The sequence below is a fragment of the Pseudopodoces humilis genome, chromosome 4 (genome assembly GCF_049639895.1).
Source record: "Pseudopodoces humilis isolate 2021_Gansu_Grassland_sample_001 chromosome 4, ASM4963989v1, whole genome shotgun sequence".
In the NCBI taxonomy this organism is placed as follows: Eukaryota; Metazoa; Chordata; class Aves; order Passeriformes; family Paridae; genus Pseudopodoces; species Pseudopodoces humilis.
This window is the reverse complement of record NC_142203.1, coordinates 18,971,508-19,115,686: the sequence shown is the minus strand read 5'-3', so window position 1 is coordinate 19,115,686 and position 144,179 is coordinate 18,971,508. Positions and strand designations below refer to the sequence as shown.

The window sequence follows — 144,179 nt, the reverse complement described above, 5'->3', positions numbered from 1 at the left end:
TAAACCAACATGGAAAAATATTCAACCGTTGTATACCTCCAGGTGCTTCTTAAGAAGAGATTATCATTTTAGGAAACCAAGGAATGTTAACCGTCAGGGCTAAATCCTGCTTCTCTGATAATTTTATTATGTTTAAACTGGTTGAAGTCTTTTACTGTTTTGCAAACAGTATAGAAAAAGAGAAAGTGCAAGTGTAAAGGTGAGTCTGCGTCATGCCTATTGTGTATGTCAAGTACATGATAGGCACCTAATCCCGTGGGAGCATCCTAGTAACAAAACTACTACGAATAGTGACAAATCAAACACACCAGGAAAGCTAGCTGGTATTTTTGTTTCTGTAAACTATTCTCTTGCAAAAAGATGAAAAAGAGACAGGTCTCACGTACTCTTTGCTTAGCTGCTTTGCTTAGCAGCGACACAGAGCAACAGGAAAAAAGAACATAACTAATCAGAAGATTACTACCTGCTTAACTCTTACTTAGCTGTTTGATTTCAATACGAGTTGGCTCAAAAGGCTAAGATATCTGAAGGGTTTTAGTTCTGGTTCTACCTTTTCCCTTGAAATCAATCACTCTCCAATAAATCATTGAATCACAGAATATGCTGTGTTGAAAGGGGCCTGTCAGGATCATTGAGTCCATCTCCTGGCCCTGCACAGGATACCCCAAGAGTCTCACCCAGTGCCCGAGATCATTGTCCAAATGATTTTCAAACTCTCATCAGGCTTGCTGTTGTGATCACTTCCCTGGGGAACCAGGTCCCTTTCCACAGTGGAGCTTTCCAGCTTCCTGTTCCCAGTCTATGCACACAACCAGGGTTGCCCTGTTCAAGGCTAAGCCCTAAGACATCTACAGGATCAGGCGTAAGTTGTGACAAGTGCTTTTGAAAATCTTACATGTTAATTTCAGCAATTCATAGCTGAAGAGTGTCATAGCTGCAAAACGGCATATGTAAGGAACAAATTGCTCTTTTAATGATAATATTGTTTTAGCCTTTGATCTAAGGACAGATTGGAGACAAAATATATTAGTTAGACCAGGTAATTAAGCAGAAATAGATATAAAAACTGTTAAGCATGTGAGCACTTTCTTGAGATAATTTTACTAATAGAAGATTTAGAAGAATGGAAGCTAACTTGTGGAGGATTACATAATAGATTAGAGTGTCAAAAGAAAGTTTTCAGGCACATGAAGTCTAATAAAGAAGTAACAAATTCCTGGCTAAAATAATTTAGAACAGCACTTGGGATCTGCTTTCAGTATCTGATTAGGCCTTCTGGGGCAGGTAACCATGGATTTAAATGGTGAAATTTAATAATTATATTCATCAACTGGACAGATTTCAGTGAAAAAGTTTAAACAAAAAGAAACAGAGAAGTCAGCAGAGGTTTGGGAAAGACTAAAATAATAAGTTCAGTCTTCTCTGCATTGGTGTATTTGGTTTTAGCAGAAGAGTGAATTTTGTTTACAGGTTTGTCTTTCTGTATTGCCTTTGTTGAAAATCAAGACATAAAGATAGAACGCTACTTTTGAGAAAATATTGCACCAGATTAGCATATAATTTTCTCAGTCTTCCTCTCTAGATTGTCAATGAAGTTCCTAAAGATACTGTAGTTGAAAATTTACTATCTTTGTTACATCATAGGTTTAATTTCTCTTTCATGTAGAGCTCAATCACATCTGAATATTCTTGCCAGACTATCAGTTTATTGCTCTTCAAATTACTGTTTTATTAGCGACAATTAAATCACTCATGGTACAAGCTAGTATGATAAATTAGTATGTAACATATAAAAATTAAGCAATGTTAAAGCTGATAAATTATTGCAATGATTAGTTAAAGAGATTGATTTTCATTGAATTTCCTGAAATATTTCTTATTTTAATCTAGTGAAAACTGTAAATTATTTAGTTTCTTAATTGTCTTCTGGTCAAAAAGGCTTCTATATAGGCAATTAATATTGCCATGAAAATAAATTTATTTGTTGTTATCATATAGCATGTTTTTCTAGAGTTTAGCTGCGTACTGACCACTCCTGTCCTCTGTAATTTGACAAGCACAAAATTATGATAGGTTGATTTATAAAGTTTTTTCCAACCTAAATAGTTCTATGCATTGTTCAGATCTGTGCCTTCTACTCTGATCTACCTCTCCAGTAGTCAAAGTATGTCACTGACATCAAAAAGTGGTGCAAAATTTGTAGAATGGGGATTGCTAGAGCTCTGTGTCCAGCAGCAGATGCCATGTGAGTTTTCTGATGGGCAAAACCATGGGCACAGCAGGACATTCTTACATTGTGCATAGAGCACAGTAACTTTACTTGCTGAAAAGTGTATATGCATATTCCTAAGGAATACGCAGTACCATTTTTGCAGCTGTTTGTGGCAGTACAACTCAAATGTAAGGCTTTTTTAGTGTGCTGCAATACATGGTGTTCTATTCTACCTTGGGTATATAAAAGAACAAGCATTTGGTGATAACCACGCCTAAAAAAACCCCAACCAACCAACCAACCAACCAATCAACCAATCAACTATATTTCATGTTGTGATATTTATCTGGGAGGTCTGCTGTACCAAATAAATCAGTGGTTGCAGGGGCTGTCTCTTACATACACAGTGTTAGTGTGGTCCTCTCAGACTTTGAGACATTTTCTGCTAGATACACATTGTTCTAATTATGCTCACTTCTTTCTCCAAGACATTGCTTTCCAATGCACCTCAGAACAGAATCCTGGTGTTGACTTTAGATGTTGCTGTGAGAGAATAGTAACTGTGCCTTGATTTTTCATTTTAGTGATGGAGAAATTAAAAAAAAAAATTAAGTGCCATTTGGACACTAAAAAGTAAAAATTCAGTTTACTATTGTCAGCATTTAAAATTTTCAGTACTTATGCTGACCTCTCACACTCTTTTTGCTTTCCTTCTTCTTGCCCTGCCCCAAATGTGCAGATATTTAAAAGGAAAAATACAAAAGAAAACCTACATTTGACTGTAATTTTTCAGTGATTCCACAATGAATTCAAAGTGATTTTGCATCTCAGCTGACAAAAAGTCAAAAGAGCATAGTTATTGTAGAGGCGTTTGAAGAAAGAATTTTTAAATTAGACCAAATAAGTGCAAAAAGGAAGTGGATTGCTAAAATTTGTAAGTTTTCTTTAACTAAAATGTAGCTTTTTGTCTTCCTATATACAAGCAATGACAACACATCCACGTCCTAGCTGTAGTTTTAGTTCTCACTAAAAGAATTCCACTGTAGAAACAAGTTCTCATAATCTTTCTTGACACTTATTTTGCTCTTGTGCTAATTAACATGAGGTGTTGGAACCATTTCTACAGAACTAGGAAGCAGTAATTGCATTTCACCTAATCTAAGCACAGTTAAGATGACACAAACCAAGCTTCAAGCTAGAACTGTTCTTGTTTCTCTGTTCCTTACTCTTTGCAATTAGCAGAGAAGGACTTTTATCCCTGGCCATCCGTGAGTCCTGGTTATACTGACAGCCCATGGAAGATCAGTTCTTCCAGAAGATATTTAGGCAGAAGGAATGTCTCAAAGATTTCTCTGTGTCCATTCTCCCCATTCTGTTCTGTTTCACTGGACTCTTCCTGTTTCACATTTCATCAGTAACTGCAACTAAAATATTTATGGCAATGGCACATAAAACAAAGCACCCATGTAGGAGGTGAGTAGGTATCAAAACACATTTTCTACATAAATTGAGTTTTTGCAATCTGGGAAACTCAGGGATAGCAAATCCTGTTAGTTTTTACTCTAGAAAGTTTAAAGCCAAAAGCTTTTCTCTCAAAGGGATATTCTAGAGTTATTGAGCCACATTGCTGTTACACAGTGGGAAAAGTGCAGACCAAATCACATCAATAGTGAAAGATTTACTCCCAGCCTCTTGTTTTCTCATTTCTTTTCCCCCTAAATCAAGAGGTGTTGAAGAAAAGTGGTTGTTACTTCAGTAACCTATTTTTAAAACAAATGAAGAATAGGTTTTTATTTGCTGGAGAAACTAGAACAAAGCAGCAAGCCTTAAACATTTTTTTTTCATTTTAAAGTGTGATGTGTCTATAAAGGCCTTTTCATTGTTCTGAAGGTTTACTGTGTCATGCTTGAGCTTTTAAAGGTCTTGTAGTTATGGTCTGTTAGCTGGAGCTTCAAGCATAATTAGAAACAAATAAACATTTACTAAATGTACAAATGTCCTGGGTTGATTATGATGTTAAATTGTATCCCCATTCGTCCACCTAACCCAGACACAGGTTTTGTATCCTTAAAATTCCATCTCAGAGTAAAAGTGAGTGGAAAAGAAGCACCGAGTCTGTTATCAGAGACTGTACTTGCTCCCCCCGCATCGGGAGTTTTGACTACAGCACAGACAGACAACAAGACACAGATCGCCTTGGCTTTCCAACTAGCCGGAGCAGAGAGGTCTTCCTGGACTGTTTTCTTTCCCTTTTTTGAAACGAATCGAACCTGCTCTGGACTGGGGACTCGGGGGAGCACCGGGAGCTTGCACCCGTGGACTACCGGGAGCCCAGCCTGGGCAGCAGCATTTTCCAGCGCCAGAGGGACTGATAACAGAGCGAACACCTACAGGAAAGAGACCCTCTGAAGTTTGTCATCTCTTCTGAAGGGCGAGAGGTTTTGTAATTTGATATTGTTCATTTTTGTGCTGGGTAGTGCTGTGCCTGTGAAATAAACAGGTTTTTTCCACTTCTCTCAGAGAAATCTCTTCCCGAACCGGTTGGGGGGTGGGAAGAAAAAGGGCCACGTGGGTTTGCTTCCCGGGGGGGAGCCCCACTGGAGGTTTTCTCCCAAATTTTGCCCTAAACCAGGACAACAAATTATCTGCTAATAGGACCCATCTGAAATCCCAGACCGCAGGTATGTGAACTGAGACTTTTATATGGGTCACCACAACCTTGCTGCAGACATCTCAGATACCAGCACCATCTGGGTTAATAATTCCTTTGACATCTAGCAATAATGACGAGTGCAACTTTCGAAGTACTGATACCTGATATTCCAAACAGCTGTGTCAATAGGGCTGGGATCTCTCTTCTGGTGACTACCATGAATGCTGGCTCAGCTAGGGTCCTGATGGGTTTCTTCAGATGCTGGCCTAGGAGATGCCTTTTCCTGCTGCTCCATGCACAGGGAACTTCTCAGCCTCTTGTGTGGGCACAGGCTGGGGTGCAGTGCAGCAGTGTGGGCTGCAGAAAGGCACTCTGCAGGTACACTGGCACTCCACCCCGCCTGGTGCAGAGCAGAACTGATGAGATCTACTTCTACGTGGGAGCAAAAGGAGTGGTGTGGCCTGGCTGCCTTTGTTTTGCTGGAGCCATCATTTACAAGGGGGAGGTGTCCTTACACCCAAGGTGTTCTTACGGCTGTTCAACGTGGACCTGGTTTTTGGTGCACATTGATAATTCAGGCTTTGTGGAGGAAACTCAACAGGAGGAACTTCTCCCTGTGGTGGGTCTTGGGCCCACAGCATTCCCATGCCCAGGTGATGCAGGAGCAGTGTCAGCTCCACACTCAGGCACTCGATGGTCATGTAGGGCTGTTTCACAGAAAAGGCTTTATGACTCCAGCGCACTGCTGTCTGATGAGGCTGCATCTTTTGATTTGCTTCACTGCTTTGGGCTGTAGGAGCCTGCTTCTCTATTCACTGCATAGACAAAGTTTTTTGTATGAAAAAGATAAGGTTTTCTCCCTCTTTCTTCTTCGATTCATCTATGTACTTCTTTTGTCTAGTGCTAAATGTCAGCTTCAGATGTTTCATTAGATTTTTACAGGGACTCCACTAATATTTTCAGAGAGTTTCTCATGACCTAGTAGTAACTTTCTGATAAAAAAAATTTTGCACATTTTCTGACTTGTTGTGTGGAAGAAGAACTATTTCCAGTAAATCCTGTCTACTAAATCTTCTCCTATTTATTTTGTAAGAATTCCTTTTCTGTTTGGGACACAGAAATCAGTGAAGAGGCAGAGTAAACCATGAGAAGTAGCTGTTCTATGTCAGAAAAAAAATACATAATTGATCCTGATTATAGTATACGACTGTGGAAGCCACCCAAGAAGAAAAACAGATGGCTCCCAAGCCCAGAGATAATAGTCTAGTGGCCACAAATTTTAGGTTTTGAGTGGAAACTTGAGCATCAAGAAGAAAAAAGCCTCTTGGGGACCTAGTTACAGAGTGGACTAGTATAGGAGAAACAAAAGCACACAAATCAGCTTCTTTGACGTAATTTTCTTTGCCACTGGAGAGTACATGGGAGTAACTAGACAATTTACTGTAATGACTGCTTAGCTGAAGGACCTTCTCCTGTGGTTCATCACTCTGGAAATACTTGTGCTGGTATGCTCTGGGGTGGGGCAGATCTGTCTGGGTGTTTCAAGACACGGATGTTTACAAAGAGGCAGCACAGACACACGTTGCACCATGTGTGGTTTCTCTCACCATATGCAGTCCCAGGGGGTCCCTGCATTCTGCATGCCCTGTGCTAGGACAGGCAAAATACATCAGTAGCATGATGTTTCATTAATACTCTGTGGCAGGGTTTTCAATATGCATTTTGGTTTTGTGTACAATTTGCCACTAAAAAGTCTTCAGAACAGGGTGAGATCTCCACCTATCCCCAGTTACCCTGTCTGTATGGGAGACGAAGCTGATGGTCACCTAAGGAATACAAAGAGACTAAGTGTTTGAACAGTTAATTAAAGAAATATTATGAGCTTTCTGAATTTGTTTGTTGATATTGCTGTTAAGGAAAAAGAAAATCACAAATCTGGATGCCCTTTCAGTTAATAGGAACCATCTGTCTGCTTTAGTCTACTTTTCTGGCAAAACTTTTACTTTTGTGGTTCTTTTTCTTCTCTTTCTGATTATGAAACAATCCCTAGTGGCGTGTCAGAAATCACCATTATAAATGCTGACAATTGTTCTGGGGTTAGCATGAAAGGCTTTTAAAACCCAAGATATGTCTGAAGCTGTGTATGTAGTCATTGGCTTCAAATGCAAGTTTCCCTCAGCTGTGAATATGCTACAAATTCTTTTAACACAGATATGCTTGTCAGGTGCAAATCAGAACTTGGTCTCCAGGACACCTAACTCCTAAGGGGAAGTTTGCCAGGGAACCAGCGGAATACAGTGGAGTGGCTGGAAGTCCACAGTCTCAGCTGGTGAAGGTGGAGGGGGGCAGAGGTTCTTTGCACCAACAAATCCTTGCCCTGAAGACAAGCAGGGACAGAAATGGTAAATAACTCTCACAGCTGTGCATGGACCGTTTGAAAAGGAAAAAAGTACGCAAGGCATTTTTTGCAGGCAGCAGATTAGTGCTCCTGCCTAAAAGACTTGGCTTCTTTTGCATGTCATTCTTCCTGCCTTGATTTCATGGGTGTTTTGATGACTTTCATGCCCAATTGGATTTGACCCATGGCCTCTTACGTGCACCTTTCAGTCATGGAGAAAGGAGTGGGGTAAAGGAACAAGAAATGGGTTTAAATTTGCCTCCAGTGAACTAGCTGCTGTTTGGCCTACAGCTGAACTGGTATTTAAACAGGAATCTACATACTGTGGCAGGAGAAAGGAGGAGAATGTTTAATCTAGTGTTCTGGGGAGTTTTAAAGTATATTATAAAATTTGAATCTCTTTAGAAAAAAATCCACACAGAAGCAAAGAAAATAACCCATTCATAATCTGATTAATTAAAAAAAGTACAGGTTTGTTTGTGTTCTGAAAGTAGAAATCTTGACCCTCTATTGTGATGTGCTGGATGAGCTGAGGTAAAGATGCCTTTCATAACCAGTGAAAAGAATTAATAAATACTTTTAATACTGTGCTTGGATGTTCTAGCTTCTTCCTGCTGTTGAGACTATCTTAGTATTTCTAGGGCCAAATAACATTGAACAAAGTAAAATAAAATGCAATGTTCTCTTTGTCTCCAGCATAGTGTATCCATAGCGTAGAATACGCATTTTTTCAGTTTGCAGCATCACTACGTGACTGAAAACCTTTGCCTATTTCCATTAATATCAAGTGAAAGTCTTTTTCTTCCTTCAGTGGGAGCACAGTTGAGTCATACAGTTTATTGAAAGCAATGTATGATCCTATTTTCTTTCCTTTTTTACTTTTTCCTCCTCACGTCTCATGGAAATTAATAAATATCAATATTTTATTATTCTCTAGCCTTTTACTACACTTTTTTTCTATTTTCAAAATTCTGTCAGTTGTACTGCCACACAAGAACTGTCAGTGAAAAGACTTAGTTAATAATATTTGGAGAGTATTACAAACAAAACCAGGGAAATACATCACTATAAGACAGGTTGAAGTAAGCTGAGTATTCAATTCTGCCTGTGCCAGCATTTCAGAGGTATGTTTTTTTTCAACACTGGTGTTTATCACTTCTGTTTTCATCAAGAGATTCTGAATCTTCATTGAAATCTCTAAGGGAAACATGCAGAGTTAATTCTATTTTTAAAAGCAGGAGGTTATGTAAAATGTTGGTATTGAACAGATTGTGTGACCATAGCAAAGTCAAACATGATTGGACTCCCTAGCTCTTGACATAGTGTAATAGGGTTTCTCTTATTTATGCATGTCAAAATTTAGCTTCCAACACTAACAAACTGATGTCATTCTAGTTCTGGTTTGAATTAGAAAGAATCAGAGCTTTTCTTTCTATTCTTATTTTGTAATAACACTGCCAATTAAGAAACAAGACACCAGCCACGAACAAAAAAGCAATTCCTACTCTAATGAGTTAGTGGTCTGAATTCAACAGGCCTGATGGTCACCAGCTGTTTTACAGTATCAAACTTGTATTTCCATCTTAAATTGGATGTCCCCATGAAATGTAGTTCCACTTACTCAGGGAGCCTTTCTCTTGTTTTTGTGAACATACTGGAGATTAGAGTTATGGTCTGTATAATGACACAAATGCCTGAAGAATATTTACTATACATCTGTCTTTAAAACCACATGTTTTCAGTTCTTCTGCTCACAGAAGTCTCCACTTCTGGTGGTGTCTAGGAATTTCTTTATTTGAAAAAAAACAACACAAGTAGTTCTTAAGCACAAATGATTTCAATGAAGAATTTTGTTCTTTTTTTCTGAATAATCTCTTTCATACAAAAAATTTATTATTTTCTGATAGGTACCACATTTCCTCACAGCAGAAAGAAATAGCTGCTGCTTTCACACTCATGTTTTATGTGAAGCTTTCTGCACCAATTATGAAAAACTGTCAGGACTGAATCAGGGGATTCCAAGTATGAAGACTTGGTCATGCCTTTTTGGCACTGATTTTCACATGTCTTTTCCATGAAATTTCTGGCTTCTTCAAATCAGGACAGCTCATCTCAGTAAAAATACACTCAGTTTGCATACACACTGTAGATTTTAATTACCATTTTACATTATTGCTACCACATTGTCGTGGTTTTAAACCAATAACTAAGAAAATTACTTATTTCTTGCTGTGAGATATGGATTAGAACAAGAGCAAAACAGGCATAAAACTTAAAAGGAAAAAAAAAGAAAGTTTATTGACAAACTACAATAAGAACACCAGAATAAACTTCCAGAAAAACCTTTTCATCCCCTGTCTACCCACTATTCCCTTGTTCACATGACAAAAGAGACAAAAACTTTGGAACTTTGATGGTTAAAACAGTCCCAATTCTTGCTACAGTCTTTTCACCAGTCTTTATAGAGAAACAGAAGTTTCTTCCTGTTAATTTATGGAGTTTCTCACAAGAAAAACTATTTTTGTTATAGTTTTCCATTGCTCTAATGTTAGCTGCCCAGAGCTGCTGTTATTAGAGCCCACTCCTCCCATTTTCACATCACTCTCAAGTGTGTATGGGCCATGAGTCTAGGGATGGGATTTTTAAGGATAAGTTATTCAAAGGCAAAAAGTCTTCTTCATCTGTTTCTGTGAGCTTCACCAGAAAACAGTTTTCTCATTGCCTCTCAAGGCTTCAAATCTTCCAGCACTTCACTGTACCATAATTACTCTACTTTTTTACTCAAAATTTACACTTTGAACACTCTATTCCTCCCTATTTACTGTCATGAATTAAAGGAGTGTTTTCAAGACCTTATTGTCCATTTCCATAGTTTTAACAGAAAGATATTTCAGCTTAATTAAAGCATCTTCTTAATTCTCTACCTTTTCTGAAGCTTCTTTTCTTTCCTGTCACTGGTAGTTTATAAAGTCTCTTTTCATGTTGATCACTCTCTTTTTTCTCTCTCTGGATAAAAAGATTAATCCGCAAGTCTCATCTGGGAAATGAAAGAGTTAAAATCTTGCCCAGGCTGTTGTAGGTAGTTCTGTGGCCTCGGCCGGTGCAGGAGCTGGAGCCGTCTGCGATGGAAAGCTCCTCATGGCTGCTCTGGAGAGTGCAGTCGCCGCGCCCAGCCCGCTGCAGGTCCAGAGCCTCTCTCCTTCTTCACTCAGCAGTTTCTTTTCTGAATTTAGTTACAGCAAAAAACCTGCAGCCGAGCCAGAGATCGGCTCGGCCCGGCCTGGCCAGAGCCCGGAGAAAACTTTTCCGCAGGGCCCGCATCCCCCGGCCGGAGACGCTGGGCCCAGCCCAGTCCCCGCCCGGCCGCATGGCCTGGGCAGGGAACGGGAGGCCTGGAGCTCCGCCACCCTTCCCAGCCAGGAAACAAAGAGAACCAAGAGAGCTCTGGTTTTACACTTTAAGGTAGGGTTCACAAGTTGATCCCACTTTTCAATGGCCTAAACTGCTGTCAATTCTCAGCAATGACCGATAATTGGTCAGGAGAAAAGACTCCAGGCAGTTCCCAGCAACTTAAACTTTCTTAAAGGTAAAGTAACTCCATGACACACATCCACACCAAGTACTAAACTGGCCAAATCTTTCTTAGCTGACCTCAGATTTGTCAGTATCATTGCATGGTGTTATACCTTTAAACATGGATCCTTCTTATTTTAGCACACTCTATAATTTTGGATACTGATAATTTTATCTTTATCTCTACCAATTCTAGGCTTATCACAACCAAAATCTGCAAGTGTTTACTTGTGTCTACTGCTTGGTGAATAAGTAATGCTGTCTTTTCTTTAATATACTTACCCATAGCATAATAAGAAATCACAATGCACAGTCAGGCCATAGAACATCTCATTTTAGGCATGGAAAATGTAGTGATTTCTGAGCTCAATGTAAAAACAGGGCACATGTCATGTTTTTAATCCCTGTGTGCTGTATGAGTCCTTTGAGGAGAGACTGGGAGAGCTGGGGCTGTTCAGCCTGGAGCTCCAAGAAGACTCAGGGGGGATTTTATTAAGGTGTGCAAGCACCTGAAGGGAGTGCATGCAAAGGAGGGAGCCAGTCTCTTCCCAGACAAGCCCAGTGACAGGACCAGAGGCGATGGGCACACACTGAATCACTGACAATTTCCTTCAAACAGGAGGAAACACTTTTTCACTGTGAGGGCGATGCAGCTTTGGCACAGGCTGCCCAAGGAGGCTGTGGAGACTCCATCCCTGAAAATATTCAGAAGTCATCTAGACATGATCCTGAGAATGTGACTCTGGGTGACCCTGACTGAGCAGGGCATTGGACCAAATTCAGCCTCAGTCTGTGATTCTGTCATTTCATGCATTCTGTATCATTCCTAGAGTCTCCAATCAAACAGAGCTAGAATCACTCATGCTTTGTTTTACAGACTGATTTTTTCATTATAGAGGTATCCGTAACTGCCATTAAAAATTTTGATGCGGTATCATAATGTATTATGAAATAGGTAAGACAAGTTTTAAAGTGAAAAGCATAGAGATCAAATTTAAAATTAACCATAGCAGCAAAGGAAATAATAACAAATAAACAGAATTGTCTGGTGAGTTGGTGAAAATCTTGTACGGATTAAGTAGCTGTAAACAAGAGGTTACTGAATTACAAAAATAACTGGGGTCTGTTGATTTTTTAAAACTGGGCATTGTTAAATGGTTGCTATGGTCATCTAAGATAGTTTAACCTCTGGTGGTTGTATGAAAGAAACTTGCCATTCAGCATTATTCTCCATCTGCTTTTGCTCACTATTACTACTGCTGTGGCACAAGTTTCTTCTGCAAGCTTAAAATTTTCAATTACAACAGAAATATCTTAATTTTCATATTTGTTCAAAAGCCAATCTGGGTTTATTTTTTTTGTAAATATCACAATTTGCCACCTAATATAACAAGGGATTATATATATACCTGTCATGAAAAACAGCTGTAGTACATGCTTGGATTTCTTTGTTCTTGCAGCCAGTTTCATCTTCTGGCTCTGCTGTCCTCTAGACATTAGACCTCCTAGGTTTAACTAGGGAAAACTAAATAAGTAGTTTGCTATAGTGCTAAGTTATTCCCTTGCATTCTTTGCTGTTTCCATCTAAAACCTAGTAGTTCCACGGGTCTGTGGAGTAAGATGGAGAAAGGATCACAAGTTCTTGTTTCTTGGTTACAGTATTTTTATTCCTAAAAGACTGTATACTAGAAGATGAAATAGAGGTTAAAATGAGATTTTTTTTTTCACCTACTCTTTTGGAATTCATAATTTAAGTTGCTAGGACAAATCAACATTTAATCATCTATTGCAGCATGGGGAGCAAATAGCAGGAATTAGAGACCTGTGTGCATTTTCAAGTTTACAGTCTCACTGCAGTCATCTTGGTGTACTGGGATAGCTCACATTGCTGGAGTGCTTTAATGGATGGAAACAGATTAATTAGGAAGGACAGGCTGGGAGTGAGATGGAGGTGCCCTTCGTACAAAGGAGCAGCAGGAGTGCATGGAGCACTATCTTGGGGTGGCAGGCGCCCATGAGGGGTGTTGAGAAAGGTGTCTTCTACAGAAGATGTGCTTAGCCAAAAGATCTGCTTCAGAGAAGATCTGAAGGTCTTCAGACAGCTGGAAAAAACTTCACTTTCACCTGCCCTGGCCCTTAGCGGGCTCTTCAGCCACCCTGGTATCTGGGTTAATGAAGCAGAGTTAATGAAGTAGAGCACAAGTAACTCGGGAATTTTCTGGACTCAACTGATGATGATTTCCTGACTTAAAAGCCAAAGAAGTTCTGTTGTATCTATTAATTTCACAGAAATGGGAATGTGAATGTTGGGAAGAGCCATGACTGCAGTTACCACAAGACAGTGTAGCTCAGTGTGTACAAATACCTGATGGGGGAAATAAAGAAGATAAAGCCAGACTCTTCTAATGGTGCCTGGTGACAGGACAAGAGACAAAGAGAAATATGGGAAATTCTACTTAAAGAGAAGAAATGATTTTTTAACGTTTGGGCAATTAAACAGTGCATAAGGTATCTTAGGCAGGTGGTAGAGTCTCCATTCTTGGAGAGATTAGAAACCCAGTTGAACAACAGTCCTGGTAAACTTGCTGTAGTTGATACTGCTTGAGCAGGGGTTTGGACTAAGTGAATTCCAGAGATACCTGCCAAACTCTGAGATTCTGTGACATGAATCTGAGATAAAAATATAGCCATCCAAAACACATTTTATAGTAACTTTTAGAAAAGCTTATTCATAAAGAAATTACAGGGAGGAATCCCAGCTGACAAACAAATTTGAAAGCATTCTTTTCTTAAAAATACAGGAGCATCAGATTTCCTTAGCCTGTTATGCACAATGTCATACGAAGAGCAGCAGAACATGCTCCTATTTATTCTCCCATACATTTCTGTGTCCCTTTCAGCCCATGGCTTCACTGCTGTGCGGAAGGTGAACTAAGTGTCACAGTCAGCTGTCATATAGCTGGGACTAGTGTGCACCATCGATTAATACTATTAGTGACAAGCTCTCAGTTGGGGTGATGACTTCCAGACCATCAGCCAAGTATAAAGGAGATCAGTACAAAGTTAAATAGGAGATGATGTGTTGACAATGCCCATCTCTCCCTTCTCGTAATGCTGTGTCTGGACAAAGAAGTGAGTAGCCCAGTGCTTAGGGGAGGTAGAACAGTGATGAGCAGTGGCTCAGGCAGTCTGAGGAAGCTGATAAAGTTGTTTCTATGTCACAGTGACAGTTGTAAGATCTGTGTATTCCTAACCAGAAGAGAACACAACTCAAAAACATATACATCTATTGTGTAAGTCAGTCATAGGACTCAGTCCATGACAGAACATTGTTATGGAAACCTCATATCCAGTGTCATTAATTATTAGTCATTTCCCCCCTTGGACCTTGCCATATACTGTAATCCTCACTGCTTTTGTCTTTACATGGTTGCAAGAAAGCCACAAAATTGTAGCTTTGTTGACAAATGAAATTTGCTTGTTTAAAATGATGACTTTGCTTTTGGTGCAAAGACTACCACTTGCTCCTCTGACAGTTTATCTGGTATGAGATAGCCAGGGTGCACACATAGATTGTTGGTGACATTGATCAGATCAGCTGCCAGGGCAAAACCACAGCCACAAGAAGGGGTGTCATTTTGGCTCTTTTTTTTTTTTTTTTTTTTCTGTCCAAGTAAAAAACTTTAGAAGAAGTAGCCTTGTCTGTTTGTTAGCTTTAAAAACAGGAAGAAGAACTTATAAAGTTTCTGGATTTTTTTCTTTAGAGATTACCAGTGTGAGTCAGTCATTCCTTCTGCCAAACTGGAAGTATTCATAATGTCCAACAGTTCCTAATAATTCCTAGGGAAGAAATATTTTAACCTGTGGAAGACATTTTTGTCCTTGCAGATTTTCAAACTGGCAAGGATTTTTGGTTGGAAAGCCATGAGAAAGTGATGTTCTCTCTTTGATGCAAATTGGCTTCTGAAGAAGAAAATATACAGAGATTTTTCTGTACCTCACAGGTTTGCATTCTTTATGTCCATTATTTGGGTCCTGTACTTCCTTAACTTGTGCAACATAACATTTCAGTTTGAGAAGCCACTCTTCTCAACCAACAGGTCACTTCTGTTTCAACCTGGTTCGCAGGGCAAGCCAGGAAGAAGCAGACTGAAGTATAAAACTGGGATATGAAATGCCAGCTGGGCCTTAACTGTTTATACTAACTATATTAACTGTATATACTAACTATATAAACATCTGAGCTTATTAGCATGCTGCCTTCTTTCTGAGGAATGAAGTAGATGATTCCAAACAATAAACAACCACCGTGTTCATCTCTCCTTTCCTCTTCCAGCAGTTTCCTTTCTCGTACTGTTGTAAAAAATGCTGCACTGAAGATTTTCAAAAACTGCTTGAGTGCCACAACATTTACAGATAAGAACAAATTGGTGTAGCAGTGAAAAAAAAGACCAGTTTTGCCCACGAAACAAGGTGAAAGTCAGATCAACTGGCTATGCAGGAACACTGTGGAACTGCCATTCAGGTTTTTCATCAGGTAGCTAACAAGTTATGACCTGTAATCAAAGTAAGCAATACATTACAGAGATTTTTCTTTGTTGCATGTAATCTGTTGAAATGCTGGCATTTAACATGAGTGGGCTGGGGTACCCTGTGGCAATACCTGCCTGTACAGCTTTAAATATATTACAGCTTTTCTCTTGTGGCCCATAAATTCTTGCAATATATCAAACAGAAAACCAATGAGCAGCTGGAGCTGACTCTTTGGAGGGTTGTAAAAGTGAAGCTATACATTTTGTGATAATCAGCAATCTCTAGCGTTGAGTGAGTGTCCTGGTTTCCTTTAAAGTTGTTGTAAAATAAAGAGTATTCCTTACTTCATTATGAATTTGTAAAACTGCAGCCATAGTTCCTTCAGGCAAAAATGCCATATGTATGTCAGCTCTTTTGTTTTTGTGGTGGTGGGTTGGTTGGTTTTGGTTGTTGTTTTGTTTTGTTTTTAATCTCATACACTTCCTAGCTGATGTTGCAACTGGGACTGCTATTGCTGTGACCATGTCTTTCATTTATGTACATATGTACATATGTACATATCCTTGCTCTATTCCGCTGTTTCAACAGAAGAGATGGTTCCAGTGCTGGCAAAAGGAAAGGTCTGACACAGGCAGGAGGAGCTACCCAGCTAAGAGGTGGAGTGCTGCATGACTTCAAGCCACACAAAATTCCAGCCCAGCGGCCAGGTGAGTGCAGTAACTTCCAGCTGTAGGACTCCAAACCCCAAGGATACAGTGCTGACATGGAGTCTGCTAGTTCTTTGCTGACTCAGGAAAAAGAAAAGGTCCTGACACAGCTGAACTAATCCTGTGACAGGAGCTCTCTCTTAAAGAGGGCAGCCCTTCTTTTGCAGGAATTTCCTACATTTTTGGGCAGAAGTTTTGCCCCTGACAGAGGGGTTCATTACTCTATTTCAGTCTCCAGAAACCTCTGAAAAGCTACTTTATAGCAAGATAAGGCACATGCAGGTCCATTTCACTGAATTCTAAAGCATAGGCACTAATGATTTTCAACAGCACTGAACAAATCTTCCTTTTCTTGTCTCACTTCCTTTTTTCCCTTCTAATTTTCCATCTCTGCACATATCGTCATATTTGGCTTTCTCCTTTGTTTTTTACAAAGTTCTGCAAAAGTAATGTCATCTGAGGGAGAAACTGTCTGCAGGGCATTTATTTGTACACAAATAATATTTTACCGTGGCAACCCTAATTTTTTTTTTTCATTGTGCAGTATCATGCAGACTCTATATCATGAAATAGCTTTTGAACATCTGGGCATTCCTCTGTTCCCCCCGCTTCTTTTGCAGCTGATATCTCAAAGAAATCTTGAAAGTATATTGTTACAGGCACAGAACCAAAGAAGAAAAGGGACACCATAGAAAAGATTTTCTGCAATTGTTAGTGGCTTTTGTTCATAACAATAAGCAAGAGTTTCTTATTTTAAAACAATCAGTGATGTTATTTTGCTCATATTTGATGTTATAGGCCTAATTATATTTATTTTTACACCTATACTGTAGCATCTGGTAAAAATTACTGTCCACGATGTTTTGTTATTTTTGGATTAAAAATTTTTATTTACAATTTTTCTCTTACCTGATTCATTGTGCAATGTCCAAAGAGGATAAAGACACTTGAATGTTTTTGAGAAAAAAAAATAATTCTATTTTCAGAGCTAAAATTCGCAGCAGAATACAGGTAGTCTATATCAGAAAGAACAATTTACTTTGGCCAATTGGACACTGCTCCAATGTGGTCCTCAGATAACTAACCCAGACCCAGACCCTAACTTTAAACTAGCTATCCCTGCAGGGTATAAAACCTGATCATGATTGCAGATGTGTACTGAGTTACAGCTTTGTCCTGAGCCCAGCTGCCATCCCAGGTCCTTGGGCTGAGCAAGATGTTGCTGGAATTTCAGATCTGAGGTCTTTGATGTCCCTGGCCCTTAACCAAATCCTAACTCTAGCTTTCTGCAGAGTAAATTATAAACCTCTCCAGTTCAAAATATATGATGCCCTTCTACTCTGTCCTGTGCCCATCTGGATTTTCCTGGAATTTTGTCTTCATGGGGAAACTTTGCAGTTCACAAGCTAGAGTTACTCTGGTAATCATTGTATAACTGCCTGTTCTAATATGTCTTGTTTCAGAGTACTGTGAATCCCTTCTAAAATGAAAAATATACTTGTGTTGGAATTAATATTTAGACTATATTTTTGCAAGTAGTCCTTATACTGTATTTCATTAATCACAGAATATGGTGAGCTGGAAGGTGCCCACAAGGATCATGGAGTCCAGGTCCTGACCCTGCACAGGACACTCCAAGAGTCACACCAGGTGTCTGTACTTATTTAAACTCATCTTTTCATGTAGAACAGCAAAGGCTGTTTTTTCATGTAGATATAATTAACCTAACTGGACACTCACAGGATAGTTTTAATTGAAGCATTGATTTTTGTTCTCACTTGAGTAGCTGAAATATTCACTAAAATGCCTGAATCTTACTGTAGCTCTGTGGGTTTGTCCAGGAACCAACACCTCCTTGACTATTGATCCCCAAACCCAAAATATGGAATATTAGTATTTCTTCCTTCTTCCTCCTGAGTTCATTTCCTAACTGCCCATCTGTAGCAGAGCAGCTGGGGAGTTCTAGCACAGAAGGGCTCAGCTTTGCCTTGGAAGGTCTTCTCTTGTGGTGGTTCCCATCTCTTGCTAGTGAAGCAAGGTGCTGTAGCTTGGACTTATGCCAAGAAACTCTCCTACATGCATGTGTGTGGAAAAGCTACTTTTTACTGCTACCTTTTCATCTGCAGTTCTCATGACTAGGAGATTGCCCATCTCACTTTGGCTCTCCTGCTTTGCCAAGGATGGTGCTACTCCAGCTTGTACCTACTGGCTTCCTTTCTCCACAGGGCTGACCAGCCTCTGGTGTGAGGATGTAGGAGGGACTCTTGTAGAACTGCATTTCCTAGGATGGATCAAGCATGGGTATTCTTGTGGCATTCTTGATCACTTACACCAACTGAAAAATCAGCGCACTTGCTCACCCTCTGTTGACTGAAAAGGACAGAATTTGCAGCTGAAAGCAATATTCAGTGGCCTTCAGGGGCCATTACCCAGCCAGCAAACCCACTCAGCCTTGAAGTCAATGTTTAGATATTCTACAATCACAGATTCAAGTCACAGAATCACAGAATAGTAGAATGGTTGGGGTTAGAAAACACCTTTAAGACCATCCAACACTAACCTAACACTGCCAGGTCATTGACTAAACCATGTCCCTAAGAGCTACATCTACACATCTTTTAAATTCCTATAGGGATGGTGAATCCACCATTTCCAATAATCTGCTAGCTGTCTGGTTTAAACAAACAAACAAATAAACAAATAAACAAACAACAACAAAAAAGTCATAGAATTCAGATGTGAGAGCAGTTGTAAAACATTCATTAGCTATTAAACTGAGCATTTTGTGGCTAGCTATTTCTCTGGCACCTGAATGGTTTTTTGGGGGGGGGGGGGGTTGGTTGTTTTGTTTTGTTTGGGTTTTTTGGTGTTTTGTTCATTTGTTTGTTTGTTTGTTTGGGGTTTTTGATTGTTTGGGTTTTTGCTTTTTTTTGCTTTTTTTTTTTTTTTTTTTTTTTTTTTAAAGAGGAAGCTGCAGTTTGCTGGTGCCAACAGAGATTTTACAACGTGGCAGATCACTGGGATTTAACTTGTTTAGTAATTTAACACGCAGGTGTCATTCTTGACTGTTCCTTTTACTCTGCTTCATGAAACCATGATGATGTACAGCAAAACCCCTTTCATTCTAGCAGCTGGCTGTACTTTATAGGGAATTAAACAAGGCTTGGAAAGTATAATCTTAGTAAAATAATACAATAATTTTAAAAAATATCTTGATTCTTTTAGTGTAAGAGAAGGTTCCTGTAGTCTTGTTGTTGCCCCTCACAAAAAGTCAGCTTTACTGAGCAGTGCCTTCATGTCCAGCTTTAACTTTTCTGAGATTGGCGTCCTGGTCTTTTCCCTTCTATGGGTAGCCTGCATAGGCAGAATGGTTGAATTTCTTTTAAGGATTGTTCAGTTCAGCCACTAACTAAATTCTTATGTGTGAGTACAGCACTACTTACGGATACACACATATCTCGTATATATACATATATACAGCAAATGCTGACTTGACATACAGGACAGATCAACCTCCTCCTGTCATTGTGGCTCTGTATCGCAACCCTCAGCAGCAGCTGATCTTGCCAAGCTCAGTCACAGCAGGATTCCCTTCACTGAGCCTCAGCAGATGCACCAGCACTGGACTGATTGCAATTTCCATTAACTAAGTCAGGTGCTCCTCGAGATCAGTCACCAACCCTCAGCAAACTAGAAGCAGTGGAGGGCTACATGGGTGTAGTTTTCAGAACATCAATTAGTAGACACAACTTCAGTGCACAGAAGAGTAAATACGCAGAATCAAGACACACTATGTTGCAACAACATGACAAGCACAAGCACCCTGTAAGGAGTAAACCATGTTGGGCAGTGGAGAGCAGGGCCTTCCAAAGCGTTATACAGAATCAGTTCAACAGAACGTGAACAAATCTCCTCCCTGAGCCAGCCCCAAAAGCACACAGATCTGCCTTTGCTTTGCTGATTTACACATGTGGCTCTTGCCACAGACAGCAGTAGAAGAGCTTTCCCCAGTGCTTCAGCTGGTGGTTGCAGTTTGCTGCTAACAGTACAATCTGATAGCAACCAGAAAAACGAAATAATACTGCCAGGAGTTTTTCCTGCTCATCCCATGGGTACATTTCTTCTCTTACCCCACCCTCAAATGGTGAACCATATGGGAGCAGAAATGTCCAGCATAGCCACTGGATGCTAGTACCTTCTACCTTAACAGTGCAAGTATTCCTACGGAATGACACACTTCCAGAGAATGGAGGAGACAGCAGCTGCAGAAACTGGCTCATAGGCAAAATCAGAATCGACTGGAATTGTGAAGCACAGGACACAATGGGCAAAGGACATAAGAAATATGGATATACCAAAGTGAAGTTAGATTAGATAAGCTTGGCTCAAATTATTTGTATTTTTCTGATTGAAGATAAATATAAAAAGAAAAAGATGCCAGGACTTCTGCCTAAGTAGACTTGTAAAGTGTCATACATGATTATAGTTCCATGAAAGCATATAAAGCATAAAATAATATTAACACATGTATGTAAGAATACTGAAAGACCTCATTTCCTTTTTCAGTCCTGATGTCCTTTTCCAACTGAAAATAGTACCAGTGTCCAATGTCTGAGAATAAGTGGAAAGTTTGGATGTGCCTAGGCATGCAAAGAGTTCTTTTTATGAAGTGTATTTTCCAGGATTTCAAAGCAAACTCTGGAAAGGACAGTATCTGTAACTGCATAGAGAATTCAGAAAAGCTCAGACTTTAACTGCTGCTCCTCTGCTTCTCTGGTGTTGCAGTTACTCTGCAAAAATGAAAGGAGTCAAATTAATAAAAATCAAATGGCAACTTGTGGATTAACTTTGTACTTAAAGCAAGCACACTTAGTAGTAGAAATCAGCAGGAGATGTAACTGGCTTTAAATGCTAAAAAAAAAGGCTATATTATATACATTATATATTATATATAAATAAATAAAATATAAATATATATAATATATTTATATATATATTATATAATAAATTATTTTTTAAAATGTCTTAAAAAAAAGCTAAATGCCTTATCCTAGATCTCTGCATTCCCTGTCTCAAAAGGCAGTAAGGACAAATGTATCTTACCCATTTATTGCCTGGTCAGGAACAAACTGGGCAAGTGCTTATGGAATTAAACTCTGCCATCTGTAGAATGTTCCTCCTGTACCTCTCAAATACTCCTATCTAAGGATGCTTCTCACATTTGTTTTCCCTTGTGAGACTGCCTGGTTGGCTCAGCTTTGATTATGTTACTCTCTGATATTAAGAGGACAACCTAATTGAATCAGCAGCAGGAAAGGACGGAGTGAGATTTCAGGAAACATGAGTCAATAAGGGGCAAAATGGTTTTACAAATTCATTATTAAGGAAAATATCTTCTGTACAGTTCCTGGAAAAGAATGTAGCGGGCCACTCTGAGGTTTTACATCAGTTTCAATAACTTTAATGTCATCTCATTCATATATATCTGTTACTTCCTTGGGTCCTGAGAGGTTGCAGCAAGCTGCAGGTGCCAGTTCAAAAACCAGTTTACACGTGGTGCTGTAAACTTTGGTGGCTGCCATGTGCAGCTGAGCCACCTCTGCTAAGAGGTGGAACATCCTGAATATCAGCAAGGAAAAAACGGAGGGCATTAGCTACTTCAGCTGTTCTTAGTGAGTGCTTATATTGGTGAGTCATCAGTGTCAGTGGGCTATTTGTGCCATCAGCTCTTCAGAAGTGCTGTATTCTGGATACTGCACAATACCCAATTCTGTGTAAAAATGGGCATGTGTCAAAGCTGCTAGAGAATTTTAACTAATCAACTTTCTTAGTACTAAAATTAAATAATGGAGACACTGAAACTGGCCAGAATAAACTTTCTAATGCATTTTGAAGCATTAGAAAGCAGGCATTCTTTATCTGCCTGGGACACACAGAGGATCAAGCTCTCCTGTGTGTGAGGTCAGACTTTACAACAGGGGTTTTATCCATCATAATCACAGATATTCATTAAAGTGTTTCTTATCTGATACACAAACATCACTTCTCTAGAAATAATTTGCATGTATCCTCCTCCTGCTGGAAGTCCTTTTATGGTCCTGGAGAGTAATAAAAGGGGTCTCTGGTGGTCCTAGTCACTAAATACTTTGATATTAAAGCATGCTAATAAAATTAAAGCCAGTCTTTTAAATACAACTGTGTTCCACCAGTCAGATCTGAAAAGTATACTATGTCTGCAGCCCTGATTAGACAAATCATTCAGAATTTCAGTATTTGCAGTACAACAAATTAAGTGATCTTAATCTCTTTTAGATGTGAGGTGAGGGAAGGCCACTGAGGCAGTGTGCCTGGGGACCCTGTCCTGCGAGGAGAGGCTCCAGAGCCAGGTCTGGTTCAGCAGGGAAGAAAGATGACTTTGGCAACACCCAACAGCAGTCCTGGTATATGGACAGCAGAGGGACAGAGGAAATGCAGCGTCAGGACTCTTCAGAGTGGTGCAGGGTTAGAGAGTGAGAGAGAGTAGCACAGCTGAAACAGTGAAAACTCAGAGCGTTTGCAAAGAAGAAACACTTTCCCCACAAAAACAGCCCAGGACTGGAGCCAGGGCCTAGGCAGGCTGTGCTGTCACCAGCCATGGAGGTTATCAAACCCCAACTAAGCAACCTGGTCTAAGCTCAAAGCTAGCTCTGAGCTAGCTTTGGACATTTCTTTTAGTCCAGTCCTGAGTTATTCTGTAAGCCTATAAACTACAGCACTTGGAGCATCTCAGCAGCTGCTGGACCATTCTTAGCTAAAAGTGCCTAGGTACCCTGCCATGGTCCTCTGGAAGGGCAGGTTTTGTGGAAGGGAGGGATGGAAGGGCAAGCTGTGATAACACAGGAGCTCTGATGGGATGGGAACCCCTTTGTCCGCAGCAGATGTGTTTGAGTGGGCATCTTACTGTTGTGCACAAACACCTGACAGGGAGTACATCAGGCAGAGCCAAGCTCTTCGAGTGGTACCCAGCGATGGTACGCAATGACAGGAGCAACGCACCGTGCACAAGCTGAAACACGCGGAAAAAAAAGCCATAAGGAAGCACATTTTCGCTGTGCTGGGGGTGATTCTCTTCCGCAGGTTCCCCGGAGAGGAGGCGGCACCCCCACTCTGGAGAGCACTCCCGCCTCAGCCACTCCGACCTTGGGCCACTGTCCCGGGGCCGACCCCGCTCGGCGACAGGAGTGGGACGGGCCGCCCACCCGCGCTGTCCGCGGGCCCTCCCCGTCCCTCCCCAGCCTGCCCGGCCGCGCTGCCCTCCCCGCGCCCCGCCGGGGTGCCGAGCGCCCGCCGCGCTTTCCCTGCCGCGCTCCCCTCCCGCCCCGGCCCCGCTTTCCCCCCCGCCCCCCGCCCGGCCCCCCGGCGGGGATGGTGCTGCGGCTCTGCCTGCTCGCCGCGCACGGTAAGCGGCGGCGGGGACTCCTCCCGCCAGCCCGGGACGAGCCTGGGCGCTGCTCCGGAGGCGGCGGCGGCCCCCGGGCCGGGCGCACCGTGACCGCGTCTCGTTTTGTCCTTGCAGCTCTGCGGCTCGCCGGAGCGGCCTTGCTCTCGCCCGGGTCGTGCACCTTCGAGGACAGCGCCTGCGGCTACCAGTGGGACTACGCGCATCTGCCCTGGACGCTGCACGGGGAAGGTGAGAGCGCTGCCGCTCCCGGGCGCAGCTCCCCCGCGCTCACCTTTCCGCGGCGGGGCGGCGGCATCTCGGGCTGCCGCTGCTGCCGGCGGTGCCGCGCCGCTCGGTTTTCCCCGGGGGGCAGCCGCCGACGAGTTCCTCCCGTGCGGGTGACAGTCCCCTGACAGCTGGTGATGGGCAGGCCCTGCGGGGAGGCGTCTGCACTCCCCCGGCACAGCTGTCTCCGCAGGTTTCTGCAGGATGCCTCAGAAATCTCCTTTCTTTCCCTGTCTTTCACTTTTTGTTGGGAAAAGGTGTCTTTTATCAAATCCTCTTTCTAAAAAACCAGTCACATCTGCCGCATTTCTATTAAGCTGCGTTATTTTTCTTTCTAAATATATTTTGGGTTCTGTGCCAAAAGCGGATGCATTTCCAGGGCAAGAGACAATCTTTGGCAATGATATATTTACAATCATGTACAATTAAGACTTTTCTCCGTTTCATAGTACCTCCAGTTCAACAGAAAAAGCCGAGTCTTTCAGTAAGTTGCATTGGGCTTTACAAGACTTAATGCTATCGAAAAGAAAACAAAATTCAGTCACTGCACAGTGTTTCCATGCAACTGTAACTACTTCTTGTTAAGTTTTGAGTGTGGGCTCCAATTTTTGACAGAATCTGTATGAACAAAAGACTAAACAGAACATAGTTGTAACTGGGTAATAAAATAATTCAATTTTAATTATATGTTCACCAAATTGTCATTCATGAAGTGAAAGCTGTGCTCAGACAGAAAAAGGGACTGTGTGTTTTTAAAGTTTTTAAGCCCAAAAACAGGTGCCAAGAATAATGAAGAGGTGAGTACAGATAGAAAGAGACAGGCACCCCCTCAAGACCCATTAATCAGTACTCCATTCAAAACTGGCCAGTCCAGCTTTGTATTCCACTTGTCTCTCAGTTGACAAAAACTATTTTTTCCCCCCCTGATTCATACCCAGTTCTCACCTATGCAAAATAAGTCACCTTCATTGTTACTTTTTAGATTAGTCAGTAGGCTTTGAGAATATACGAAAGTTCCTAACTCAGAAAAGCGTGCAAGGATGTAATAATTTAAATACTTGCTTTTTCTCCTGTTTATTAGATATATATATATATATATATTTTTCATTTATTTATTTATTTAAATATACATAGATTTTCCTGTATTTTTGAAGGCACTAGTGGAAATTTAGTAACAATCTTTGCTATCCCAGCTATGCCTCCTAGCACCATGCCGTCTTTGTCTATCTGTCTGCAAGGCAGCACTTCCTCCTTGTGATTTACAGGGAGCCACATGGTAGTGGTATTGATTCAGCTCCAAGGGACTGGGAGTTGCTGGGAACAAAACCTGCAGAAATGGGTGTGTATCATGTTGTGCACATCCACACAATAGTGCTTCAAGATACAAGGACATTTGATTAGAGGTTTGGATCAGCCATAAGCTGCCTTTTTTTTTGGTGCACGGAACAGTTTTTGTTACTGTAGTTTTATCTTCTGTACAAACAAATACACCAGTGGCTGCACCACTTCTGTAACTGCTCATCTCATTTCCAGAGATACATAACTGAACTGTTACACTCTGGAAGGATATGTGGTATACCAGCTCTCGTAATAAGCATAGTTCTGTCAGCATTTCCATTATAAACAGTTCTTCTGCAGTCTGTAATTTGATCATAGCAAGACATTCCGTGCAAACATTTGGCACACAAGTTATGATATTAGTCTCCTCAGAAATGCATTCATAGAATCACAGCTAAATCTAGCTGAAAATAATTCATTCAAATCTACACAGCAGGTGTGCAAAACTAGTCTTCCTTAGACGCTCTTTCATTCTTTTCTTATAAAATCATGCCCCTTTTGGCAGCACTGTGTCCTGGTATGTGCTGGTCAGTGTATGTACTTGTGGTAATTTACTGGGACAACAGAGGAAGTTAAGAACAGGAGAGACAGCTTAGCTTTGAACTGTTCCACTTCTCCTTGCATTGCTCCAAAGTTGCTTTATTATTTTAAAATGTTATTTGTGGTATAGAATTACATTCAGCTGGTCTTTCACAGGAATTATCTGACTTGCAGTGCAAGTTCTTGCATCTTATAAATCTCTCAATAGTGTAGTATTGTGCCAAACTGTCAAGGTGATGTAAATATAACTAAAACCATGCCCAGAAATTTCCACTCCATACTTGAAAGTATTTTGCCCAGTTGCCAAGGAAGCCAGTATCTTCTGATGGGCCAGGCACACAGAAAAGAAGTGTGAGAATAATTTTTGCTTTCGTTTACAGCTACACAATCTCACTTAAATAAATATGTTTTTAAGGTTCAGCTGCTGTTTTAAAAGTTCCTGGCTTCTCTTTAGTGTTCTGGTAGTTCCAGCATACAAGTTTTTTTTTTTTTTTGTCAAATTTTAGAATTTTCGTAATTTAAAATACATTTTTTTAGCTAAAGTTCTGATATGTGTAACTGGCATTTTAGCACCCATTTTAATCAAGTGCAACTCAAAAGAAAATACTCAGTGATTGCTCTTTCACTCCTAAGTGCTTTACTCAAGACTGGTAAATAAAGCCCTAGTGAAGTGGCTGTTTGTAGGAGCAGCTACACAAGAAACAATTCAGTCATCTGTCCAGTCGACCTGTGCTCCCATAAGATCTGTGCTTCAGTGAAACCCTCTGTAAACCACAAGCTCTCTCACATGACTCTGAACTCAGGAATAGGACCTTCAAACATATCAAGCAGCTTTTTTTAACTGTCAGCTTTTTCAGTTGCTGGCTAGCTCGATGGTTGCCTTTTAGAACTGTAATGATTTTAGCAGACAAACACCATGCAAGGAAAAATGTAATACACAGAAGAAGCTGCAGATACAAATTTCTAGTGAGACTTGTTATGGCTGGGAAGCACACCCAACTGAGGTCATGGCCCAGGCTGGGTAAGTACAGCATCAGGCTTGGGGCAGCTTGTTTCCTAACGAGCCAGTTCTGTTTTCAGCATAGCATGGGAAATTTCCATGAAACATATTCTGCTTCATGTGTCTGTAGGATACCAACTACAGAAGAAACATAGTAATGCTGCTGCTCAAGAAGAAATCATCATAATGTGTAATCCTGGTTCTGAAAGGAGCAACAGATGAATTTGTATGTTATCAGTGATAAGATCTGAAAGCTTTATGTGAATTTCTCCTATACATAAACAGGGGGGACAATGGTCGATTTTCATTTCAGTGGTGTAGGCATGCCCTCAGAAATGTTCTTGCCTTCATGATGCCTCTGAAAAAATAATTTATCTTTAAGTTCAGAATATAGGGCAAAGATTAAACTCCTGGACTCAACCAATGGATAGGAAATTTAGAAATCACATCTATATTCATCACTATTGTAGTAGTTAGAGATAGTTGAGAAGTTTGAATACCATGTTGGTTCTACTAACACCTACAGGTGTACTGAGCATGAGTTCATGTCCAGTTATTTTGGGGCATAAAGCTTTGTAGATGCATAGTGGCTGATTACCACAAGAATTCACTTCTTTGTCAGCAGCATATGCGTGAGCAAGGGAAGCACCAGTTAATTCTAATACATACTGTCAAACTGTGTAGGGTAAGATTCACCAAATAATCTTGAGATTTTCTTCAATAAAATTGCTCAATTATTTTAGAGGACAAACATGCTTTGCAAATGCAAAATGGTCTTTGAAGCAAAGGAAGATGCTGTGTTTAATAGGCAGTAATCCTCAGTAGAGCAGTAAATAAAACTTGCAGATCCACTTACAACAGCAGTAGGAAACACAGCCTTGGGTCAACTGTAGGCATTCTAAAGTGTTAGGTTTGGGCATTTTCTGCATTCTTCTTAGCCATGTCTAGCACAGAGCTAGCCATAACCTGATGGTAAGACCATCCTGCTCACAACATTATTATGGATAACTTTCATTAAACACAATAATTATGGCTTGTCTTTCCTGTGACTCTGGACAAAGTTTACATTTTTGCTTAGAATATCTGTACAGCACTTTGTGTGAACTGTGGGTATGTTTTGTTTTCCATTGCCCTTCACTCTAACAGAGACCAATTTAATAGTGCTAAAAATAGCGTGCATTTTTTAAGCTGTCAGCTTAAATCTGCTCTAATGGAGTTGCTATGTGGCATCTGCTTGCTTGGATTTAAGCACTAGATAAGAAACTTGTCTATTACAACAGCAACCTATAGGGAAAAGAGATTGTTTACATTAACAATGTGCAAGTGATCATTGTTTAATGTGCCCATGCATTGCCTAATGAGTTTTGTGGAACTGAAGCACTAAAGGTATACCTGGTAGTTGATACAGCTGTGTGCACCTGGCTCTCGTACGGTAATTGACAGCTTCAAATGCATAGTTTTGTGAGAGTTGCTTTCCTTCAAAAATTCTGGAAGTGTGTAGTTCTTCATATATGACCAAGAATGCATTTTAATAGCATGTATTTCAGGGGTCTTAATATTTCCTCTGTCTGCAGTATTTTGAAGGAAAAGAGATTGATTTCACTCAGAAGAGTGATGTAATAGGTAACATTACATACAAATATGGCCTTATTTTCTTATTTTTAAAGCATATGCCTATTTTTGCTGTGATGTTCCAAGGTGCTGTTCCTGTGATACACGCCAAACAGGAATCCATCAGGTGACAATTTATGGAAAATGGGTGAGCAAGCAACATCACTAAGAACAGTTTCAGGAAACTGAAGTTTGTCTTTTGGAACATATTTGTCACATAGCTATACATAAAAAGATGTAGAAAATAATTTCAAGTGACAGGACAACTATTGCAGGCCGTTAGATAAGTTAGGCACGAGAGCAGCAACATAAGGAATCTCAAATCTAAACACTGCCTGCATACCATTTAAATAGCTTGTATTTACTGCTGTGCCATGTGACTTAAAATTGACCTCCTTTGATCTTTTGATCTGAACTCACTGATCTTGAATGTCACATCATGTGGTTGTAATATGCAGAGTAAAGAAGCAGGTGATAATTGGCAATCCTAGATTTTGTGGTGCAGCAAACACAGTTCATGTCTGATGTGTGCTCTGTCATGCTCCGTTACAAACCTGTTGGCAAATAAATTAGCACATTTGAAGTATAAGTTTTCTTTCCATCTATCTACAACACTTTCCTGTGCATTGGGAAGTACGTCATTTGAAAATGGAGAAAATATTATAACATTGCTGGCTTTGTACAATTCTTGAGATGAGACAAGTGGTCTCATATGTTTGTTGTGAGATCACTGTGTACTTGGGAGTCAAGGAGACTTGCACTAGCTTGTACCTAGCTGCAGCAGAACCAGCCTGGCATACTCCAGTGCTTGTTTGCTGGCAAGTTCTCAGCTGATAAATTCACCCTGCCACAGGAGCTTATTCATTTGGGATTTCCAAACATGTAGCCAGGCTGTCTCTGCATTGTGTATTGTCTGATGGAGGGTAGAAGCTGTTAGATTGGCACATGGTCTGCTTTGCCTTGACCTGATAACTAAAATGTTGGTGTTCTGGGCCAAAGTAATTGACTTTGGAGTGACAGCTGTCCTTCCTGATGCGGGGGGAAAGAAAGGCTGACTCACACACTTCTTTTACACTTAGAATCTCATGTTCCTCTTTTTTTTTACTTCTGATGCCATTTCTCCTGTACACTCAATTTTGATTACACACCCACCACTCTTGTGTTAGCAACTTGTTTCTTCATACTACTTTCCTATTCAGGCTGTCACTGGCAGCTCAGCAGTACCATGTGTGAGGAGCATTCCATCTTGCTCCAGCCTATCCCTTGTCTTGCTGACCCCAGTATGAAATTTTACATTTTGCTTTCCCAGGTATGACTTCCATCCTAGGCTGCTGGGTAATAGCATTTTTATTGAACTGTTCCCACATTATTAGCATATTTTTTCCCCATCTTCAGAGGCAGGTCTTGTGAAAAAAAAAAAAAAAAAAAAAAAAGACAGCTGAGAGGACTTTATGTCCATCGAGAGCTTCAGCAGCAGTTGCTTATGCATGATGACACTTGTGATAAGTCTGGCCTTTCCATTTGCAGCAGGGGAACAAACAAAGCCTAAATTGTTGTCAGTGAGTCACTTCATGAGAGATGGGTTTCAAAGCATTCCTCTTCTCCACAGAATAATAATGTTCTCATAAGTGTATTTCCATGTACAGCTGTTACTGATTCTGTGCTTACACAGTCAACAACTGCTGTAGTGAGTTTTACACTGAGCCACGGAATTTGGCCACAAGAGAGGGAGGATGACTCTTAGAAAATGAATGTTTACTGAATATACCTTGCACTTCTGACAATAGGCTAGACTTTGTTTTGTGTGAAAAAAACCTGAAAATAGGTAATTCGCCACTTGAACTTCATCAACAACAACAAGAAGCCAACAACAACAACAACAACACAAAAAACCAAAAAACTGTAGGAGGGCAAAAGAGTATTTGGGAGTTGTGATGGAGGTAGAATCACCCTAATCAAAAAAATTTCTTGATTACTTGCAAGGAACCCTTAGCCTTACAGATGTTGTTGAAGTTTGCTAAAATTCAAGTACAGACATGGAAATCACTTGATGAAAACTGCTAGAAATATTTTCAGCTTTCTGAAAAAGAATGGAAGATGCAAATGAACAAAAGTTAAGTTTCTTTCAGGAATTTCAAGATGCAGCATGGCACAAGTTTTTTTATCAGTAAAAGTGTTGTCAGTCAGAACTGTGGTTGTTGCACCTATTACACTACATATGTAGTCATCTTCGATAATGAAGAGGAACGCCAGTTATTTGCCAGTTCATTTTTTGGAGGGAAGGGAAGAAATTTTCACTGTACATTTTGGTCAAGATCCAACATGAGTCAAGATCTCTAGTGAGGAAAAGTAAGCTTGCACTTGTGGTGAAAGGATGATCACAGTCACTCCAGGAGCATTTCTGCTAGTAAAGAAGACTTGTTCGTCTTGCACATGGTACAGACTGTTCAAAACTTTAATAGAATCAGCCTGAAAATGTCCTAATAATCTTATTATATAGGATGCTAATGAGCAGAAATACTTGGAAGCCTATAAAAAAAGTAAGTCCAAACTAGTTACAACTAGTTGGTTTTGTTCGCTTTTTTCGGAGTTCTCCCATTGCATTACCTTCTGAGACATTTTGTCCCCAGTCACTGTGTGCAAGAGCAGTACTAGCAAAGCAATTACTTGACTGATTAAACTTACCAAACAGGGCCAAATCATCTATGGTTACATCTCAAGAAAATGTGTTTTAAAAATTAGAGAGATTTTCCTTTAATGTTTGAGTTTTTACTGTCTTAATAATACTTTTTAGCAGTTATGCTGCAGAAGGCCAGATCAAAGGCCACAGTCATCCATGTAATTTTGTATAATGCTTTGATTTCTTAGAATGCTTTATATCATTTGAAGAATTTTATTGCTCCCATTTTGAAAAGAGTTAGCCTCTTTTGCCTCATCCTTCACTGTGTCTCTAGACAGCAAGAGATTCACGTGTGATTATTGTAGTCCTACTTTGCATCGTAATCAAACCAATGATTCCTACAATTTTACGTAACAATTTAGTGGTCTGTGATTAACAGAGTGTCTTCTACACTGTATGGCTGTTCCTTTCCTCCAACACATTTTCCTTTGCCAAATGTGGCTCTAGATCAGTATTTGAGACTACTCTACAAGTGTGAGTAATTGTGTTGGTGCACTTTGAATGCTGTTTTAAATAGATATATTCTCTGATAAATTATGAGCTACATGTTACTAGCACTTCAGTCTGTTCTGAAAACCTTGTGAGTCTAGTATGAAAATAACCATGAATCATTGTAATTAGATCTCCATTTGAAACATTTGCCAAAGTCTATTAGGAAACAGAGTCTTCACAGTTTTCAATTAGCAAACCATTAAAATGTTTAAAGAGGCACTGCTGTGACAAGCCAAGTTTCTCCAAATTTCCTGGCCCACAGACTGTATTTGATATTAAAAATGCATAAAGAGCTACATAAATGGAAGGGCAGGCTACAGCTGTTGTATACAAAACCATAGTGAGATACAAAACTATTGAAGGAAGTAATTCTTCATCTTTCAGATTCTCTTATTTTTTGGATGTTACATCACTAGCAATTATCAATACTGGGAAACTGTTGCCTTGGTTATCCCTCATGGTTCAAAAAGATTGGAGCAGGCTTTTCTGCATGACAGGGAAGTCTAGGGAAATGCTAATGCATTTGTGGCAAGATGTTATGCCTTTAGGGCAAGGAAGCCCGACAGCCATACCTGATCCGTGAATAAGCAGAATTTCCCTGTGAATTTCCCTGTTTTCTAAGAATAACATTAAAGATCATGTCCTAATACACTAAACAAAATTTAGGTTTACTCTGTAAACACTTCTCTTTGGTAAAATTCTAAGTGTTCCACAAAGCACTTTACACTTGCAGTAGAAATCCTCAGCTGATACATAGGTGGGGAACCTTAACTGTCTAATGCACTTACTAATTCATTTGTAGATCTGACAATGAAAATGTGACTCCCTTCACAGGCCTCTTTCACATTTGCTAAACAGTGTTTATTCCAGCCTGGAACATAGTTTCTTGGTTGTCACAAATTACCACGAGCAGGATTTGAGAAGGCCATTGAAAAAGGCTGGAGTCAGCAGGTGGGATGCGTGCTTTCTCTTGGTTAGGGAACTGCGGAATGCAGCAAACTCCACTTTAACATCGGTCTGTTCATTCTGGGGTTAGTTGGTCAGGCTGGTGCCTGGCTATAGGAATCCAACCCACCTCAAAGAGTTATAGGAACCTGTCACGTCTGACCTAAAATCTTTATGGATACTGCAAGACCTGTGGGCACTGGAGGGTCTTTTGGGAGAACATTCCATGTGTTCTATGTTGTGGCCTAGTTAGAAACAGCTAGGCAGAAAAGGCCGTGGGGGCCTTGGTGGATACCAGGTTGGACATGAGCCAGCAATGTGTCCTTGTGGCAAGGACAGCTAATGGTGTCCTGGGCTTCATTAGCAGTGCTGCCAGCAGCTCAAGAGTGACCCTTTACCCTTTGTTCAGCACTACTCAAGCTCTGTCTGGAGTTCTATCCAGTTCTGGCCTTGTCCGATTCTGGCCTTCCCAGTGTAAGAGCGACATACTGGAGAGGGCTCAATGAAGGATCATGAAGATGATTAAGAGAGTGGGGCATCTCTCATATAAGAATAGTCTGCAAGAGCTGGGACTGTTCAGTCTGGAGAAAAGGCGGCTTGAGGGGGAAGTTTATATTACAAATAAGTAGAAGGACCTGAAGGGAGGGTGCAAAGGGGACAGAGCCAGGCTCTTTCCAGTGGTACCCAGTGACAGATCCAGAGGCAGTGGGCACATGCACTGAATACAGAATGTTCCCTCTGAACATTAGGAAGCACTTTTTCACTGTGAGGGTGGCTGGGAGGCCGTGGAATCTATTGCTGCAGATATTACGAAGTTGTCTGGACATGGTCCTCAGCACCTGGCTGTAGGTGGCTCTGCTTGAGCAGGAGGGTCAGAACAGAGGATTTCTGGAGGTGTCTTCCAACCTCAAGTATTCTGTGATTCTGTGATATCTTTATATTTTTTTGACTGAAAGTTAAAAAAGCCCTGTTGCAGTGGTCTTCCAGAGATATCTTCACGCACAGTAAAAGAACATAAGAATTTCTGGTTCCTTTTAAAGTTAAGAATTGAACAGAATAGTCACATGTTATGTGTAGATGCCTGATCCATTTATATATATATATATATATATATATATGAAATCTCTGTACCCTTATGCAAGAGAAGAAATGAGTTGGAGATCTGTTAGATAAGTGATGTCTAGTTCTGAGCAGGATATGGGGAACTTGCTACTTAGTGGTATCTTTGGAGCTTGGTTGTCTCATAGCTAATGTTTCTAATGCTTATGGCTGCAGAATTGCATGAGAAGTGGATAGGTTAAAGTGTAGAGCACTGATGCATTTTATGACAGGATCTGTTCTTTATAATTTCCTACTTTTTTAGTAATTGCCTTTTGAAAGCTTGTCTTTGGCATGTTCTTTTTTAGACATGGTTGTTATCCTGAGGAGGTTTTAGCAAAATAGTTGTTCTCCATTTAATCACTCTTGGCACATCATTCTGCACATGAACCTCCTTGACTGAGACCACAGTTTTGCAGCTGTTTGGCCAAAGGGAATTGAGTTCATGTTAGGCCATATGAGAGAGTTGATGGTAATTGGCATCACTTTATGCTGCAGGAAAGCAGATGAATGAATGGATATTGACTCTGTGTTTTCTCAGCTCATCAGACTAGGTTCAGGCGAGTGGTGAAACATGCAGTCTGTGCTCTCTCCCTTGCATCTGTTTGGGAAATAGAGTCCTTAATTCTCCCAAGCCTCAAGCTGACCTGCAGTTCATTATCAGTAGTTATTGGTGTTGTCTGCTCCTAGCAAGTCCTTTCTTCTCTCCTTCCTCTGAGTGCCAGATGCCTGGTATACAGCAAGTTGTATTCCCTGCCTCAGACATGTACACACTTGTGGCAAACAGTCACAGTCATTTGCAAGCTCTAGGAAGGAGCTGGAACCAGCTACCTGCTGACATATTTCTTCATGCTTCACAATCTTCCTGAGATATTTTTTATCCCAGGAGAATCGTATTTGTGTACCCAAGTGTCAGGTGATAGTCAGTTTTGTCCTGTATGATTACAGTAGAACAACTGTGAGAATCCGTAGTAGAACTGGAGTTATGCCATTGTTGTTATATTTTGCCTCTACACTATAGTAAATAATTTTCCGTTGTAGAGCCTGACAGTTTGGTGTCATCCTTAGCTGTTCAGTTTAGAAAATTAACTCAATATATACTACAAGAAAATTAGGAACTTTTAGTCCTGCTCTGGCTTTAAGCTACAGTTTAGTTTACTCCCCTAGCTGTGAACAAATTTGAATTTAGTTTTCCATAGTGTAAACTACTTTTTGGTTGTGTCAATTCCTGAGTTCTTAAGGAAAGTCAAGTCTGCCTTGAGTGCTAGAGTACCCAGAGATACCCAAATGCAAACTGCAAATGTAGTTGTCCTGGTACCTTGATTTTAAAATTATAACAAGTATAGCAGCAATATCTCTTTTAAGAAAACTGATATACTAGATCTTTTCTCCCCTTAGAAGTAGGCCTTAGAGACATGATAATCTGAGCATAAGCAATGATAAAATCTGACGCTATACAGAATAAAGCGTGTTTTCTAGTCTATGTCAATATACAGGTTGGCTTAAAGTTTGCATCTGCAGCTTAATATTGACCTTCACAGTGCTTACTGTCAGGTATTAACATCTTCATAGACATCCTCAAAAACTTACATGTAGCTACGGAATGCTTCATTTAAAGATGTTGTTTATAGCATTTTGAGTAGGGTGACCTTTAAACATTTTAAATATGCATTCATACAGGTAGGCAGTGCTAATCTAAGCTGTGCTTTGTAAAAGCTTAGTTGAAGCTCACTAACAAGCAGGAGGAAGTCAAATGAATGAATTTTTTCTAGTTCCTATACAGTCATTGCTTTGCATTTGAATTCTTACAAGACCTTTCACAGAGGGATTTCTTTCCTGGCTGAGGATATTCTTATGTGCTTGAGTGGAAACATGAGAGGCTTTATACCAATACCAGATCGTTCTCTAAATATAGCCACTTCTAGTGGTTATTTTAAACTGTGAGTTATTAGGGCAGTAACTGTAGTTTGTTTGAACAAGAAGAGAGAACATTGCACAGTGAAGTTGTCTTATATGGAAATAAGATGAGTGGTATGTGTAGTTTGGACTACCACATGTAGGTGGAAACCAGAGAACTGTAATCAGTGTTTGTTTTTATATAAATTTGGAGTGAATATAAAGTGAATATAAATTCACAGCTGATGGATGCTGAAGCCAAAAATAGGGTATGTGATCAATCATCCCTTACTAACATAAGAATGAGAATATTTTTCTACGCTGGGTCAGCTAGATATTTTTCTGTTAGTTAAAAAGTTATCTTTTAATGGTTGCTTAGATTTTGTGCTTTTTTTTAAATTTTTTTTTTTTTTTGAGAGAGTGACTATTTTGTGTTTTCTGTTAGTTGTTCATTTAGAAGGGAGTTTCATTGCTATGCCTATGGTTGACCTGCAGGTTAGTCCACTGGAGAGAGGAAGCTGAAGCCCAGAGCAGTAAGAAGTTTCAATGAAGTCCACAGCCTGAAAATATTCAAACAATTCTGTGAAAAGACAAAAAAAACCCTACTTTATCTTTGAAGTTTGCTGGAAAATTGAATTGTTATCTGCTGGACATCTGCACTAGCTGAATCATCCTCCTAAGATTTTTTTTCTAATTCAGTGGTTTTATCCATCTGATTTTGTACAGTGCGTGTATGAGCTGTTCTGTGCTGCAGTTCTGGCAGGGAAGGGTGGCAGATAGAAGGGTCTCACAGGAATGTTTCACTTTAGCCTGATTGAAGAAGGCAGCCTGTAAGGCTTTTTTGGGAGAGATGTTTGCAGGCTTTACTGGGCCAGGGTGTCTGTGCATTTAAGCACAAGTCACTGAGGAGGTTGCGTGGTGTGCCCGGTGGATCTGCTGCAGGTTTCCATTAGTGCTCCTCTTGTCCCCTGAGGAAGGTGACATGAAACAGCCCTGCAAAGGCATGGATGAGAGTTTAGGAGTGGTAGATTGTCCAAAGCCATGAATGCAATTAGACAGGTAGAGCAGAGTAAATCTCTTGAAAAGGGTGCTGAAGGAATCCAAGTCAAAGAAGAATTGATATGCAGCATGGAATTTCAAAATTTAACCAGGAGTCATGGCATCTGGTTGATTTCCAGTCACTTCATCTCTTCCAACTTTTTATAGCAGTATATTGCCAAAAAATAAATTAATTTTTTTCCAGAAAACTGAGAGAATTATAAAAATTGTGAAGTATTGAGACCTTTGTCAATCCTCTATCAACCATTTCTGCTGCTCATCAACTCTAGCTAATACCAATAGTCTTATGTCAGCAACAGTCTGCAAGCATCCACAACCAAAGCGCCATAAGGTGTGAGATAATATAGGTAATACTCCAAATAATTGATTTTGCTCTTTTCTCCAGTTATAACATATTTTTAATTTTCAACTAAAAAAATTAATTAAATTAATTGCTTTTAAAACACCAATTGCAATGAGCTATTCTATACTCACTGCTTTATTCTCCTATCTCACTGGCTTATTGCACAATTGCATAATATTTAATAATAATAATGTGGAGATAAGCACAACACAGTACAGTTGCAGGCACAGAATTGAGGCCAAGAAGTGCATATGGATTGTAGGGGGAAATCAAGACCACCAAAATCTGCTGAAGCCCTCTGAACTATTTCCATAAAGGTCTGAAGGAATGTACTGTGTGTGTTAACTGATTTGCATAGAAGGCAAGAAGTTTATCTCCAGAGAAAGGGTAATTTACCTGCAGAAAGGTAACTCCACAAAGCCAGGGTGCTTGGGCACTCTCAGGAGCCTGGACACCCCAGCTGTGTTCAATACTAGAGCCGGGACAGATCTTTTTCTTTCTTCCTTTCTCTCTCTCTCTCTCTCTCTCCCTCTTAAATTAACATCTCTCTCCCTCTTCTCTTTATTCCTACCCCTTTATCCAAAACCCACTGCTGTGTGTTTATATGGGAGGTCAGGGACAAACACCAATTTCCTTGCAAAGGTTGTAATTTACCAACAAAATTTGGTAAGTTTTTGCAGATCCTCTGACATCATTCCTTTTGACCAGGAGCCTTTATCAATCTTACAGAATCTTTCAGGAAAGTTAGTTACCTCTTTGCATGATGCATTTTATTAACACCCCCACTCCATTTTACATATATATATATATATATATATATATATATATATATAGCAAAGTTCTTTGCAGCATTCTTGTGTTATTACATTTTCCTAAATTCAGAATATGAATATTTTTTGCCTTAGATGGTTGTTTCATACAAGGTCAGCTTGTATAAGCTTCTTGGTAGCTTTAGAGACCAGGCTTTTGAAGACTGGTACGTGAGTTCTTGTGCTTTCTTTCCTTCCTCAGAGCACTGCAGCTATAGGAATACTGGCTCAGTACTTTGGGTTACTTCAGTATCATGCACTGAAAAGCTGTCTTTTTGTTTTTTCCGAGTTCCCAACAGTTATAAGTATTCTTCTTGTTTTCCAAGATAAAACTTGGCAAGCATCTACTCTTGTGGCCTAGTTTACTCTCAGGTTCTTCTAAGGTGTGGAGCTGCAGCAGCTCTGGGAGTTTCCCCCTCTGTGTGCTCTGGAAGTGAGTCTTTCTCCTGCTTCACAGTAGATGGAGAGGCTGGGGAGAAGGAGAGAAGGTTGCACTGGTGCCATTATTCATGGCAAATGTCTTGTGTGTGTGTGTGTGTGTGTGTGTTGTGGAGCAGCTGTTGATGTTATTTGAGTCTGTAGTCTGGAGCAGAGGCTGGAAAATACATTCCTGCACCTTTTTGCTCTTAAGAGTCAAGCAGCCTGTGTATGAAATTTGAACCCAAAATAACAGTTGTCCAGCTTGTCTAATTGCTCATTAACATTTAATAAGGGATTAATTGTTTCTGTATCCCCAGAGATGTCCATTGATACTTTTTGGATGAGCACAACTGCAGATTTCTTGAGTAAACAATGAGCTTTCTCTGCAAGCAGCAGAAGTTTCTGACCACGCAGGGTAACAGGCAAAACTGGAGGGATCAGCTGCAGGGACAGGCTTGAAAATCTGTTTCTTGCATTGTTTCACTAGAAACAAAGCCGTGAGTCACTGCCAGTGACCAGCCAGACATGCCAGCACTCCTGCTGGTGCTGTGAGCAGAGTATGGGAGCACTCACATGCGCCCAGCGCGAGCTCCTGGTTCCCATTTCCCCTCAAGGGACGTGTGTTTGCAGAAAATACTTTTGCAGTAGAGAATTTGCTCTTCCTGGGGAAGCTGCAAACAGAGAGAAAATGTGTTGGGACCAGCACTGCATTTGTTTGTTTATGCTGTATGAACTTTGGTAATGCCTTCAAGTGTTCCAGCATTTGCCTTGTCTCAACTTCTGAGTTATACTTTATGGCAAATATGACACTGAAAAGCATTCTCAGAAAACATGGACTAAGGACTGTTTTTAGAAAGACCACACAAAGCTTGGCAGATAGAGCAAAGTTATTTCTGCAGCATTTATTTTCTACATAGTTTGGTTTTATTCAAAATGAATGCGAGGCACATGCTGCTTAGCTCGGCTCGTGTGTTCATACAGTTGATACCACAACCAGCACAGGCAGGCCTCCACACTGGAAAATGGCAACGGGAACTGGGAGGCAACAGGAGGGAAGTGTCACAGTGTTCTTATTCTACACTTTATTCATACCTGAGCATCCATCTGAGACCACTCTTGGATACTAATGGCCAGCTGGGAGGAGGTGAGGCCAGATCTGCTGGCACATTTTGGGATTCTTTAATTGCATTGTGAACAGTACTCAAAAGTAGGGTGTACATTTGCAAGGGAACCACTCTTTTAGCATAGTTTTTTAGTGCCCAGTGAGGTTTTGCACAGAGAGTGTAAGTTAATTTAAATAGTTTTATGTTTTATGGATTTAAACTTCATTGATGTCTATTTGATGACCCTAAGATCACAGAATAACAGAATATGATGATTTGGAGGGGTCCCATCAGGATCATCAAGTCCAACTTGCGGCCCCACTCAGAACTCCCCAAGAGTCATACGATGTGCCTGAGAGCATTTTCCAAACTCTTCTGGAACTCTGTCAGGCTTGGTGCTGTGACTACTTCCTGGGGAGACTGTGCCAGTGCCCAGCCACCCTCAGGGTGAAGAACCTTTTACTGATATCCAGCCTAAACCTCCCCTGACTCAGCTTTGTGTTGTTTGGTTGAGTCCTCTCATTGATCTTAAGAATGCAGAGATCAGTGTCTGCCCTTCTGCTTCCCCCCTTGAGGATGCTGAGGAATACAATAAGGCCTCCCCTCAGTCTCCTCCTGTCTAGGCTGTTCAGGATATAAAATAAGTAGAATAAGGCCTAATAACCTTAATTATCCCTTAGGGGGAATAATAATAATATTATAATAATAATAAATATCTAATGGGAGGCTATAAACTTCATTACTTCGGAAAGTTTTGACAAGATTTTACTTTGTGAAACAGAAGTCAGTGAGGACATCTTGAAGAAAACAGTGTCATGAACTGGCAGATTTTGACTGATAGATTTTTTTCAATGACTCATTTATATCTCAGGTTTTACTTCAGTCTTGACAAAATGTGTCTTACAGCTCAAATGGGATATGCTGAATTCCTTTGTGAGTGATTGGCCGACCATAATACTGGATATTCAATGGAATGACATTGCAGAAAACGCTAAAATTCACCAGCATTCTCGTGAGCTTTTCACTTCAAAAGTAATCTAGAAAAAGCATGGAAATATTTGAGGCTTGTGTTACAAATAAAGTTCTTAGCATCTGTGATGACAACTGTCCCAGGGCAGCTGGGGGAGCATTTGAAGGGGATGCCTGAAGGAATTAATTTGTTGACTGTTGCCTAGTACAGGGAAGCAGAGCAGCCACGACATTGTGACAGATGTGTGAAGACTGGACTGGGACAGACAGATGGTAGAGCCCTGTGCCTGGTGACATCCGATGGCCTGAGGTGAATTCAGATGTGTTAGGTGGTTTGCTGAGTTGGACAAGGAAGGATTTGATTAGCTATTTTAATTAAAATAAATATATCAAAATTCAGTTGCTTACAGTCAGCAGTTAGATATGCTGTAGAAAGCCAAATTCTGCTTCCTCAATGTCCTAAATGACTAAACATTCATACCATTGACTGGCATACCATTGGCTATGTCTTTGTTCCTTATATCAGAGTATGTGCAAGGAGTTGTTTTTTGCTTTTGATACTAGGTGATCCTCACTAATTTTGGGTAGTTCAATTACCCTGCTTGGAGCAGAAGCTCCATGACTGAATCTCCTTCCAGGGATTCTGCAACTACTCAGGGGAGAGAATCTTAAGGCATCATCCCCTCCCCACAGAGGTCCAGAGCATCCTGTAAAATACTTCATGAACTTTATGGATATCGAGACCATCAGTAAATTCACCACTGTGTGTATAAGAGATGTTGTGGAGATTACAGTTATATATCTTGGGACTGTTTTGCTAAACCCTTCTCCAGTTTTGTGGATTTTGGCTCAGTCTGCCTGTACACCTTACACCCACCCTCAGTAGCTACCAGCCCCTGCCAAGCAGGTATGATGTACAGGACTGCAAGCCTAGAAGCATCCCTAACAAACTGAAGCCAGTCCTTGAAATGGCTAATTGATGGATGCAATTGTGTAGAACTCTAGGAAATGTTAGTCATGGGCTAATGTGGCTGTGATGTTCAACACCAATAGATGTGCTCCTTTACTGAAGGTTTCATGATTGTGCATGTTCAGTCTTCACCACTGCATGCGCCTTGTCTGGGATGAAGTTTGCTGGGGCAGAAGATGAGTCACTGCAGCTGCTTTCTTGCTTAGGATCAGTTACTCAAGAGTGGCCATTGAGTGACTAGAGCAGGAGCTAAGGGGCAGCTCGACAGCAGCCAGTGATAAACTCATTACTAGACAGTGATCTCCAGCAGTTTTTGGAAACTGATGGTGTGGCGAGGCCAGTTCCCTCAGGTGACCTGTGACCAATTACTGCCAGCGCTCATCAGGATCTGATTAGCTCACCTGTAAGCTCTTTCTATAGCCAGCTGTTTCAGCTCATATATATAAATATGTGCCTCACCTGTCTGCAGTTCTGTTTGCATTTTAGGATGTGAGATCATTGATCAGCCCACCATTAGCCTGCCAGTTATCCCAATGATTCTGGTATAAAAAAAGAATATGAAACTACTACACTTATGTAAAGCAAGAAACTTAACTCATAGGAGTTCAACTTCTGATGCCAGTGAAACCAAATACGGATTTTAAGGTTTTTTTTCCATCTGTGTGGGACCTGGGGCCCAGCTGAGCATCAGAATAAACATAATTTCTACAACCCAAGCAGATCTGTAGTTTTCCTTGGAGTGATAAGGTTTGTGGACAAAGTTTACATTTTAGTTTATCTGATGTAGCTCAGAGAGACAGAAAAGTATTCAGGCAGATGAGCTGTTTTCCAGGGTAATGCAGTAGGCCAAGTCATTCGGCAGATGCCGAGAGAGCAGATCCAGGCAGTAGAAAAGTTTAGCTTTTATAATCTTGCATTTAGTGCATCCACATGGTTTGCAGATGTACTCCAGAAGGCCACCAGTTGAGGTTTTTTTATTTCCCCAAGCGAAAACCTGGTCCGGGACCTCCTGTGCATGCTGTGACCCTACTCTGTCATGCACCAAAGCCAAGTCATGATGAGCAGACTTCTTTCCCTGCTCATGCCAGCTCCAAAGCTTACTTGCCCTCTCCCTCCCAGGGCCACTGCTTCCTGTGACCAGAGTCTTTTCTGCTTCCCAGATTAAGTCTAGGATTGCTTCAGAGCTTGGCTTAGATGGTGAACTCCTCAGGCTTTTAGTTTAACCCCTTTGGAGCACAAGGACATTACTCAACCAAGAAATCTTTACTTTCAACATAAAAGCCTGATCTTCCAGATTATGTAAATCCAGACATGAAGGAACCAAATCAGGGTTGGTTGGGTTGGAGCATCTCTTCTCTTTCTTCAACTCTTACTCCCCATGGCGGTTCTTAACACTCTGATCCAAGGAGAAGTAGCCCCATAAATGCCCCCTTTTAAAACACAAGATGTCCTTTGTTTCATGGTCTGGCTCACCAAATTCCTTATGTTGGCTCCCTGTGGGCTGCTGGCCTACAGTTTCATGTGGATTGCAGGTTTGATAGTTTTTTTTCTTATCATATCATTATGATAAGAATGCTGCTCTACTACGCTCATATCACAGAGCATGTTATGTGCACATAATACAGAGCAGACCTCATAATCTATTACCTGCATACTCCACCACATCACACCATGTGCACCTGTGTAAGCAAATAAAAGGAGTGATGAGCAAAGTCAATAAACAACATAATGCAAAGGAGTGAAATTTCATATTTTTCTGCTGAAGGAAGGATGCAGTCCACTAGGGCAAGCAGCTGTGCTGGAAGAGATGTCACAGTGCATTCCCCTGTGTGCTTGATCCTGATGGAAACATGATTTAGCAAAGAAATAGAGTTAGTAATGAAAGAGATGCAAAATATGAACACATACATGTGTGGTGATTCTACAGTACATTCTACTGTATCTGCTTTTTAACATTCCATGTGCACTGACAGCAATGGAAACTCATTTAGGATGCCAAAGAATAAAGAAAACACTTTTTTCAATTCTTTCCCATCCAGGGATTCATGGCAGAGAATTTTGTGTCTCCAAGTATTACCTGTGTTCTGTTGACATATACCAGCTAATAGAAGTCATGGAGCTGTCTTTTGGAAAGAGCTGTTTCAAGGAAAATCAGAGATGACCAATAAAAAGTTGTGAGCCTTTGTGTTAGCAGATGAAAAGTTGTCGAAATTATGTAATGAGTAGCGTGAAAATGAGAACTGAGTGGTGTGAACAGCAGATTACTGAGACTGATTGGCTCTTTGGAGCAACAGAAACAAAATCTGAAAGTGCATAAAAATAGTTGAGGTCATTGTGAAAGGAAAAATCCCACATGCTTGTGGCTCGGAAGAGACAGGAGATCTGGTGCATGATGTAAGGACCTTGGGACTTGAATGTGAACAAGGAGAGGAAGTATCCCCAGTGCAGTCGAGCAACTCCTCTAAATCAGAAGCAGAAAACATCAGCTCAGGCTGGACCCTTGCCAGACCTTCACAGGCAAGCTGACGGATGGAGGCTGGAAGACTTTTCCAGGGTGGCAGTGGCTGCAAGCCGATGCCACAGTCACAGAGTGTTTCAGGGCTAATTGTAATAGTTTTGACACGCTTGCTAACAGCTGTATTTCTGAACTTCCTGGGGGAGCAAAGGCCAGGGCAGGAGATGGAGCTGATAGTTAATTCATTAAGCTATCCTTTGGGAAAAGAGCCTGGGAAAATTTATGGCCCAGGGCTGGCAAACAGGAGTTGTCTGGCCTGGTCTGATGAATGTGGCAAGAAAAAGATTAAATCATTAATTTCAGTCCCTGTAGGGAGACTCAGTTTGTAGAGTAAGTTGAGCTGGAGGGAAAGCTGCTAGAGGAACTCCTGGTGTCAGGTTTGTCCATTTGGCCAGAGGAAGGTGGGTGGCTACCTGGGTGAACTGCCTGTGTGTTCATCACACCAGGCAGTGCTTTTCTAAAAAATTTGTTTGTTTTTAATAAATACTACGCAGCTTTGTGAGAGTTGGATGCCGTGTTGACTCCCTGAAGAAGATGGCTAGCAGAGGGGCAGATCTGCTGGGGAGTTCAGGTTCCCTCCCTGCCTGGAAGAGCAGCCAGCAGCGGTCGGGTGGGACCACAGGCTTTTTCTGCAAAGAAGTGACAGCTTTAGGCTTGAAACTGCTGCTGCCCTTTGCTGTAGACACAGAAGAGAAAGAAAAACCTTGACAATAGCAATGCATGTCAGTCACTGCATACAACGAACACAAAAAACCCACCTCCTGCTTCTCCTCAGCTATTTTCACAGAGCTACTTTTAAGAAACTATGGAGGAGACAAGGAGGCTTAAAGAACAGAATGTTTTTCCAGTGATGACAACACTGATTAGTCCCAGGGCATACCATGTAGGTAGTCTGATGTGAATCTAACAGCTTATCAGAAATAAAATAATGTGTGGCTATATGGGAAAGAAAACACCAGTTATACCCCGCAGCATCAAGTAGCTTTGATCATGGCACCACCCTGAATGCTTCGGGACTGAGTCTCATTATGTTCATTAATGTGGGCCAGGCTTTTCCACTCAGCCCTGCATATGTTGTGAGTGCATCCATCTGTCCATGGGAGAAACTGCTGCTGCAAATCTCCTAAGGGTCAAGGGGAAGGGATTAAACACCAGCTCTGGCAAAAGCAGATCACTGTTTGTGTTCTTGTGGACACTCTGAAATGAGTTATCTACCCGTATCGTTTTAATCAATCCCTTTCCACCAATGAGGAGAAACAAATACGAGGAGATATACCTGAAGAAAATAAGAGTTCAGGCAAAAATTAACACTAATAGTCTAGTTAAAAAGGTGCTGAGATGTCACTGACTCCTGGGGAGCAAGGGGAAACTCAAAATGAGGGAGTGACCCCCAAAGACTGTGCCCTCCTCAGGCGACTCCATTGTCTGGGAGACAAAAGGAACACGGCAGACAGACCCCGCCCGGTGCAGCCTTCTCCCTGGATCAAAAAACCGGGAAGGCAGGAGCTTCCAAAGCAGTTCTGGTAGCGGGATTGCTGGTGTAGCCGCGACACTCCAGCCCCGCGATGTCAGTTCATGGGGTGCTGGTGCTACAGCTCTTCACCGGGGGGAAGGAACCATCTCCCCAAGCTCTGGAACAGCGTCCTCCAGCCGCTACGGCTCCAGCAAAATACACACTGCAACATTCACTCAGAAACAGGTCTTGATGCTGAAATGAAGCTTCTCGGGCTGCTGCTGCTTTTTGTCCACAAACCTGCCAAAACAACCTCCTCTGAAGGCAAGAAAAAAACAAAAAAAACCCCAAAAAATCCTACGAACGGGGGGGAGCCGCTGGTTTGAGCTGGAGCTTGGACGCAAGAGGACTCGGCTTGTGTGACCCTGGCTTTAAAAGTCCCGTGTTTCCTTCCGCATTCCCGGTTCTTAGAGACACTGTAACAATTTTAGGCACAGATAGATGTGAAATAAAATAAATTTAAAATAAATAAATAAAATTTTGGGTTATCCACCGCACTGTTGCTGCGTTTTCTAACCTGCAGGATCCAGCTGAGGAAGAGGGCTTGGGGCCTCCATGTGCAAATTTCATTTGCAAAATTTTGTCCCTCTGGTTGTTAATATTTTCAACTAACTTTTTCTGGCCACCTAAGAAGACTTCACAGGTCTCAGAAATGTGCTGCTTTTCTACCTGTTTTTTCTCTCTTTATTTTTTTTTTTCCTAATAAAATATAAAAAGAAATCCCAAAACTAAAGTCAAGACCCAAAATCAGGATTCTGAGATTCCATGGAAGGCATCAATAGATTAACTTTTGTCCTAAGAAACCCTGATAACATTCTTTCCTGTTCCTGTATGGGAAATACAGAGAAAATCAAAACAGGACTCGCAAGTGTTAGGCATTTCTTTCCGTTTCTTTTTTGTATAAATGAGTATCTAATCAAATGTAAATTCTCAAACTTTTCCTGCTTCATATTTCCTTATTATTGTTTCTCTTGGAGCTTGCTGCTTACATTCAGTTTTTCTTGTAAAGCTGTACTGTGGCTGAACTAAGTGAACAGCTGTGTCAGACATAAACTCCACAAAGAGCCAGAACAAATCTGTGGTTACCCTTCCAAATTTTTACAGAGAAAATATATAATTGAAAAGCTAACTGGTAATTTTATTTATCTCTGTGGTTGTTTGGAGTTTTTTTTTTTTCCAGTTTTCTCAATGCCGTTTGTTTTAGTTTATTAGCCAGCATCTGGCTTTTTGTCTTGTTTGTGCTATTTACAGAGAAAGCAATCAGTGTAGTTTCTGTGCTCTTTTTTGGAAAAGGCACTATTTCTGATCTCAGCAGCCCTTTCTCCTTAGCCATTGATATAACCACTGCTGACTGATCTACTGATGCCCACCTTTATATATATATGCTTTTGGAAAACTGGGGTGGAATGACTCATGGAGTTAATGCATCACCAACCATAACTCAGAGGAGCTCTGTACAGAAGTGCTTATTAGAGCAGCAAGATGACAGACATTGATTCAGGAGGATTTTTAAAATCTCATCTTTCCAGTCTTGCTGCTGCAGAGCATAGTTGCATTGAGGAGGGATAGGCTTGAAGCACAGTGTCCTAATTCCCCCCAGGCTCAATGTTTTGCTTGGACATGGAGGAATGTAAAATGAGCGCATGCTTGGCCCTGTAAAGTTTGAGTCAGCTATCAAGCAGAATACAGTCAAGTTACATGGTAGGTAAAACATCATCATTGAAATGTGAGTAAAAAGTGTATGATTCACTAGCCTGAGCAGCGGGAGAGTGGTGAGGGAAGCATTTCTGAGTCTCCTTTCTCCCATCTCTTGTCCTGGCTCTAGGTGTTTGCCTTCACCAGGCATCTGCTGGCTGTTAGCAGTCAAAGGTTGTTAGCAATCCCTGGCTTTTATCATGTCTGCAGAAGCTTGTCTTTGCTTAGGAGCTAGCAGGTCTTACTGATAGGGCTTTAAACTAGATATGTCAGGGAAGGGGACAGCGCCAGGCTTGCCCTTGACAAGCTGTGGGGTGACATACCAAAGTTAAAGGGACAGGGTGCAGGTGAGGGCCCTCAGCCAGAGGACCTGAGATGCGATGGCCACACTGGAGCACATCTGATGTCTTTTGGAGACAAGCCAGGGATTCCTGAGGTAACAGAAGCCAAGAAACACCAGTGAAATATCTCAGTGAAATTAGAGGGTGTTTCTCCAAGAAGGCAACATGAGCTGACAGCTCAGCTGAAGTGCCTTTGCACCAGTACACACTGTGTGGGCAACAAACAGGAGGAGGAGGAAGCTGGTGTGCTGCTGAGAAGTTATAACCTCGTTGCCACTACTGAAACTTGGTGGAACAAATCCCATGACTGGATTGCACCTACGGATGGCTACAGGCTGTTCAAGAAAAGTAAGGGTGGAGGGGCTGCGCTCTGTGTTGGGAGGTGGACTGAGTGTGAAGTTCTGTCTCTGAAGAATAGGTATGAACAGGTTGAAAGCCTGTGGGTAAGATCCAGAGACTGAGACAAGAAAGAGGACTTCATGGCTGCCCAGCCAAGGGGTTCCTGCTGACAAAGCCTTGCTCCAGATGCAGGAAGCATTGTGCTTACAGGCTCTTGTCCAGCCATGGGCCTTCAACACCAGACAAGTGACACGGTGAGCTGTGGGCAGTCCAGGAGACTCTAGTAGTGCTTGGAGGATAACTTCTGAAGCCAGGTTATAGACAGCCCTACCAGAAGGGACGTGATACAGGACCAACACAGGTTAATTTGGGCCGTCAAGATTGGAGGCAGCCTGGGCTGCAGTGATCATACACTGGTGAAGTTTGCAATCCTGAGGGATATGGATCAGGCAAAGAGAAAAGTCAGAATCATGAATTTTAGGAAAGCAAAATTCCAAGTCATCAAGGATGTGGTCAGTAGGACCTTCTGGGAAACTGCTGTGTGGGACAAGGGAGCAGAAGAAGTCTGGTGGATCTTTAAGGATGCTTTTTGTAGAGCACAAGAACTAGCAAAAGGTGGAGAAGTTTAGACAAGGAAGGCAGAAGTCTGGCATGGGTTAGTCAGGACCTGCTGGTCAAACTAAAGGGCAAGAAAGAAATCCACAGTCAGTGAAAGCAAGGACAAGTATCCAGGGAAGATTGTCGGGTGACAGCCCAGTTGTGTAGGAATGGGGTGAGGAAGGCAAAGGCAAAGCTGGAGCTCAACTTCGCAAAGGTCACAAAGCACAAAACTAAGAGCTTCTACAGGTGTGTTAGCCAGAAAAGGCAGGTCAAAGAGAGCATTTACTCCCTCAATAAACAAGGCTGGCAAACTGGTAACTAGGATGAGGAGAAGGCTGAGGTGCTCAAAAATTTTTTGCCTCAGCCCTCACTGGCAGCCTCTCTTCCCCATGCCTCTAGAGTGAATGGACTGTAAAATGTGGCCAGGGAAGCCAAGGCCCTCAGAGACAATCAGGTTTGTGACCACTTGAGGAACCTGAGCATACATAAGTCTATGGGACCTGATGAGATGCATCCCAGAGTCATGAAGGAATTGACTATATTGTTGCCAGGCCACTTTCCATGATACTCAAGAAGTCATGTCAGTCAGAAAATGAAAGTTCAGCTTTCCTGTATTTGCACAGCCTCTTACACTGCTTAGGGCTGCATCTACCTCCTGATCAAGTAATTGCTGGAAATTGCATGCTTGTGTTTCTGTGTCATCAGGCTTTTCCTAGAGTTTTGTGACTACTCTCATGTGCCTTCCTGTGATTTTGAAGAGTAGCCCTCTCTTGGTACCTCCTGGATGATTGCTGTAAATTAAGTGGCATGGACATTTTCAGGAGGATTGTGGCATGCTGCAAAATGAAGTTGCAAGTTACATTTTTGAGCGGCTTCATCAAATTCTCCACAGACTGGAAAATAACCTTCTATTACTGCCACAAACAAGTGTAGAAAGTTGTCTGCTTCTTTACTCCAAGCAGCTCCCCCTTCTCCTTGCTTTGCTCTCACAATTGCTCTCTGTCTGTCCCTGAGGTCTGCATTGTGAGACTCTCCTTTCTGCATCAATGGCCTGTCATTGCTGGTACTCAAGTACAGTTTAGGGTAAAGGCCATTTAGTGAATGCCAGCATTCATTTGGAAGAAATTTAGCGTTGGCATTTTCTGTGCTTGGTACTGCCAAGTGCCATGCTCCCTGATCCTGATTAGCAAAGCATTTAAACTTACACATAAAGCTCTCTATGAGTGCTCATATTGATTTTAGTGGAGCCAATTACACATTTCAGTTTTCAAAAGAACATAAAATTATTAGGTTGGGAGTGAGAGCACTCTCTTTCTGGAGAGTTAATGAATATGTAAAATTAATCTTTTTTAGAAAAAGCAACCAACCTCCACCCCCAGTTAAGAAAGGAGTTTATGATTTTTGCTCTTGTACCTGTGGTGAATCAAACCAAGTGGGAGCAAGTGCACAACACAGACAGCATAGTCAAATTTACACTGACATCATCATCCAGATTGGAAATCATAAGAGTTTTTCTTTTAAACCACTATTTTCATAGAAGAAACCTTAGTCTACATATACTTAAGTTTTAAAAGCTGGCAGCCATTTAAGCCTCATAGCTGGTAATTTGAGGCTTTCATGTGAATGTATTTTCCTATGTCAATGCTAATTTATTTCCCCCCCCCAAAAAAATATTGCTATTATAAGAAGGATCTGTTTTCTGTGGGGTTTCTCTTGAAGTACAGACAAAAACAGGGCTGACTGCTAAACTGAAATTGCCAGGCATGGATTCTGAATTGTAGGTTTCTTTGTAAGTAAGATGATCCAAATTCAGGGTAGCCTAAGAACATAGATTCTTCATCTGAATAGGATATTATCAATTACATCAATTAAAAACAAATGTTCAAGAAGCATTTGACTTCTGATGGAGTCTTGATGATTTCCCTCTATCTTCCTGTGAAGAAACACGTGCACCTTGGGCAGGCATATTCCAGCAAACAAATGCTGTCTGTGCTGACTTGAGTGAGCTAACTAGATTAATGCATGAAAGTGGATGCTGTGGACTCCCATGTTATTTAGTGGCAGATTAAGTATTTGGCATGCACATTAGGTGACTATTTTAAAATATTTATTCCTGTGTTTATTTTTCTTTCAAATACTGCTGCAGTAAGAAGTTACTTGTACTTAACCAGTGATTTTGTCTTTCCCCAGTAGACTAAAACCAGACAGCAGATACAAAGAGAAATTATGATAAGAAGCAAAAAAAATTCCATTCCCTAAAAAGGGAAAGAGAATGCAGCTTTTCTGAATTTGCACAGCCCCTTACACTGCTTAGGGCTGCAGCTATCTCCTAGCAATCATTTATCCTACATCACTTGAACAAAATGTACAGTACAAACGGGTTGCTGGGCACTGTGTCTGCAGGTGAGAAAGGGAGCAGATGCAGGGGAATGCTGTAACATGCAGTTCCTAAAGAATCTGGTGTTGTCAGAGTGACTGTCTGCTCATGGCATCTTCCTGGGAGTCTATGGAAGAGGACTTTGGGAACCTCATAAAGCAGATCTTTACCTGTGCTTTGCCTTGAGGGTGTGATGACCCTCCATGCAGATGATTTTTTTCCATTGGAGAGAATACTTCTGAAAAGGCAACAAGGGAGCTTCTGGGAAGCAACCCCAGGGTGTCTTGGTAGAGTGAGAGGGTTCAGGCAGGATTTGGGAGGGGATTTGTGTGCCTCAAAGGCAAGCAATGTATTTAACATCAGTGGGACTACTGACATTTCTGAGCTATCCAAGTATCTACGTATGCATGGAAAGTGACAAGCTCTGTGGTCAAGTGAGATGAGATTAAAGAAGAAGTGTATGCTGTGGAAAGTATGATGTGCTGCTGGGTAAAGGGCTAATTTGACACAGGCTCTGACAGCACTTTTAACTCATGCTTGCAACTTAGGCAATGAGAATTAGTATCAGAAATGGGATTTGTCTAATACACATTGACACTAGGTTAGAAGGATTATTTTCCTGATAGTCTATGGGATAACATTTCAGACATGGGTGTCCTAGTTTGTCTTACTGTTTTGTTTTGTGGTGTGCTTTTGTTTTGTGATTTTTAAAGTTTATTTTTAAGTTTTCATTTTTTGTATCACTTTTTTTTCTGGCATTGCATTGCAGGTTTCTGTGACTCCTGTAGTCCATTTTGCTTTTCTGATGACATCTTAGTAGAGCCTCTAAGACCATCCTTATGCCTCACTATAATTTATTTACTGTTGCCTCACTTTTCTACAAGTTGTTTCTTTTGTACATTTTTGCCTTCTCATGTACTTCTGGCTTGTCATTGCATACTTTCATTTTTATATGGAAGGCTGTTTTAGACCTTGTCCCAGAGAGTAATTTTAAAATAATCTTGGCCTGCTCATATGTTTAAATGTTGCTTTATATTTCACAATGTTTTGAATCAGCAGACTTGAACATGTTAATTTTACTACTTAGAAGTGTATTTCTAGTTTTACTCTTTGAAACCAGAAGTGCTTTGGGAGTTTTTAGCTCCAGTGTCTCATTTTATGTGGTTTATTTTTAAACCTACATGAAAATAAAAAGTTTTGATCTATAAAACACTTGAATATTCCTGCAAAATATTTCTGTGTGCAAATTGTCTTGTCAATCAAATTGTCTATCTACAGCTATCAGTGGGTACTGAAGGTACTGAAGTAATAATTTGCTTTACACTAAATATATAAATAATATATAAAATAAAACATATTGTCTCAAAATTTCCAATATTTAAAAATTGTGTTTAAAAATGGTGGGAGACACATGAAGTCACATTTGTGTGAGTACGGTAGGATATCAAAAGGTTAAGTGTCTTAGCAGATGAGTGGTGGTCTTGACTTCCTGACCTAGTCCCACAGCTGCCATTCTTTCCTAAATAAGTATTTCTTCCAGGGATGCAAAAACAAAGCTTCTGACATGTATTATTCTGGTGTGTGTCTGTCCCCAGGACATTACATTTCTGTGGACACATCCTACGAGGGTGAGAAAGCAGTGCTGTCCAGCCCTGATCTGTACTCCGAGGAATGGAGCTGTATCAGACTGATCTATCAGATAGCAACAACTTCAGACACCTCACCTGATCCTGCCAGGCTCAACCTGTACCTGAGGCAGGAAGGAGAAAGTTTTGATCGTTTGCTGTGGTCAGCCAAGGAGCCATCAGACAGCTGGCTTATAGCTAGCTTAGATTTAACAAACAGCACAAAGAAGTATAAGGTAAGCTCAGTTTTAGAAGATGCCACAGGCTTTCTGGTGCATATGTTGGGCTGAACAAACTTCTTTTTTTAATATATGCAAACCTACTTTGCGCCCTGTTCTTGGCTTTCATTTCTGAGGATGGCAGCACAAGTCAGCTGAGCCCTCTGTCCTAGCAGCCATCAGCAGAGCTGGCATGAGGCAGTGCTCTGACCGGCAGCCGTGTGGAGCAGCTCACAGGGACACACGGCCAGCTGAGCCCTGCCGTGAGGATGCTTCATCTCCTGGTATCCCTGCGGAGCTGCTGGTGCCACGTGGCAGATACGGGAACTCCCAGGTCCTGGGTCTGCAGCTGCACTCACTTATTCCTGCCCTCTCTACCTTTCTGGAGGGAGTCAAATGCTGACAGAAGAGTATTTCTACCCAGAAGACATCGTGTTGCATCACTCACAATAACATCTTGCATAACCACAGCTGAGGAATATGGAGTTCCATACTCTTAAATGAAGTGTGGGAATTTTTTGCCTTGTCTCATTGTCCTTCAGCATGTCTTCTTTGGCTGAAGAGCACTGGCTCTATCTGTAATGCATTCTGCCAAGCTCTTTCAGCAAAAGCACACCTGGCTGTAAGGATCATAGTTCCCCAAGAAACATGTAATTTGTTCTCCTGTTAATCCTGTTTAAATATGCAAGGTACTAATGAAATTCTAAAATTGACAGTTTGGTTTATATTGTGCAGCTTGTACTGGAAGGTGAAATGGGACAAGATAAATCCACCAGTATAGCAGTTTTTGAAATCAAAATAACTTCTGGATATTGTATTGGTAAGTACTCTCCTCTTAATCCTCATATTCTCTGCATAGAAAGGAATGCCTTATTGGCAGTTTTAAAACTTTTTATGAAAGATCTGGGTTTAAAAAAAAGACAAAAAAAGGTCTTTTCCTAGTTGAAAAGTACACAGCCATATTCTGTACAGATAATTTTTAAGCTAAGAGTGCATGAATTAGTAAGTGGGGTTTTTTCACCTATCTCTGTGAGATATATATATATATATATATATATATTACAATTCCAAATCTATTTCTTGTTCAAGCAGAAACAACTGTTATATTTAAAAAAAAACTTTGCACTGCTTCAAATACTAGATGTAACAGCTGCAAGATTATTTCTGCTCTGTGCTTGCTCATGGCTTCCTTACAGTGTCATCTTTAAGCTGCAGAGTAAAAACTCTGCTGATATATATATATATATATATTTATACTTACAGCCATTGCCTCATTACATTTGCTAAAAACTGCTTATGGAGTTCAGAAATTCCAGTGTCTAGGAGACTGGGAGATCTTCACATTTCTGGAGAGCTCTGGTGGAGTCCAACCAAGTTGTCAAAATTCTTTGGCTCTGTGAAGGAGACAAAGCAGTTGCATTACTGTTAGGAAATACTTACCCTGCTTTGCTTCTTGCCTTCCCTGATTTACAAGTAAAAGTTCTGCTTCCACTATTTACTATAAGGAGGTGGTATATTTAAATCTGCTTTATTTAGTTCTAAATTACAGCAGTCCTATCCTGGCAAATGATGAAAAGACAGATTGGTCCAAAGAGGATGAAAATGAAAATTTTATCAAAAATTTATCAAAAATTTTGGATAGGTTTGCTTTTATTTATTATAAGCTCTTAAATGCTGTGCCCAGTTTTATAATTACAAGCGTTATCTACTGCGCCATATGTGAAGTGCAGCTAGTGCTTAGTAATTTGCTCTCCCCATTTCTGTAACGAAAATGTGTGCACTCAGCTGGTGTTGTCTGCAATTACAGAATGTGACTTTGAAGAAAATCATCTTTGTGGCTATGTGAACCGCTGGAATCCTAACGTCAACTGGTTTGTTGGTGGAGGGAACATTCAGAATTCTCAGTCTATCCTGCCCAAAGACCACACACTTAACAGTGCACTGGGTAAGTAACAAATGTAGAGCAGAAATATAGTGGAAAAATCTGAGTCTGTGATTCATGTATGTATGACTCTCAAACTGCGAGTTATTATTATGTGAGTTCTTTCCATTGTGGGGTTGGGGTGGGGATGGTAAGAATGATTTATGGGAAAAAAATTTAGCAGAAGTGCCTGTAAGTTTTATAATAAGGTTGTTACACTCTTTGCTAGGATTCAAAAGGACTCGAGAGGTAAGGGCAAAATTTTCAATGTGAGAGCAGGAAAATTCAACTTTCTGTGTATTCTAAATGTGTGGGCCACAGGAAATTTTAGATTCTTGTACTGCTGCTCTGTACATCTGGCAGGGGTTTTATTTCCAGTGGCTATTGAGAAAATTGAGTAGGAAAACTAAGGTATCAAAACATGCTTGGAGAATCTTGGGTTAAACTGTACAGTTTAGAAGTTTTGTTTCTTTCAGTCAAATGTAAGTGTGTGCTGTTTGTACATCCCCTCAGAAGCATAAGGCTGGGAAGAATTACTGCAATTTCTGCTCATGCCTTGTATGAAATGCTTGTCCTGTACACCTTGGTCAGGGAAGTGTTTTTTACACAGCTGTGAAATGGGTTGTGGGATAACTTCACTTTTGCACAAAGTACCACAGCAGGTGATGGCCAGGACCTCCAGCTGCTGCTGCACACTGTGTGTTTTGGATGGCATGGTGCTTGTGGCAGTGCAAGGAATCACATCTCCTGAACAGCAGAGCTGGTCCTCTTTCCTTAACTCATGCCGCTGTGCCATTCTATTTCTTTCACAATTGTGTGAGTTGAGTACAGAGTGTCACTCCATCCCTGCATCACCCCCTGGCACTGAAATGCTGGTAAAATTTTGATGAAAGTTTAAACTCATCACAACTTCAATAGCCGACGGTGGATGAACCTATTAAACAAATACTGTGACAGGAAATGCTCCCAGCTGGGAGGGATGTGTTTTCTTGTAGCCAAGGCATTTCTATTTCACACCAAGCCATCACTGCTGACCACTTACTGAGAAAACCTTGAGAAGCCTAAAGAAGAGCTTTCTTTTTGCAAGAATTGGGCTGTGAAGGTGCATCATCTAGGGAGATTGTAGCTAAGCTATGAGATGTGCTAAAACTGCAGAACAAAAGTGAAGCTGAGAACTTTGCAGGCAAGTATTGCTGAAGTCACCAGTCCCTGGCAGTGGGAAATCTGGAGGAGACCCACAGCCAAGCAAGTCCTTTCCCCTCCTTTCAGCAGAGTGAAGTGAGAAATGACATCTAAAGGTCTGAGACTGCTGTGTGCTAATTAATGTTGTGGTGCCCACACAAACCGAATGGCACAGTTTGCAGTGGTCATGCTGAGTTACCCCACCAGTCTGACACTTCAATCATCTCCAGGCTTTCTTCTTCTGAAGACCCATTTTTTTGTTCATCAAATACTGCTTGATGCTGTGTTTCTGGGAGTGCAGAAGAAGAAAAACTACAATGCACAGCATGTTTGTGAACGTGGATGTGTCCTGTTTAAATTGGGGTAGCACTCCCAAAATCAAAGTATTAGAAGCTGTACCCTTAGGAAAATCCTGCAGGTCATTTTGGTTCATATTCATGATGGGAAGGTACTCTTCTCCTATGTAATGCATTTTTCTGTTCATTAACATCTCCCAGAAATCTTCTTTAAGGGTTTTACATAAAAACTCCAGTCCATGCAGTAAAAAATAAGACATTTATAAACCAAATCCTAGGTACACTGAGCAGATATGTAAGGTCTAAAAGCAAACAACAATTTGATATATTAAGTTAACTGCTGTTTAAAAGATGAGAAAACGCATGGCTTATAATCTTGTTCATTTACTTGGATTGCTTCAGTAAAAGTTGCACTTGAGAGAGACAAAATACTCTACTGAGCTGTTGGGAGGCAGGGAGTTTACACAGTTGTTGCACATTTTTCCATTTATGAATGGCTCCCAAAGCTTAGAGTTTGTTAAGTTTCAAATACAGATAAAGATATTATTTCTAATAATAATAAAGACTTAAGAAAAGAAAGACCCAAGACTGACTGTTTTTTCCAGTGGTATTTTAGCCAAACAATTTTGGGTTGCACATAGAAGGAAAAGAGAGAAAAACCCCCTACCTTTTATAATTAAAATTTTCTACGAAGCAACCGTTGTTGGCCAGGTCATAGATATATACCTCTACTCCCTGTTCATCTGCTGATACTTCTTGTGCATGTTGTCCTTCAATGAGTGTCCTTATACCAAGTTTTTTTCCTGCTTCTAGGTCACTATATGTATGTGGACTCTGTTTATGTCAAACATTTTCAGGAAGTGGCCCAGCTAATCTCACCAAAGACCATGGCCCCAATATCTGGCTGCTTATCTTTTTATTATCAGCTTAAGCAGGAAAGCAGCATTGTTTTTACTGTTTACCTCAGAGACATGAGCGGCTTTTATGAAGAGATCTGGAAAACAGACAGTGCACTAAATGCAGACTGGGCACTGGCAGAAGTTGACTTCAACGCGCCGTATCCCATGGAGGTAAAGCAAGCCTTCCTGCACAGTCTAGCTGTGAATCCCAGCTTGCCTCAGACATGAGTGCCAACTCAGGCTATGCCAGGAACATGGCAGGGACCATCCAGTGTCTGAAAGATGGCTGTAAAGATGGTGATGATCTGTGATTTCCTTCCTTCTTTGCGTAAAGGTCAAGGAGGGATCACTTTCCACACTCATACTTGATTTTGAAGACAGGTGGTGTAGTGCTTGATCAGGGAGGTTGTAGAATCTGACCGATGGGAGGTTTTTTAGTTGCTGAATAATATCAGGGTTCTCTCAGTTCCCTATTTCTGTGACTCTATGATCCATTTTTGAGGATGCTGAGTATCATAAAATAGTGCATAAGAAAAATACTGCAGGAAAAAAAAAAAATAAAAAATATTTGAGGTCTATTCTCCACCTTAGATCCTGCAGTTCACAAAGGAAAGTCCAGACTTGAGTCCTAAGAGTACAGTAGTCCTTAAATGTGAAAGACAGCTCTTGATGGTTATTATAATGACTTTCAATAGTATCAGAAAAAAACGGAATATTTTATTCCCTAGTGTTTTCTAAAAAATACCCCAAACTTAGGAGACTGAAGTAAACAGTGTATATGTATCATATACATACATATATACTTACATGTACATTTTACACATATATATGTAATTTTTTACATATACTCTCTATATATACTTTTAATACATGGATTACAAATAAATCCTACTTGCTTTAATTCTACCTAAGTTATTTTTAAATTCACCTTAAACATGTAGATTTCCAGAAATTATTAGGGGTAAAGCTAATTTTCATGAGATGTTACATAGCTCTTTTACTCTATAAAGTCATTGATCATCCATTTAAATCATCAGACTTGAAAGGAAAGGAAGGCAGCTCTCATAAGGCTTCATAATACAGAATGGTAAGTGAATTACTGATTCAGTAAATACAAACTAAAAGGGGAAAATCAGTCTTAGCACTGTCGATGGAAATTAATTAATGATCACTTAAAGCTTGGCAATACTGTCGTTGAGTTTGTGAAAATATCCTCTGATTTCCTGGTTGCAGTAAAAAATCCATCCAGAATGTTGGAAACTATCCATATGGGAATAAATAGCAAAACACAGGATGTTGTAGCACTGGGTGAATGCACAGGGAAACCTTGTGTTCAGCAGGATGTGCAACTTCAGCTCTCTCAGTTAAAAAAAGATTAAAAAAAGATTAAAAAAAGATTAAAAAAAGATTGAATAATATTGTCCTGGAGGGAGATGGAGATAATTAAAAGTATGGAGAAGTTACGTCAATGAAGTAACAGTTTTCAGCCCTTACAAAAAAAGATGAAAGTAGAATGTGGTAGAGGCTCTTAAGAGTCATGAAGGACACAGAAAAGATTAACTGTTCCCTGTTTCTCAGAATTTACATTGCTATTCCAAGTTCTCACTTACCATGTAACAGTTTTAAAATAAAATGAACAGAGGGTCTATTCATATATGAAACAACTGTAGAACTCACTTCCACAACGTACCTTGGATAACCATCATTAAAATCAGTTTAAAAACTGATTAGATAAGTTAATGGGAAAGAAAGAGTCCATCAGGAATATAATGTAAGGGAAGAAGCTCTGAAAGCCTGTCATTGTCTTCAGTTCTTTATGTAGGTGCGTGCTGCTGGAAAAAAGACGCTGGACTAAACTGGCCTTCAGTCTACTCAAGGAATTTTTATATAATCTAACACAGTAATTATCTCAGAGATAATTTTATAGAAATAATATTAAACCTTAACACGTAAGTTCTTCAGTTGCTTCAGGAGGGTCTTCCTCCTTGTTTCATCAGGGTAAAGGAGATTGATCAGGATTCTTTCACTAGCTCTCCTAGTTTGCCTTACATCTTCATCAAAATATCACAGGCATTGCTTTCAATGAAAAGAGTCTCACTCTGAAAGCATTTGTCCTTATTTCCTTGCTTTGTCCCTGGGGTTAGCTCTCAAAGTTTTCCTGTATCTCAGAGCTTTGATACTTAAAAGAAATTTTAAGACACTTCCTCAAGAGTTATAGATGGTCCTCACTTACTTGAGGAAATTAAGCCCCCTGGGAATGACTAAGTACAAGCATTTTTTGATCTTTGTGGTAAACAAATCACAGCTTTTCTGGTTCTTAAATAAATTCTGTGCAAGAAATCTTCCCTGACAGCTAATGCCAAGTTTCATGGGTCTGAGGATGTTTACAGAAAACTGTAACATTTAACATTTTAATAGCAGAGTAATGAATGCAAGGGTTTTTTAGCTCTTTATCCAGAAGGATTCTAGATAAAACTGGAGCTCTAGTCAGTACAGACTGATGATTGTGAACAGTGGTTTTGTATGATACAATGGCAGAAGCCTTACTACATCTTTAAAAGTGATGCTTCTTAAAGCAGAAGAAGAGCTATGTTCCCTTTGGTGTTTCCTTGACCTTGAGTGAGCAACAATCTAGTGCCAAGGTCAGGCTCTGATTTATATCTCTAATAGGTGATTTAATTTAATTTGTCTCAACACTTGCAACCCTGTGTGAGATGTGCTGGAATCTGTCTGGGACATCCAGTCAGAATTCTGTATTTCAAAAATGTGTACCAAAATTATTGCTGAGTATTTGGCAGACGAATAACAACTTACTATAATTTCTAGGTAATATTTGAAGTTGCTTTCAACAGTGCCAAGGGAGGTTATGTTGCTCTTGATGACATTTCTTTCTCTCCGGTTTACTGCAGCAATCACACAGGTATGATGAGCTCTTACTACTATTTACTTCCCTTGTTTTCCCCTTCTGCCTTGCCACTCAGAACTGCCAGTGAGTATTTGCAATTTTGGTGCTACCTTCTCAACTGACCAGCACCATTGGGCTCCTCTTTCTTCAGAAGACATAACAGCAGATAACACTAGTGCCATTCATTTTTTTCTGAAACCAATCCTTAATGCTTCTTTTCCGAAGACCTTGCCGCAGGGTCCTGCAGCTGGAATGTTGGACTGGATATGCTGTATTTGCATCACTGTGGGTTTTGAGAAATTACCACTTGCAAGCCTGTTGCAGAAAGAGAGGGTGGATTTTCCCAGGTGTGATGGTATGAGGAAGAAAATGCCCGGGCTTTTCATTAATGCCAGTGAAGGCATTCTTCACAGCCACATGCCCTGAGGTGTTTTTCAGAGCCAAAACATGAACCTTGCCTCTCTGTCTTCACTCTTTCAGGAGGTATTACTCATCTCAGGCAGTGGCATGTCTGTTGGGTATTTGTTAGGTTTTCACAACAGCAGACACCACCTGAATGCCTGTGACCTCTGATGCAGAGGCACTTGGGACTAAGGACTTTGCCATTTGCAGCTGCAGCCTCTTAGCTAGCTGGTTGCCGGAATTTTACTGTGGCACTAAACACTAGTCAGAAGTAGATTAGTGGTTTCCCACTTATGCCATCTATTTCTTTGGTCATAAATTTGATTTTTTTGGCTAATTCTTTGAAGTGATCAATGAAAGAGAGACTATTTTTTCCCCCTTTTGTCTCAGAGTATCAGCTAGCTTTGCCTCCACTGCTGAAGTATCACTGCTGAAGGAGGTAGATTCCAGACACATTAATCATTAATAATACACATCTCTTGGCTGAGTAAATCCATTGTTTCATCATCTCCTCAATGCCTTTTTGGTATTTGCTTTGCTTTGCAACGAAAATCCTGAGTTATGTTTGCAATTTTCAAGGGGTTGGAGCTGCTTATCTGTTTTTCCATTTTAATTTTCGGACAACTTATATCTGTTGAGAAATGGGATAAATCTTGTAGCATTTTCTGTTCCAATGATTGAAGTTCAGATCTAATCTGAATGGTTCAGAATCTGTTCTGAATATGACAGGCTTATCTAGAGCTCTGCCTACTAACTTTGATTTTGAAGGTTGGTTTTGTGGTTATTTTAGGATTTTTTGTTTGAGAAATGAAAGTAAATTATTTGCTTTATACTTTGTTGAAATACAGAATATACTGTTTGATCCCTCTGACTTATCAATTATTTCATTTTCAATTCTTCTGAGTAGAGAAGTTAAAAAGCAAGAGCTCTCCATTTTCCTTGTATTTGGCCATGGTGGTATATATAACAGCACTAAGGGGTTTTTTACCTTTATTTTTTTCGGGAAGTTTTGTTCAACAAAAGTCTTGATGTTAGCCCAATGGAGGAAAAGGTACCAGAGTAGTAAACTTGCTCAGCAAAGGATGAATCAGAACATGGGTTTAATGCCACATGCTAGTGCTCCACCTGCCTTTTGTTTAACTAGGAAAGCAGAGGTGGGAGACCATGGCTGCAGGAAGAGTAAGACACATAGGCAGGGCTTAGATTTGGCCTATCTGAGGCTGAAAAGAATTCAGACATCATTCCAAAGCCAAATTTTTTTCTTCTGCTGAAGCTGATTGCCTGTGTACCTGCCCCTGCTGGAACAGTTCTCTTAGCTCCCATGCAGCAGGGTCATGTGTGCTGCTGTAGAGTGATGTACACCATGTCCTGTGTCTGGGCTCCTGGTAAAGCCAAAATTCGCATGATAGCTTTGGGTTGTGCCCCTCCTTCCCCAAGCACCTTCTGTGAGAGACTGGTGAGGCCTTTGAAGAAGTACAGATGTTTTACTTACTAGCACGCCCCACAGAGCAGGGTCACTTCTTTCCAGACTAAAGTAAGTCCTGACCCATGAATTCTATAGTGCAGGTGGACAGAGAGCCATCAGCAGGGCCGGGGGGATCTCAGCTCTGCTTTTAATCAGCTTTACTATAAAATGGCTCAGCTTTCTTCACTGCATTGTTAACACTGTGTGAGGCAAGAGCTCCAGAGGAAAGTAGCCATGAGGTGGTACATGAACTAAAAACTATTTTGCTTACCTATTTACAGCATGCATATACGCACACATTACACATAACTATAGAAAGGATTTTTAAGAAGTACTCTTTAAAAAAAATACTAAATGTTGATGTTCAGTGCACATACAGGCACAGCAGGCACACTCATTTTGTCCTAATAGTCTTTTGAATAAAGGAGCAGATGAAAACAAATTGTCTGAGTGTCTTCGTGAGTTATGTCCTGAAGGAATAATCTGGTCTTAATATTTGTATCTTATTTGTATTTTAGGGAGGCTGTGAAGGAGGTTTTCTCCTTGCTCCAGCAAAAAATACAAGGATGTAAGACCAACTTGAAATAGAAATTTGATAGTTTGAGTTAATCATGTCTGTGCACTATATATGTGTATATATCTTTGCATGGGGTTATCTTCTGTACAGAAAAGCAAGATGAACCAAAGTATGCTTTAGCATTCTTCTGCATCAAATACCTATGGCTATCACACTGTACTCATCCTAATAGAACATATGCATCTTTCTTTTAGGAACTCCTTTCAATCCTGCCAATGCAGGCTGCAATTTTGAGGAGGATCTGTGTAATTTTTATCAAGATCACAAAGATGGTCCAGGGTGGAGCAGAGTGAAAGTGAAGCGCAATGTGTATAGAGCTGGAGATCACACTACTGGATTTGGTGAATTAAAACTGCTTTTTCCTGGAAGAGTCAAATTGTATATAAATGTTACATAAAAGGTTATATAAACAATGATACCTGTTGTATCATTGTTCACTCTGTTAAGTATGGACTGGCACAATGGTTAGCTTGCCTCAGTCAATTAAAACTCTCAGCCATTAAAGAAGTCAGTGTTCACAGCTTGGTCCTGTCTGGAACTCTGGCTGTTCTTCCCCATATGTAGAGGAAGAAGGTCACCTATTGGTCACCTGTATGGTCAGGCAGGGCCATAAATGAGAGTATCAATCTTCACTATACTGCTCTGTAGTTGCTGGAGAGATGAATCCACAAAATTATGGAAGTAAATGTAATAATAGCTTAGAGCATTGTTTCAAGAGAGGAAAAGTAACCTTTTAGCTCTTCTAGGCTTAGGATAGTTGGGATTTTTAAGGGAAAACATAAATATTTTGTAGTGAAACCACATGGTGAAAGGACTGTTAATATTTTATTCGGACATCTCTTTGTGTAGAGTATTCATGGTTATTAATCATATGCACTGAAGTCTCAGCTCTTTATACTTGGTGCAGGTAATAATAGGCATTGTTCCCCACCCTCCATTTTTGTGTCTCACAGTGGAATCCCTGAAAAGACCAGTTTTCCAGTGAGGCCAGCAGACCAGGAAAAAAAAAAAACCAACTATTTTTTCTGGATAAATTTGATAAGTGATTATTTCTGGTAACTTCGCCATGTGCCAGTTTAGCTAGAAGCAGACAGGATGCTTTTGGAAAAAAATGGTTATTTCCTGTCAGAGTGTGATAATCTATTCCTTGCCAGTTGGAACGGTTTTTATAACCCAAGTCTGATGCAATAACAGAAGCTACTTTAATAGTAAATCAGCTGTGCTAATAGCATATTAAATACAATGATTATGCTGTCTTGCAGGTTATTATTTGTTGGCAAACACAAAGTTTACATCACAGCCTGGGTACATTGGACGTCTGTATGGCCCGACCCTGCCAGGAAACTTGCAGTTTTGTCTGCGTTTTTATTATGCCTTATATGGGTTTTTCAAGATGAGTGGCACTCTTGCAGTTTATATCTTTGAGGAGAATCATGTTGTTCAAGAGAAAATCTGGTCTGTCTTGGACTCTCCAAAAGGAGTTTGGACTCAAGCTGAAATCTCCTTCAAAAAGCCTATGCCTTGCAAGGTAAGAGCCAGCTCTTCAAATCTGCTGAATTCTGAGGAGATTTTCCTGGCCTTCTCAGAATTGTTTGTTATACAGGGATTAATCCTAAGTGAGCTATACCTGCAAAGTGAATTAGCTGAAGATTCACCAGAGGAGCTCTAACAAAAGCCAGTTGTGTCTTGGTTTCTCAGCGTGCTCCACATCCTCTAGTTTTTGTTTGCTTGTTTCCTGTGTGAGTCATATCATTGTCATAGTCAATTACAGATTTTAATTTATCTAAAAAGTACTGTTAAGTTCTGGTCAAAATGGGGAGCTGATCATACTTCCCTAAACTCAACTGCTGGGTTACAATATGACACCAGAAGTCATATTGCAAATGAGAGCAATGGACTTGAAGAATTTGCAGTGTGTCGTTGGAGAGGCCATTACATTATGTCTGCAAGATAATAACACATTGGTACTTGACATCACCTCCTTAAGTCCTTAAGCCATTATAATTCTCACCTCCGCTCTTTTTGCAAAGACTGACTTTTACACAGATTTCTGTAAGTGCTGCCACTGTAGTGATCCTGATTTCTGTAATGGGTTTTCACTATCAGTGAGTCATCTAACGAGAACCAGGTGGATCACTAAATGTTGACCAGAGTGTGATAACATGATGAACACTTGGATGGAAGCTTGTCCTGCAACTCTTAAGTATTTATAAATTAAAGACAAACATCTTAAATGTTTTGTCCACTACAAATTAGCTTTTGAAATAACAGCAGCTACTGATCATAAACGGTCACCAAAAACCAGCTTTCTGTCTTGAGAGGCAAACTGATGTTTAAAATTTCAGTCCTAGTTGTTGGGTTCTGTTTTCTGTCATATACCTGATATCTTAAAGTGTCAATGGGGTTTTTTATGTAGTTTATCCATAAAACATAACGGAATTTATAATTCCAAGTGTTAGAGAATAGAAAAATAATTTTATTAGTGCCCAGCAAGTGCATACTAGAAAGATTTCTCATAGTATCATCCCAAGATATTTGCAGAAAAGTGAAAATGGCAAAATTTACTTTCGTCATCTCCTGATTAGGTATTTCTTTATTACTTCTGGAAAGGTGTAGTAGATTATGTGGCATAATCAGCTGCATGAGTAGTGATGATACCTGACCATGACTGTTAAAACTAGTTGGCAGCCTTGGAGGTGACAGGTTTTTTAGCATCAGATATTTACATGGAAAACCTTTTCCACCATGAATTTGTGAAGAACAATTTTTGTTTTCCTAGAAGTCAGGATATGTGGAACAGTTGTGAAGAAGCTTGCCTCACTTCTTCTGAGCTTGAAGATGTGTAGGAAGGGGAGGAACACCATGCTTTGTAGTGTGATTTACTGGCCTCTAGCAATTCTCAAAAACCTTCTCTGGGTGCTTCAGGTCTTGTGAAAGTCTTCCTTCCTATGGAAACAAGTTGCAGAATGTTTCTGTTGAGGAGATGTTCCCCAAATATCATAAAATGTGATATTTATTGGGCTTTACAGAAGTAAGCATGTGTTCAGCAAAGCATAATTGTCTTGGTTTGAAAGACAGCTTCCTGCTAAAGAAGGCAGGAGCCTCCCTTGGAATGGAAAATGTAAATGGAAAATGCAACCCACTTCCCTCCAAATTATTATAATTTTGAAATTAAGGGACTCTCAGGCAAAGATGTGAGACTAGGAATAGCAGTTCTTTACTGGTGTGTGTAACAAAGCAAACAAACAACAGCAGCTCTGGCATTAGCCCCGAACAGAACAGGCCTCAGTGCCCGCCTGGCGCTCTCCCCTTGGTGCAGCTCGGCACCTGACGGGATGGGGATAGCCCTCTCTTTTAGGGAGGTAGGTATTGATTCGGTCCCAGTGCAGTCTCTCACGAGCAGAGGCTTACCCCATGGCAGAAGAAGCAGCTCTGGGCTGCGCTCCAGCGGCAGCAGTGAATTCCCTTCCCCTGGCAGCAGCTCTGATCCTCCTCCTCCTGAGAAATGCCCTCCTCCCCTGAGCTTGGCCACTTACTTTGTTTTTCTTAAGTACCCAGTAGTTACTCTTTCGTAGCAATTTATGGGAAAAAGTTCTATTAAGTAAAAAGGAATAAAAAGAAAGAAACCTAACCCCCAACAGTAATTCAGGCACCCCTTAGCTAAATAACTATACATTGGACAGGTAGTTCAGTTTATAAGGTTTTCCTTGGACAAACAGAAGAAAATGGGTGAAGTTCTGAAACATATTAATATGGAAAAGTACATCAAAGTGTGTTTACTGATGGGAAGGTAGAATAAAAAAGACAAATATTGTCGAAGTTTAAGCATGTCTGCTTAAGGCAGAGGGTGTAGTTACTGGCTTTCTGCTCATAATATTCAAAAGTAGGCTCAAATGAAATTGCACACTGAACTTGATTCTGGGTTTTCCTTGCAATCTCATTCCCAGCTCTTCCATCTTACTACTTTTATAAGTCTTTTTGTGCTTTTTTTTGTTTGTTCCTTCTTTTCCAAGCCAGCAGAAGGAAACGAAGTATTACTGTGTGGCACTCTGTATAGACCCAGGTTAGTTACCTGTGAAGATGCATCTGCCTAGTGAAATAGCGGACAAAAACCACTCATTCCAATGTAGGGCAGCTGTGGAGGTGCACCAGAGAATGTTTTAGCTAATAGAAAGGAGTGGTGGGAGCCACCAAGAAAGGGATTACACTTCAGGCTCTGGAGGGAGACAGTGCTGAGAAACATGACAGAAGCTTGACCTCTCTTGTCCTGTCTCAGGCAACCTGTCCTTGAGCTCTTGAATCCTCACTAAGGCATCTTTGTCTAACCTGTCCCATAGCCATTGAATTACTCCTCTGCCCCCCACTGCAATCCTCATTTTACTCTCAGCTCTGGACAATCCAATGTTTTTTTCCCCTGTAATATTATTCACATTCCATTCTGTTTTCCCCACTTGTCCCATTTCTTACAAATTTTAACTTCTCAAAAACTAATGACTTGACAGAAGAGATAGCACTGGCATAAAGATCAGACTCTTGACACTTTTCTGCTCCTACTCCAAAGCCTAGGAGTGCTCAAGCTTTTCACAGAATTTTTTTATTTAATAGGGGCAAAATAAACCCTTTTTCCTAGCCTTGTTCTCGGAAATGATGGAACTGTTTTGGATTAAATCTTCCAAAACAAGGCGGTAGCAAGGACCTAGCATGGAAAATCTGAGCTGAAATCATTGTGTCTTGGCAATATTATAGGCAAGTGAGAAACAGTCTTTTAGGGGAGAGAGGTGGTCTCAGAATGAGCTAGGGCTGCCCTCTTTCCTCTAATACAGAAATAGTGACTAATGTGCCTATTTTATTGTTTTCTGAGATGTATCATAGACTTGGATGGTAAGAAGTTGGAGGTATACACAGTAGTTTGGCTGAGCAGCTTCTTGGTTGCCAGGAGCGACTTTTGGATTGGGTCAGCCCCTGTGGAAACAGTAAACAGTCTCTTGGCACTTCCTTAACACCTAGTCAAGTCAGTGACAATCATCTGTCCTGAAGGTCAAAATTATTTTTCAGCCAGAAAACAATGCTCTAAAATAATTGATTACCCACATCCTTCATCTTTTTCTACTAAGAATACTACTCCCAAAGCTTTGAAAATTATATAAAATCCATCTAATACATTTTAGTTTTGATGGTGTATTTACTTGCTTCAGGGCAATAAAAAAGATGCAGATTTTCATTGCTTAATTTCTGTAATGGTTTTTGCAAGTTCTTTTTGAATTAGCTAACTGCAGTCTGGCACAAGTTGATGGCTTGAGTTCTGTGAGCAGGAAATGTGAAGCTAGCCAGCTGGCTTTAATATGACACTTTGAAAATAAAACGTTTTAAAGGCTAGGCAGGTATGATCCAGCTAAGCAAGTCATAAATGTCTATACCTACACATATGCTGTTAATGCTAGTGAGAAGGCAGGGAATTTAAAATCCTGATTTCCTGATTTGTACTTGCAGCACTGTCTCTCCTATTCGGTGTGAGTACCTATGATCCTATATACATACAGTGTATATTTAATTATACTGTACCTAGAGAATAAATGTGACAAGAAAGAAATGAAAAAAAAAAATCTAATGTATTTGAAATTACTTAAATCCTTTATGGTTTATTGTATAACGTCTGGAAGGGCAACATGAAGACCTAAGTCTGAAGTGTGTAGATTATTTTCCGTTGATTTAATGTACTGAAATTGATCTTCCATGCCAGTACATGTCAGGAAAATGTAAGAGCAAACTGAAAGAAAATTCCACATATCATTTGCATCCTTGAGAAATTCACATGAACTGTGAAGCAAGAATCTCCATTTTAATATTGTGTGTGTGCATGTGTATGTGGGTAAACACCAGCATGGAAAAATATTTATTTTATGCAACTTCACAAAGAAGTCCAAATACCTAAACTAAAATGAAGGTTTAAGTTCAGTTGGGTCTGCCTTTATCAGTTCTGCTCATTCCTGCTAGATTTGGGTTACCATTCTGAAGTTCAAGTTTTTGAAAGCAAACATCTTGTGTTCTTTATCCGTCATGAAAGCTTTTGCAATGTTGCCTGATAGTTTAGTGCTTGAACCTCCCAAAGTGTTCAAAATCAAATCCTCATTAAGGTAATTCACGTAACAGTCTATCCTACTTTCATCACAGTAGCTGTGGCTGCATTTTAGGGTTTTCATTTCTTAAGTTTTCTTTTATTCCTCTTCAATGTTTTTGACTCACTTTCTTGAGTTCATCTGTTTGCTTTCACTCATTCTCCATAACTAATTTTAGTTGCAGTTGTGAGAAAGGAAAATCAAGTGACTCAGTGTTGCACTTGAATATTTACATGTTTTAAAACAACGAAAAGAGAAGACTTTTTTTGCTGAACAACACGGAGAAGCTTTGCTGCAAGATGCTATGGAGGCCAAAAGTATATGTACATTTTAAAAAGGATTTAAAATATTAATGGAAAATAGACCTCACAGTGATTGTAAATACAGTGGTACAGTTGTGACCTCCAGTTCAGCAAGTTCTTCAGCTTTTTTTGGGTTGGACATAATATAGAAACTTTGGTTTGTTTCTTGTTCTGTTTTCCCTAAATAGCTATTATCACCCTGCTGTCTTTTTAGTGCTTGACCTGAGTGTCTTTGGACCTTTCTTCCCACATCATCCAGACCATAGTGATGCTCGATGTTAACTTATTCTAGTATTTCTTTCTCTTTGCTGGCAGGAAATCTGTGTTTTCTGCTTGTCCACCAAAGCCATGGGTAAATGACTAAATTAATATTGGATAAACAATGAAATCCTAGATCTCTGTGATCAAGTCACTAGTATGACAAACACAGTTCTCCAGTCAGATGCCAATTGGAGGAGGGCAGACATCCTCATCCTCACCTCCTCCTCCTTTGAAAAGCTCACACTTGTGTCAAATAAAAGAGCTTTCTGGTACTGTTCCAGCCTTTATCAGTCTTCTGACAATAAGGTATGCACTCTAAAGAGGCTGTAATGAGCTGCAGTTTTATCGAACAGTCCTGTCATTCCTTCCCTTTAAAATAAAAAACTTCTTGAAGAACAGTCACCAAAAATGCCTGTCTAAAATAAGAATGGTAGAGATTGGAAACAGAAGGGTAGTGCTGTGAAGTGTGAACCTCAGTTCCTGTGGTGCTTGATACTTGGTTATGAAAACAGCATACTGGAAACTGAAAAGGTTACTCAGGTCAGGAAGCAGCACAAAAGTGGCTTTCATCTTCACAGTAGCTAAGCAAGGCAATGCGTTGCCTTAAATATTACATATCTCCTTTTGGTATCTCTGATCCTTAGTGGACAGGAAACTGACTGGAATGAGGATAGAGCCCTTAGAGTAGATTTGTGGAAATTCTGTAGGGTGGTGGGAGACATATGAGAATATCAGTGTCCTGTACATATTTGCATGTAGGCAGTGTTCTCTACTAGGCTGCTTAATCCAGCAAGAGGAGATGCAGAACAAACAGCCTGTGTTGTTTCTGCCCTTGGACAGGAAAGGTTTTCAAAAATACTTGTTCAATGTCACAAGCTTATTACCAATGTTACTCAATTATTTATGTAGAAGCTTTCATATTACATTATTTTTCCCACAGAAGCTTGTTGAATTTACATGGCAAGAAATTGAACTTGCCTGGCAAGTGCCATTTTAAATCATTTTATTTTAAATGACAGAAGCTTGCAAATACTCTAATTTTGGCTTAATAGCTTACTTGTGTTCTTGATAAATGAGTTTCTGACTGTTTAAGCCAAAGAAATACAAGCCACTTGAAATCTAGTTTTATTAAACTAGCTATGAGTAATTTGGTCTATACTTAAAACATCTGTACTGAACAGCCCTGAGATAGTCAGAATGATTTTCCCATCCCCTGTGTGGTCAATCCCTGGCTTACACACTTATATGGATGTTTATTTGCATAACTGACTAAAAAGTCAGGCTGCCTGTCTTGTGAAAACATCTTGACTGCTTCTTCATGTCAGGTTATGCTTTTGTTTCCAGTGTTCAAATTATTTTTTGATCTTGTAAGACTGAGTTTTGCGTCACTGTGAGGAAGTTACAACAGTAGCTTCTCAGAAGAAAACACCTCAGACTCCACTATAACTCTCCTTCTTCTTTAGGAAATTGAACTTTAAATGTGTCTAAGTGACAGACCGAGCTTTGTGTCTGCACAGATTCAGTGTGTCAGCGTCCTGGTTTAGGACAAATTTGGGAGGAAACTTCCAAAGGAGTACCTCTAGAAAGCTGATTAAAGTGGACTCTCCCATAACTAGTTTGGGAAAAGATTTCTTTGGAGAAAAGTGGCAAAAATTGTTTATTTAACAAGCAAAGTATTCACAAGCATAAAAAAAATGAATAATATTAAACAATAAAACCTCTTGCTGTTTGAAGAGATGGCAAATCCAGAAAGTCCTTGTTGTGGGGTGTAGCTCGGCTTGCTCAGTCTCTTATCAGTCCCTCTAGCACTGGAATTTGCCACATCCCAGCCCCTTGGTGGCCACAGGTGTGAGCTCCTGGTGTTCGTCTGGGTTTTCAGTCCAGAGCAGGCCGATCAGTTCCAAGAAAATGAAAAATCACTTTTCTTGAAGTTAAGAAGGGAAACTTCTCTGCTTCAGCTAGCTAACAACTAACTAAAATGAAGGAGTACCAAACCAAAGCAGTCCATGAGAAGGAGCATGGAGCAGTGAGTGCAGTTTCTGAAAACAAACTGGGCACTTCTCCTTTCCTGCCTTCCCTCCCAGAACCAGTCTTAAAGGTGCAGAACTTAATATTCAGCATAAACAGAACAGAAGACTGGGGATACAATTCATAGAGTCACTCCAGGACAGTAATTTAAATCTAGGAATATTCATGAAGATGGAATGAGTTAAATTACCTTGCTGCAGAGGCATAGCTTGCTTTTAAGCCACCAGATTGGGTCGTTTTCATGTTTTTCCTCTGTTTTGCTGATCTGACTAATTGAGCAAGATGTGTAAGTTCTGGGATAAACAAAGAGGAAAGAAAATGCACAGAACAAATAGGGACCCAAGTAGGATCTTCTCTCCTTTTCTCCTGTTCTCAGCCCAGCTCCCTCCAAATCTCCTATAGCAAGTGAGCCCATTAGTCCCTCCTTATCCTGGAGGTACCTTTCTGAATGTCCTCCTATTTCTTCTCTAAAAGCAGATTAACTTAATATGCATGTGAGTTTTAACTCATCTGCTTGTAGAGTCGCTAAGTGCTAAGGATGTGAAACCCCTTGTACCTCACCCAGTGTCTGCAGCACAGCCCAACATAGTCTTGGCAGAAGCTTGCTGGACCAGCCTTTCTCATCTGGCATTGCTCATACCTCATATAAGTGCTAAGAAAGGATTTTTGATACTTTGAGACTGAAGGCCAGGACTGTTTATGAAGCACTGCAAGATAAACAAACTAGCTTCCGTAAGCTGGGGCAGTGGTTTGGAAGGAAATGGATGCCCTAGCTGTAACAAAAAGAGACAGGAGAGATATGTTTTATTTTTCAGTATCATAGGCAACAACTGCCTGCACTGGATAATGTTTTTAGTTTAGCCTCCAAAATAGCATGTGAGTCCAGCAATATCTGTTACCTAGCTTGAAACAATCAGTATATTGTTCATCTGCCATGCTTTATGACAAAAAAAGCTGAGAACAAAGAATCCCCTATTCTCTTCTCCAAGGCATGAGATAAAGTAATAAAATTTTATTTTGGAAAAATTGACCTAGCAAATAAATAATTCAAAACAAGAACAAATGCAAAGCATCTTGAGATTAGTTCTATTGAGACTGTAGGAAGGATTCAGAGATCTGACTCAGTGTGAAAGTGAATAGTTGAGTAAATCCAAGTTGTTACAATTTTGTTAGGTAAAGTTCAAATACTCAGATTTTTGCTTTATGACAGAAAAGGATATTTAAACCAGAAGAAGAGTGAATAAATTTGACCTGTGAATGAAAATGTTCTAGTCCATTGCCTAAAACTAAATCAAGAATATAACAACAAAATAAATTGAGGGGACCATAGCAATTTTCGTACATTTGCTACAGCCAGTACTGAAAACTCTGCACCCCCAAGCAGAAGACTTTGTAGTTTCATCCTTGTGAAATTACAAAGTCTGCTCATGGCAGTGTGTCCGTCAACACCACAAAAATCAAGTGGAAAAATAGTGAAGCTTAAGCTACAGATGGTAAAGCTGAACAAATGTACAGTTGCCACTGAATCAGATCAGTCCTTTGGTTGTACAAAGATTACTGGTTTAATGGCCTTTGAGAGACCACCGTTGTTGTTGTTGTTGTTGTAATGCCTTTGAAATGGAAGGCTTTCTGCAGGATCCAGTGGGTAGTTACATACCTTAAATGGAACAAAGAATAAAGAACTTAATCCTGATCCCAGTGATGTCAATACTAAAGCACTGCTTAAAACATGACTCCACAATATGGAAATATTGTTTCACAAAGGAGGACTGACTTCACCCTTACATGTGTGGTTTTTCTGAAGATTCTTGGATTTAAGGCTATAATATATCTTCTGTTCATTACAAATGTTCACCAGAATGCATTTATTAAAATTCTGGTGAATGATGTTCACTCAATGTCAGTATTTTATTTTACACTTACTTTATGCTTTTTTTCCAAGAGATGCTACTGTTTTTAAGGGATTGCCCCTGTGTCCTGACAATGAACTTAAAAAGCATGAAACAATTTTTGTCCTGCTAAACTTTGAGGCTAAGATACAGTTCTACAGTGGGAACAAAAAAAAGGTGTGGGGTTTAGGCCACCATACGCTGAGCAGTTTTGCATTCTGTGCAGGAGGACTCCTTAACTCTATACCAGTGGCAGTTTACAAGACAGATAATCAATAATAACCAGGATTGGTAGCACTGAATGGAGGAGTTTCAAAAATTGCTCCCCCCTGGGCAGCATTATGCATACATGCTTTAAAGTTTTTTGTGTAGTTACATTCCAGGCTGTTTAATAAGCAGATGAGTTAATAAATACTGCATAACAAAACAAAATGGCAAAATACCATGTAGGTACCACACTGAAGGTGTTACCAAGCCTACTAGAAATCATACTAAATAATGCTCTAACAACTTTTAAAAGCCTTTTTGTGTCCACAAGAAACTTGTCAGTCAGTGTTTAACCTCCAATATGTAACTGAGGTGTTGTCCAGAAGATTAAACAGTTAGAAGTGACACTGATCCATCTGCAATCACTAGCATAGACCTCAGCACAAAGGAATTGTTTTGAAAAGCTCCTCCCAAATTATGGTCATAACCCCTGTGGTCAGACAGATGGTTTGGAGTAGTTAGTCCAAGAAAAACTCCAGCAGTGTTTTCACGAAATAAATCCTAATTTGTCCTCAGTAATTCAGACAGATCTGTCTCAGCTTTGGCAGAAGTGCAACTGAGAATCTTACAGTTTCTTTACATTTTATTTTATTATCTCATGAATGACTTGTATTTTATATGGCAGAATTAATGTTTACTCAAATCAATGATCTTGGATGTTTTATTAATCTTCACAAACACTGATGAACACTGTGAATTATGCATAACATTTCAAGTCTCCTGCTCTACAATATCATGGCATTGAGTCATTTATGAATAATCCCATTCTGTATTGTAGTAGTTTCAGTTCATCTCTATTAATTCTTTGCTTTTGCTACAGCCACTCTAGCCCATCACTCCACATTACTCTTTCAAATTTATTTTTCCATGGATAAGACCTCCTGGTTTTCAGGATAAGATAGCTGAGGGTATTTGAGCTGTTCATGTTGGTTATTGGGCAAGAAAAAGCCACCACAACCTCAATGAGTCATGTTTTCTCACAGACAAAAAAATTCTCTAGTAAAATGGGAATAACATACAGATATACATAATTTGCCTACAAAAGTGAGAAAATATTTTCTGTTGATTGAAAACATACATTCAGTCCCACTGGAATGGACATTTCGGTCATTGGCAGAATGTGCCAAAACAAAGTGGATCCATTATTCCTGTTCTGTAAATTTTGAAATTATCTGTGCATTTGGAAAAAATACTAATATTGCAGACTCTTAACAGTGCCAGGTTTTGCACCTGAAACTTCCTTCCTTCATATTGCAGGTTGTCTTTGTCAGCTGGTGTAAAAGCTTCTGGGACTGTGGACTTGTGGCACTGGATGATGTATCACTGAGCCTGGGAAGCTGCCAGGCTGCTGGTAAGACCATGTGTGTTTGTCATCCAATAGCTGCTGTCCTTTTGAGTAGGAGTTCAACATACGCCTTCATTTTTCAAGCCTGTTGTGTGGTTTCGTGTAGTTTCTTTTTTTCCAACAAGTAATGCATAAATCCCATTTTTGTGAAGTAGAAGACATCCAGCAAGGACCAGTTTTTGCTCACAGGGGTACCAGCTAACTCCTAATAAATTTCAGTGGCTCCAAGGCAGTTGTATATAGGTGAGTGGTCCTTTGACTGCATTAAAATAAACCCACAGTTGAACTGAGTGAAAAGTAGTTTTCAAATGGTCTTTAAGAAGCCAGGAATGGACCCCAAAGCAGTACTTTTCAAAACAAAGCTTTTTTATTTTTAGGCGAGAGGTACAGCTGTGCAAGGCCAAGACTACAGCCTGAGCTGTAGTTCTTTGATGAAGACAGAGAAGAGCAGTCCATGACTCCCTCTGCAGTGGGAGGAACTGAATGGTTTTCAGCAAAACTTTATCCTCTGACATGCACAGGCTAGCCTCTTTGAACACACCAAACTCCCTCTTCTATGGCTTTGTGAGGTTTGACAATACAATGATTGTATCATAATTTTTAAAAAAAAACAACAAAAGAACATTCTCATGAAGCAGGCACAATCTACAATCTTGTTCTTCTTTGGAATAAAGCCATACCTTTGCAATGGTCCTTACAGCTTTTTAATGATCTCTTTTGATTGGATTTCATGAATTCAGGCTAATAAAACAGAAAGAAGTCACATGTACAAAACAAGATACCATTTTTGTAAACTATTTCCAACAGTTGTCTGTTTTGCCTTGCTGTAATTAGTAAGTAATTGGAAAAGGAATCAAAGGTGAAGAACTGGTATCTAGATGTGTAGTCATACCATGACTTGTCTCTGATGGCAGCAAAACAAATGGCTGAAAAATGCACCAGAGGTATCAAGGCTTCCTCCTCTTCAAAAGCTGAAGGCAGCTCAAAATGTCTACTTCTGAATGATGAATTCAGATTACCTGACAGAAGCTTCCTGGCCTGCACCTGAATTATATTTTGTATGATCTAATAGAATTGAAATAATGAAAATACTCTAGTAATGGACCTCTGTTGTATCTTCTAGGCTGCAGTAGAATCTGGTGCCAAAGAAAGAGAGGAGAGATAAATGTGGCATTGATTTCAGTTCACAGAAACTCCAGTCTTTGAACAAGGCTCATTTATTACGCACGTTATAGATGCTGGGACTTACTGACTTGCTGGGGGTGCCAAAACAGTGAATAAAATTACGCTAGTAATTCTATAACAAAGCCTACATATAATCATAGAATTGCTAAGGTTAGAAAAGACCTCTAAGATCATTGAATCCAACCATTAAAACCAAAAGACCCCATAAGATCATCTAGTCCAAAGCACTGTTGTGAAGATTAATAAACTGATTTAAAGAATCCTAGGACTAGTGAATCGTAGTCACTGAGCTACTGGAGTAGGGTACACTTTTTCCCAAAGATGTGAAGAAAATTAAATTAAATTTTATATGACCGTTTGAAGGTAGTTTATATAAGCTTCTAACTATTGTAAGCATTGCCAGGTAGCTGTAATTGATGTCAGCAGGTGAGGAAATGCAATACATTACTTGTGTAATCTCTCCATATATCAGTCTAATGTATTTGAAGTCTTAAACTATGTCCTCGCCTTACAGATTTGTTGCTGCCCAGTCCCGGAGAATGCACTTTTGAAAAAGATGAGTGTGTGTTTACCCAGAAGAAGAGAAGTCGTGGGAGCTGGCACAGGAAGAGGGGTCCAACTCCCACTTCTTACACTGGACCGAAAGGAGACCACACTACTGGGGTAGGTGAGTTAAGTTCCACATTGAACTTTCAGAACAGAGATTGACAGTTAATAAAAAATATTTATTAAATATTTTAAATGATAACCCAGAAGATAAAGTTTTTACTCTTCTATTCAGAAAGGTTACTAATCAAATGAAGCACATTCCGCAGGAACTCCTGAGTGGTTTTGAGAATATGACATTTAATCTGAATTATCTGCAGGCCATGTAGATAATTTGGTTTTCATGTCCCAAAGTAGCCTGTTCCTTGGGACATTAAAGAAGACGATGACTGTCCAGACCCCACAGAAAAAGCTTTTTTCCAAACTCCCAATTTATGTGAACATTCCCTGAAAGTAACTTTAGACCTATTTTCAGTTTATGTGGATCATTAAGTAGTGAGAAGTGAGGCTGACAGCTTGACTTTAGAACTGAGAGCCTTTTAAGCCTTGTCTGTGACAATGATTATTCCTTAGTTCATCTCTTAGCAGCAAGCTGTGCAAGTGGTTGGGATTCTACTGCATGAACACCTTTGGGTTCAAACTTAAAAGAAAATATGAAGAATAAAAGAGATCCCACAGGCTCTTTATCTTGAAAATGTGCTCCACAAGCTCACTAGTGCAAGTTCAAGTATTTAGGCAGGCAGGACCTCCATTAACATGAGTGCACAGAAAACTGCATCACCACCAACCATAGCCTAAAGTGTACCCTCAGATGTACATGCAGCCGTCTCTGAATTCCAATGAGTCAATCTCTATCAGAGTGCAATTCCTGGTGCAAGAGCAGCTATAATTTATTCTTTGTATTCTTTTCTGTGGCTATGTATTTTGACAGATACAACCAAGTTTTAAGGATTCTGGCCATTAATTGGTGGAAGGCAAATTCATGCCTCTTATTCCATCACTCAATTATGACCAGCTGGAGCAAACTGAAGTGTGTCAGAAGACTGAGGAGCGTCCCCACATCCCATCTGCTGCAGAAAGCAACTTCTGTTTTGAGATATATGCTCTGCCAGCAGACAGTGAATTTGGATAATGCAGCAACTCTTCATGCAGTCCCAATGCTCCCTCTTTGTGGTGTTACCTCCTGTCTGTCACCACAAGTCCTGGGGGTGAGATTGTCTCCAGAGGGAAAGGGAATTCTCAAGGATCAGTGAGACAGGCAGAAGGCTGAGAGCAGCAACAGCAGTCAGTGGATGCTTGAGAATCTCTTGTGGTACTCAAGAATCCTGTTTTCTGCACAAACCCCTAGTGAAGACATCCTCTCTAAGCCAGGTTGTAGTTTGATGGCAAGCAGCAGTGAAGAGAGGGTGAAAAGGAGGATTATCTACAGCTGTAGGTCCATCATTCATGCAGTGTATTGGAGAATTCCAAAGCTGGTTTATATCAAACCTAATGCACTACACTACAAAGATTTTGTTCACTAGGTGTAGAAAGTTCCTTCAGTTAAAAATCAAAACCTAGGGCTCATATTACAGCATAATAAAATAACTTCCCTTTTCTCCAAAGACTGAATCATACTATAAATTTGTGAGAAAGACTAAATCATCTCTTAGCTTTATAAATTCAAACCCATCATTATTGCAGTACACAATTACTACAGTATCTCTAATATTACAGTTTACAAAAGCACAAGTGTATGAATCTTTATCAAAATAGTTTCCATCATTGGGCTTCTTTAATATAATAAGCATGTTGAGTATAATGAACATTCCAACACAATGTATCCTACTTCGCTTATATTTACTTTTATATCTTTTTAAGGATACTACATGTATATAGAGGCATCTAATATGGTCTATGGACAGAGAGCATACCTAGTTTCAAGATCACTAAGAGGAACATCTGGAAAACAGTGCCTGACATTTTTCTATCATATGTATGGATCTGGGACTGGATTATTAAGTGTTTATCTAAAAAAGGAAGGAGATGATGAAGAGATACCGTTGTGGAGGAGGACAGGGGAACAAAGCATCTCATGGCTAAGGGGACTGATAGAATATGAAAGTGATACAAACTACCAGGTAAGAAAAACAAGCAAAAAACAGTCAAATCGGAATATTGAAGCAAACTATGTACTAGAGTCAAAGTTTAGTATTGTTTAAAAGTAATAAACTAAAATGTTAAATGTAGGTGGCATTGAATGGACACATGAAGAACATGAAATAATGTAATTTTTTACAAATTAAGTTAGGGAGGGATTTATTAAAGATATGAATAGGTGGAAAGTAGGAAAATAGTTACCAATTTGGGGTTTTTCTACTTTAAAGTATTTAAATCTAAACACCATCATTTTTTGTCAGTAGTGGTAGGGCTTTTTCAAGATCATTTGTGTAATTTTCTTTCCTTCAGCTGTCTGTAGCCCTGTCCAGATTTGACACAGCCACTGAGCTGTGATGAAATGGCAGCTTCTTGTAGGGTGTTTTTTCTAAGGAAACAGCAAGGAGAAGGGATGATAAGGTCTGTCTAAGGAAAGGGGAAAACAAAAGGGAAAGGAGGAGGGAAGGGAGGGCAGGAGAGGGGGTAAAGGGTATCCCTTGAATAGGTTGAATGGCTGTTTTGTTCAGTCCTTTCACCATTTGGATTCATGAAAATTTGTGTCTTACTTTACAGATTATTTTTGAGGCAATCCGCGGTGTGTCAATAAGAAGTGACACTGCTATTGATGATATTCTGTTCCAGACAGGACCTTGTTTGGGTAAGTTTCAACTTTGTAACAGACAACTGAAATTCACAGTGCTTCTTTGCAGGTGGGTGATACTTCCCTCCAGTCCCCATTTGAATTTAGTATCAGGCTGCTGGGTTAGTGCTGAACTTCTACTCTCTAATAGGATGTGAGATCATCCTCAGAATCTCAAAACTAGTAAAGTGGCTATGCACTTCCACATGACAGTCCCATTTAATCCAGCATGTTAATTAAATTCTGCTGTAACTATTCTTATGTATGACAGAAACAAAAAAAAACCAGTATTTCTTCATTCTTTGTATTCCAGAAGTGGAAGAAATTCAATTCTCATCAGGCTATCCTGACAGCTTAAATGAAATTGAGTATTAAATACAGCCTGCTGGAAGGAATGGAGCACACTGAAGATTCGTATGTGAGAAACTGCAAGAACCACCTGTTTTAAAATATAATCAAATACTGGACTGGTTTGAATACACACCAATACGTAGGAAGAACTCGGAGCAATCATGTTCCTCGCCTTTTAAATGAAATTATTGACTCAGGGCTTCTTAGACCATAATTTTTTTACATTATTTCCTCTTTAGCATGAGGTATCAGTTATTTCATAAAGGCTTCCCATTTTGCACAATCATTCATTTTTAATTTTTTTAATGTTTCTAGTATATAAGTAAAAAGAGGAAATTCATGTTGCACAATTGAAGTCCAATATTGTGTTATCTTAAATCTGCATTCAGTGAATGTTTTGTGTTGGGGATAGAATGGATTTTTGTTAAGAAAATTTTAAATGTTTTGAAATAACAAAGACAATAGTGTTAGCTACTAGTATTATCCTACAGGTTAAGTGCAATTATTCACAATGACAAATCTCTCTGGGACACTTAATCCTCTGCTGACAATTTTTTGTGATAGTGTATTATTTTACTATAACAAATATATTTGTCAATAACAAACTCACTTCTAGTGTTCAATATAATTCAGCATAAGATGCTGGCCTGTGGAATTATATGAAATTAAACACTTTAAAGCCATATGTTTTCTGGGATGAGAGTCTTGTTGTCTGTTTTTTTATTAAGTAAGTTTGTACACTCACAGAGAATGCACTTACATTTTGCCCAGCCACAGATGTCTTGCATTTATATTACTAGGAAACTGAATCTACACATCTTGTTATTTCTTAAGATTTTATGTATTTGTGTGTAAGGATTTTTTTAAAATTACTGTAACTTCCTAATAAAATGTAACTTGGAGTATCATCTTACTGCTCTGCTCTAGATTTCTGTCTTGGTGTGAAAGACAGCTTCCTGCTAAGGAAGGCAGGGACTTCCCTTGGAATAGAAAAGGTAACCCAGTTCCCTCCAAATTATTATAATTTTGAAATTAAGGGGCTCTCAGGCAAAGATGTGAGACTAGGAATAGCAGTTCTTGACTGGTGTGTGTAACAAGGCAAACAAACAACAGCAGCTCTGGCACTCACACCAAACAGAGCCCGCGGGCACTCTCCCCTCGCTGCAGATCCGGGCACGGCCGCCAGGGGGCGCTCGTGCTCCCGGTGGGCGGGGCGGGGGTTCCGCCGCGCCGGCAGGGGGCGCTGTGCCGCGAGCTGGGGCCGCACGCGGTAATGGCGGCTCGGCCCAACGGGAAGGGATGGGAGACGGGCTTTGCTGCACAAAGAAAAAAAAAGTAAAAAAAAGCTGCCGGTGCTCGGCAGCACGTACGGAAACAGCAAGCAGGGCCGGCAGGAATGAGTAAAAATCCCGTGGTGGTAGCAAGATGTATAAGAATCTCCGGGGCTGTGGCTGGAACCGTGGGATGTCTCGGCAAGCAGGAGGTGGGGGCCACAGTGCAGCGAAAGCTCGGAGCAGCGCCGAAGAGCAACGGGGGTGGAATAGCGACAGCCCAGTTCCCAGCAGGGCAGAAGGGGCGAGACAGTACCAGACTGGGCTACGGTGGTGACAGTGAATCCTTCTCGCATTAGGCAACAGCCCACCTGTCCTTCTCCGAAACCCAAAGCGAGAGCTCTAGCAGCTTCCCTACCCCTGTCTTTTTTCCTGTTCAAATCTCCAGGTATCTCTTCCCCTCTCCCCTGAGTTTGGCCACTCTTTTGGTGTTCTTAAGAAACCCTAAGTACACAATAGTTAGTTTCCTAGCAAGTTATGGGAAAAGAATCCGTAAGTACAAAAGAAAGAAACCCAACTCCCAACATCAGTAAAGTGTATGCTTTGGTATCAATATTCAGCTCAAATTACCTAAGCAGAAAACAAGTGAAGATGAAGCAGGTAAAATAATCAGGTTTGGTGGTTCTTGGTATGTAAGTGAAACGAAGCATGAAGTACAACTGTTATGCTCCTATCTCTAAAAATTTGTGCGACTCTGCCTCATTCCATCAAAATAATCAGATTTAGACTGATAGAATAAAAACCGAAGTGAAGGACTCTAAACCTGCTCTCCACTAAGTGATTTCTAGGGACCTCACTGCTCAAAAAAAAAAAAAAAAAAGGCAAAAAAAGGGTGGGGGAAACCATCAAAAAAACACCTAAGTTCTTCTTTAAGTAGGGAACATCACCTTTCCAATAATTTTTGCTGCAGGAATTAAAGCACAGAGGGAAAATTTGAAAGTTGGCTTCCATTTACCTCAGTGTCTGATAAATATCAGTTTACAGAATAGGAAATTCGAGAGTAATGGAAGAATGTCTACAAAACATTTGAAAATTGGGTACAGTGCATTAAGGTTTCTCCACTGGCAAAATTCAGTTTTATGGTGAGATAAAAAAATATTCTGTCAGTTCTGTCCAAATGGGAATCCTTCTTGCAACTAATTCCTGTCCTGGATCCATATTTATTTACTATTTTTTTCTTTTCTTCACTACTGCAGTAGCTGTACCAGAACCACAGTAGGGCAAAGAACAGTTCTGACTTGCCGTACCAGGCCTGTTTAATGTCTGAAAATTTCTTCAAAAGCTAGTGAAGAACTTACAAGTAATTGCTTTGATCCCAGTTGTGTCACAATATGTAAAATTGAAATGAAAAAGAAACCTCAAAAATACAGATTTTCAAGCTATAATCCCCCAAGCGGTAATGGGTTTATATTTGATTGCTGTAAATGTAGCTTTGTGCTGGACTGGAACTCAGCTTGTCCTGAGATCAGTGGAAAGCCCTTTTATTGACCTCCTCTTTAATACTGTTCTCCTGTTTAATGTTGTTTTTATTCTTTAAATATTGTCCCATTAGTTTTCATTTTATCATCATCCTTATTCATTTCCAAACAAATGCAAATTCAGTTCTCATTTACACCTACAGAAATCCAGAATGACAACTGTTATAAAATGTCACTGTTACTCTGTTTTTATAGGTATTCTGACTATGGTGTCACACCAAAATAAACCTAATATAAACTTATCTTTACAGTCATGAAGAGTCACAAAGACAGCTCAAGCCAAGCACTAAAAGACCTGGCGTTTTATCCACCTGGATGTGAGCAGCACACTTGCCACCGTGACTGCCCTCACTCAGGAAACCTACTGCTGGACCCAAAGGCTGGAGGGAGCACACTTCTGCAATGTGACAGACACACTGAGTCCTGTTCTACCTCTCACGTTTTGAGAAAGAGAAAACCTGACCCTCATCCCACCTCAAAGAAAAGATGAGCTGTCTATTGTGGTATATTCCCTGCCATGTGGTATATTCCCTGCCACACTCCTCAGTCTGGGCCATTCTGGAATTCTCCTTAGGCCTTAGCCTTGATTCATGGCTCCTGGGCTCACCCTTGAGCTTACTAGAAACACCCAGGAACTAATGCTGCCAAACTAGCTCCTGCTGTCTGACAGGCTGTCTTGGAATGCTATTTACTTGAACCATTAGCCTGAATCATGGAATTACAGAATTGTTAGGGCGGGAAGGAAGCTCTGGAGATGATCTATTCCAACCCACCCTGCCAAGGCAGGGTCACTTACAGCAAGTGACACAGGAATGTGTCTAGGTGGGGTTTGAATGCCACCAGATTGGGAGACTTCAAAACCTCCAGGGGAAGGCTGGTACGGTGCTCTGCCACCCTCAACGTAAGGAAGTTCTTCTGATATTGAGGAAGAACTTCTTGAGTTTTAGTTTGTGGCCATTGCTCCTCATCCTGTCGCAGGGCACACTGAAGAGCCTAGCACTATCTGCTTGGCAACCTCCTTTGAAATAGCTGTATTCATTAATGAGATTCCCTCTCAGTCTTCCCCAAACTAAACACGCCCGGCTGCTCATAATGCTGTAACCGTATGCAGGAAATGCATTGGTAAATGGAACGCGCGGGCAGCAGAACGCGCGCAGAGCGCTAACAGGCCGGCGCCATGCACGGCGCTGCCGCCGCGCCTGCCTCAGCAACAACAGCCGCAACGCCCCACACTGCCCCGCCCCACCAGCCAATGGGCGCCGGCGCCGCGCGCTTCACGCCTATGAGAAGTTTCAGGGCAGCTCAGTCCCGCCCCCCGGGCAGCGAGCGCGCGGCGCGGGCCCGGCCGCAGGGGAGACGGGGGGTGGGGGGGCTGGGAGGAAGATGGCGGCGGCTCGGGAGAAGGGGAAAGCTGTTGGGAAGGTTGTGAAGTCTGGTGAGTCCCAGTTCGTTCTGGGCTCCATCGTCAGGATCTTCATGGAGAACTTTCTGTGAGTGAGCGGGAGGCATTTCTCTTCCCTCGAGCGGCTGCGGCCTGCCCCTTCCGCCCCGCCGCAGAAGGGCGGAAGCAGCGGAGCGGGGTGGCGCGGGTACCGGGGGCTGCGTGGGCTGGAGGAGGGAGTGCGGGAAGCGGTGTTCCCTGTAAGGTGGTGTCTTGCTCGGAGTGGGGAGCTGGGAGACACCGCTGTGTGAGTTACGAGTCCCCAGGGTTGTTAGTGCATTGTCATTTCCCTGAGGGCGCGCTCCCCGGTGCCGGCCAACCTTCCCCATAGGTGATGGCTCCTGTCGGCCGTGCAGCCTCTGTGTGCTCTTTGTCTCACAGGCAGCTGGCTGCCAAGCAGTGGGGCAGGGAAGAGTACAGAAGATGCTCGAGGGGCAGTGGGGATAGGCCTTGAGACTCATTAGGATAAGTGTAGTTTTTGCACGTGTTTTTTCCAGCTGCTGTGGACTGTGAATAACATTATTTTTGGATGTATTGTGGTTACCAGCAGAAGTTGTCGGGCCATTTTCTTACGGCTCCATGCTAGCCTTGAAAACCTTCAGTAGGGTAGTGCATGGGTCACGTGTGAGATGTTAGTTGAATCTTCAGAGACGGTAGTTTAAATTATTATTGAGAGTTCAGATACCGTCTCTTCCACAAGTACATCGTTTATAGTATTGTGTAGTCATTAACTGTTTTGTACTCCTCTTTTGGTGGTAGTGTTTCAGCTCTCCGTGTTTGGCACAGTGCAGAAATAGAGCATCAAATGATTCTGTATAAATTTAGGGTGTTAACTTGGTATGAATTTGCATGGGTGGATTTGGTCGCTTCCCATAGTTATTATTGCAGTAGGCATGCTGGATGCACATGATAAAAGATGTCTAATGCAGTTAGAAAAAACAGCAAACACTAGGGATGGGCTGATATGGTAACTCAAGAAAGCTACTACATGATCAGTTTTCTGTCTTCTTTTTGATGCATAAGACAAAATGATACCCTAGTAAGTTCAATTAAAAAGCTACTATCATATTGCTGGATTTCATTCTTCATAGTCCCTGACTGAAAAAAAGTTCTAGTGAGTACTCTGGCTGGTAGGAATGTATTTCATGGTGTTTCAGTGAAATGCTAGTTTTCACTCTTGAGACTTTCTTACAAAACAGTATTTCACAATTGAGTCCAGATGAGGTAATTATATCTGTTTAATAGAATCATAAAATGTTTCTAAGCACGTTCCTTTTTTTAAAGGTAATACAGTGTTTTAAAGTTGAGAAACGTGCTGTGTTTTCCAGAACGTACACTCTCTGTGAAGTACATCCAGGGCCCAACCTGAATGTGGTTCTAGGTGCTAATGGCACCGGCAAGTCAAGCATTGTTTGTGCCATCTGCCTGGGACTGGCTGGAAAACCGTCTTTCCTAGGGCGAGCTGATAAGGTAATTATGAGCTTTTGTGATTTTCATAATTAAGCTGAATTTCATTTAGAGTGCTGTTCAGCAGAGGATAGGGGGAAAGGCTGTATTCCTCGATTTGCTTTACTTTTATAAAAAGTAAGACATCTGAATTGAAGAGTAAACCTGGTCCAGAGACAAAGGGGGGTTGTCTTAATTAACTGCTTGCTGTCTTGTATAAATTATGAAATGGAAATACCTAAATTGTAGTGCAACCTGAGTGGACTAGATGTTTTATTTGAAGATAGCTAAGCATCCATAGTGGGGTAGAAAAATGCCACTTAATGGCCTAAACATTTGGTAAGCGGTACCAACTAAAGGAGAAACAGGCAAAGTCTAAAATAAATTCCAAAATACATAGTACATTTAGAAATAATGTGCTCCTAATGTGTCCTGAAAACTCAGCTGAGAGCATGGAGGCACTGGTCTTTGATTTAAGTGGAATTTAGATTGCTGTACTTTCATTTTTTACAGTCAAGATAACATGCATTGCTGGTGTAGTAGGAAGTTTATATTTTGAAATTTTAAAATTTTTACACTTGCTTTCTTTGATATTTTCATTGAAAACAATTTCTCTGAGTAGGTTTGGAACAATGAATCTGGGTGCCTAAATGTTTGTACATATTCTCTTGTAGCTGCTCAGTCATAAGCAAATGTCAGTATGGGAATTGACTGCATGGCAGTACTATGTGTTGGTATTTCTTTATACTATTTGTGATTTATTTTCTTACTATTAGAACTGGCAGTTCTAGTACAGATATTTGGCAGTGCCTTTTCACTTGTCTTTGTTCCCCAAATTCACGAGAACTTCTTCCTTTGCATCTGCTATTATAATCAGTTATCAGGAGGCTGAAGCTGATCAGAAATTGTGGAGAAGGTTCTAATGCTGCTTCTGGAAGATAGTAGTGTCTTCCTTTATTTTTAGTTAGTGCTTTATTTTGCTTTTAATTGTAAGTTTTCAATAAAATATGCTGTTACAGTAGCTCCATTATACAAATGTGTATTGTTGTAAGATAATACATTTTATTTCGGATTAACAACTTGTAAATTAATTTTGTAGATCGGTCTCTTTGTGAAGCAAGGGTGCATGAAAGGCGTAGTGGAAATTGAACTGTAAGTAGTAGAATTATTTCCTCGTGCACTTTTGATGGATTATTTCCCCATACAGTCATTCACAAAGTTGTGAGAAAAAAAATTGGTGTACAGAGGTCTGTCTTTAAGCTGGTGCTTTAATTTGTCCTTTTTTAATTCCCCCAGACTTCAGAACATAAAGTTCAAATAATTGTCACACAAGAAATAAGCAGTGATGGCTGCTTTCTGAAGCATTTCACCTTTCTGTCTTGATATACAAAAAATGAATAGATGAAGATAGTTCTATATGGTGTGTTTAGCTTTTGATTACATTTAAGATTCGGATGGCTTAAATTTAGTCAGTACTACCATTACTATCATCATTATGTGGTGGTTGAAATTCTTTTCATTGAAAAAAAAAAAGACAAAAGTCTTAAAACAGACTGATCTGCCTTCACTTTCTTATACTAATACTGCTGGTAGGAGGGGCTTGCTTATATTTTCACTGAAGACGTCCCATACTGATAGAAAAGAAGTAAAAAAAAATTGACTAATTCTGTGTAATGCAGTCTTGCAGGTTGCAAAGCTGTTGCAAAACTAAGCAACTGGAAATAATTTGGACTGTAAAATTCCGTTAGTAGTGTCTGTGTAGGGCAATATTACGCATTTCCTTTTTTGTGGATGCTATGGCACAGGTGATTTTAATAAGCCTTAGCCTGAATGAAACAAGAAATAGAGATAGTCAGTTGATTCATAGACTGTGTTACTTTGTATAATGATTGGCCGCCCTGATCAGATTCCCTAAAAATACTTTAGGAAATTTTATTGAGGAAAAAAAAAAATACCACAGCATGTCTTGGAAAAAGTCCTGTCCATTTTTGTTATTGTGGGGGTCATCAAGTAAGACCTTCGTCAGAGACTGGACTGGCAATATGTTCAGGAGATAGGATGTCATTCAGGTCGATGGTGTGGTTGTTTTTACATAAATATATTCTGATGTTACTTGAAGGTCTGGAAAGAATCTTGCAGTGTGTGAACATTTAGCATTTCATGGCTCATTAGACTTAGCATGTCATGGTTGCAGTGTAGTTGAGTCCTTTGTCTGATTGGTAGAAAATATTTCAATGCAATATCTAGGATAGGAGGCCAGTGATGCAGAAGATTGCTTTCTTTGGTAGGAACTAAAAAATGAAGTGCTGTGGATGTGTATTACCTTTGTTGAATTTGGTCCTTGAAATGTGGCTAAACCCAAGTTATTATAGTAAAAATATGTTAATTTAATGAAAGAAAGGAGCATGGCTTTGGAAGTATTTTGAAGGAAGTCTCATAAATTAAAATGAGGTGGTGCAGCAAGTAATAATTCAGTAATCAAGAAATAGGATCATATCCCTCTGGCGTTTACTCCAAACACCGGCAGCATGTGTTTACTCACTTCTGCACTGACCGCTGTTCTTAAATGTCCTGAGGTACATGGCCACTCTACAAGCCTATATTCTCCATCCTTAGCAGTGTGCTTAACAGGCACTAGACAATTTCTGAATTAAAATGGTAAACCACAATTCCAGGAGTCTGACATAATTTTTATTGCTGCATCTTAACTAGACTTAATTTTTGAAAATACATATTGAGCTAGAAAACTAAATGAAAACTAGTGTATCTTTAGTGTTTTTTAAAAGCAGAAAATGAAAATAAATTAGTATTTTTTTGTGTTGTATGCTATTTTTTTTCCTCAAATGGAATATATATAGCTTACTGATGTATTTTTGTGCACTAATATTTAGAGATGTACTGCACCTCCTTCACACCAATTTTAAAACTTAATTTTAACAATTAAGTTAAAATTTTAAGATTTAAATTAAGTTTAGAACTTAATTTTAAGAATTAAAAACCACATTTTTAACAACTTGTGTTTCATGCATTCAGCATGAGCATCTCATTTATATAAGTAACTTCTAAGTTAAGATTTGCATATATTCTTTATGTCTCTCATGTGAGTTTAATTCATCATTGAAGTACTGTATGTTTCCTGTATCATGAAAATGAGAATCTGATGCTATGGTCCAGTTAACTTAGATTAAATATTTTTTGACACTTTGTAACCTTTGAAAGTGTAACATTTTTCAGGTATTCTTGAAAGTGTAAACACTTCTTTTTTTTAATCAGGTTTAAGTCACCAGACAATATTATTATCACACGTGAGATTTATGTGGTGAGCAATGCATCAGTGTGGTTTATCAACAGAAAACCAGCAACCCTGAAAACAGTAGAAGAACAGATTGCAGCCTTAAACATCCAGGTGGACAATTTGTGCCAGTTTCTTCCTCAGGTATGAATTAAGTTTGAAAGATAGTGGGTGCAAATGGAGTACTTTGCTTTGAGAGGATTTTGTTGCTGCTTAGCATTAGCAGCGTTTCAGCTAGCTCAGTGGGACAGCACAAAGAACAAGAAGAATGAGGCAGCCATGCTGGTGTGATGGTGAAAAGAGGAGCTGTGTGACCTTTAAAGTTCTGTAATTGGACAATTTTGTACCTGTTGACTCTGAAAGGAAAGATGCTGATGTTCCCTGTCTTGGTTTTCAAGTAGCAGAACTTGCTAATAGGGCCTTTCTGGTAGCGTCAGAAGTTTGTTGAGCATAGGGCTTAAAGATGTATGGGATTGAATTATGTAAGAGTAGAATTATCCTAATGGATAATAAGCCTTAAAGGAGAGAGAATATTAAAGAATACTGCTGGCAGTTTCTGTATTTGAATGAATGTTTGAGCAGGTCAGGATTTGATGCGGTGCTGGATTTTTTCCCCAGCCAGCTCCCGGCACCGAGCCCAGAGTGGGCTGCTCCTGGATAGCAGGGCAGTTTAGGGCTGATGCTCTACAGCACTGGCTGTCCAGCGTCAAGGGCAGGAGCAAGGACGAGGGAGAGGTCTTCCATGTGGCTTCCAAAAGGGATTTATTCTCTTGAAGGTTCCAGGGAAGAAAGACAAAAGATACAGGGGGGTACAGCAACTTATGTATGGGGCGTGTACAAATAATAAACAAACAGGGAAGACTTAGGGGAAGAACACAAGGCGGGGTTACATAATACATAAACCAGTGGGGAACACAAGGGGAGGAGAGTGGGGCACATGGGCCAATGGGGCTTGGAGAAATAGGGGAATTCCAAAGGGGGCGGTCCAGGCGGGGGTTGACTTAAGGGAGGATTGACAACTTAATGGGAGGGGGAACAGGGAACTTTCGGGAACAAGGGGCAGGTATCAGGGTGGATTGGCAACTGGGGTAGGAAGGCACAACTGAGACCAAAGTATTAACATGGGGGGGGCAGGGGGGGAGGTACAACTTAACAGTAAAGAATGTAATTGAATCAAATATAATGAACAACAATGCACCACAACAAGGATTCCTGTGCAGTACATACTTAAGTTGCTTCACATTGCCTTAAAGTTGTGACATGTTCCTTCCCAGTTCATATGGAGCATCAGGAATGGTAGTAAATAGAAACCTTATCAGAGCCTAGCCATTGGGTTATTGTTGAGTTCAAGAAGACATGCAGAGGAGCATTAAAGTTTAGAAAGCTAATACTGCAGAAACAAAAATAGGCCAGATGTTTGATGGTTCATTTTCACTTGCATACAGTATTTGTTTGGAACTTCCAGCATACTCTGGTAACATAACTTTGTATTTAAAAGAGCTTTTTCTCTTTAGTACTTAAGTGTCAGTTCAATCAATATTAGTGTTGATAGTTCCGGTTTATTCTGGTTCTCCCAGTATATCAACAGCAAGCACGTTTCTTGCGTCAGTCTCAGTTTTGAGCTCTTCTTCTGCCTTCAGCAGCAATACTTCCTAGTACTCTTGGCTGCCAGCTTTAATAATAGCTTCTGTGTGGCTTAACTTCTGAGTTAGTAATAGTATTTATACTGCAAAAGATTTATACTGCGAGGTTGCTTCAGCAGCCTGAGAACAAATGCTCTGGAAGGTTTGGTTGCTATTCCGTGAGATGGTCATTAACTATGACAGAGTTATTTAGCATAGAACTTTTACGTCAGGTGATGTTTGTGAGAAGTATGTTTTGGTGTATAAATCTTGTATTGCACTGTTTCAGCTAATTTCTAATTATAATTTTTATTGTTTTATATAATTTTAACTATAATAGAATTATATACTTAATTATTAATAACTATATTTTTATAATATTATTAACATTTATTAATATAACTCCATTAATGTAGTTATTCTAATTTTTATTTTTATATATAGTTATTTACATTTTTAATAATTTTTTGTAACTTTTAAAAATTTTGTAGGACAAAGTTGGAGAATTTACAAAACTGAGTAAGACTGAGTTGCTTGAAGCCACGGAAAAATCCATTGGTCCTCCGGAAATGTACCAGTTTCATTGTGAATTGAAAAATTTCAGAGAAAAGGAAAGAGAACTAGAGGTAAATACACTCTTTAGAGAGCAAGGAATATAGGAAAAGTGAAATAAATTTTACCCTGACATGTTACAGAATTAGAAAGTGGTATTTATTTACAAAGTCTGTGCTAAGTTGATTTTACCAAGTAATGCTTGTCTTCTCTCAGAACTCATTCACTCTGACTCAGTCACATGCTTGTGTGTGAATGGTCCAGACCCAGAAGATGAGGCATGTCTGTCGTCAAATGCTCCTTGCTTCTCTCTAGGCATTTGACTGGCAACAACTTTCATAGACAGATCTTTTATGTCTTTTAAAAGTTATTGGCTAATGACCAAGCATGGTCCTGTGCTTTAGTGTTGCTCACTTCCTTGAAAATGAAGAGACAGACTTCGGAAAGGAAAAGGACCAATGTTCTGGGAACAATGTCTGTCCTTAGCCATTCAGCCATTCTTTTAATCCTTTGTTTGTCTCTTCTGTCTTTTTGGATGGTTCTCCTCTAGTGTTAAATTTCTGCTTTAACGTACAAGCGAGATGTAGACTATTTTCTGAGAACTATTTAGGTACTGTAAAACATGAAAATATATATTACAGAACTTGTGCAGAGAAAAAACCACCTCACTGGAGAAAATGAAACAGAGGGTTGAACGGTACAAACAAGATGTTGAAAGATACCATGAATGCAAGCGCCATGTAGATTTAATAGAGATGCTTGAGAGGAAAAGGCCATGGGTGGTAAGTTTAATTTCCAGTGTTTTTCTCACTTAACCCATTTCCTGTAAGACTGTGAAATTAAAAGTAGGCCAAAAGTTGCTTTAGAAGAAGTGTGACCAGAATAATTTAAATATCTTTACAGTTGTACAGTTCAGATAGGCCAGGTCTTGAAATTCTGTAGCTTCCAGTTGGTCTTTATGTAACAATATTATTATTATCATTGTCATTATCATTATTTATTACTGTTGTAGTAATAATAAACCCCTAGGCTTGAAATTAGCTAGGCATATGTTCTGAACTGGGGACTTTCTTTAGTGCATACAAAGTCAAATAGCATTCCATTCCTCTGTCCCCCTGCATACATGAATCTACTCCTCTCTCTGGTCCTCTGAATATCTTACTTTTTTTTTTTGTGAACCCTTCACAGTCCTGGAACATATTGTTGTCTTATGTTTCTTTGGGGGTGGGGGGCTGGGGAGTGGTTCCCCTTATTTTTTTTTCCTTCCTTTTTTAATGTTTTTTCTCTCCAGAGTATAACATACACGCAAAAATCACTTACAATGACTCCTTCAGCTTAAACTACATTCTCTACAAAAATTCCCACCCTCTCAGAGTGGAGGTTCTTGGTCACCATACTGCTTACCATCTCTTTTCTCTCATGAATATATCTTCAGTTAAACTTTGTAGATAGCAATAGCTTTGGTATTTATGATGTGTGGTGGAGTTTTTGTTTCCAGAAAGCGTTTCACTCTGTCCCCTTGGTTTACTTCAGCAGTGGTTGTGTCTGTTACTTGCTATGACAATCTGTCCAGCTCCTTTCCTTTCCTTTTCTTTTCTTTCTCCTGAAATTGTGGTTATTTGTTCCTTAGCTTTTAGACTCTTACCTAAGTAGTCTCAAACTATGAATTGAGAGGGGTAAGGAATTTTTCCATAATCCCAGATGTACTTAGAAACAAGGTAGTTGCAGACAAATGGGTTGTTTCTTCTGCTAGTTGAATTTTATATTATTTAGGGTGTCCTTGTTCACTTTGGGTGGAATGGTCTCTACAATTCCTGGTCATTGGAACTAGTAGCAGTATTACTTATGTGGTTGCTCTAATACTAGTTTCTGAAAGAGATTTTTTTTTCTAAAACTCATGAGCAGTTAAATAAACTGGAATAGAATGCAGAAGTTTTTTATTGTTTTACTTTAAACTGCTCCAAGGAATATGAAAATGTTCGTGAACAGCATGAAGAAGTGAAACAAAACCGAAACCAAGTTAAGAAAGAACTGAAGAGTCTGAAAGAAATGCATGCCCCGTGGACAAAAAAAATCCAAGAAGCTGAAGAAAATTTAAAGAATCTGGATATGAAAACCAGAGATAATGTAGGTATTGAAGTTCTTGTTTAACATAGGTAGTACTTCAGGTGTTCTGTGTTCAGCTTTGTAAAATGTGAAGTAATAACCTCTTTTTTTCTAGTGTGTCATAATGATGTTTCAGCAGAAATTTTCCTGAAGCACCTGTGCCTTTGGTTCTCAGTGCCTTTCCCGTGTCTGTTCAGGGAATACATTCCTTAGTAAGCCTTCAGTAGCAATTCTTCAGTCTTCTCTTGTTTTTGTAAAAGCAAATCTTAAAAATTCTCCTCATTGTACATTAAAAATCTTCTGGGATATAATGTTAATAGTTTCCCCAAGTTAGGTACTTCCATTGAATTAGATGTCTGCTTTCATCTGTTCTGTAGTTTGGTTTTGTGTATGCTTGCTCCTCTTACCTTCTTAAAACGTGGTTTATTTAAGATAAATTGCAACTTTGTGGGCCTAAAAGCATTCCTCTAATATTGAACAAAATTTCATAAGGAGGACTTGTTTTTTTAATTAGATGGTAATCTTCCATCAGTTATGAATATTTTTATGCATTGATAATTAATTTAATGGTAAATCTACCTATATGTAGTAGTTTACGTAAGTTTCTTGAACAGCTGTTCTTCCTGGGTTTATGGAAAAAATATTATTTGCATATGAAAAATAACAGGACTATAATTCCCTGCAGGATTTTAACTATTATTTATATTCAGACTGCAGAAGTCATTGTGTGCAAAAGCTGCACAAATTTGCAGGGGATAACCAAAGTTAAATGATCACATGAGAATGTTTGTTTGCTGCAGTGAGTACTGTTTGAAGGTGAGTGACCTGCTCAGAGGGGTTGATGTGGAGACATGTGACACCTGTAGAGGACTGCTGCCTTGAAGCATCTCTTAGAATGAAGGTCTGAAACTTCAGTGGCATTTAATACACTGTGAGCTAATAAGCTGGTCATGTGCTTCCTCTAAAAAAAAAAAGCCAAAACACGCACCCTTGCCCCAAATGACAAACAAACCCAAAACCAAACCAGAAAGACCAGACAAAACACTCCTACAGATTGTTGTTCACAACACTGTTGTTTTTGTTGTGATAAACACTGCACCAACAATATCAAGTACCTCAAGAATACTCAACTACCTCATAATTATAAGAAAGTTCTTTGGTAAAAGTATTTAGGTTTTTTGTCCCTGAGTTTATTATGCTGTGAGGCAAAATACTGAAATGTTCCAAAATGTTGCAGGCGTACTGCAGCCACCTTTTTTTGGTGTGGTTGGGCTTTTTGTTTTGAAGGTTTTTGTTGTTTAAGGGTATGTGTACTTTCTTAGAGTAAAGTTAACGTCTGGAAGCTTGAAATTTTCATAATGGAACAGTGCCTTCCTGCTTGTGAATTGCTGAACTTTGTTTTCCCTGCTAGGTCTTACTCTGTTAGGCTTTACTCCTGTATCAAGCTACTGCGTTTTTTTCAAACAGGGAAGAGTTCTATTTAACCATTGGTACCACTGTTATTGGAAGTATTGGGCTGAATTAATATAACAGTAACCTTTTTTGTTAAAGGTTGTACTTCGTTTCTGTGAGAAATCTAGGACAAACAGTGATCATTTCAGTTTTAGCTTGCAGGGAGCTTGCTCAGTATAGGCACTTCCTACAAAACAGTGGAAGGAAACCTGAGGGAATGTACAAGATGGTTCATTTATACACTTGAATCATAATTTTTTTTCTTTCCAATCTAAACTTCTTTAGTAAAGCTTTCATATACCGTATATTCAAAAGGTTAACCATATGCTGAAGTGTTGCTTAATTTATGTCTGGAAATTGGATTAGGTACATTTGTTCTACAGTATTTCAGAAGACAAAAATACAGGAAGAGGATAAATTTAAAATAAGTAATTTATAGAAGACTTACTGAATTACTCTAATATGGCTTTCCAGTGATGTTTTACAGTTTCCTATCTTAATTATAACTGATACTATTATGTATATAGTACTATAGTAAGACACTTCCAAACCCTTCATTTCTGATGTTAAATTATATGTCCAGGTCTAATTTGAATGATTATTATTTTGTCTTGAACTCAGAGTCCAGAATTGCGGAAAAAAGACGTAAGGGAATATATTATATATGTGGTTATGGGATGAACTATTTGTAAGATACCAGGCAAGTTAAGATCTGAGAGGTGTATTGCTGCTTTTTGAACTTTCGTGACAGTAACTTTTTTTCAGGTCCTGAAATCTTTTTCCCTCACACATGCTTTCAGAGTTGGGCTGTTGAAATGTCCTTGGAAATGAGAATTAGTGCTGGTTGCACTGTCAGGAGATAGTTTTGACATGATGTGGAAGTGCAAGACTTAAGTAGCTTAGAATGGCTTAAGCTGCTTTGTCTTCGTTAGTTCCTCACCTTTTCATAGACTGCTTGAATTTTTTGTAACTTGCAGTTCTATCTTTGTACAAATGCAGGCATTTGGCAAGAGTTTCACAGGTAATTATTCTGTAATCAAGAAGGAGTTGATTAGTTTTAATTTGGCATTAAGGGAAAGCAGTTTAGTGTTTTAAGTCTGCTCTCACAGACCTATAAGGAGTATAATTCTCTTCAGACCTTTTGCTCCAGACTTACATCAATTCTCAAATGACTATTATTCTTACTGCTTCTTGACATGAGGATATATATGTGAGAGCAGAAATAATCACATCTTCATTCTGTCTTTCTTGAACTTAGTTAGCAAAAAGCCCAGTATGGAGTATTAATTTTGTCTGGAAGGAGCTTAACAGCAAGGAAAACTGGAATAAATCTGGGAATTACATTAATTAATATATTCAGACATTACATGACTTTTTCTCCTGTCTTTTTTTTGTTAAAACCCTTTCAATTTCTGGGTTAGATTGAAAACTTTTACTAACACTTGGTATTTTGAATTGTATCATGTAGAATGTGGAAAAAAGAAATTAACCATTTGGAGAAAAAGTTTGATGAAATGGTGTATTTCCAGAGCAGTTTGTTCAGGTATTTTAAAGGCATTTGAACAGAGTTAACTATGCAATGCAATTTTTTAGCAATATTTTATAGTGTAAAGCAGTCTTCTGTGGTTGTACAATTAAAATAATAAAGACAATTCTAGTTGTTCACCTATTCTGTAGGTAGGTATATATATAAACATATGGGTGAATATACAATGATAAATGAAAAACAGAATTCCAGTTCCTTACTTGTGTCCTATGCTTGAGAGCCTTCAGAATTGTTTTGTGAGCATTGTACATCGGTTTCCTAGCTGAGAGCTTCCTCTTCAGACTGCCTCCCTGAGCTCTTCAGAAAAAGCATCACAGAGTCAGTACCTTATAGCAGTCAGCTGCAAGATCCAGATGTATTTCTTCTGTGTTGGCTTTATGTAAACCTCCTGTGTAAGTCTTAAAACTTTTGTGCTTTTTTGAGGTTGTGGTAGGGAAAATTCTGCATGGTTTTATTTTCTTCATTTTTGATGCATCTTAATGTTTTCAGTATAACTTTGTGTAGGATGTTTCTTCCAGTGAGAATGCTGTGTTTGTTTCTGTGTCTGCACTGGAATGTACTTCTAGTCCTTCCATCCTTCTGCAGTGTTCCAGCATTCTCTTTGTGGTGCTTCAGCCTTTAGGGTTCAGGGAGGGAGGAATTCAGTTTTCAGGGAAAGGATAGTGTACGTCCCCTGTGTTCATAATTCAGCTGTGAGAGTGCCTGGGCAGCTTAACCCCATAAAACATGCTCTGAGAAGGGATGGGACTGGGTGATGCCAAGAAGTTCCTTCCAACCTATATTATTCTTCCACTTTGTCGAAGCTGAGGATAGAGAAGGAGCCAAGACATGGATGTCTACACATGAGCCAACAAGTTGTCAAGCTCAGTTGTGTAGGATCTAGCTCTAGCACATTGTGTTTCAGAGGTAGGATGGCTTGGACGAAACCTCATTTGGCCATCCTGTGCCTAGGAGTTTAAGCCTTACTCACTCTTCAGTATCACCTTTCTTTGCAAAGTTGGTTTGGAGAAAGAGGCAAGAATATTTTATAATTGTAGGGACCTGAATGTAACATTTGTATTGAAATCAAGGATGTAGTTATTTTAACTTCAGATTAGGGACTTCCTCTATATGTCATGCCTGAATTTGCAGACACAGCTGATTGGTTGTGAACAGTACAGTACGTATGTGATTATACCAGTCTTCACAAATTGCTGAATTTGTACATGCTACAGACACAGTTAAGAAAAAGAAATGGGTAAGTATGACTTTGTCAGTAGTAAAATGCAGTGTACATACTTAGTTGTGCATATAGAAGATGTTGTTCAAAATCTGACTACTTTTTATAAATATAACTGAGTTTATGACTGGAAATTTAAATATTTTGCTTTATGCAGACTGCTGAAATCAGAAATATTTCCCAGAAATGCAAAGAGAAACAAGATGCTTTGGAGATGAAAGATAAACAGGTAAGAATCTTGCTGTCTGACATTTTTTGGTGTTTGTTTTTGGGTTTTTTTGTCTGCTCTTCTGTTAGCACAGTGGCAAATTTCTATGAAGATGCTGCAAGTGCTTGCACTCTTTACTCCCTCCAGTACACAACATATCTTTAGAACTCTAATCAGTCAAACAGGAATTACTAAGAGAGAGGTGTATACTGCATAAAATAAGCTGCCTAATAAAATAGACAGTGTGTGTGTGTATTTTGATAGACAGAGATGTATACGCACAGGTTGCTTTTGATAGGCTTTCCTTGAAAAGCTGCAGCCTCATTAGTGATTTACTCAGCACTTAGTATGCCCTTTAGATGAGAGACTGGGGCTCTTGTTTCTAAGGATATACATCTTGCATCTTGTAAAAGAAACGTCCTTGCTAGTATGTGAAACAGTCTCATCTAAGCACTTGGTGAAGAAATGTATAAATGAAATGTATGAGGCTGCAGAGTCAAAACTTCAAAGTTGGGTTTGGGCTATAGATTTTACTTTATCATGGACTAAGCTTCAGATGTACTAAGTAACTGTTAAGCAGTTTATTAACTTTCAAGTTTCTGCTTTTGTGAAAATGAAGAAAATTAAAAAATTGATTTATAAGTTTGTATTTTTGCTTATGTCCTTCAACTGCCATAGTACAATAGGAACTGTGTCATAGTGCTGCTGGAACTGTAGCAGACTCTAGGGGTTTGGCGGCATTTAATAGCAGTTATGTCATTTAATAATGGTTATGTCAGCATTTAATAGCAGTTGCACAGGTATACTAGATATATGTTGTAGGTTCTATATACCAAAATAATTTAATGTTGGAAATAATCAAAATTTTTAGATTGAAGAAATTAATCAAGCATTCAGAATGAAAAAAGATGAAGAATCAAACAGGCAGAAGAAAATAAACCAAACTCAAAAAATAATAGAGGAGTGGCAGAATGAGCTGGATACAATGGCAGTCTGTGAGAATCTTCAGCCACAAATTGATGCTGTTAATACTGAGCTGAGAAGCCTACAAGAAGAAAGGGCAAATATTGATAATGATGTCAGTGATCTAAGAGCAGAAAAAAGCAACCAAGAGCGGGAAGAGAAAAGTAAGTAACGTAAGGGGTTTTTTGGTCAATTTATTTTAATGAATCTGCCTGTCCTGCTGTAGTGAAATAATGAAAGGTGTTTATTTACTTCAAGCCTCATAGTTGGAATACATGTATAGCAGTCCTCTTTCTTGTTACTGGTTTTATTAAAAGTAACAACCACTTTCAAAATTGAACAAGAAGATTCAAAAGTAACAATTAAACTGTTAAACTAAAACTATCCTTTAAAGAATCAGTATTTCTCTGCGTTAAGAGACTTCTTTGGTAGTTTGGCGATTTGGGGGGGGGGGGGTGGGATTTTTTTTGTTTTAAAGGAGGATGTGTAGTTAGCAGGTTGTGAAAAACGATCCCAAACCTGATGGAGAAAACAGTATTTTAGAGGCAGTATTTTAGCATACATCATATATTATATGCAGTATATTAGCTGCTGATGCTGCATTTGTCCTTCTTAGATAAACTTTAGCTAACCTTAATTCTGGAGTTTCTTTACATTTGTTTGGGATTTACAATCAGTCCTTTCTAAGAAATGAAATTAAAAAATTGAAGCTTGACAGATGGTGAGGGTGTTGTATACATATTCCTCAGTGAATGTTGGTTATTTGCACATACTTGTCTGGCGCTTAACTTGCCATAGAAACAAGAAGAAACTGAGGTAGAGAGTCCAAGTGACCTGGGGAAGGAGACATATTTTACCTTGAACAGCACAAAATTCTCGGGTTTTGAGCTGTCTTTTCTGAATAGCAGATGCTTTAATGCGCAGTCTATTGTCACACATTTTGGCTTTTGCCAGCGTGAAATAACACAGATATTTCACATTACTAGTCCTACTGTCTCTTTCCTCTGAGGATGTTTTTAAGTACAAAGGTAGAACAAGTCTTGAAAAAACATACTTTTAGGGCAAAATTCCTGTATTTTTACTGTGCCTACATATTTTGTAATTCCTTGGCAAGTTTTTAATTCTATTTTAGATTTTAAGCTTTAAGCTTTTATAGTTCTTCAGATTTCTTCAGAAGTAGCAGCATCTCAATTCTGGAAATGGAAACTTAGTTCCTATAATTTACTAACAACCTTAGTTTTGGAGGAGTGTAGTCAGTAGATATCAAAAAATGTTGGTTATAATGTGTTCTTGCTGTGGACTCTGTTTAAGAAACTACCTTAAATTACAGGAATAATTGATCGCCTTGGACAACTTAATAATATAATGCATATGAAGGAAGAGAACCTTAAAATGAGATTCCGAGACACACACTCTGCTCTTATGTGGCTAAGAAACAACAAAGACAAGTTTAAAAAAAAAGTTTGTGAACCCATGATGCTTGAAGTAAGATGATTTACTTGCATACCGCTCTGTTAATGTTCAAATTATTTATGTCTCACAAGGCTTCAAGAATGACTGAAAGACTTCTAAGACACATCTTGAAATGTCCTGCCAAGTACATTCAGGATATTCATCGTTAGAATTCCATAGGCAGTGTAGTAATTGAGTAAGGTGGGATGGCTCCTTTCCTCCATAAGAAGAGGCCTGTTGCAGGTTTCGTCTAAGATACAACCAGTTATTATCCAGTCTTACTACTTAAGACTTTACTTCTTAGTTGCTGCTTAAAAAGCAGTAATAGTTGCCAACTGAGTGTCTCCCTTTACAGCACAACCTGCTCAGCTGTGGTTACTTCTCTCTGTGATCTCCGAGTGGTTTTTTTGGTTTGCTCTACCTGGCCATCAAGAGACAGAAATCTATTGCTAGTTTTGTTTTTTGGTTTGGTTTCATAGCTGCAGTACTATCTAGGAATAGCAGGGCTAAATTTTCAAAGAGGATGTTACTTTTTTTAGAGTGTTCCTCCTCTTGTAATACATGCTCCATGTAATGTGAAGAGGATGAAGATCTTCAGTTGCACTTCTTTTCAAAATTGCAAACTGACTTAATAATGTATTGCTACAACTTAAATTAGAATATCAGAATATTTATATACAAATTATTATGCTTTGTACGTGTACTGGGACTGCTCAAAATTGCTTTCATTTAGAATAGAATCCCAGGTATTTCTTATTACCAGAATTTTGATTTCTTCCTAAAAGACCACATCAAGATAAATTTATAAATGCTTTGATAAGAATATCTTTACTTAAGGCCTCATTAACCTCTGTAACATCAATTAATGTGTAGGTTTGTTTTCTCTGTGTCAAGGTGTAACCCCAGCCATCAGTCAAGCCCCAGACAGCTGCTCAGTCACTGCCCTATCTGCAAAATCGGGTAGAGAATCAGAAGAGTAAAAGATTAGGCAATTCACAAGATGAGATAAAGACAATTTAATAGAGAAAGCAAAAACCATGCACTTGAGGAAAGCAAAACAAGGAATTAAGTCACAGATAGGTGTTCAGCCATCTCCAGGAGAGCAGGGGCTCATCACATGCAACAGTGAGTTGGTGTCCTGGTTTTGGCCAAGGACGTAGTTAAACTTTTGTAATGCTTGAGGGCATGTGTGGCTGGTGGGATGTGGCCAGACCCTAATTTGTTCCATATTATCTCACCTTGTTGCTAGGAGTGGGGGAAAGAGACTCTTGCTTTTGAGAATGGCATCCCTTTCAGGCTGGGAAAAGTCACTGTGGAGAAGAGGCAGATAGTATTTGTTGGGGGCTTTCAGTGCAAATTGTTAATCTTAAACCTTTTACTGTTAAAACTGTTGCAGTTACTGGTTGCTTTCTTATCTTAATGCTGTTTCCAGTAAATTATTCTTATGTCAACCCGTGATTTTCACCTTTTTGGCTTCTAGTTCTCATTTCCATCCTGCTGGAGCAGGAAGCAGGGAGGGAACATGGGGAGTGAGCAGTAGCATGGTTTTAGTGGGCCTTCTAAGTTGAAGAGTACCATTCCTAAACTAGGACATTTGGGAAGCCATCACTCTAAATGTACCTGCTTCCTTCTTTCCCTCAAGTTATATAATGGGCATGATGGTCTGGAACATCCCTCTGGTCAGTTTGTGCCACCTGTTCTGGCTGTGTTTCCTCCCAGTCTTCCATGCACCCCTACCTTACCACTGTGGCAGAATGAAGAGCAGAAGGGGCCTTGACTCTCTGTAACCTCTGCTCAGAAATGATCAATCATCTTGGTATTATGAACCCTCTGTTCAGCACATATCCAAAACACAGACCCATACTAGCCACTGTGGAGAAAATTAACTCTACCTAGGCCAAAACCAGTACACTTTGCTATCATGTAAATTGTGTATTTAAAAATTCCTGCTTTCAAATTGCTGTTAGTTGTACCCAGCCTTTGGCCAATTTGAGATTATTAAATGATGTAGTTCTGTGTAACTTGGCCTTTGTGTGTCACGTATAGTGACATAATGTTCGAATTACTAGTGAAAGTTAACTGAAAAACACAAACATTAACATTTCATTCAGATTTGGAAATTTTCGTCCATTTTAAGCGTGTGGGGTTTTTTTCTTAGGAATTCAAAGACACGTCAGCTTGAGGAGTGTGGTGTTTTGCTGATTGAAAAACCCTTACCAGTGCTGGAGCAGTGCCATTAGACATAAGATGGGGGTAGTTGCGGTAGTAAGGTCAGGATGGAGAAGATGGAGGGATGGTATGGTGAGAGATGGTGATAACTTTGGGAGTGCTGGAAAAGGATATGGATGACTAAAAATTAAGCACAGTGATCTGTGACTTATCACAGGTTTCTTCCCAAGAGAATTGGTTGCAGTAAAGGAAGAAAATTTATTTTTAGAGTTTTCTTGTTCTCATTAAATGTAGGTGTGGCTATCATCTTGACTATTTTAAAATGTTTTTTGGGGGTGGTAACTTGAATTTTATTAAATCACTTGCTCATTATCTTTCTTTATTAGATCAATGTGAAAGACAGTAGACATGCAAAATACATTGAAAATCACATTTCGGCCAATGATATGAAGGCTTTTGTTTTTGAGAGTCAAGAAGATATGGAAACATTTCTGGTGGAGGCAAGTTGGCACCAATTTTAAAACTTTATTGTACTGAAGTAGGAGCCCTGAACTTGGGAGTTCTACCAAGTAAATTTGTATGACGATAGATATCTATTTCATAACAAGTATATAATGCAAAGTGCTCGAAGATTTTCTTCATAATTAAGGTTTTCTTACAGCTTAGAATAACTGGAGGGATGCAGGAATATTAAGAAAATGCAGTTTTTTAGGTTGTTTTCCTCTGAAAGGCAATAATCACTTGAATAGAAAATACTGTGTACAAGAAAATGGCTAGAATGAAAATCTACAAATTTAGTACCAAAATTTTCCATTAGCCTTTGACTAAAGAGGCAGGAGGCATATTTTTTGACATGCAGTGGTCCAAGCATCAAATCGTGCTTGTATTTCATAATACTGCTGTCTCCTGAATCAGTTAGAAGATTGTTCCTTTTGAAAGCCAGGCAGATGATGCAGGAGGGAAAAAACAGAAGATGTGGTATTAAACTGTCACAACATTTCCCAGCTACAGTCAACACAACAGTGTATTTAGTAACAAACTGTCCTGCAATTTTTGAAGACTCATCTACTCTTCACAGAAGTTAATCACTTCTTTATACCTGAGCAGCACTGGTGATACCTCAGATTCTGGGGGCTTATCTTGCTTGTGTGGTTGTGGAACTCAGTTCAAGGCTACTTTAACCAGCTCAACTGACAGTTCACTTACATGATTAGCTCTTTAGACTGAACACTTAGCTCTGGATTTTTTTGATTGCTTTTATTTTCTGTAGCACATAGTGTTTTCAGAGATGTTAATAGAGTTTGCTTTTAGAGAGCTTGGTTATTTCTGAGTCAGAGTGAATTTGTGAATTCTTCCAGAGGTCATCAGTTGAAAATAATTCTGACTCTGTCGATCAGTAATTAGTATTTTATTTTTATATGGTGAATTTTTCTGGTCTTTACCAAATAATCTAATACAATCTAAATATAGGTGCGTGATCATCAGAAACTAAGAGTGAATGCTGTATGTGCACCTGCTGAATCATGTGCTGAAAATTTACCTTCAAGACCTATTGAGGAATTACAGTATGTATCTGAATGTATTGTGGAAATGGTTTTAAATGCAGTGGGTTTGTTTTTTGCTATATATTAGAATTTTTTATGCAACTCAAATTATCGTCAGTTCAGTTGTGGGTTAGTGGGACTTCTTTCTGACCCTGCAGTAACTTCAGCTTGCTTACCTGCTGAATGTGATTTGTGATGCTTGTTTTTCTTTTTCTCTCTTCTTCAGCCCATACGGGTTTTTTTCATATTTACGGGAGTTATTTGATGCTCCTCCCTCTGTGATGAGTTACCTTTGTTACCAGTACCGTGTTCATGATGTTCCTGTGGGAACAGAGAGGACCAGAGACATGATTGAAAGGGTGAGGTATCTGAAAAAGCACAAACATACCTGTGGTGTGGAGTTTTATTTTGGAAATTATTTAGCAACTAAATGTGTAGAACGCAAAAAAATGCTTTAGCAATTTTATTTATCCTCTTTATTTTCCTTGTCGAAGTGAGAACAGTTCATTATGCGCTAACATATTGCAAGACATTTTAACAAATTCAACCTGGTTTTTCACAGAATATAGCTGATGCTGTATATATAAGCTGAACAATATTTTTAGTCAAATGTACCTTGTCCTGTGGAGGCTTTTTGCTGTTTTTGGTTTAGTGGACATTTTTTCTCTTCATGTGTCTTGAGTTTTGGTAAATCTTTGGTTATTTATAGTATCCTTTTTGACATCAGTAATTTAGAACTAGCAGCTCTGCTATTTTTATACCTTCTTTTTTCGTACAGGTGCATTTGCTTGTTATGTATATATATATATATATATATATATATATATATATATATATATATACACACACACATTACAGGTCACTTTGTGGTTTCATCTGTTAATTCTTGAGTACTTTCTTTCCTTATTACACAGGATGCTTGTGTAACATACTACAGATTTGGAGCAAATACAGTCCATGTTCAGTATGCACTACAAATGCTGTCAGTTTTTATTGGTGTCTCTAGTATCTTAACAATCAGACCTGTTCAACTAGTTATGATAATATACTCTTGACAGTATCTCAACAGTTCTTTGCTGACCAATTTGAATTACAAGTATAATGATGCATTAATCTTAGCATCTTTTTGCAAGAGTTAATAAGTAGGTCTTGCATAAGCTGAAGTTTTTTTACTGTGTTTATCAATCACATTTATTCCTTGTTCTGAGAAGTATTGCTTTAAGTGTAATGCTTTTGTCAGATTAATATTTTTCTGTATTTCTTAGGTCATAAAGGAAACCAATCTGAGGCAAATATATACAGCAGAAGAAAGATACATTATTAAATTATCTTCTTACACAAAACAAAACCTCTCTAGTAACATATGCTTGAGGGAGGCACAGTATCTCACTAGTTCAGTGGATATGGATGAAAGAGGACAGTTGGAAAACCAACAACAGGTAGAAACATATTTCTGTAACTGTAAATGTAATGAACTACTACCCATTTTATCATGCATTAAGCACAGCCTACTTGCATATGTTAATATGGTATGCAGTGACAATGCTAGTGGTGCATGTTCTTTTATTTCAGGACATTGGTAATACATTAAAATCCTTGGATGCACGTTTGACTGCACTGTTTGACAGACAGAAACTTCTGGAACAAAAGGACAATAAGCTCAGGCAAGAGAAGAAGGAGCTTTTAGAGAGAGGAAACCGGAGGAGGCAGTTGGAATCAAAAATTGGTGTGAAGTATGATAGGTAGGAAACAAGCTATGTTATCTATGAAAAAATCTGTGATATCTGTGTTACCATTTTAAAAGCAAAGATATTTGATTTCTCTTACTGCAGTGTGTTTTTACCCTTAGTAAAAGTAACCAGTAGTTGAGCATCAGATACAGGTGATAATCAAGACAAGGAAGATATTTAGAAATTACGACAGTATCTAAAACATGTAGCAATGTTCCAGATGATTTTCTGTAATAATATTGTAGAATTCCAGTTAAATATCACTGCATGTATTTACTCAATTATTAGATTATTGTTCTGACTTTGTAGCGCATATCTAGATAATACCGTAATGTGCATAAATGGTACTAAGTTAAGCATATCAGGGATTGAGTAAGACCCCAGTTGTCCATAGTATTATTCATTGCATATATTTGTTTTTGTGGGCCTCCGCAATTAGTTTTTCTGTTACCCTTTCTCATAAGTCAAAATCTGGACATGGTTCAGCAGGTATTCTGTTTAAGCAGACACTCCAAAAGGCGGTGTAGCCAACATTAATATCCAGTCTGGACTTCACTTGTTTCAACTTGGGAACACTGTCTATCAATTCTTCTACTATGCACCTCATAAGAGAGCTCTGTTCCATCCTGTCAGTGGTTTCCATGGTGGAACAATATGTGGCTGTTGTTATTAGTCTCTTGTATATGGTGAACACAGCACCCTCATCCTGTGATGTAGAGCATGTGCTGTAGCCCCTGACCATCTTGATTGCTCTCTAAGCTTGTACCAAGTTGTTGAGGTTTGACACAGTGGTCCAAACTGTGTGCAGTGCTGAACAGAGAGGAAAAGTCACTGATCCTGCTTGTGCTTCTACTCATACAGCCAAGGACTGTGTTTGCTGCCATGGTGCACTGCTTGCTTATGCACAGCTCACTGTCCAGCAATTCCTCAAGTCCTCCGCTGCAGAGCTTTGCTGCAGCCTGGCTGTCGTGAGCCTGTATCACTGCCAGACCCACTGTCTTCCCAGGACAGGACTCTGCATTTGTCCTTGTTCATGAACCTTTTGTCAAGCGCTTCTCCAGCTTCAGCAGAGTGCTCTGAACTGCAGGCCTATTACTCCCTTCCAGTTCAGTGTCTAAAAACCTGACCATCAGGGCCCTCTCTCTGCTCTTCCATGTCACTGGCAAGAGTGCTGGACAGGATGCAGAACCTAATCCTTGGTACTAACTTCTGGGCAAGGTGGAACAAACCAGGAGTGACCATAGACCCACATTTTTACCTATTTAGTCTTCAGTTAATCCAGACTGGTCTTCCAGTTTGAATGCATGAATAGGGTGGGACACAGCACTGAAAAAAATGAGAGAACTTAGTCTGGACCCCGTAGACTGTGTGAAGTTGATGCAAGTTAATGCTTCCACTACTTGTATCCGGTAGTGAGGCTGAGCCTGACTTCCCACTAGACACGCAGAGAACACGTCTAAACAGCTTATATGTATGTAGTTGCATATTGTACAGTGGATACGCAGAGCAGCCGGACAGATGCAGCACCAGTGGTTGCCTCATGTTTGTACTGTATCTGAGCAGGGTAGGATTACCCTGGTGCATTGTCTCTGCATATCTATGGGCAGTACGGATCCCATTAGCAGATGGTTCTAGACACTCTGAATCTGTACAGTAACTACCCCTGGACCTGAGTCTCCTGAATTGCTGGTACCTGGAAATGCAAACCCCTGAGACTGTATCCCTACTTCTGTTGGCCTGTACAGACTGCCTCCCTCACCCATATGTGCCTGCATACTGAGCTGTCTGTGACTCCCTTGTTTCCCACTTGCTCATTCTGTGGTCCTTGTCTCAGAGATACAGAGGTAATACATATGTACAGAGGTAGCCATGACTGGTAGCCCCCAGTCTGCACCCCATAGCATCCTGTCATTTACCCATAAATACATACACACAGCAGCAGTCTCTGTCAGCCAGGCTGATCCCTCCATAGCCATTTCTTCCTGTGGTGTCACCCTTAGTGACCCAAATACTCTCTTGGTTCCCAGGCCGCTACTGTCTAGTGTGCCTTGGTGTTTATTAGGGGTCAGATACTTTCTTGCACATGCTGGTGCTGGCACCATGGATGATTGCGTCATCCCACTCCTGTGGCTGTCACTTAGGTACACACACTCTGGTCCCTCCAGCCAGGTGCAACCGTCACAGACAAGCAGGCCCCCCCCTCTGACTTGTGATTTGACTACAATTACTTGTACTTAGACTTCCAAATGCATGAGTGCTGAGTAGAGTCCCTTGTCCAAGAAAACAGAGGGCAATGGAGTTGGGTAAAAAGAGAATGTGCCAATTGGGCATGCTTGGGCAAGGGTAGCAATCAGCCCACTATTTGTATTTAAGTGTCCCTCTTATCCTCATATTCCTCTATCTTCCTATACATGTTATTCTCCAAGTTACCTAGTTCCTCCCTTTCCTCGCATTTGTTTGCATATGTAATAGTAAGAGTCCTATGCTTTTCTGCTGCATCCCATAATGTCTCTTCTATAATACAGTGTCCAACACTATGCTGTTCCACAGAAGGTGCACAGGGCTGGGCTGGGGGCTTAACAGGTTGGGAGGAGTCTCAGTAATGGCAGCGGGTAGTGGCTTTTTGACTACAGAGATTAAACTACTCTATTCAGTCAGGGGACACCAGTGTTACTCACTACAGACTGAGGTTTCTTTTGACACTGAATTGATGACTAGTGAAGCTGGAGGACTTGGCCTTTAGGAGCAGAGATTCAGAGCAGTCTCCACTGAGATGATAGCAAAACTGTCAGAAACAAGACCACTCATTATGTTACATAATTACTTTTTAATTAGGTGTCTTCTGTATCATAAGTAGGAACACTGTTTTGTCTCCTCTGTGTAATTTTTATACTCTGCTGCTTCAGATATTCATGAGTTGTAGTGAGTAATTTGCAATCCTGGTGAACCTTCACAGGACTTACCTGACAGTGAGGCTTCTCAGCTACACTGAGAAATTTGGGTAACTCAGAGAATCCCACAAATATACTGCAGCATGTTTGGTGCATTCCCAGTACTGCTAATGCAGACAGAAATGCCCTCTAAATGTGAAAAAGGCAGGAAACCACAGGGTTTCCGGGTGAACTGCAGTCAGTGGAGAATAACTGGTTTGTTACAGAGGGAGGAAGGTGGAAAAGTGGTGTGACTCTCCCTTTGCCAGGAGAGCTGGTGCCAAAGGTTTTGCCGCCACCTAGATTAGGGTAGGGGACTGCTGTTTAGTCTTGCAGATGGAATCACAGATGGACATGTGTTCACTAATCTTGAAGCCCAGTGTGGTACCCCTATAGACTTACTTGACAGTAGTAGTTTCAAATATTGCTTTTATATTTCAGATCCTGAATGGTTTTTGAGAAGTGAAAATGAGAGCTGTTGCATTGCCTGGAAGAGAGGCTTTTTGTTTTATTTCAGTTACTTTTTTGGTTTGTAACATGACGTGTAGATGTGACTCTTAGGGACATAGTTTAGTGAAGGCTCTGGCAGTGTTAGTTTAGTGGTTGGACTCACGGTCTTTTCCAACCTAACCAACTCTGTGATTCAGCTGTACTGCAAAAAAGAAACCTCCCTCAGTCCAAAGGGTGCGTAGGTGTTGACTGTGTTGTTGGGTTTCACACCTGGATACTGTTGCTGAGGATGTTGTGGGACAGGGTGTTCCTTTTTCTGCATCTTGAATTTGCTTTCCCGTCTGCTCCCATGGCCCTGTGTTCCTCTGGACTTGGGGAGATGGGTGTTTCATGGACTGATGGCTCCTGTGGTAGTCTTGGGTGTAGTCCAGGGTATTATTTGGGCTTCTGCCAGCTGCTGTTGTCTGTCTTTTATGTGTGTGCAGGTGAGTTTTTATCAGGTACACTAACAGAAAGCTAAAACTGACGTGTCAACCACTTGATCTTCTGTCACCTCATTGCTTTACAGTTGGGTTCATGAGGTATGGCATGCCCTTCAAATGTTTGATAAGTCTCCATGATCACCTTCTCCATTATGCCCCTAGAAGTGCTCCCTGAAGGGACTCACTTCACTATTTTCACAGAGATCAAAGTGAGAATGACCAGTTGGTAGTTTCTTGTTATTATCGTCTTGGTCTGTTAGCAGTTTTGGAAGATCTCCAAATGCTTTGTAGCTCACTATATGTCATGATTCCTCTTCTATGTTATGAAGGTCTAAAACAAGTGAAAATTCTGTTTTTCTGCACTAAGATGAGGGCACAATTCTTTTTCTTGCTAAAATATGTAACAGGTATTAATTTCCTGAACTTGCCTGTGTTGTATTGTTGCAAATAACTATCAGAAGAAGAAAAGTATCATTCCTTACACTGATTTTATTTTTTTTTTTCTGTTGTCTAACTTGAAATTTATGGAAGGACTATGCTTGCTGAATGATGCTGTTAGTAGCCAAAAGCAGAATTTCTTTAGCTGTTACTTTTTTGTGTGTTATATTTCTTTACTTAGTGCATAAGCTGGGAGTGCCTCCAATATGTTTGGAATGTTTAGGGTTACAAATTCCTATTCTTGCTAACTGTTGGTTTGTCATCAAGTTTAAGATCTCTTGTATTTTTGTATAATTTATTTTTAATCACGATTAATCAAATATTGATCCTTACATAGTTTAAGACAGCTGGAACAAGATGCTATTGACCTAAAGAAGGAATTTCAGTTGGCAAATGTAAAGATCAAAGCAATAAATAAACAGAAAGCAGAACTTGTTACTGAATTGATGCATCTCATAAAGGTATGTATTTTTAACTTGGTATGTGTTCCACTTTTTGAAAAGTCCAGTTCTTGTAATTTAAGTAGGAGGCATGCAACATTTGTTACTGTCAGTGTTTTCAAGCTAGCGTTCTTAATTATTGAATAATCTTAACTTTTTCCATTTTTTATCTTTGATTTTTTTTTTTCAGTTTGTATCTCTGATAATTATTCTAAAATCTCTTAAGAGAATTGTAAACAAACTTTTTCTTGTGCCAACTTCATACTGGAGAAACTGTGTTGAAATGACAAATAGTGAAGATCTCAGACTTTGGCTTAACTGTTGTGGTCACATGCTAGCACTCTGAAAATTTTATCTTGTATGACCTTACCCTCCCTTTCATTAAGGGAGAGGATTCATTTGTATTTATATGCTGGTCATAAAAAACATGGTAAGCAAATGCTTTCAGTGGCCCATAATTGTAGCTGCTCTTTAGACAGTAAACAATCTGATGATGATTTTGAAGCCTCTGGAGTTCGTGAGGCTGACTTGTTTGAAAAAAACCCAAACATTTTAATGTCAATGTTGTCTGACCAGGTTCTAGTGATCACTAAAGTCTGTTACATAACTTCCCAAACACAGCCTTGTTTAGTTGTCATGTGCTGTTCCAGTTAAGACATCAGATATAAGAGTTGTTACATCTTGCCAGTCAACTGCATTGTCATTACAAGATGCACGTCTTTTGTGTTTATTTTTTTCCATCTCTGTGTGGGACATATGATGTCCACCAAAATCCACATGTTGGATTCTAATCTCTGAGTAACAATTGAGATAGCCTTAGCTTTTCCTACTTATCTCACACATGTCAGTATATAGTGAAGGAAAAGAGAGTGGGGGGAGGGAGGGTTGATGTAAAATCGTGGGTTGAAAGTGCATGTGTGCATTTACCTACATATGTGTATTTTTATATATTTGGTTGAAATTATAGAAACTATGTCTAGATACACACTTAAAAGTACATGAGTACTACAGATCTTGGGTCACCACTTCTCCTTGAATTTGACAGCAGTATTGATGAGCTGAACACAGTGTGAGATTTTATGATATGACTAAAAGGATGGGTTGTTTTTAAAGTAATGATTATGTCAGTTTTGACTCTGGTGAAAAAAACCCTGTTCTGTTTTCCTGTGTGTAGAGGATCATACCACTGAACATCGTCAAAGTAGCTTTGGCTCTTCAGATGACCAAAGTAACTGCGGAGAAGAACAGACTACAGTCAGAGTACAAAGCAGGAACTGTACAGCTAAGAGCTGCACAGGTAACAATATTTATGAATAATGGGGTATCCACTATAAAAACATCTCACTGGGAAGCCTTTATGGTGTTGAAAAGGATGCATCTGTCTTTGTTCAGAAGTGGGTGTTAATACTGCTAAATATTTAGCCTTGATTTCTGTAGTTTGACTTCAGCCTCTTCATTTAAAGCAGAATAGTAGCTTTGCCATCCTCAGTTAAGACAACTAAGCTTCCATGAAAATATGCCACTCAGTCATCTTATCCTGGATCTTTTTATTGTAATAAAAAGTGTGTAAAAAGGCCAGGTGTTAACTCAAAGGATTACTTTCTTCTGAGTCTGTCCATAAACAAGGAGCTCCAAGCCACATGGGAAATGAAAGCTCAAGATGAACCAGAATGTGCAGCAGCATAGTAGAGCTGTTTTACATTTCTTTCATAGCTCGTTTCTTTATATCGTAATTAAATGCCTTTCTTGGAGGACAGAAAAGAGACTGAATGGTCCTTCTCTTGGTAGATTGTGTTAGGAAGCTGTGCTCTGTTTAGGTAAAAGGTCTGAGGAGAGTTAGTTCCACAGTGAGTACACATTTCTAAGAGCAGAGGGTGCTGTCATTGTTTGTGGATTGCCGCAAAGGTCAATTTTTGTATTTGTGTAGTAGTACAATGTTTCAGTGCGCTGGGGAATAAACTGTCAAAGTAAAGGGCAGTAAGTTGGGAATTTTTCCTTTCTTGCAAGAGTTCAGTCAACTGTAACCTCGTAATTCAATTTGATCATAGAGATAAAGGTAAAAACTGGAAAGCAGCTTAAGAGGTAGGAGATACTTATTTTGCATGGATGGTTACTTCCAAAAAGAACGGTCTTAGCATGTAGTTAGAAAACCACTCAAGTTATAGTTTCTATTATTTGCAAGAGAATTAGATAGAGAAGAACTTTTTAAGGGGAGCAGATGCTTGAACACATAGACAAGTCCAGCATGTTACTTAAAAAACCATTGTTCCTTAAGTTCTTACACATGATACATCTTTTACGCAGTTTATCAAACTTCAATGAAAATCATGTAATTTGAGCTCAGTTAGGAGTAAGAATATATTGCAAAGCCATTAACCCCATGTCAGTGATGTGTATTGTCACTGGGAAAATAACATTTCTAGTTGTCTCTACACACATCTTCATCATTTAGGGAATAGCTTGTGTAGCTACTCCCTAAATGATTGGGTAGTAGTTAGATGTCTGGTCAGATGACTAATCAGGATTTGTCATTGTAACATTTTGAATTCTTAAAAATTCCCTCCTTCATAGTAAAAGGTGTGTAGGAATCAAGTGGAGTCCCATTGAAGTCCCCTCAGGATACCAACAGGAACGTTAACATTGCCATGTACTTTTTAGTTTATAGAATAAATAAGGAATCAAAATTTGTGTATTTTTAATTATATTTGTCAAAATTTTATTTTGTATGTGGGTGTTAACAGTAAACTGGCAAAGCTGAATGAAAATTGATGAAAATTGAACTGTAGCTTGTTGAACTGTCAGTGCATTACATGCTTCATAGTAACATCAAATATCTGTTGCATTCTAGTTTTTTTGTCACATATGGAAGTTTCTCCTGTCAAATATGTATTTTATTCTTCACTGAAGAATTTTACTTATTTTAGCTTGGATCAGGCATATTCAGTATTGAATCTGGTTCAGATTTTACGTGCCTACATATCAACTTGAGATCTTGTTTCATGCAGCTCTGCAAAGCTCCCCTCAAGTGGGAGTTTTATAAACAATTGAGAATTGAGATTCCCCACTTCAGATGATGCAGAATTGATTTGGGCTCTGAAAATGATCAAACACATAAAATTTATGCTTCTTCTATAAAAAAAGTATGGGTGCCTCTCGAGATCTTTTTGCCTTCATTATCATGTCAAAATACTTCAGATGAAGCCAGTTGACTTTTAAATTAATGGGATCCAAAATACTATTACAGGGCATTTGCAGATATCCAGTGGAACGTAGCCATTGTGCTGTTCCATTGTATTTTTACTAATTCAGTAGTGCTGAAGATCTTAGCTATAAAGAAATCCTCCCTTTACTGTTTTATCCGTACAGCTCTATTGCCAGTCCTTGCAGCCCATGTGACATTTCCCTCCTCTGCAGTAGACTTCATGACATAGAAGGGGTGGTCTAAAAAAGGCCTCTTCTAAAAATTTTCCAGCCTTTCTGAAAACACAAACATAGTACAGGAAAATATTTTTACAGTGTGTTTGTGGAGATTGTGAAATGCTTATCTGTAATACAGAGATCTATTTCGTAATGCTTGGTGGAGAGGGAGGGAAGAACAGGTTTATTTGAGTTGATACCTGCTGAGAACAGCAGCCTTAACTCTTGTGAGTGTGATATATCACTAATGGTCATACCCATTTCTACCACTTCTGCTGTATTTAGTAAATAAAGATCAGTAACAATTCCAGAAAGTAATGAGAGTGACTGCCAGTGTCTGTGTCCTGTATTTTAAAATTGTGGAACAACGTTTCTAATTGTATGATTTCCAAATGAAAACTGAATTTTTTTTACCACTGGAGGGCTCCTATATTTAGCTGAGGTACGCAGCAGTAAAACTTGGGAAGATAACTCTTGAATTTACATGCACACTTGTTAAGCTGAGAGAAAATAAATTTAGCTATTTCTGAAGAACATGCTTTTGATCAGTTTGCCATGGCATCTGTTGACTTGATGAGCAGAGAGGTATAATGAGTTCTGTTAGTTGAAGCAAATTTTTTTGGTATTTTAATAGTGTGGTTTCAGCTACGTTTTCTTCCTCAGATGTGGTTTGTTGCTAGTGTGCTAGTGTTACCTCTGGGAATTCACAATAATACTTTAAAAAAAAAAAAATATGGTGGTGATTTTTTAAACTATATTTTAATATTTCTAACAGCAACGTTTTCATGAACTGGATAATAGGAAGCAACTTCTTTATGAGAAATGCATGGAACTGATGAAACAAGCTCGGCATGTCTGCAGATTGGGTCCAGATCAAGATTTTCCAGAAGAATTTCAAGTTGTATGTAAAATAAAAAATAATTCACATATCTCTTGAATTTCTGATTTCTGCAAAGAATATTGTATATCTTTATTAGAAGGCTCCCAGTAAAGGATCATGGTTCTGTTACTGTCTTTAGCCTTTTAAACTAACTTCAAAAGAGTACTGAGGTACCCTTTGACTGCCACTCTGTTTTGTGCCCAGGAGAGAGAAAATTAGATCTGGGATTTAAATTTAAATCCACAGTCTTGTGTCCAGAGACATAAATAGAGGCCATATTTTTCTACCTTCCTGCTCTAATGGAGCAACACAGAAGAGCTGAGGTCAAGACGCAGCCTCTTAGAAGTATTCATTTGCATGGCTTTTCTAGCAGGGTCTATATCTTACGCCAAATCTCTGAGTATCTGTGCCTGCACAAGTTAGGTAACCAAGGAGCAACTAATTATGTACTTAATTATGTAACAGCACTTCCAACCATCTTTCTCTGCCCAGAATAGTTAGTGGAGGGAATCTTGCTATGTTAAATTTTGATTATGTCACACCCTGATTAAAAGCAACAAAATAGTTTATGGTTTGTCCAATTTATTTTTTTTTAAAGAAAACTTGAGTGCTTCATTAGTATTGCTTTGTAAAATGTGCAATCCTTTGTCTTGTAGGCTTTTCAGACTCTTCCAGACACATTGGAGGAAATTGATGCTTTTCTGAATGAAGAGAAAACCAGGGCTTCCTGTTTCACAGGCCTCAGTGCTTCCGTATGTTCACTGCTTTCCCTCCTCCTCTACCCATGTTGTACTTGTTTCCCACTCAGTGCTAGATCTCTTGGTATAATAACCTAGGCAGTAGCAACAATGTGCTGTAAATGCCAGATTCTGTATCTACTCAGATTTCAAGTAGGTTCTCTAAAAAAAAACAAAAACCAAAAAAACAACTTGAAATAATCTTAGAGAAACAAAGCTGTACAGTTTCTGTGCTTTAAAGCTAGAAATCTGTCTTGTTTAGTGTTCAGTGTAGTAGTCTGTGTAATTGTGCTTGAACAGAATTGTGCAGTGTGGTATTTTTACAGTCAAGATTAGAGTTGGCAAATAATTTGCTGAGTGCTTGTTTTTTATTCTGGCAGGTTGTTGAAGAATACAATAAGCAAACACAAGAAATACAGCAGTTGACAGAATTTCTAGAGGAAAAGAAAAATGAGTTGAGTAACTATAAGCAAAACATTTCACAGGTAATAGCTCAAGTTACCACTTTTCTATCATTATTATAATTTATATCATTGTAAGAATGTATGTACAGAAATAAAGGGTAACATTTCAGATTGTTTTGAGTGTAAAGTGAGATGTTAGCTTTCCTAATTACAATGTCTTTTCAATGTAAATGCTATCTCCAAGGGAAAATCCAATTCTTAAATTGATCTTACATGGATATGTCTACTTTTAGGTTAAAGAAAAGTGGCTAAGCCTCTTGAAGGTGATGATTGAACAAATTAATGGAAAGTTCAGTAGGTTCTTTAGTTCTATGCAGTGTGTTGGTGAAATTGATCTTCATATGGAAAATGAGGTATGATTGATATTTTGTATAACATTCATATTTTCTTGCATAATGTTTTGCTCATATATTGCTAGAGGAAAATAACAAGTTGTCTTGTGGAGATGTTATTTAGTAAAAGTTTAGTGTTTTGTTTTTTTTTTTAAAACACTTTTGGTGTACTAGAACTGACTTACCAGTTTGATTGAAGGCAAGTGAGTCTTCATCCAGACAACTAAGACTTCACCTCCTGACTTTTGGAATAGGCTTGCAACTTAGAGAGCTTGGTTAGAAACATTGTATTTAATTAGCTGTTACTCAGATTTATGAAGTTTATGATTTAATTCTGCATTTTCAGCTAATTTTTGTCCTCTGTTGTCATCCAAATCTTCTGTTACTAGGTTTTGAATTGATTTGGTTCTACATGTAGTTTCTACTGGAGTCTGGGGGCATTTTGTCTGTTCTGAAAGCAGCCATCATTTGGCCCATCCTGTTACCTTCTCAGTAACCTTTAGGTAGAGTTTACCTCTGGTGAAGAGTTAAAAGCATAAGTAGAGCTTGGGGAGAAATATTCAGTGCAATGAACTGAAGAGGGAAATTTCATATTTTGTTTTAAATTGATCACTGAAATGATGAAGTCAAGACTTTCATATGTTAACACAGACTACACAATAGTGAAAGTGAACACAATAATTTTTTGTGGCTTTTTTGCTATTGTAAATTACTCAAACAGCTTTTCTTGAAATAGCAGTGGCAGTTATTATTCAGAGCTGAAGAGTGACTGTTAAGGCACTTTATAGGACCTGTATAAAGATGTTTATGTGTAGACTAGTAATATGAAACAGTAGAACATTAAAATGTAGACTTTTCAGGTATTTTGATAATTACCTCCACAGATCTATATTACACAAAAACTGTGTTTTACATAAAAGTATGCTGGGAGAGAGAACACAGAAGGAACAGTAAAGCAGTTTAAAAGCAAAAGGTGTGTAGAGTGCCCTTCTGAATCTCTTCCTTAGAAGGTCTTGCTCCTGTATAGCAAAGATGTCACAAACAGTTTTAAAAGATTAGCTAGCAGTAGTGTGCCAGTGAGTAAACCTTTCTTCAAGGGATCAGTGGCTACAATCTAGAAGGGTGGATAATCTGTTCTAAAGATTGTATTCCTTACCATTCTCTGCTGGAGAATCTTTTTCCTCACTTGTAGTTATGAAGAGGGAGACTCTTGAGATAGAATACTTTTTATTAGAAATATTTCTGTGACACTGAATTTCAGGCCTCTGTTAGTCTGCCTTATAGGAATCTTGAGATCTGTGGTTGTCCCTGCTGACACTACCTGCTGTCACCATTGTATTATAGGAGGAATTGGATATTAGGGAGAACTTCTTTACAGAAAAGGTGATTAAACATGGAATGGACTGAGGAGGGATGTGCTTAATGAATGACTGGACAGAGCACTCAGCCAGGCTGGTGTTCAGTCATAGGTTGGGCTCTAATCTCAGCAGCCTTTTCCAACCTAAGTGATTCTGTGATACTGTGTGAAATGCTTCACTGGGTTCTTCCTTAACATCCTAGCAGAATCCTCTGTGAACAGTCTGACTTTCTTGGTAACACTTAGCCAGAATTCATACTGATAGCCATTCTAACCCTTGCATTCCTTGATTCACCACAAGGAGTTTTGAGCATAATTTTTGTCAGGTTTTGGAACATCTGTCAGTTACACAAGCTGGCATTCAATAGTGTGGCAGTAGTCAAGGTCTGTCTGATGCCATCATCGCTGTGTTCCACCTGAATTTTTTTTATTTGGTTTTGCTAGCCTGTATCTTGTTCCCTTTTTCTAACCTAGTTTCAGTCCTTGTTGATGCATCTGAAATTACAGTGGACCTAGAGACCTAGAGCCTGGGTTGCATTTCTCCTTACATGAAGTTGGAACAACTCACAGAATCATAGATAAGTTAGAAGGACTCACAAGGGTGATCAAGTTCAACTCTTAAGTAAATGGTCCAGGGAGGGATTGAACCCACAACTTTTGATGTTTTTAGCATTGTGCTCTGACCAACCAGGTGAACTCAGTGGCCGCTGAGCACAGCTTCAGAAGTAATAGAGAGTACTCTGAAGATTTCTTTTTCATCCTCAGCATGAATGCATTTCATTGCATGGTCCTTTGAACCACATCTGTTATCCTGGTACCTTGCATCATTGGCTGAGGCTGTTTACAAGGTTCACTTTCCTATTGAAGAAAAGCCAGGATTGAAATCCTTGTATGTGGTTTTCCCGTTGAAGTATGAAAAGGAAATGGCTTTGAGCTGCTTGCACTTGAAGAGGTTCAGATTGGTACTTAACCTACACACCATTAGTCCACTGCTCAAGTTGATAGTATCTTAAGGCGTTTTTTTTCTGATGAATGTGATTTACAGGGGCATGGCTTTCTTCTTTGTCTGGCCGAGATTTTTATTTTCCTGTTAATGTTCTTACTATTTATGAAGCTTTTCTTAACAGAAATTAACAAACTATAGTCATGGAAAGGGAGTGGTATTGGAAATTCTCTAGCAGAAATAGACAAGAGTTAAGGAAAACAGATGAAACAATTAATATATGTAGATGAACCAGAATTAATATATTGGTTTTAAGTTGAACTTGAGTAGTTGGTAGACTAATGAACATTTGTATAAATATCCTATAGTTCGCATGTCATCATAAAATAAGCTATAAGTAAAAAAAAAAAAAAGAGTTTTAAAGGTACTGGCTTTCACAGGAGGAGTACGAGAAGTATGGAATCCGCATTAGAGTCAAATTCCACAGTAGCTCTGAACTTCATGAATTGTCTCCGTATCATCACAGTGGAGGTGAAAAAACTGTTTCCACTATGTTATACCTGATGGCTATGCAAGAACTCAACAGATGTCCTTTCAGGGTTGTTGATGAAATAAATCAGGTAAGAATCAATAATGTGGTACTGCTCTTTCAATAGTCAAATGCTTATGACATAGTGGAGAGAACAGACTCTTTTTTTTGCTTTTCAGGGAATGGATCCAATGAATGAGAGAAGAGTTTTTGAAATGGTTGTGGGAACGGCTTGTAAAAAAAGGACATCTCAGTACTTCTTCATTACACCAAAGGTGTGTGGCAGCAAGTGAAATTGGAAATTTAAAATGTAGGAGAATTGGTTTTTATGTGATAATACACCGATATAAACTATATAACTTAGCTCTGTTTACCTAAGAACTTTGGATTAAAGACAGGATTTGTCCATTCTAAGGACAGGCAAGCAAGAATTCAGACAACTTAAACCAAGGCTCATCTCCTCAGAAACTGACTCTGGAGTTGTGGCCTCACTGGAAGTGTCATGTGTTAACAACCAGTGTACAGGGTTATCATGGAAAAGGCTGTAAAAGGTAATGCCTCTAGCTAACACAGAATTCAGACTGTAGCAGAGACCAACTTCCAAACAAGTCAGATGATGATACTGGAGGACGAGCAGGCTAGTGCTGCTGACATCAAAACTACAAGAGTCCCACATGATTACTTGAATAGTTTTCCTGTATTAAACTGAGACTTAGAGGCTCAGAAAAGGCGAGATCTATGCTCCAAGAGTAACCAGTTTAATTGTAGTCTTCGGTCAAAATTTTAAAAAAGGTAGTTGACTTACTAGTCATGCAGTGATACCATGCCAGAGCTTGAAAGGAGTAAATAGGGTGGCTGTTCAGCTGCACCATTAACAGAGACTAATGTTATGTTCAGCTTGATCCAAGACAAATTGAAACAGTGAAGGTTACTTGTACACCAGGGAGACAGGCAGCCAGTGGTGTGCTATTTTTATTAAGATATCACTTCTGTATCCCATTATACACTGTATTCTAGAAAATCTGGCTGGTATGTCCTGTTTTTTCAGTAAATTGCATTGAAGGGCCTGAGTAAAGCCACCTAGCATTTACCTTACTAGAAGGAGATGGAAGGTAATGCTTATTGTTCCTTCTGATCTTGCGTATGCTTATCTCCATGCAGTTTGGTCATTTCCTGACCACATTACTTCTTTGTTGTTCAGTGTTATCTATTCCCGTTTGTCTTCTTGTGATTCCTCTCCTTACTGAATCAGCTTTTCTGTGTGATCTCCTACTTAGAGAAAGAAGAGAATGATGTGGATGTTGAAAGATAGCTCAATTAACTAATGCTTTCTAAATTTAAGGAGTTGTAGAAAATTGCTGTCTGGGGTCCAGAGTCTGTTGTAAAAGTTGAGTCTGTTGTCAAATTACTAAAAATAGAGACAAGGAAAAATTGATTATGCAGAGCTAACCAGAAAGATCAAAATAAAAATGAAAAAGCAGAATTAAAAAAAATCTTAGACCTTTAAAAAAGCGACAAAAAGTCAACATTGTGTTAGCAAGAAGCTTGAGGACTGTGTTGCAGAATTATTCAGCAGCAAGAGACAGTGTTATGAAGAGGTGGCTGAAGATATTCTTTGTGTCTCCTTCATTCTTCCCTCCACAAGCAGGTGACATGGCAAGTTATAAATGGCCTGTCACAAGAAAAATCAGTGAGAGCATATCATGTAAAGCTTTAGTTGATTAGAGTGTTTGTGTGGGCTGCATTAGAGGGTAATTAAATGGCTGCATAGGGCAGGATGGGAAGGCCAGACATTGCTGCTCATGGCTTACCTGCAATTCCTGAGCCTATGATGTATGCCACCACTTACTAGAAGGCAATTATGTAATCACCTACTATAAAGTGTGACAATTTGTCATGCTAAGCCAAGTTCCACGTGTGCACCCAGTGGATGCAGGAAAAACTGTGACCCTTTTTTTTCAGTATGTTGACGCCTCCCCTGGTTGTATTTCTAAGCAAGATATAGAGGGGAGGGGTATAAATTAATACACAGTAAAGTTGATTAGGAATATTGTCTTTTGAATAGTTGTGATCTGCTGTCATAATGAGTAGATGAACTGAATATGTTCTTAGAAGTGGGTTTGAAAATTAGTATTTTTAATACAAATCTGTGGTGAAACATACTACGTTTATTAGACGTACAGATAGTCACCAAGTTGGGAGTTAATCCCTTTTTCACTGTAAAGCAAGATTAGAATTCTAAATAATAATAGGTTAGGTAACTTTTATTGAAAAGAAGGATTCATTTCAGTACAGACAAACATAAAATTTGGTATTTAAGTAGAAAAATCAACAACAGCATCTGGTGTAAGGCATAAATGCCCGAATGACTAGGGAGAGGGAAGTGACAAGTTGAGCATCAGTTGCAGGTAAATTGTTCAATGTCATCCTGAGCCATGCTTGTAACTTACACTTTGCATGACTTCTTTGTGTGCTGGGCTTATGTTTGGCAATGTTTGGATTATCATAAGTATCCAGCTTTGGCTGTTACACTTCAGAAAAGTAGTAGAGGGGCTGTAATTACTCCAGAAGGTAGCAGTGCAACTTCTAAGTAATTTTGATTGTTCTGAGTTACCACTAATGGAGATTGCTTAGCTTAGGGAAGCACAGGGCTAAAGAGAGACATAGGTTTACTTGGATACAATCACTATCTCCTGTTTTTTTCCCCAGGGGAAAAAAAAGAAAAACATTATTCTGTGCCCACAGAGTAGTGGAGTTATTCTTTGGATAGAAGAATTATTCTCTGGATACACTAGAAAAGCAATGAGATCCATGGTAGCAAGAAGGTGCAGATTAGATACGAAGATTTTCTTCTAGTAAGAATAACGATGCATGGAAATAGGCTGAAGAATGAGTCCCTTTGAGGGGGTTTCTAGGAACAAATGCACTTAATTTGTCAGGCTGTGATCCTAGTACAGTGAGATTTTTGAGATTTAAGGTTTTTCATAGATCTTACTCAGCTTTTTTAGACAATGGGAAACATTTAGCTATTTTGACTTTGGTTTCTGTGTTTTTCACCAGCTCCTGCAGAATCTCACTTACAATAGCAAGATGACTCTGCTGTTTGTCTACAATGGACCTTTTATGCTGGAGACATACAAATGGAACTTGAAGCGCATCAAGAGACGGCAACGGCGGCTTACAAGGATGAATGAATAGTGGTATATAGCTATAGAAACATAGTTCTACAGAAATATTTTGTAGATCTTTCTTGAAACATCTGGCTTTCAAGAATTCAGAAATTTTCAGAGAGGAAAACCCTCAATGAACTGATAATTGAGAACTTTGGTTCTTAAAACTTACACATATGTTTGACAGATTTGAAGTGCATGATTTTCTTTTTCAAGTCTTTCATAGTGGTCACTTTCTCCAAGTAACCTACTTTTCTCAGTAGTAGGTTTAAATAAAAAATTTCTTTTTTTTTATTTTTTTCTATTCTGTCAGTTAATGAAGCATCAGAAGTGCAGGTAATTTTCTGGATTATCCTGGACTTTTGTGACTGTTGTTTTTTAGAGGTTATTTTTTCCAAAAATTGGAATTTGCTTTTGGTAAATAATTTTACCTTACCACAGATGTGGATATTATCCCATTTCCCTATTGAAATGCAGTTTTTAAAAATGAATTCAGGTGATCTGTAGAAAAAGAATGGTTTGTAATGGTTTGTTTTGTAAAAATAAACATGAAATTAATATAAATAATACGATTCTATGAATATATTATTGTTGAGTAAATACTTTTTCTCAAAATTAGTACATAAATATAGTAACATTTCATTTTGTAGTGTTCGAAGGACAAGGTTTTTCTAGCATGTCTCTCAGCAAGAAGACTAACAGAATTCCAGGTCTTTCTGAAACAGTGAGCTAGTGAGCTTGCAGAAGTAAAACTAAGCAATATATAACTTCTTGTGTGTTTATTTTTCTAAGTAAAACTTGATACATTTTTGGTGATAGAGAAAATAGTACTGTAGATTTGACATGTAAGTTAAACCCAGGAGGATTTTACAAGGTGTCAGCTGCATTGGAGTGATTGTACAGTCAATTGCTTTTCAACAGAAAGCCATAAAAATTTTTAATAGAGTGTTGGCCATAACTAGTAAGCATTTGGAAATGTAGGTTACAACAGAATGTGGAACACCAAAAATAAAGTCCTGATTATCAAGTGATCTACTAAATAAGTAAAATTCCACAATTCGATGTCTGCTTTGAGTGTGTGCTTTTCTTAACAGCATCCTGGCAATGAACTTTGCTAGTGAAACTGGCATGTTAGGCTTTGATACTGTCATATTTGAAATAAAATAATCCAGTACAAAATATGAGCTGGAATCTGGAAGGTTTTGGGTATTAAAGGGCTAAGTGTTGTAATTGTTCTTTTGAATAGATAGGTGAGCCTTCAGTGCAGTAGAGAACCACACATTCTTGTTACTGCAGGCCATTGTTGGTCAATGGAATTGTGTGACTGTGAAATGAGTTCCTGGAGTAATTTCTATGATGATTAGTGTCCCAACAAAAGTACTGAACAGAAGATACAAAAGTGTGGAAACTCAGGCTGTGATCCAGAGTTAATTTGGTCAGCAGAGTATCTTTGACATAATTGAGGCTACAGGCATATCTCTCTGTCTGCTGTATTGAAAGATCTTGGTTTTAAAAGTATTCTTCAAAATTGTCTGTTATCTGGGAGTTTCTCCATATGAATGGTTTCTATTACCCTCTGTCTTTAGTATTGTTGCTGTTACTGTTTGTTTTCATGTCTCATTACTGTTTGCAGTAAATGGTTCTTATCTTTTCTCAGCCTGTGATTTTTGCCTTTTGTGCCTCCGGTTCTCTCCTGTAGCACACTGCAGGGGGAGGGAAAATGAAGCAAGAGGGTGGTGTCTGGTTTGGAGAGTCTTGTGGGGGCAAGAATTGGGGAGTACCATTCCTAAAGCAGGACAGATTGGCACAGTGTCTGATGGGAGGTTCTGAGAGAAGAGCTATCCCATGGGAAGCAGGGGAGGGGGAACCTAGAAGCACTCTAGCTTCTCTGTAAATAACTGAGCCAGAATTACTTTCTTCACTTCTGACTCACTAAAACATTGTCCAAAATTACTTTTCCTAGAACTTTTTGTTCTGGAAGCATTTTTCCCCCCTTGCTAATTAAGAATAAAATCACAATTCAGTACACGGTAATTTGTGAGACTCTACTCCAAGAAAAATTCTTCACCTATTCCTGCCTAAACATCTGATAATCACATGACTCTTTCTATGCTATTGCACCCAGACTAGGCTTGCCAAAAGCCATGCTAATGTGGGGCTCATTGATCCAGTGTCCTTCGCATATTCCAGGGTGAAGGGCAATTTTTTGTAGCACTACTGTAGCTGCTACTGGCACTATAGCTACTACTGATCTAGTAGCTGCTCTAACCTCATTTTACTTTGGTGCTAACTTCAGCCATTGACAAGGCTGAACTAGTAGGGAGAGGGGAGGTAAGCGCGTAAAGCAGATACTTTAAGCCACTGAAAGCTTTTCAGGCTTGACTGTAGCAGTGTGGAAAACCAGCAGGGAAAGCTTGGAAAACCAGCAGGGAAAGCATGGAAAAATAAGGGCCAGTAGCTGCAGTAGAGGTAGAAGTACCAGAGGTGATAAGCAGCCTGCCTGCCTACCTACCTGCCTACCTACCTACCTACCTACCTACCTACCTACCTACCTACCTCTCCTGTGGCTCATCTCTTTCCAACTGGTGTAATCCTCCGATACCAGTGCCCATCTTTATGCTTTCCACCAAATTCCTCCAGCTTTTCTCCACTAATCTGCTCCCCAGTTTCTTTTGGAAGTAATTCCCCAGTTGTCCAATCTTCTGTTGATTGTTACTCCCACTAGGCTAGTGGGGTTTTCTTGACAGTGGTACTGGTTTTGGGTGGGATAATTTTCATGATAGAAGTTTGTATGGGGTTATGGTTTTGTAACCAGAACACTGTTGGTTACATTGGGATGATCGCTGGGCAGTGCTTTGCAATACATTGATGCCTTTTTTGTTTCTCACACTGCCCTGCTAGCACAAGATGTTTACAAGAAGCTGGGAGGTGACACGGGTGGGACAACTGACTAAAGGGCTGTGTCACGCTGTGTGACATTGTCCTCAGCAGTAAAAGCTGGGGGAAGAAGGAAGTGTGTTCGGAGTTACATCTTCTGAAGTAACAGCTGTGTGTGGTGGAGCCCTGCTTTTCTGGAGGAATAGCTGAACACCTGCCTGTTGATGGGAAATAATGGATGACTTCCTTGTTTTGCCTTGCTTGTGCATCCGGCTTTTACTTTCCAAATTAAACCGTATTTACCTCAACCCTGCAGTTTTCTCACTTTTACCATTCTGATTCTCTGGCCCATCCCAGCGGGGGAGGGTGACTGTGTGGCCCTGAGCTGCTGACCAGGATTAACTCACAACAGTGTATATTGGTCTCCAAATGGGACATTACACCTGCCTCTTTTGCACACAGAGCTAAATTGAGACCTTGGCAAATATCTTGGCTTGTGTATTCATAGAAGAGCAAGTCACTTGCTTACAGACTGACCTCTTTGGAAAGCATGATGATGAGAACATGGCAAGTTAGCTGGAAAGGAATGACAGACTTGACTTTGGAGATAAGAAACTATGCATTGTAGTAGACAAAACTGATTCTGCAGGAAGCAAGGTGGAGGGAGGGGATAATAACTCCTAAGATAGTGGCAGAAGATATCAAGTCATGGAAAACAACAGAGACCAGAAGAGTGCACAGGTAATATATAACGTGGATGGTTCAAAGTGAATCTGTAAAATGTAATTTAAAGGGGAAGGATGTCCAATTCCCCCTTCCCAGTTTGTAACCAAAGCTGTAGACTATGAACATTATGCAGTTTGACCTTTGCTGCAATCTGTTTACAGTGGTTTACCTCAGTTTGGGTCGTGTAATAGTTTTTTCACGGACAATAAAGGTTTTCTCAGATGGTTGGGTTTTGCGGGTTTCTCGTTGTTTGTTCCGTGGTTTGGAGGGTTTTTTGCAGGTTTTTTACTTGTTTTGTTGGTTTTGTTGTTCCTTTTTCTGAGGAGTTACAGTGTAAATCCAAAGCAGATGATCAGTACAAGGAGTGCAAAGGGGCTTCTCAGACACCACCAAGAGTACCAGGCTCATTTTGTCCTACTGCAGTAATGCCTGAAGGACTGGTCAGTTGAAAAGCCACTGATTTTACAGTTTTCTGTGGGCCCCAGGGGCTGAGGAGTCTGGTTCTGCTTTGTGTTTGCTTCTGAACTGAACTGTACCATCCATGAAGGACTTTCCTGGTCAGAATTTTTATAGTGTTTAAAATACACTTTGCTTTATAAAATATACTGACTTTCTGCTAATATATTTAAAGTGGGATAGTTACCAGTGTGCATGCAATTCCCTAAGCATCAGTATGTTAGAAATCAGTATATTCATGAAAAACCATTACAGTAGCTTATATTGGGGAGAATTCTTTATTTCAGCTTGAATAAATTTACAGTAAGGCTGTCCCCCTTGAAGTGTTTGTTTAAAAAAATACCCCTAAGAAATATGGCGTAATTAGATGTAAGAGTTGAACGTAATATAGTTTCTAGATAAGGCCTGGCTTATTTCATGCAAAGCAGGAAAGCAGAGGCAGAAATTTACCACCAGCATTGCACAGACTAGTAATACAACTGTGATTTTCCCTTGTATTTTTTTACAGAGCAGTTATGCATGACTTTTCATAGCCCCTCAAAATGTGCTTTCTGCTTGAAAAAACTGTTCAATGCCACCAAAGCAATCCTTAACAGCAGAAGAGCCCACACTGCTGTTTGTGGTGTTTCCAGGAAGCTGCAACACACCTTACATCTATGTGTTCTGAAACTTGCTGCTGTCTTTCTGGCCCCTGCCCATTAGCCAGAAGAGAAAGAAAAAGCCATTGAGCAAGTCCAAGACTTCTCTGTGCACCTTTTTAGCACAGTGTTAGAAGGGCTCTGATATTGTCTGTGCTCTTTGGTTTCTTCATGCATTCTGAATTCTAAGAGGGGGGTTTTGGATCTTGTAATGGTGAACTGCCCTTATGTACTCTGTGATTCTCCTTGTGCTGTGGTTTACACATTCCATTTCCTTTGTACCTGGTGTTTCACTGTGCAGACACAGGCATTATGTGGCCTAAGAGGCAGCAGACAATATGAAACAGACTGATGGGGTTTGATATGAAAAGTGATAGGATGTTTATCAATTATCAATTGAAGGTCACAAGCCAATAAAAATATACCAACAGTTGTAGCAGTTTCAAAAATCCAAGCTGAAAGCGATATGGACTTCAGCTCACCCCAAAAGCCATGAATGAGACAGAAAAATACTGTGTAATTGTACAGAAATAAATGTCTGTTAAAGGATTCGAACAGAGGGCAGTCAAGACGTTATCTTTTTGAAATGGGAATATTTCCACAATACCTGTAGAAGTGTTTGAGGAGGTGTTTTAGGGGCCAGAGTTTCTCAGCTGAGGAGAGCATGGCAGTGAAAGTATGATTGCTGAAAAATTCTTGCCACTGGGAAAGCTTCCTCTGCTTTAAGAGAGTCCCATAAAGAGTACTTGAGTAAGTAAAGTGTTCTGTTAATTAGGCATTTGCATTTAGTTACTCCTGAAGAAATTTTTCTAATGTGGCTGAGCAGTGTGAGGAGCTCAACCCGAAAGAGGTTTTGTTTCCACAGCAAAAGTCATTGAGAAAGTAGTGGTTATTACAGAGCTCTGATTCACAGATGAAACCTCACAGGCTCTTTAGCCCTGGAAGAGTGAGTGTTGAACAATGTTGTTATAGACTCCTACAGAGATCAAAATTATCCAGATCACCCAGCAGGCAGATTCAGAAAGCCAGCCTTCCTTGTATGCAGCTTTCTGAACCACTCTGCAGGCATTGAACTAGACTTTTAGGACATTTTGTGGCATGTTTCCTTTCTTTTGTCCTTGGCACAGAGAAAAAATGAAAGTACAGAAAACTCTTAGAACCTTGTAGAAATTGTGCTCTCAGAATCAGCGGGTCTGTGTTCAGGGTCACACTTCTCCATACCACTGCTGGCAGCACTTCTGTAGAAAACCCAAGTCTTTGCATGATGTACCCATTCCTAGAAAAAAATTATACCACTCCTGGCAAGACCCCTCTGTACAATGTACTACATATCAGTGGTTGGAAAGACCCTTCTAAGGCTTTCCATACACTAGGCAGATTGTGGTAGCTGTGTAAATTACAGCACTCAAACCAAGTATTTAAAGGTTTAAGGTGAAGAATGGTAAATTTGTGGAAAGTCTTTTATGGTGGGATTGCAAGGGAATGAGGCCAGTGCCACAGTCCTGTGTCCCTTATTCATAAAATCAATGACAAGCTGAAAAAGGAAAACATCATGCTGAGTTTTTTTTAATCTGTCCTTTAGCCTTCCAACACAAGAAAACTCCAACTCAGCATCGAGTCAAATCTGGAAGCTACTTAAAAGTTTTGTTCCAGCTGCAGATGGCAATCTTCCATCCATTTGTCCCTGTCTGAATTGCTGGAAGGTTACATGTTCCCTCGGGTCCAGGGCTCATCTTGCAGTCATATCCTAGCACCATGGCCATGTACCAGGTTAAGTTAGTTCCTGTAAGTGGTTGCTTTCAGTAACTGTGCTGCCAGTGACTGTGCATGTCATTTTTTGGCACAGAGTACCTTGCCTTTCCCTTTCAGAAGTCAAGCAGATGTTTTTTATCTCCATACCAGTGAACCCTCCAAAGCCATGGAATGCTCAGGACAGCAGAGTGGCTGCACAGGCTGAAGCATCATTTGCTCGCTGAGCAGCTGCACGGTGTGAGGGAGAGCACTACTCTGAGCTCAAAAGGCATGGAGCAGTGGGAGACAGACTTCCTGGGAGCTGAAGCATGCAGGTGATGGGACACTTTCACCTGAGTGCAAGTTGTGTCTCTGTCTCCCTGCTGTATCAGTAGAAGGAATGCCTGGGAAAACATCCTGGAAAAGTAGAGGAAGACAACCCAAGCTAAATGCTGACTAGCAACACTAAGGCCTTAGAAGCTGGTTCACACACTGCTCAAACTGTGGATTTCATAATGTGCAGTATTTTTTTTTAGTCATTCAGGCTGGTTTACATGACTGCTGCTTGGTTCCAGTCATTCAAGACAACATTTGGGTTTTTTTATTCCTTTTTTCTTTATTTGGACAATATATATATACATATGTACAAAAAACATCTATGCCTACTTTTTTTTTTTCTTTTCCTTTTTTTACAATTTCATGTGATTTACAAAACAGGACAGCAAAATAACTTATAAAGAATACGAATACTGTACAAAAATAAAACTGATTAAACTGTTGGGAGTTGGTATTTTACAGTGTTACAGATCACTGGTTTGTAGAACAGCATTTTGAAGTATGTGTCCAGTCTGCTATATGCTGGCCTAAGTCCATCTGCAAGCTGAAAACAGATCTGTAATGTCGGTCATGAAAAGAGTTCAAGAAGTATGTTATATAGCTATACCTTTAAATCCATGACTTGTCTATACTAATGGACTTCCTTAATCAAGGAGAGGAGCTGTCCTAACTTCAGCGCTATTAAGTACTTCCAAAATAGTACAACAAGTACATACAGTATTAGAGAACCTGATTTTCCTTTTCTTTTCCAACACTTGCAACACTATTCAAAACTTAACTTCAAGATGCAAGGATCTAACCTGCAGTTTATTTTAGGTGTTAAAGCCATTGTATGCTTTTACTGAAAGAAAAAAACCAAACCAAATTAACAAAATGGTATAATGATATCCCCAAACCTGGTAATTCCCAAAGCATTCTGTTAGTGATTAATGAATCACATTAATCCTGTCTGCCCAATGCTGAAATACAGCATACATTACCATTTAGGAAGGGTTTTTTTCAGAAACAGGATCTTGTCACTGGCAGTGGTGACACATGCCTTGCATGTCCCATTGTCCCATGGACTAAAGTACCTCCCGCCTATTTCAGACTTTGCAGGAACATTTCTTTAAGTGTGCATTCTACCCTAAATACACAACATGGAAACCATAAAGCTGGCCATTTACTTCCATATATCAGTTAATCCTGGTAGTCACCAAAAGGTTTACATACTCATTTAGGAGCTGCTTATCAGCCGTGGCTTCTAGTTGTGGTTGATTGGATGTGAGGGTCTCTTGTATTTCACAGGATCGGACTTTAATTTTCCAAGTGCTGCATTTGTCCCACAAAATGGCAACAATCCAGGCTGCAGGACAGAGACTTGAAATCTAGCTTGATCTTCAGAGAGAAGAACAAAGATGAACACAGATGCACCTTTGAATCTCATTGGGCTGCTTGTGACTCTGACCCTACTCCACAAGGCAGCATTAACAGGACTGGTAAGCAGAACACTTTCTGTATTTCTAGATCAGTAGAAACACCAACACTACCAGTTTTTATTACAAAGAACCTATGTCCCTGTGACTCAATCTGAATACGAGAAATTAAAGTTTGGTTTCTAAAATAAATGTTTCAAAAAGCTGAAACGGAGGTAGAAAGTGTGCTTGGTTTCCTGATGTCTTCACTGAAGAAAACACATCCCTTTTTATTCCACAGACTGTTCAATATCCCCAATGCTTTAAAAGAAGTTCTCTTCACATAGACAAAATCTATCATGAACTACACAGGTAAAAACACAGTATGCAAACTGATTTCTAATGCTGAAAGCCATATACAACTGTAGAGGAAAACACTCTACTCTCCGAGTTAATTTTTTATGTTTGTTTCTAGGAAGCAAGCTTTTTATCAGATAAAACAATAAGATACTGTAATTCCAGGTGTGCTAACAACATCTTTTATGTACAGAATTTTACAAGATGACCTAAATTCATCTGCAGTGGAGACACTTTGGGTTTCAGTGTAAGTACTCACAAGATTAATTTGGCCCAAAGTATCTGTAGTAGGGCTGCACCACCCCTTCCTCTTCTGGAGGAAGGAGCAAAAACCAAACAGAAGAATGTTTCTGGAAAAAAGTAACGTGTAAACAGAATTCTCCCCCTTTTTGCAACTGGGGAGGGGAAAAAATGTATCATTGATAATCTCTTAAATTTCATGCTTTTAACGTAAAAAAATTTGAAATACTCACTAATGACCACATCTGAAAGTTTTCATTCAGTGGTCTTTCTGCTTCTTTTAAAGATCAAAAAATAGCTTTAAAATAAAAGTTAACTATTTATCAGCATTTGACGTGCCATAGATGACACAGGTACAAAGTACTAAGAGGAGCTTATGTAATAAAGGAGTATTGCAAGACACCTTCTGTATTTCAAATTAGCTTGTGGTATTCCCCCATACTCCAGAGAAAGAGCAATCAAGAGATACAGGAGCCCTTCCAAAGTGCTCCTTACAGTAATTTTAGGTATTTCCATTAACAGAGTGCTCTTAAGAAAAGGTCTACTCTCTCCATAAACACACACAACTCCCTAGGACTCCAAGGGAGTGAGGCCATGGTATGAAGAGAATAAATCTTTAAGGCAAGTGTAGGAAGAGAAAAAGCCTTTAAAAAAGCAGCAGTTTGTAAAGATGGTAGCTGCTTTGTGCACCCACTCAAAAAAACCACAGCAGAATAAAGCACTGTTAGTGGCATTTCTATAGTACAGTACTGTATTACTGACAAGTAAAGTACAGGATCATATGAGAGACATATGCTTAGCTCCCACATGCCCGCCACATTATCTAGGCTGAGTTGTGTTTTTCCAGGTAAGTGAATAACAGAGCTAAATACACACACAGTCAGAAAATTACTGAGCTCTTTATGGGGATTTTTTTGCTTTAAGTATCTTCTTGAATCATACATGTTTTTACTGGAAAAGTCCAGCTGATATTCAAAAGTATAGTTAATATAAAGAAAAATTAAAAATACCTATTTACTTTAATGGGCCTTATTGAGTATAAATTCACCTTATCTCAGTATATCAATCAGTCACTATCGGTAACATATGTAATATTTCTCTTAATAGTCTCTTTAAGTGCAGGATCGCAGAAGATACACAGAAATAAACCCACTTCTACAATGTGCTATGGAGTTTTTATCTGAGTTATTTATGTGACTCGGAAAGTGTTTTTACTCGACAGACTCTAAATACAAGCAGCATTACACTGTTCAACAAAACGTTCATGACACAGCAATCACAAAGACTTTGGGGTCATGCTACTGTGGTGGCACAGGCCAGACCGCCCAGTCGTATGTATGTACACCAGTATCAACGCATTACATTGGAAGAGGTGGTCGCCTCCTCACTGGCTGCCCCTTCCCTCCTCTCACCCCACAGTCCACTTGTTCCAGACTGTTGTTCTCAGGGCAGAGCCAGGAGGTGGAAGATGGGGAGGGGGATACTGAGTACTTTTTTTTTTTTTTTTAATGCCGGCTACATGTGCTTTTGGACAGCGAGGGTGACCGGCACCGCAGTGGATGCTCGTGCCCTGGCACCACGGCCTGCGTCCTTGCCACAGCCTGCCTCTTCCCCACTCCTCCCCCAGGGCCAGCCCTGCCTTCACAAGGAGCTGCTGGAGCTGGACTTTTTGGATCGCTTGATCATGCTGGGGTGGAATTCGGTGTGGCGGCGGGCGTGCTTGGTCAGGTGGTCGCTCCGCATGAACCGCTTCTCGCAGAGGGGGCAGCGGAACTGTTTCTCACCGGTGTGGGTTCGGTAGTGCCGTGTGAGCTCGTCAGAGCGGGAGAACTTCTTAAGGCAGTCAGGCCACGTGCAGGGGAATGGTCGCTCACCTGTGGGGAAGAAAGGATGACAAGAGATTTACGGGGGCAGGGGTAGTGCAGATCGGCACATGCCATCTTTGCTGAGGGAGCCACAGAACATGCTGCTGAGGGAAAAAAGCTGCTTTTGTTTCCTGCCATGGTGCCAATGTCTGTGGAGTTGTTGCTAACTCCCCTCATCAGGTTTCAATCTCACCTCCAGTAGAAGCCAAAAACCCCTCCTAACACATGAAACTCACATTCTAGTGCAGAACCTTACGTGACCTGAAGACTGTCAAAACAACAGATGAGCTCTGCCTGTGCCTGTATGTTTTTCATGTTGGTCTCACTACTGTAGCTTGGGAAAGGTGTGCCAGAATTATTCCTCTGACACTTCCATTCTACTGAATTATTTGTAACAGTCAGAAATTTATGCCAAAAAAAAAAAATCCTTCACCTAGGACAAGTCATTCCAGCCCGGGAAGAACTGAGTGGAGAGGCATCAGGGAGAGCAGTGAATATGTAGGGCTGCAAATATGTAGGGCAAAACTGCTGCACCTCCAGAGGGAAGTCCCGTGCTTCCCTTTCAGCCCTTCCTCTGGAAATCTAAGGTGTTCCAGAAAGTATCAATCTCTTAGCTAATTTCAAGAAAGGAAAAACACCTCATTATTCACACTTTATCAGAATAAATGTTTGCTGTAACGATGAAAAACAAAGCCAAACACCTTAACCTAAACAACACTGCAACTTTGCTTTTACAAAACAAAGGTGCAAAGATTGAAGTGCACACGACATCATCTTCCTGGCACTCCACATCCCTACAGCTGACTTCTGTGGGTGGTACAGGCTTTGCCTTCAGGCACAAACACAGTGCCTCTGGAGCAGCAAGGCTGACCCTAGTACACAGCACAGATGGAAACTGAAGGTGTTTAAGTTCACACAAAAGCTTTCCACCATGAACTGCTGCAGGTTTGATGCCTTAATTTACTTTCTTCAGAGCCTCCTGAAGGGAATATAAATGGCAGCTTTGTGACAGCTATTTATAGTCAACCATGAAATATTAAAAACTATCCCAGAGATTTTCCAGCTTGGAAGCATTGGAAAGAAATTCAGGAACTCCAGTATTTATTGGTATTTGAGGCTTTGACACAACAGGTGAGCTCATTTTACATTCAAAGATCAACAAAAAAGGAGTGATTTACAAAGTGGGTCCTGGAGTTCTCCCCAGACACAACAGCAGAGACAAAAAGCTACAGACTTGAAGGAACAGTCCTGAAGCCAGGAGGACAACAATTAGTATAAAGTATGGTAGAGTTGCAGGGAGGGATTCACTGATGGCATCCAAAAGGCCAAAGAAGGATAAGGACAGGCCAGGTAAGCTGAGGTGTAGTTACACCAGGGGCCCTGAAAGCCCCAGTAAGCCTCCCTGAATAATGCTTCACTATTTGGGCTCCTAATTATTTGTGCTCCTTAACAGGCAGCTGCCCTATTCCAACCAGCATACCATGGAGCTGAGCTGGATGAGTGGGACTGCACAGGTGACAACACAGCCCTGTGGCTGCTGCCCCTGTGCTTGTCTCCTTTGCCTCATGACCATACTGTTTCTCAGTCAGGGGAGAAGGATGGAGCAGAGGAAGTCAAGCCAGCTGCCTGCCCAAGCCTGGTGGAGGCGGAGCTGCCAACCATCATGAGCAAGGGCTATTTCGTTTGTTATAAATGCATTTCCTGGCTCCCTGACGTATGCTTTTAGACATGGTTGGAAGACCTTTTGAACAACCACCGCCTGTATAATACAAATTAATTAAAACAGTATGTAGGGTCACGTGTGCATGAAGGCCATGGCTGCAGCTACACAGTGGAGCAGCACCAGGAGCTGTACAGAGACCTCACACCACCACCCTTGCCCAGTGCCAGCCCTTAGCATCTGTGGCAAACATTTCACTTGTGCTGCTCTTTTGAAATCTATCTCATGGTTTCTGTCAGAGCTCCTGGAAGCAGGTGGCAGTGGGAGGCGGAGAACAGCTTTCTTGCTTCCCCTGGGAGTGTAGGAGGAGTGCTATACATCTTGCACACGTGGGGCCATCTAGTATATGCCTCTGTGTCAGGCACTGATACCCCAGAGCAGTGGGAGCAACCGAAGCATCCTGCCTCATCCCCAGAAACCACATTTCCAACCATCTACCTCAGGACGGCTCTTCAGTCTGCAGAAGCGCCCAGCTGTAAACAGGGAGATCAGGTGCCTAAGCTGGATAAAACATCAGGCTTTGGGGAGAGGCACCTACATTTTAGGCATGATAGTATCCAACCTGAGTGTCTAAAAGTAGCATAGAAGATCTGGCCTCAAGCAGCCCTTAAGAGACTGAACTCCTCCCCCATGCCCTTCCACATGGGAAGATAAAATGAAGCCCTGCTTCTGGAATTCCCTCTGCCACATGACAGCAGCATGACCTCCACCGCTGCTACCCCACACATCCATTGCACAGGCCAGTGGAAAGCACTCTAAGGTTATGCAGTGTAACCACAAAGCTCTGGAGAAAGGCAGGACTTGCTCAGGATCACCTGAGGATCACCTCACCCACTGTGTCTTTGGTACTGTACTCTGTAGGCAATCAACCCTGGGCTCAGCTGGGGGAGGATACAAAGGCTGCAGGAGCCTGGCACGGTGCAGAGACCCCTTGCTACCAACAGCAAAGCTGCAGTGCACATGGATGGGGTCACAGCAGAGATCATGGGAAGAGATGGGTGGCCACGCTCCCTTGGATGCATCTGGATGCCACCAGCAGTGCCCCCCATTCACTGCCAAGCTCCTAAGTACAGTAGTGAAGAACGGCTTCCCCACCTCAGCAATACAAACCTGCAGAGGCTGTCACAGCCACTTTGGAAGTGCCCATATGTGGAGGCCCTTGAGCCTATCAGAGGAACTTCTAGGGTGATGCCCTGGAAGAATCTACTACAGGCTTCAAGAAAGCCTCAGTGCTTGGGGCAAGACCAAAGGCTTCCCCATGGTGCTCTGCCACACTAGGTTAATCTGCCTCAGTTTCTAGAGGTTACTAGCCTTTGCCCTGCCCTTGTGCCACCCCTGTGTCCCCACACCATTGGCTCCTGACCCCATACTTAACCTGAAACACTGCATTGAATCCCTGTCTTTTGTCACTGGATCCCTTTGGCGTGGGCTGTTATCCTTGGTCCCCTTCAGTGTGAGTTTGCAATAAACCTTGCTGCAACTCTCTACAGAAGACCCTTCCCATCTGTCTTTGCTGACCTCTATGTGGTGCGAGTGTGGATTCAGTGACTGACTGTGCCTATGTGAGCAGCTTCCTCAGACACTTTTGGAGTGGTAGCAGCAATCACCATCTGTTTTCCACCCTGCTACACCCATAGGAAAGTAGGCAGAATCCCTAACACCTGGATGCATTAAACTCCATGCTTCTCAGAGACAAGGCGAAGGAAGGCTTTTCCAGGTTCTTGGGGGGTCATTTCCAAGCTTGAGAATTCACTGCTCCCCTTGGCCACAAAGCTACAAGGGATGACACCAGCCCAAAGAGATGGTACCTCAGTGACAGTCTCAACAGGTGCAAAGCAGGCGAGGAGTGTGTCCCCAGGAAGCACTTAAAGCAAGGCAGAGATGGCTGACAGCATGTGATAACCATCCACTCAGCAAAGCTGGGGTTGTATCTGCTGTATTTGACATGCTTTCTTTTTCTGCAGCAGAGATGTCTGTGGAAGAGCCCTCTGAGGAAACAAGTCTCGCAGCTCATATGCTTGCTGGGCAGGCAGTGGCCCAGAGAACTGCAGTGCAATCTAGTGCTGCCTCCATCTGAAGATACGGATTTCTGCGTCAGCTCAGGCAAGGCTTATCTTATACTTAGGATTTTTCTCCCTTAGTTTTGTGGGTAGTAATGCTAAAGCTTGAAACAGCAGAATGAAACATCAACACACAGTGCTGTTACAGACTGTTTCCCTTAGCGGCTGCATGCTACTGACTTTTTAAGTTTGCCTTCGATGGGATTTTCCATCAAGAAATGAAGGAAAGGTCAATGGTACAGCATGATAATTTGAAACGATGTGTGATTGGATCGTAAGACAACAGTCACAAGAGGTAAATAATTTTCTTTAAAAAAAGAGTATGTATATACACATGTATCCAGGGTAGCTTACAGAAGTAAAAAGTGAATGATAAACCGATTTATAGGTAATAGGAACTAGGTAATACACCTATTATACACCTATGCAGACTCCCATTTTTTGTGCTGTGTGACACCAGGAATATAGTGAGAGACAGCTTATTCTCAGTATAAGTTAATAGTGGTGCTTCACAGGTCTTCTCTACAGTCAAAATAACTCCTGCTCCTTAAACCCTGGCTTACTGCAAATCCCATATGGATGTAAAGGTCTTTGCAGAACCTTTTAATCTTAGCCCTCTAGCTACACCTGCCATTTTCGACTTGTTCCTTCTCCCCACCCTCTACAACAAATGTTTAATATGTTATTTCTGTGCAAGTTTAAACTCTATATCCAAGCTACTTTGTATGACCTGAGGCACGTCCACTTCATTTTATTCTCAATTTTATTCTAAATTTATTTGATTCTAAATATTTATTCTAAATAAAATTCTAATTTTATTCTAAATTTTTATTTAAATTAATTTAAATTCTAAATAGACAAAAAAAATCTTTTTTTCCCTACCCTGGGACATTTCCAGCTTTCCCACACTGCAGTCTTATGCAGAAAGAGCTTCTGAAAAAAGAATACAGAGTGGGCATTAGCAGACTCATTAACATAAGTACAGGTAGTAGTGGTATCCTGATTAGTCACCTGCCTTCTCACCACAAAATGCCACTTTATGTGTGGATGACTGAGGTCAGGAGCTGCAGTTCATGTGGCTTTAATACAGAGAATATCTGTTTTCTCAGGTAACTCACTTTTCTCCCCGGGTTATTTGCCCCACACATCCTGAACGAACAATTTCCTGGGGAACACTGGACTTTGACTGAATGTCCACATGCAAGATATTCTGGTGAGAACATAGATCTTTTCAGGACAGACAGATTGGAGGCCTTTCAAGCAGGCTTTTTCCTCTTCTGAGATATTCCAAAATCAGATCACTAGAACACATGGCAACCAGGTACAGATAGTGGTGCAGGCAGAGATCAGCAGTGAGGATGTAAAGGACCACATGCCTAAACCAATGCTTTCTAGAACACCTAAACCGTGGTCATCCAACCAGCCAACAGATCAAACAGATGGGATAGGCAACAGATGGATTCAGGTTCCAGAAAGAGATTTATTCTGCCAGGACTTAGAATTAAACACAACAGGTTAGTTCAAGTATTAAAACGCTACTTTCAGCAAGTATCTGTGATGTTCTGACATTCTCAGAAGTACCACTCAACAGCTGCTTGGACATACAGGTATTTTGAGTCTCTTTCAGAAGTCCAGATGCAAAACCACCTGCTACAACCTGTTGTTTCAGAGTGTAAATTCCAGGAAAATTGTCTTGCTGTTATCCCACTGTGACACAGTACCAGATGCAAGGATGCCCTTTCATCTTCTCTGTCAGAGCACAAACCTCCTTGACTGTATTACCAAAGGCTTTCTTGGGAGGACTGTGCCTCTATACACATAAACATAGAGAGAGAGAGACATATCAGTCAGGTAAGCTCCTTGGGAGATGGAATATCATTCCAAACCTCACCAGAGAGCTATATCTATGCTTTTGTAGCTGAGATGAGAACCCTCAGCAGTACGTTCTTGGAGACAAGTTCTTTGCTCTTCTGCTTTCCTGGCTTATCTTCATGTGAACTTCCTCCATTTTGCAGTAATACTTGAATATTAGCTGAACAATGGAGAGAGATTAACTCCTAGCCTGGTGCTTAGGGCACTTACCCGAGATCAAAGGACACTGTGTTTAAGTTCTTGTCCTGTATGAATAATCAAATTTCCTTGCTAAGAGGAAACATCTTTGATGGGGAAAGGAGGAATCCAATTTTAGATGCATTCAGAAAGACAATATAACTTTTGATATCTCACTCTGAACTTATTAGCCAATGTTTCAATACACTTTTCCTTCAAATTTAAGGTATTTATAGAGTGCTTTTAGGCTGTGCATGTTCATCGTAACCTGAATACAGATGGTGAACTGCACTACCACACGTGAACAGTGAAGTATTCTTTGCCATCACTCCCGCAGACCCTTTAGTCCTAAATTGGCCCTTCCCTGCTCTTCCAGATGCAGGCTTGGAAGCTTTTCAAGGCCAGAAGCACAGGAGAAGCAGCCTGGTGCACAACACCACAGCAGCCAACAAAGAGGAACAAAGAAGTTCCTGCAGCAATCCTAACAGCTGGCGCTGCAAGAAACAGAGGCTAACAAGAGCAGGGACACCCAGCACATGGTCTTCAGTGCCACAGCACTAACAGTGTGCAGAACTCTGTAAAGCTGAAATTCCAATACATCCATCTGGAAGTAGGAATGGTGCTCTTATGGATAATGCCTGCTCACTGCTTCTGTCCTACATGTGAACTTTGTCCTGCTGACACAATTGATAAACTTTTCTGGAGCATTTTCCCACAAGTGACATATACACTTGCTTAAAACCTTAATTTTTTATTAGAAAACAAGACAACTGGAAACTGGACAACTTCAAACCTAATCTTGAGGATTTCTGCCTACCCTACTCAGCTGGCAAGGCTCCCAGTCAAGATCATCATGTTTCTACAAGACCCGGAAACATGCCCATTAGAACTCCAGCAATTTGTGCATTCTCATTCACCATGGTATTTCACACTGCAGTCTGTATTTAAGAAAAAATGTGTTGTTGGCTCCACTTTTTGCTCTTGGGTCCTATTCTAAAGGATCTGGCTAAGTGACATGGCATGAGCTGGATAGGAGGGTCTTCAAATGCTGAATTTCAGATTATGCTCAAACAAAATTACTGAGAAAGATCTCGGCGAGCAGAGGACTGTCAACATACCAGCATCATACAGTCTGTTGAGTGAGATAATCTGGAACACAAATAACAAAGCAGTACAGTTGAACCAAACCCATACAGGGGCTGGTCCAACACCACAATATCTGGATAGCAGCAACAGGCAGCTGCAGTGCCTGTTCCTACTCTCTACTAGAAATGCTCTTCCACTTCCCTGTCAGCCTATGGGTTCACACTTCTGCCTAAGCCCTGCTTCCCAGCACTGGTGAGAGCCAAATGCTGGGAGCACTGAAGAGTGCATCAACTGCCTGGTGTAACGAATACCTTGGCATTGTTTGGATCCAGTTTACATGATGATTACAGCTGGCTGAAAAGCCTAGTTGAAGATGGGGAACTTTTCCCACATCTGGGTTTTGGGCATCTAAACTCTTAATTAAGGGCATCTGATGAGTATATTGAAATTCTCATCAATCCTCAATCAATCCTCATCAATCCTCATCAATCATCAATACATCAATACAGGCAAGTAAACACCTACAAATCCAGGAGGAGGAAGCATCTCACAAGCTACTTTTACGGTACCTTCCTGATCAGGAAGGAGGGACAGAGAAGATCTGGTCTCAGTGGTCATCAGCCTTTGAACTGGATTATATTCACACCATCATAGCAAACATTAATTTCGCACAGCTTGTTTCTCCTGCCAGTTTCTTTCCCTGCCCTTTGCCCTGCAGTCCCTGGCCAGGCCTACAGACTGAGATTGCTTGTTTGTTCTCATATGCCTTTATTTTCCCCGGAAACCCTCTGGCCTGCACATCCCTCTCTATTAAGCTGTTCCCCCTGCTCCATCTTTGAGGCTAATAACAACACTACACAACACCTGTCATAACCAAACCTCTAAACCTACCTAGAGAATTTAGAGAATTCTGTGCATTTTGAAGGTAACTCTTGCTTATCCACTGTTGCTTGTCTATTTCTTGGTCACACGGGTCCTTCACCTTTCCCTGACCTCTGTGCCACTTCCAGGGCTTGGGTCTCACCTAGCAGCACAAGCAAGGGGGGCTGTTTGCACAAGTAGGATGTGCAGTGCCACCTGCTGATCTTTTCCTGTAAAGATCAACTCAAAAGACAACTTCTGACAGATGGGTAATTTAGGCCTTCTGGAAATTGAACTAGCACTATCATCAAAGGCCCAAACTTCAAGCAAACAGTTATATAGACATTTTTAATATCTGAAATATGGAACCTTTGAACCAACGAGTTTAAAAAATGGTTAATAAGATACAGACCTCTAAGCATCAAGTTTCTGCCTTCTACCCTTCTACCTTGATTTGGTATTTTGTTTCTTGCTTTGCATTAGGCTACCAAAGATGAACTGGTGAGTTTTTAGATTCTCAACCACTCCATAGAAAGAGAAGGATACAGAGATTCCCAACTTGCTTGGTTAGGATTCAGGAATAAAGAGAGCTGTGAGTACGCACAAGTTCACGAGTGTGAACAAAAATCCTTAAACCATTTTCCAAGATAGAAATACTGGGATTAAATATTAAAAATCTTAGACCAGGAAGCTTCTACTAGTGGCTGTGCACCCTACTTTCACTAAAGGCTACACTGCAGAAAAAAATCTAGTTGGTGGCCTGGTGAAAAATGGCAGATAGTTGAGAGAGACATTATTTGAAAAAAAAGGAAGTAAAATGGTACTAAGAAGGGCCCATTAATGCTCTTCAATGTACAGTTATGGATAACTCCGGAGGTCCCCTTGAATCCCACTGTTGCTAAGGAAGTGTTGTCATATCTATAAAGAATTAATATTATCAGTATCGTTTAGCATTTCAGTTAGCTACAATTAACTTCACATGAGAAAGCACTGAAAGCTCATTACTCCTGGATGTCTGCAGTGATTTTAATCACACAGAACTACCATGACAGTACATCAGTGTGTCTGAGTCAAACGCCTCATACTTGGAGCTAAGGCCACCCACTTGTGAGCAGCACATACTAATCCTCATACCACTTCAGCAGTACTTATAATAACACTACTGCTTACAGCAAGCTGTGTGGGTTGTACAGTACATTAATTTACATGTCATCACACAGAATGCTATCTCAGCCAACATCTATTCTGGTTCTCTTACCGGGGTGGATATTGGAGCATGGGGTAGTAGATGGAAATTATACTAATGTTTTCTTTGTCACTTATGAGACAACAATATGGAGAGCACCAGTTACACCCAGCCACCAAAAGAGCATCTGAGCTGCTGTCTCTGAGCTGGTAACACAACAACCCTTGGCAATGGTCATGAGGTCAACATAGGGTCACCACTGACCATCCTCTTTCCCAGTTCGGAGAGAAAGTCTAACCACAGAGCTCATTGCTGAGCCATACCCAGTAATCCTACCTCCTTCTCTCCAGCCTCTTTGAGCTAAGCACCCAGATCTGCCAGCAGGGCACCGGTAGGTAACCAGCACCTCCTCCTCCTCCTCCGCAGTGCATACACACCTAGGCACACCGGCAAACTGGAGCAACAGAAGCTGAGCTGGAGCTTAGATGTGGTCATATCGTAAGGAGCCCATTTTAAATTCTACAGCAATGCCTGACAGTACATTCCTTGGGTGATCAACTCATTTTGTATCACACCACTAAGCACCACCACCACCAGACAAAACCCAAAAGGCACCATCATTGACAGAACTGATGTGAAGCACGTGAAATGTCTTGGCAGTGTCTGTCTCTTTTGATTCACTCCTTTCTGCTCCTGCACACAACCCTTCAATTCAGAACATTTTTAAAGCAGCCTTTTGTACTTCACTATGACCTCAAGAGCAACACAGACCCATAAAGGTTTTTATTCAATCACTTGCACTGACGGTCTAAAAACAAACAAATAAATAGGAAAAACCCCACCAAAACGAAAACCAACAAACGAGCAGAGAAGTCTGCAGCTGCTGTTCCCTTGGGGCCAGGCTACAGCAGATACGTTTTATCTCCAGGTTTCCATGTTGCCACACCCTCCGAGGCGCCCGGGCGAGGGCCGGGAATGGGAGCACACAGCTTGATGAATGAAGCCCTTGTGGAACGCGTCGAAGCTGGATCGCGATACCCGACAGTGCGAGGCGCTGCCGCCGGGAGGAGGAGCGGGCTCAGTCCTCCCCGCACGGCGCCTCCATCGCTCGGCCGGAGGCGCGGCGCGGGGCAGCGCCGGGGCAGCTCGGGGAGCAGCCGGCGGTGCTCTGCTCCGCCGGGGCTCCACCGCTAGCCCGAGCGCCTGACACCGGCCTCAGGTGATGCGCTCCCCGAGTCGGCCCATCCAGCCCGCCGGAGGGGGGTGTGTCCGCAAGCCCCAGAGGTGCAGCTCACCGACGTTCCGGGAGACGCCGCCGCCGCCCCCTCCCGAGCCGAGCCGGCAGCCCCGCCAGCCCCTGCTCCGGCGCCACGGCCCCGCGACGTCCGTCCCAGCAGCCGAGCGAAGCTCACGGCCAACTCTGCGGCCCAGGCCGCGAGTCCGACGGCGGGAACAGCGAGAGGGGCGCGGGTGGGGACGGCGCTGCCCTCGCCCCCCTTGCGGAATAGGTACCGAGCTCTGACCCGGTGCAGGCGCTCGTCCGCCTACAGCGGCAGGAAACCCCAATCCCGCCGCCCTTGTGCTTCCCTCGCCGCCGCCCCGAGCGAACTCGGCGGCCCCGCCGTCATCCTTCCAGCCGCGCCGGAGTTTGCTCCGCGGCATCTGCCGCCTGGCCCGCACTGCCCGCCGGCTCCCGGGCCGATTCCCGGGCCGGCTCCCGGCCGGCGCAGGTGGGCGGCGGGCAGGGTGCGGCGAGAGGCGCTGCCGCAGCCCCGCCCGGGGCGGCCGCCAGCTCCCGCCGGACAAGGTGCGCCGATGAGAGCTAGGGGGGAGGAGAGCGGGGGAAAGGAAGAGGGGCGTGAAGGAGGGAAAGACACGAGCCGTGCCCGAAGCCAGAGCGGCGCAGCAGGGCGGGGGGGGCGCGCGGGGATGCCGGGCGCGCCGCTGGCCGGGTTCATCCGAGGACAAGCGCTCGCTCCCGCCCCCTTCCCTCCGCCACCGCTGACCTGTGTGCACCCGGTAGTGCGCCTTGAGGTGGGAAGACTTGCCGTAGACCTTGCCGCAGCCGCTGTAGGGGCACTTGTGCCGCTTCTCGGCCGCCAGCTTCCCCTTAGGGGCGGCCCCGGCGGCGCGCAGGCGGGGGGGCGGCCCCGGCGGGGGGCTGCGGGGCGGGCTGGAACCCTGCTCGGTGGCCGCGTCGCTGTCGGAGCCCGCGTCCTCGTCGGGGCTCTCCACGCTGTCACTGCAGACGGAGGGGGCGGGCAGCGGCCGGTACTTGTTCAGCTCCAGCAGGCTCTTGGCGATGGCCAGCAGGGCGCAGTAGTCCTTCCAGGCGTCGCGGGGGTCGCGCAGCTCCCGGGTCGCCTCCCCCTCACCCGGCACCTTCAGCCGCGCCGCCTCGGGCACGGCGGAGCGGTTGGAGATGGAGACCAGGCACTGCGCCGCTACGAAGTCCACGTACGCGACGGCCGACATGGTGCGGCCGCGCCCCGACGACAAGGGAGGCTCCGTCCGCCCTCAGTGCCCGTCCACCGGGCCGACCGCGTCGCCGCCAGCCATGGCCCGCCCGCGGCGCGGGAAAGAGCGGGGCGGAGGAGGAAGGGGGCGTGGGGGCGAATAAATAGCGGGGCGCCGGGCAGGTCCTTCACCGCCGCCCCCCGGGGGCGGCGCGCAGACGGCGAGGGGGGAGCGCCGCCCGCGCGGCCGGCCCGGGTCCGGCGCAGGGGCCAGGGGAGAGAATGCCGCCCGCCCCGCGCCCCGCGTGCTCCTGCCCGGGGGCGGCCGCGCCGGGGCCCATCACGTCAGGCGCGGAGCCCCTCCCGCCCCGGCCGGTCCGCGGGCAGAGCCGGCCGGCTGTGTTTACTTTCTCCCCCCGCCACTCACGGCTCCCCTTTTCTAGGGGGGGCGTGTCCGCCGGGCGGCCTCCCCGCCAATCGCCGCGCTCCCTCCCCAGGCCGCGTGCTACTCCGGGCGCCCCGCCCCGGCCCCCTAAAGCAGCGATGCCGCGGCTCCACCGCGGGCGGGACGGGGGGGGGGGCACGGCTCTGCCCCCCCCCCCGGGGGTCCCGCCGCCGGCCCGGTGGCGGCCCGGAGGAGCCATCGGCGGCCTCGGGCGGGGGACCGCGGCGGGGGCGGCGCGGGGCGGCGGCGCCGATGGGGTTAAGTGGCTCCCTGGAAGTCCTACGGCCCCAGCAACGGGCCGGCCAATGGGAAGTGAGCCGGCTGATGTCACTGGCAGCGCCCCGCCAATCAGCGCCCGGTCCCGAAAGGTGCGCAACGCTTGGAGGCGCGGGGAGCGGCGGGCGCGCGCTCCGGCCGCGGCCCCCCCCGCGCCGCTGCCGGGGATGCCCCGCCCGGGCGGGGTGTCCGTGACCCCGCCGCGAACCCGGGCTGCCTCCCCCTTCCCTGCCCGCAGCCCCGGGACCCGCGAGCTGGGGCTCCCCGCACTGCCCCCGGGACGCGGCCCCTGGTCCAGGCGGGCAGGAGG

The 144,179-nt window shown here is 40.6% G+C and overlaps 3 protein-coding genes across 6 annotated transcripts; 2 read left to right on the top strand and 1 right to left on the bottom strand.

Annotated features, from left to right (window-relative positions):
• Positions 1 to 23,478: 23,478 nt before the first annotated feature.
• Positions 23,479 to 79,898, top strand: MAMDC2 (MAM domain containing 2). Of its 3 annotated transcripts, XM_005532880.3 has the most exons (14): positions 23,479 to 23,514; positions 23,632 to 23,745; positions 52,030 to 52,295; positions 53,013 to 53,097; positions 54,085 to 54,222; positions 56,490 to 56,746; positions 59,402 to 59,495; positions 62,119 to 62,265; positions 63,187 to 63,452; positions 74,045 to 74,138; positions 75,832 to 75,984; positions 77,724 to 77,983; positions 78,573 to 78,657; positions 78,953 to 79,898. In XM_005532880.3, the coding sequence occupies exons 1-14, from the start codon at positions 23,481 to 23,483 to the stop codon at positions 79,012 to 79,014; spliced, it is 2,055 nt and encodes a 684-aa protein (XP_005532937.2). In that variant the 5' UTR covers positions 23,479 to 23,480; the 3' UTR covers positions 79,015 to 79,898. The 3 variants fall into 3 exon arrangements, with proteins under 3 accessions (XP_005532937.2, XP_087910354.1, XP_087910353.1); XM_088054228.1 differs by lacking the exons at positions 78,573 to 78,657; positions 78,953 to 79,898 and having other exon boundaries at positions 75,832 to 75,980; positions 77,724 to 77,874; XM_088054227.1 differs by lacking the exons at positions 77,724 to 77,983; positions 78,573 to 78,657; positions 78,953 to 79,898 and adding an exon at positions 76,795 to 76,914.
• Positions 79,899 to 83,151: 3,253 nt separating this feature from the next.
• On the top strand, positions 83,152 to 122,766 carry SMC5 (structural maintenance of chromosomes 5). Of its 2 annotated transcripts, XM_005532883.3 has the most exons (24): positions 83,152 to 83,289; positions 84,569 to 84,710; positions 85,786 to 85,838; positions 87,960 to 88,122; positions 90,092 to 90,226; positions 90,794 to 90,934; positions 92,118 to 92,279; positions 96,633 to 96,704; positions 97,555 to 97,810; positions 98,977 to 99,131; positions 101,654 to 101,767; positions 102,738 to 102,832; positions 103,038 to 103,170; positions 104,077 to 104,250; positions 104,384 to 104,553; positions 109,179 to 109,302; positions 110,456 to 110,578; positions 113,474 to 113,599; positions 114,235 to 114,330; positions 114,696 to 114,800; positions 115,013 to 115,132; positions 117,852 to 118,031; positions 118,120 to 118,215; positions 121,001 to 122,766. In XM_005532883.3, the coding sequence occupies exons 1-24, from the start codon at positions 83,183 to 83,185 to the stop codon at positions 121,136 to 121,138; spliced, it is 3,180 nt and encodes a 1,059-aa protein (XP_005532940.1). In that variant the 5' UTR covers positions 83,152 to 83,182; the 3' UTR covers positions 121,139 to 122,766. The 2 variants fall into 2 exon arrangements, with proteins under 2 accessions (XP_005532940.1, XP_087910514.1); XM_088054388.1 differs by lacking the exon at positions 115,013 to 115,132.
• Positions 122,767 to 128,134: 5,368 nt separating this feature from the next.
• On the bottom strand, positions 128,135 to 143,332 carry KLF9 (KLF transcription factor 9). The gene is made up of 2 exons (XM_005532879.3): positions 142,699 to 143,332; positions 128,135 to 131,739 (listed from the first exon to the last, which is right to left on the bottom strand). Exons 1-2 carry the CDS (start codon positions 143,165 to 143,167, stop codon positions 131,507 to 131,509), a joined length of 702 nt encoding a protein of 233 aa, XP_005532936.1. The 5' UTR covers positions 143,168 to 143,332; the 3' UTR covers positions 128,135 to 131,506.
• Between the last annotated feature and the right edge of the window lie 847 nt (positions 143,333 to 144,179).

Bases quoted from the DNA above. Each gene is read 5' to 3' on its own strand.
- MAMDC2 (XM_005532880.3), top strand. From the start codon at position 23,481: ATGGTGCTGCGGCTCTGCCTGCTCGCCGCGCACG. The intron at 74,139-75,831 runs GTAAGACCATGT...CTCGCCTTACAG, and splicing joins GGGAAGCTGCCAGGCTGCTG to ATTTGTTGCTGCCCAGTCCC. The intron at 75,985-77,723 runs GTGAGTTAAGTT...TATCTTTTTAAG, and splicing joins AGACCACACTACTGGGGTAG to GATACTACATGTATATAGAG.
- SMC5 (XM_005532883.3), top strand. From the start codon at position 83,183: ATGGCGGCGGCTCGGGAGAAGGGGAAAGCTGTTGGGAAGGTTGTGAAG. The intron at 109,303-110,455 runs GTATGTATTTTT...TCCTGTGTGTAG, and splicing joins AATTGATGCATCTCATAAAG to AGGATCATACCACTGAACAT. The intron at 113,600-114,234 runs GTATGTAAAATA...TTTGTCTTGTAG, and splicing joins TTCCAGAAGAATTTCAAGTT to GCTTTTCAGACTCTTCCAGA.
- KLF9 (XM_005532879.3), bottom strand. From the start codon at position 143,167: ATGTCGGCCGTCGCGTACGTGGACTTCGTAGCGGCGCAGTGCCTGGTC. The intron at 131,740-142,698 runs GTCAGCGGTGGC...TCTTCCCCACAG, and splicing joins GCACTACCGGGTGCACACAG to GTGAGCGACCATTCCCCTGC.